Source organism: Podarcis liolepis (assembly GCF_965112155.1).
Source record: "Podarcis liolepis genome assembly, chromosome: 7".
In the NCBI taxonomy this organism is placed as follows: Eukaryota; Metazoa; Chordata; class Lepidosauria; order Squamata; family Lacertidae; genus Podarcis; species Podarcis liolepis.
The window spans coordinates 25,916,058-26,060,236 of NC_139561.1; the positions used below are offsets into that span (position 1 = coordinate 25,916,058).

General features: G+C 47.5%; 2 protein-coding genes across 4 annotated transcripts in view; one reads left to right on the forward strand and one right to left on the reverse strand.

Annotated features, from left to right (window-relative positions):
* CDC42 (cell division cycle 42) overlaps window positions 1–6,877 on the forward strand; it is a 22,894-nt gene extending 16,017 nt beyond the window's left edge. For 2 of the 3 annotated variants that reach the window (XM_083513335.1, XM_083513336.1), the window contains exons 4-6: window positions 411–520; window positions 635–832; window positions 5,486–6,877. In XM_083513335.1, the coding sequence (XP_083369461.1) occupies window positions 411–520; window positions 635–832; window positions 5,486–5,575 (398 nt within the window). In that variant the 3' untranslated portion in view covers window positions 5,576–6,877. Of the gene's footprint in view, window positions 1–410; window positions 521–634; window positions 833–4,003 lie in introns of all 3 variants that reach the window. The other variant, XM_083513337.1, reaches the window with a different exon arrangement.
* A 30,270-nt stretch (window positions 6,878–37,147) lies between these two features.
* WNT4 (Wnt family member 4) lies at window positions 37,148–88,843 on the reverse strand. Its single transcript, XM_083513234.1, has 5 exons — window positions 88,549–88,843; window positions 48,405–48,640; window positions 42,202–42,333; window positions 39,747–39,889; window positions 37,148–38,215 (listed from the first exon to the last, which is right to left on the reverse strand). Exons 1-5 carry the CDS (start codon window positions 88,623–88,625, stop codon window positions 37,748–37,750), a joined length of 1,056 nt encoding a protein of 351 aa, XP_083369360.1. The 5' UTR covers window positions 88,626–88,843; the 3' UTR covers window positions 37,148–37,747.
* Window positions 88,844–144,179: the final 55,336 nt, after the last annotated feature.

A 144,179-nucleotide genomic window follows, 5' to 3' on the forward strand; every position in this document is an offset into this window, starting at 1 on the left:
TTGCTGCTGCTTATCTGCCTGACATCAGAGTAAGTCAGACTCATGGCACCTGTGGTATTGGTATCAAAGAATTCTTCCTACATGGAACTGAAAATCTCAGGCTGAATTTCTTGGGGTATTTATACCACCATTCTATAAAATAATCAAGGTGGCTGCTTGATCTGGTTTCTGGTTGATAAATTGATATACTAGATGAAAATTGTCAGTTTTCTGTTGTCTGCCCATAATCTTGAGAGCATAGATAGGTGCAAGGAAGATAAGTTGTTTGGGGTGTAAGAAGTTATTAATCTACGGTAGTATTCCCCCCCCCCCACCCCCGTATGCCTGCATAGTTACCTTTAAAAAATGACACATTTATAAGGCCTTCCCTCTCAATATAGGCTTATGATGTCATTTTTTAATTTTAATAGGACAGGAAGATTATGACAGATTACGGCCCCTCAGCTATCCACAGACAGATGTGTTTCTGGTCTGTTTCTCAGTGGTCTCGCCATCTTCATTTGAAAATGTGAAAGAAAAGGTGAGTATGCTTTGACCCCCAAACTAGTTTTTCTCAGGCTTTGTAAAAAGTGTCCTGTGTTGTTGGATATCCTGATATTTGCATTATGACCATCACATTTTATCTTCTCTTCAGTGGGTACCTGAAATCACTCACCATTGTCCAAAGACTCCCTTTTTGCTTGTTGGGACCCAAATTGATCTCAGAGATGACCCTTCAACAATTGAGAAACTTGCCAAGAATAAGCAGAAGCCTATCACTCCTGAGACTGCTGAAAAGCTGGCACGGGACTTGAAGGCTGTCAAATATGTGGAATGCTCTGCACTCACACAGGTAAGGCTTCTCATTTGTGGTGTTCTGGACTATTTCTTTCATAGTAGAGTGGAATAGCTAAACATGCTCTTTGGCAAAGTGAGTTCTTTATGGTTCATTCTAGCTGCATGAGAAGAATTTAAATGTTTTTCACCTGAAGATACTAGAACTAGCTTCAAAAATTTATCAAGTATTTTGCACTTACTTTCTTGAGCATTTTTTACTGCAAACAAATTATTTTCCTTACACGTGATTATCATTGAGCATATAATAGAACAAACACAAATTTTGTCAGGATGGTTAATTGTTATGAAAAACGGCTAAATTATAGTCACATAAAGCTGTGTATTTCATCACCGTGGGTTCTGATATTCTGTAAGGGTTCTAGGTGATAGTGTGAGTGAGTCTATTGCAAGAACACTAATTAAAACAAGTGGACCGGTATGATTGACAATTCAAAACCAGTCCTATCTAACACATACAGAATTGAATGAGTTTTTCACCTGCCTTTGATGCATAGGGAACACCTATTAATAAAAATAAACTGATATGTGAGATAGCATACTTTACACCTAAATTTAATGCATGTATGTTGGTGAAACATTAGTGGTGTTATGGAACTGCAATAGTAATTATGCCTAATCAGTTAATTTTATGCATGAGAATCATGATGAACTTGCAAAATAGTAAATGGCTTAAGGTTTTGAGTTACTTTTTCCTGCATATTACTGGCACTGCAGTAAAACTACGACACCTTTTCAGAAATTAGGCTTTTTCAGGGAATTGTGACTTTCCACAAGTCCCTTTCCCAAATCCCAACCAACACATAGTTGGACATGGAACTGTAATATCATCAAGCGTAGGGCTGGAAATATTTCTGCTTATAATTCTGTGAATAGCATTAGGGCTTTACCTAAGTTCTCATTATCACTTGGTGGTATACGCAAGTGGTGAAACACACTGTAGTTTTGAGCTGTGACCACCAGGCGCTCTCACCCATTGGTGCAGCAGGCCCTTCTTTCTAAGATTTCATGGATTCTAACTAGAAATTCCAGCCAAAATCTTCCACATAATTCTTCCATGTTAAGGCAACCTTTGCCAACCTGGTACTCACCAGTTGTTTTGGACTACAACTCCCATTCGGTTGATGGGAGTTGTAGTCCAGACATCCGGAGGGCTACATATTGGTGATAGCTAAAGTAGGGAATCTCATTACTGTATGCTGTAGCCTGTAGTTGTCTCCAATGATAGTATCGCTTTTGGCCTTTTAAATGTTCATAAACCTATTTTAGGCAAGAATTTATAGAAAACATAGTGAATTAAAAAAACAACCTGTTTTTGTGAAATGGCTTTTCATAGGCTAGCTTGTCACAAATCTAAAACAAAGTTAACAAGCATGTTAAGCTTGAGATTGTATTTAGAACTGTTGCTTTCACACTCATAATCCAGGATTAGCTAAATTGCTTTTCTGTATAAAGAACAAAGCAAGGGAGAAACTGCTGCTTTATGGTGTAATAGATTATACCATTACACTACTTTATTATTATTACTCTGATACTTGTGTAATGTAGCTGGCAAACGATTACAGCAGGCACTGGGATGCAGTCCCTGGTTGCAGGAAATCCCTTCTGTGGCTCTCCAGAGGATATTCAGCTGAGCTTACTACATGCTTGGGTGATCATGTAGGCCTATTCCATGACGTCAAATCACTTAATCACTTACATCATTTTTTTCCACGAAACCTCTGTTCAGTGCAAGATTGTTTATCTAAAGCAGACAGATAAATGAAAAATGATCTGTTTGGGGGTGGGGTGTTTGTGCTGTTAAGATGTATATTTGCAGGACCTATTTCTTTCACTCTTTGGGCTATTGGTTGCATATAGCGCAGTAGATTTAGGCGAGTCCAGTGTCTTCAGTTTCAGTTGCAAATATTTATCTGTCAATTTGTGACAGTGGCAAATCTGTTACAGAGTTGCTGTTCCTTTTCTTAGAAATTCTGTTGCTGCAGATTATTGGTTTGTGCATTGATGTGTCTGTTGTAGACAGAAACGTTTGTTCACTTGGTGTTCAGAACACACAGTTGTCTAGAGCTCCCATTTCTGATTTCTTTTACCTGTCTTAGTGACCTCAGGGGCCATAATTGCTGTTGCTGACACAGTAACTGGAGCATACCATTTTATAAGCTGGTGTGTGTTCATGCTGAAACCAGTGTTCGTGAGCTGCAATAATCCTTGCTTCCCTGGACTTTATGGCAACCCCAGAGAGGTGGTGTGGAATTGTCTTAACTCTTAACATGGTCGAGACAGTACTGATTTTCCCCATTCATTGAGAATTGCTGAAAGATTTGTTGATAGCCAGTCCTCCCAACTGCTTGTGAACATCACTTGAGCATACATTTACATGCATTAGGTTCTTCTACAGTTGGCAGAGCATGCTGTTAAACCAAGAAAGTGGGTGGTGAGTATTTTGCTACTCATGAGTAGCAATATGAAATTGGAGAGCAGCAAATGAATTCCTGGGACATGCCACCCTATGAGGGTTCTAACCTCACCCATTGTTTGCTGTAATATCAGTAAGTTTTGAAATAACTAGAGGTTACATTTGGCCAAAAGTATTGCCTGTGGTGCTCTCCCTTCGTAATACTCTGTGTAGGTAGGTGTTGCTGCTGAAATGAACTTGACAGCAGCAGATGGCCACCCAGAGCAAGTGCCATCAGGGTGTGAAATGGGAGGGACTGCAGCTGAGCAGGGTGTACCCTTAGATAAGCAGCTACCTTGTGATTTTCTTGGCAGTGGTGGTGGCAGTGCCAGGAATGAGCCTTCCTGAGTAGATTTTGTTTCATTTTGAGAGGGACATGCAACTTTGAGGTGTTCACTAACACAACTACTTTTCAGCTCTTCTTTTTAACTTACAAAGCACCTTTTGGAAAGAGATATGTTACAATATTTCACTCATAGGGTAAGAAAACATCTACAAGTATCCAGGTAGCATTCTTGCTAAGCCTCTGCTGTGCTTGTCTTGTTTCCTCTTTCCCTCAAAGATCTACTTTGTTACAAAGTAAATCTGCTTTGCTGACCACCTTTATCCTGAATGCTCTTTGTATCTGCTTGTGTGAGTGTGTGTGTGTGTTTGTGTCTCTCTCTAATCCTCTAACCTGGCTACTATTTTTTTCTCCTTCCCTCTGTCTTATAGAGAGGTCTGAAGAATGTGTTTGATGAGGCTATCCTAGCTGCCCTCGAGCCTCCGGAAACTCAACCCAAACGGAAATGCTGTATATTCTAAAACAGTTTCCTCTTTTTTTCCTTTCTTGTTGCTGCTTCCTCTGTCCTGCTGCTGTAGAAAGTTGGTTGAAAAACAAATAAAACCATCCTGATTGAAAGAAGCTGTGTCTTTACTCAACGTCTTAGAGCAAACTCTGTATTAGCTTTTGGATTGGAAACTGCTTATACAATTCGTTATGGCTATGGAACATGAACTGGACTCGCTTAAACCTTTTGCTTCTTGGGTTGCTGGATCTTTAATAGCTTTATAAGTTAGGTTGCTAAGGGACTGAAGGTCTATTTCAAAAGTTAAACTTGAGAGGAATAAGTGAAAACCTGGTTAAGAGTTTTTATATCTAAATGAGAAGTGATGTGCAATTCATTTTCTCTCTTGTGGCTCTGTTAACTGTATTTGCATGATGATTGTACCTGACATAGTGACCTGCAAGTGATGCTGAAATGGTGAAGGATTTTCTGGTTTTCCTCTGTGCAGTGGGGCTTGCTGTTGCTTTGGCTGTTTGTGCTGTAGTGGAGTATTTGTTGGTCCTCTAAGTGGGAGGGGAAGGAAGTTTGGTGTACCTGCTACTGCTTGACAGACGTCTTAACTTCTGTTTTCAGTGACACAGTATCACTTATTTTTACTCATTCTCAAAACTTGCAACTGTAAAATGTAAAGCTTCTTTAAAACAAAGTCATACCATTTGGCTTCTGTTGTCTGAAGGAAGGAAAAGACATACAATTGTAGTTCTTTACATTTCAAAATTAAAATTAGTTGTTTGTATAAATGCCTGATGAAGCATTATTCCTGTCTGCATTCATTTGCTTCAGTTTAACATTTATACACTATAGTACCTACCTGTTCATTTTCCCATTATTGAAGTCTACTACCATTCCTTGCTTCCAAGTCTACTTCTGCTGCTTCAGTAACACATGGTACGTCACACGGCTTGGCTGATTTGTGCCAAAGGATTCTCCATTCTTGCTTGCTTGCTAATCTAACCTGGGTGTCACTTGCCCCCTTTCCTTGGATCATTACTTCTTTTTCAACACAGGGGATAATGCATTGTCATTAGCATGTGAGTTGTAATATTACTTACACACACACACACACACACAGTCCATGGGAATTGCTTTAGTACATGTACTTCATTTCTTGAAATATTGAGACTTGCTGAAAATATCCTCAGGCTGTTTTATGGGCTTAAATGTTGGGTGCTCTGTATTATTATTATGATTATTATCATTTTAAAAAACTGATAAACAAGGTTCAAACACTCGGAAAGGAATATTGCTTCACTGCAGGATCTTCATCTCTACTCAATCTTTAACTTTGTCTTTGTGGGCTTTTTAAAACACGGTTTGCTTTTAATAACCCAGAAAATGAGACAGCCCCTTTCTCTTTGCCCCTTTTCAGAAAGGCCTAAAGAATGTATTTGACGAGGCGATATTGGCTGCCCTGGAGCCTCCGGAGCCGAAGAAGAGCCGCAGATGTGTGCTGCTATGAACATCCCTTCACGGCCCCCTTCTGCAAAGCTGGTGTTGATGTCATACTAAAAGCAATGTTGAAATCAAACTAAAGATTCAGATTTTCCCATTTGTTTTTGCAATAATGACAAATGTCGTGCACCCTCTTCCCATTCGCTCCCTGTGTGAGATGCAAATGTTAGTGCTCTTCCTCCAGTGCCCTTCAGTTAGTTGAATTTTTTTAAAATAATAATAATAATATTGTATTTCAGCAAACACTGATCAGTACTAGGGTTTTTTGTTTGTTTACTGTTTAATTTCTTTGTTTTTAAAATTCAGGCATGCTTGTGGTGATTTTTCTCTGTAACAGACTAACTTTTAGGCTCTGGCCTCCAAGCCTTTCCCCATCATGCTAGGCTGGCGCTGCTTGGATTCTTTGATCTTCTGTGGCCAGCTTGCAGTCTAGGGGCAGCAGGTTTCAGTCCTTGGAACGTATTCTGGAAATGAGAATGTCCCCAAACTGGTGCTCCATTGAAGAGGGGTGTAGTTCATCCTGCACCTCCTCTGAAGTTGCCTTCGATCTGTTTCCCTTTCTTTTCTCCAAGCAGGTCAGAAATTCCCATCTTGCCCTTTAAAACATGAAATGTGTAAACAAGTCTTTTGTTTATATGTTACGCCAAAAGCTTTTTTTTGGGTGTGTAACGCACACACACATCTACACAAACCCCACCTAACTTTGCCAATTACTAATTCTTTTGTAGTTAGTTTTCAAAACTTGACATTATTAGGCATTAATTGAAAGGGGAGAACTGCATCTTTTTAAAGTTAGTGCAGTCCATTGGATTTGCTAAACAACCAGCCTCTCTCTTGGCAAGCAGAGGCTTCTGATCAGCCACATGAGTGAGATTTTGAAACCCACTCACATGGCCTTTGCCTGCTGTAATGGAGGGTTGAAGCTAACCAGCTGACTATGCCGCAAAACGGTTTAGCATTCTCTTTGAAGAGGGGGAAGGAGACACGCCTCCATCAGGAGAAAATATGGATGGGAAAGATGTTCAATACGGCACCTTGGGGACCAGTAGAGGAATTACCTTAAAAGTGCATTGTGTGTCAGCAGCTCTTGCCTCCCCAGGTTGTTGCTTAGTATAACACACCATGTGAGGGTCTTTGACTCCAGTGTTAATAGGGATCTTACTAGAACTATACTCTGGCTTAATATTTCTCAGTCTTCCCAAATTCTAATTCTTATAGTCTCGTTAGTGTTGAACTGATGCTTTTTTCCATGTCTAAGTTCTTTGTATATGCATTTTTCAGATGTATTAAACATAAAGTATCTTCACAAGCCCGACTGAGAATACTTTTATTTTCCCTGAGTGATTTATGTCTAAAGAGTTGAACCCAGCTAAATATTACTCACTATAGACCCATTAGAATTAATGAACCTTAGCTCGTCATGTCTATTAACTTCAATGGGTCTACTCTGAGTAGGACTGAGATTGGAGACAACTTATAGTCTGTGTGCCTTTTTAAAGAAATAAGCACACTTTCCCTCCCTGAACCTCTTCTTGAGCTATGAGCTCAGGACACCCCCCTTATATATATAATTTTATTCAGGACTCACTTTTCAACAACTAGTTTAAAACTTCCCTCCATTCTCTGCTGGCTGGAGGCTTCTTGGCCAGTTTTGAGATTTATTTTGCCTTGTAGGGAGGATTTTGGAGATTTTGTTTTTACTTTGTGCATTCCAGAACCCTGTAGCTTAGAAGAAAATGTCCATTGATTACTTTGTGCTTGTGGTTTGGATTTAATATCCAAATGTGGTGCCTTTCCTCAAAAGAGAAGTTTGTTCTCTTGTAAAATAACGGCAAACGAATAAACTTTTTGGGATGTCCATGAATAATCTCTTGCACTGTGAGCCTCTAGCTATTAAAGCACGTCTCAAAGCCTAGTTGAAGTAAAACATCTTCAAGAAATTCCTAGAGTAGTAGCACCCTGAGAATGGGTCACAAATGAAATGTGAGTGTTGGCTTCTAGTGCCTACTATGTATTTTGTGGGTAGATTTTTTTTAGTGATCAGTTATTATGATGTACTTGGCTTACAGCAGTGTTCTTTATATTTTGGACAAGTCTTGGCATCTGTTCATTCAACCTGTGAGTTGATCATCCTCTGATACAGCAATTTCAATTCTGGATTTTTCATCTAAGTGTGCTCTGGTAGACCTGATGCTTTAGTCCAGGGGTGTATAACATTTGGCCTTCCAGGTGTTACTGGACCGGACTACATCTCCCACCCTCCCTGTCCATTAGTCCTGTTGGTAAGGGCTGATGGGAGTTGGCGTCCACCATCGTTTGAAGGGCCCATAGGCTAGTCATCTGTGTCCTGTTTGGCCTTACTATAGTAGTTCAGTTTAAAGTATGTAACGTTTAGCACTGCAAGATCCATACTTCATTTAGAGGCTGTTTTGCAAACAGGAATTGTTATCCAATAAGCAGAATGGAAAAGAGAGGCCGCTAAATGTTGCTTTTTTTGATCGGAGGATTTCCTGCCCTCACTCCTGATTTTTGAGCCTTCATTGGGCATTGTCCGCATGGTTTTTAAAAGTGATTTGAGACTTCATGGTTAAAAGGGAGCTGGAAAGGGCAACCTGCCATATTCCCTATTATACAGTTCTGGATGACAAAATGATTGCTCTTTTTTTGTGGGGGGCAAGCCTCTCCAACAACAAGTATAGCTAGTGTGTACATAATTGAACCAAAACAAAAAAATTCCTTCCAGTAGCACCTTAAAGACCAACTAAGTTAGATACTGTGTATCTGAAGAAGTGTGCTTGCAAACGAAAGCTCATACCAAGAACTAACTTAGTTGGTCTTTAAGGTGCTACTGGAAGGAATTTTTTTGTTTTGACTATGGCAGACCAACACGGCTACCTATCTGTAACTGAAATAATTGAACCATATACTCTGCAGGTCTGAATGAATTGCCAAATGGAAGGGTGTACCTACCTGGACTTTCTTGCCTTCAGCCCAGGCTGAAGAAAAGCAAGAGTTTTTCCTCAACCACCAATCAGCAAGGTGAAGAAAGAGCTAGTGTTCTTCTCTTTTGTGTGTATGTATGCAGTATCAGAATATTGCTAGGCATTCTTTCTTCTGTCATGACACTCTGTATTAGTACAGTTGTGTTTTGTCTTTCAGCTTGGGCTTGCTGATTGGTGGTTGAGAAACTTTAAACTGCATTTAATTGCTGTCTGTCAGTGCACTTAAGGTAGCCTGCAGTTTAAAATACTGAAATAGGACAGAACAAATAAAACAGAATTTTCTCAGGCCACTAGTAGTCTCTTCAGCAGCTGATAATTAGTTCCTTGGCCTGTTTCTTCATCTGCAGCTCCCAGGAATTATTTGTGGGGCCCGTACTGAATGAAAAATTAACAGAAGGCAGCTGTGGTTTTTATATGCATACTCTGCTTTTCCCCCTCCTCCCTCTTGTAATATGTATTAGAATACTTATTCCTGTGATACTGTATTCTGATCTTTGGAATCCTTTCGTCCCAACTTGGGGAATAGGACCTGTGTGTTAGGTGAGACAAAGCCAGGTTTTCCTGAGCTAGTGTTTTTTACAGTGGTACCTCCGGTTACGAGCTTAATTCGTTCCGGAGGTCTGTTCTTAACCCAAAACCGTTCTTAACATGAGGCGCGCTTTCGCTAATGGGGCCCCCTGCTGGCGCACAACTTCTGCTCGCATCCCAGGGCAAAGTTCGCAACCAGGAGCATCTACATCCGGGTTAGCGGAGCTTGTTACCCGAAGCGTTCATAAGGAGGACGGTACGTAACCCAAGGTTCAACTGCAGTTGTTGCTAGACTGCAACTCCTATCATCCATAACTATTGACCATGCTGGCTGGTGCTGATAAGAGTCCCAGTAACATTTTGTATTAAGTAGGTAGTACAAGAAGGTTTCCTGTAGAAAATGGAAGAGTTAACTCAATCTAAATAACAAAAAGAAGCACAAACTTTGAAAAAGAAATGCAAGATATTGGATGGCCCTGCAAGAGCACCTGCCTTGCTTGGTAGGTAAGAGTAGTTGCAGCATTCCTGGACTATAACCCCTGCACAAGATGTGATTGTATTGTACTAGTTGTTGGAAACTGTAGGAGAAGACAGTGCTGATGTGCTCAAGTCCTGTGGGCATCCAGATGTTTCTGGGCTGCAGCTCATAATTTCTGACCATTGATTGTGCTGGTTGGGACTGATGAGAGCATTAACAGCAGCTGGAGAATCACAGGTTCCTATCTCCAGAAGTAATGAAGGGCTTGCGGCATGAAATAATATTAGCCCCTAGCCACTGGAACAGTTTCTGGAGAATACTGTGCAGCCTTTAATTTAAAACTCATTCCCAGCATACAGCCTTTGTTGTGTACCAACCCATATATTCTGAGCTGCAGTACCCTTCAGAGCCAGATTGGTATACTTTCTGCAGGAATTTAGGATGGAACCAACCTCTACGCATTTCTGAGGGGGGCCACTAGATGGTGAAAGTGGACTGCCTTTGCCAGCAATGCTGCTCTGTTGCTTCCCCGCCCCTTCCCAGAAAGAGGGAAGGCTTCTGTTACAAGATGTCCACAAGAGGCGTGACATATCCTAGCAATCTCCGGCTGGGGTTTGCATGCAGTCATTCATGTTTCCAGTGTCTCCGCGTTAAACTCAGTGCTGGCTGCATGGAGCGGACAAGCTGCCGAGCTGTTTACAAATGTGCTCCAAAGAGATCAACAGAGATTTCACTCAAAAGAGCTGAGCAGCTGGGCCCAGGCGTGTTGAGGACCAGATTCTGTTCCAGAAAGTCTGCATGGTACAACTCATGTCCACATCCTACTGGTTCGTGCAGAAGTGTTGTCTCCTCTCAGACGGGCAAATGACTTTTTATTAAAGAGACAACGGTGTCTCCAAGGTTGCAGGCTGCTCCATGGGCAGTTTGAGAATATCTGGAGAGCTACCTTGGACAGCTGCCCACACCGCAGTTCAGCATTCCAAGTTTCACCTCATCCTTCCTGTTTCTAGAGCTAGCGTCACCCGAACTTTCCCATTCGTCTTCCTTGAACGTTCATTTTGCCACTAGGAAAAGTAAACTAAGTTGAAGGGCAGGCTGTGGTTGTTTTTAATTTTCTCTTTTATAACATGGGCTTTTAAACATCCTCTTGTCTAGCTGTCTCTGTTGAGTAAGATTGGTTTCCACGAGACACGGCGGGGGTGTGGGTGAGGGGGCAAGTAACCTGTCAATTTTTCTGCAGCTGTTTAAAACAATGGAAAAAGAGAAAGACTTGGAGAGCCTAAAGTCTTCCTCTGAAACCTGAAGTGTGTGACACTGGCTGTATGCACACCATACATTTAAAGCACGCACACACTGGAATCCTGGGAACTGTAGTTTGTTAAGGGTGCTGGGAATTGTAGCTCTTTGTGAGTCAAGATTCAGTTCCCAGGATTCCTTGTGGGGAGCTGTGCTTTAAATGGATGATGTGTATGCAGTCTGTTGTCACCCCCAAAGTACTTAGGTGTGTGGGCTGCCTTTCAGACCACCATGCAGTTATTGTAAAGTCTGTAGAGGTTTATAAATTGCATTTGGTTGACCTCTGATAAGACAGGATTTTATTTGTCTCTCTGTGTGGGAGGGGGAACCTTTCTATGTAGGGCCACATTCCCTCCTCGGTGATCTGCCAGGGGACACCTATAAGCAGTGGGTCAGATGGGAGCCAAAAGCAAATGGACCACATCCATCTCTGTTTTTCTCTTTGTGCCTTTCTCTTTCTCCCTCTCCCTTTTCCACCCCATTTTTCTTCTTTGCCACCTATATGATATGAGGCTGAGGGCCACAGGTTTCCCTTTCCTGTCCTTACAATAGGCGTGGGTAACCTTTGGCCCTTCAGATGTTACTGATCTACATTTGCCATAGCCAGGGACGATGGCAGTTGTATCTCCCCATACTTCTGTTACTGCCTTGAACATGTTATTTATTTCTTTACAATTCACATTGCAAGTTCTGCAGCATAATCCATGGGGCTGTCATACCACCGATGCACTTTGAGGGGAAGAGCAAGGCCAGCTAACTAAGATCTTGATGTTTCCATCCTATAAATCTCCCTGCGAGAGCCTTGTGGCTATAAACCCTGAGTCATGTGATCAAAACTATTTCCAGCAGGTGGAGTCCAGCTCTTTAGAACTGCTTCTTTGTTCTACACAGCCAGCCAAGATCCTCATCTTTGGTGAGGAAACTTGTGTGGCAACTTTCCTTGATCTCAATTCGCCAGCCACTCACCCACCCCGTGCCTTGAGCAAGTAGATGAGTGGTCACCAACTCTGCACTTGTGGGGGCAGTGGGGCCCTTCTGCTGTTCTCATGAGGCCTGTGAAGTTTCTTCACTTCTTCCCCCATCACTGCCTTCTTAGCCATGAAGTGGTGATGGGTGGTTGCCTTTTTCTCCCTTGAAAAGCCCATAAAGGCGAAGTTGGAAGGTTGACTCTCATTCCCACTTCCTCTTTCAGCTCTGTGCTTTCCAAGGCTTGGGTTAATTCTACTAGACTTTCCCCCATATCTCTTGGGGAAATGTGTGTGTGCACATTTTAGTTTTTCTGTCTCGGACTGATCTGAGGGTGTGAAATGACCAGAGGAAGTGGTGCCCACAGCATCTCCAAATGTGCCCAATGGCCTAAAAAAATTGGCAACCCCTGAAGCACAGCCTTTATGGAACTCATGGGAAGCCCACACCACCTAAGTATGCATGGTTAGGAGAGGGGGAAAGAAATTTGTGTAGAAAGCAGTTCTGGCGAGTCACAACTCTGCTTATGAAACGCTCCTGAGCAGGACTCCTTGCTTTGTTCGAGCAGCTCAGGGAGAGCTGGTGCTTTCCCACTCTCCAAGTGCTTCCTGGCCTTGGGTCCTCACGTTGCTGTGCTCTACTGCTCCTTCCCAGTCTGGAAGCTGGAAACGCCCTTGGAGCTCCCTCCCTTCTTCTCTCCCCCGCCCCCCCCCCGCCGTTGTTGTTTCAGCTGTAAGTGTTGAAGCAGTGTTGGCCAGCACGCCTGGGTCTCTTGCCCACACAGGTGCTGTTTGCAGAGTATTTATATCATCTCAATGGAGCTCTTCGAAAGCCGGAGCTGTTTTGAAACCACAGCCACGGCCTTGCATCGCCCGTCCTTCCCTTCCACCTTTAGTCGTGACGGGGGGTGTATGTATCTGGGGCAGGGGAAGAGTTCTCCATACACAGGGCCTTGTTTCCTCCTCCGTCCTCTTCTTCCTTGACCCCAGGCCCTTGGAACACAGGCTGCCTTTCTGCCAGTTGCTGAGTGGACTCGTGTGTATGTTTTTATGTGTGTGTGTGTGTGAGAGAGAGAGTGTGACTTGCTGGCCAGGCCGCTCTGCCCCTCCAAGGCCGCCTCTTAACCTGAAGAAGCCCTGAGTTATTTGTGTTGTTCTTGGCAAGACTGACCTGGCCCTTCTCAAACACAGAGGTGAGTGTGCACAGAGGTGCCGAGTGGGAGCCAGCGCGTACTGTTTGTGTTGGAGCTGCGGCGCAGGGAATTAGTTCAACTCCGTTGCTAATTGCTCCTGAAGTGCAAGGCTCTGTGAAAACACAATAAGCGTGCGAGAGATGGCGGGGGGGGGGGGCTTAGCGGTGTGCTTTGTAAGCTATAGCAATTGCCGGGTTTCAAGTTGGGATGGTGGACGGTCAAAGCACTCTGGCCGCAGCCAGAAAACCCTCTTATAGGGGTCCCAGAGTTCAGTTTGGGGGGGGTCCTAAGGCCTGCCCACTTCATTGCTGCTTGGTTCACATGCAGCTGCTACCCTATGGCAGGTGCCATAGATTTGGAAGGGTCCCCAAGAATCATCCAGACCAACCCCCTACAATGCAGGAATGCCAGCTACAGAACCCCCGAGAGATGTCCATTTAATCTCTGTTTAAAAACCTCTGGTGAAGGAGAGTCTGACGCCTTCCATCTTGCCCAGTATATACCCTTCTGTTAGCTGAGGGCTGGAGAAACCTAATCCCAGAGGGCAAATGTGGCCCCCTGAGACACTTTGTTTGGCCCTCAGGAATCAGCCCAGGCTACACTCTCCCCATGCCCCACTCCTGCAGTCTCCCCCTACCCTCCTTGAAGCTGTGTTCTCCTTGAATTTCAACTCTTACTTACCTGGATGGATAAATTTTGATGCAGAAGAAACCTCTGACCATTACATAGCTGTAGTACAATGATAAGAGGCACAATCGTTGCACCACCATCTGCTGCCACGTGGCCCTTGAGAGGTTGCACACTAGCAAACTTGGCTCGGGGAAAAGTTCCCTACCCCTGTTTTAGTGTATATCAGTTAGATGTTAGGTTGGCTATTCCAAGAGGCTTGAAAGCCATTCTTGCTGAATTTCTGTGGCTCTGAGTGATGGTATAGACTTGGGTGAACATCACCAGGACAGGGAGGTGTTTTAGATTGAACACTGTGAGCATGCTAGATTGTCTTCTGCTGGTGCCTTGTAGGTTGAAGGGTGCCAAGATGGGACCATTTTAACTTGGCTGTCAAAGGCATCAGCTACAGAGTCCTTAAAATATATGTGCTTTTTTTTATTTAAAAAAAATCCTTTTTGCAAATCGTAAAAGAAAGAGGAAAACAATACAAAGAGAATGACACGCATACCCTTCCTGGTCAGCTCACATTCACAATACATTTCAACGTCAGTACATCGGTCTCAGTTTACACATACAGATCAATAAAGATGGCATCCAAATATACGAAGCTGGTATTTATATGAAGTGCAGTCAAATTTAGCAAGGGTGTTGAGGTCACCAAGCCATTGCATTATTGATGGTGGATATTTATCCTTCCAGGCTTGAAGCAGAAATGTCTTGGTGACCATTAGGGCACATAAAATCCATTCCTCTTTTCCTGCTAATCCCTCTACAGCAGGAATATGCTTTAAAATTACGTGAAGATCTGCGCTCCCCTGCTAGAACCTCCAAACAAGATCTGCAAATATCAAGGATATTCACCAGCTGCAAATTTGTGATGGACATACATATTTATATCCCACCTTTCCTCCAAGGAGCTCAAGGTGGTGCACATCGTTCTCCCTGCCCCAATTTGCCCTCACAACAGCCCTGCCAGGTAGGCTAGGCTCAGAGACGGTGACTGGCCCAAAGTCATCCAGTAAGCTTCATGGCTGTGTGGTCATAGTCCAGCACTCCCAGGTCATAGTCCAGCACTCTGTCCATTACACCACACTGGCTTTCTCCCAAGAGTGCCCATGCACAGAATTTCAAGTGGGGTGGCATGTAGATCAGTATTGTCTGTACAAATGTTTCTCAACCTTGGGCCTCCACCTGTTTTTGGACTACAACTCCCATCATCCATGACCACTGGAGGCGCAAAGATGAGAAACACTGGTCTATACATAGGTTTGCCATATTTCAAAAAGTAAATACCATGACATACACAGCCCCAAGTTGTTGAGCCTTTCGGAAACTCCCTCCAGATGACAATTCCGCCTCTGAAATACCAGTAATGTCTGGGAAAATCTGGACATATGGCAGCCCTGCTATACCATTAGTCTTCGACTGGTGGACCAGGACCTTCAACCGAGTCATGGCCTGATCTAAGGTATATCACAGCAACAGCACTACCACCATATCAAATGGGGTGGGTGGGAGCTTTTAAAGCGCACATTCCTTGTGGGCCACTTTCCAGGGGCATCATGCCCATGGTGGATGGGGCCGGAGGCAAAAGTTGGTGAAGCAGATAACTGAAGTCTTGCCTTTGTACTGTAAGCTAGTTGCTACCCACACACCTCTCAACCCTCCATCTAGGCAAGAGGGAGATACCATCAGAGTTTGAGGACATGTTCCAGCAAGCGAAAACACTCAAGGAGTGTGTGAAGCATGGCTGGTGAGATTTCAGCCTGGAGAGAGCCCCAGGGGCCAGAGAGGGGGGGGGGGGAGAGATGGTTTCTGGCCCTGAAGTTCCCCACCCTTAATATAAATGTATGATTAAAAAAAGATCCATAGAATTGTAGAGTTGAAAGGGATCACGTGGGGCATCTAGTCCAACCTCCTGCAATGCAGGAATCTTCTGTCCAACATAGGGCTCGAACCCACAACCATGAGATTAAGAGTCTCATGCTCTGCTAACTGAGCTGTCTGCCCAATCCAATTTTTAAGAGAGAAGTAAATGGGCCCCTAAACACAGGTTTGGATTAGAAGTGGACCCAGGGGTCTGTATAAGCAAACTGTGACTGGCAGTGGCACCTCTAGGGTTTTGAGCAGGGGACATTTCCATCCACGCTGAGGACTGAACTTAGGACCTTCTGCTCACAAAGCAGATGCTCTCCCTCTGAGCTATGGCCCTGAGCTACAGAAGAATGATGCATGTGTAAACAAGCACAGCCTGTGCTCCTCCTCTTCTGTCGGAGCCTTGGAAATCAAGCTATAACTGATTGCCGTTTGGAAAAAGGAACAGGGAGAAAGCAGCCTTGACATGATCTTGGTCTCGAAATCAGGAGCGTAACTGACAAAACGCTTGTTTTTGGTCTTTATTAGCACCTCCTCAGCCATGGAGGGGTAGTTTGAACAGACCTTTTCTTGCTTCTCTCTCTCTCTCTCTCTCTCTCTCTCTCTCTCTCTCTCTCTCTGTCTCTGTCTCTGTCTCTGTCTCTCTTTCCCTTCTCGGGTGTCTGTCTATACTCCTTTCTAGCAGATGGCAACCCGAGCTTGTGTGCTCTGTGCATGCATGCGCTGTAGGTGTCTGTGCCTTGCATTGACATAACCAGGCAAAAGCTATGTTGCAAGGCTGGACAGGAGGATAATCTCAGCAGAGAGGGAGAGTTGGAGCAGGAAATCAGGTAGACTTAGAGAAACAATACACACTTGTCAGGGCATTGCTGATTAAGATAGCTTTACACGCGTTAAGTCCGTCAGAGCTGGGTGATTATAATGCTCTTTGAGGTGGAGAAATTTATTAAGGCAGCACTCGAGTAAAATGATCTGAGGCCTTTGCCACCAAGAAAGGAGAAAGAGAAAGAGAGAATAGGCTTTCCGTGCTTCGCCGTGGTGAAAAGCAGAGTTGAAATGCCAGATAAAAGTGTTTTATCTGAAAACCGAGAGGCAGGTGAAAGGGATAAAAATGACATAATTCTTGGAGCAACGCAATATGTTGGAATTACTGAAGGATCAGAGATGTAATTTGGAAGGTAATATTAGAGAGAAAGAAATGGTTGGTGTTAGATGAATGGAATAGAGGGAATAAGTAGCTTTCAGTGACTGCTTTTAATTTTTATGGAGGCAATCAAGATTCATAGGGAAACCTTTGCTGGGTTAGCCTGAGGAAGGGTCATAGCTTAGTGGTTGAGCCTCTGCTTTGTATTCAGAAGGTCACCAGTTCAATCCCCACCATTTCCAGGTAGGGCTAAGATAGAACCCTGCCTGAAGCTCTGGTGAGCTGCTGCCAGCCAGTGTAGACGATGCTGGGCTTAGAGGGACCAATAGTCTGACTTGGTTTAAAGCAGCAGCTTACGTTCCTATGAAAGAGATGGGGACTTCCTTGATGTTTGTAGAGGTGACTACTGGTTGCATCTTTCTCAACCACAGATACAGGAAGCAAGCAGTTTCTGTAAGGCAGCACAGTTTTTTAACCACGGCTCGGAGGCAAAAGTCCTAGCAGCTTTTACTTCCTGCAGAAGCGTTTTCCTTTTGTAACACACAGGCTTTCCTGGGGCCAAACTGCTTTGCAAGTCCCAGGTAGTATGCTATTGGGAGAATAGAACACACACACACACACACACACACACACACACACACACACACACAACACACACCCTCACTCCTGCAGAAATTCATAATGCTTTAATATGAGTTTGTAATTCATTGAAAAGGTTGGAGACAATGAGCTGGCAGCACATTTTAAACCCTCTGTTGCGACAACAAAGTTGTCCGCAAAGCTTGCAACATACCGTCCTCTCTCCCCACCCCCACCCCAAAGACGATGATGATAATTTGTCTGTGGGCCAAGATAGATGGGGAAATTGAGCAATGAGCAAGAAGACCTTGAACAGCTGTCAGAACGTACGTAAGATATTTGGGTAACTTTGAATTGACCACATGTTCCTTTGGAACAAAATACCTTTTTAGCTGCCCTTGTTGCACATGGATATTCAAGTGGGAAGCACTTTCCTGAAATCCTTGTGGAATTTCTGCTAGTTTTAGATAACGGCCCTTTTACAGATGTCCTCATCTTATACCCCTGAGCTTATAATGTGTATCTGGCGTAATTCAAACTGTGGACAGTAAATATCTTTACATAGCCCTCCAGCAACACCTAATTCCTATTTAGAAAGGAATTGTCCTCCTTGCAGAATGGCATTGCTGGCAGTGCCTGTTATACTTAAGCTGGAATGCCTGTCTGTGCTGCAAATCACAACATGCACATCTGTTCCTGTGGCAGGTGGATAAGCACTTGCCTTCGCATCCCACAAATCTCTTAAGGTTGACTGCTTGGGGATGGCAGCACTGGGGGCAAAGACCTGGCTGACGAGGAAATCTGGAAAAGGAAAGAGATGAAGCGAGAGACATGGTATTTCTCAGTTATCTGAAGGGGATGGAGCAGGCTTGTTCTCTGTGGCTCCAGAAAACAGGATTAGAACCACTGATGGGAACTACAGGTAGTTATATCTCAGTTAAATGTTAGGAGAAATGTCCTAGTGGCAAGTTCTGTCTGACAATGAGACAGGCTGCATCAGGAGGTTGGAAGGTTTCTCCTTCACTGGAGATGTTTAAGCAGAGACTTGATGGCTATTTGTCAGGCATGTTGTACTTGCTTGCTGCCTTGAGCCCATGGTTGTGCTGGATGACCTCTTAAGGTCCCAGCCAGTTATGTGATTCTCTGAGCACACTGCTTTTAAACAGGTGGAAGTTTCTATAAAGCGACTCGGACTTTTAAATCCAAGCTGAAGGCTCAGGGGCAAGAGCTGTGGGAAGGCCAAACCAACAGTAAGCTTCTAAAATTGAGCTCAGCATTTCAGTTTTGGTCAAATGCATCCCTTAAAGAGCTAAGGATTGTGCTCAACAAAGATCTAGTCAGAGCAGACTCGTCGAAATAGATGGATCTACGTTAGAGATGCCCATTAATTCCGTTTTGTTTACTCTCGAGTAGGACTAGCACCGGATAAACCGAGCAGGTACTCTTCCCCTGAACAGCCGCCCTTCCTTTTAACCCTGGTGGTAACAGTTAAAAATGCAAATAGACCCTACAAGCACTGGCAAGGCGCAGAAGGCGACTTGTTGAATATACTCCTTGCTAGGCCACCAGGTGGCATTATTCTAAGTCGAGAAACAGCGTAACTGGAGCATTGCCTTGCTGGATCAGACTAGAGGCCTGTCACTGGACACTTAAAGAGCAGATGTTTGCACAGTGCAAGGGGGGGGTCTACCTAGGGTCACACGAACAACTGCCAGGACGGGGCAAGCATCTTCCCGACTGTTCTCAAGTACATGTCATGTTCGGGATAAACAGTGGAGTGTCCTCATGGCTGTGCCCTGCCCTTTCCCTTGATTGGTCCATGCTGGAAAGGAATCTTTTCTTCCTGTTGCCCCAGGTTTTGCTCCGCTTTCTGCTGGTTGTTTTCCTTGCGCACTTAGAACATGCTGGGTGCCCCATGCGTCTTTGTTCCTTTTCCTTTCCCCTTTTGTTTATTCCTCGGCTGAGGACAACTCTGCGGAGGGGTAAAAGAGAAGTGTGTTTCTGTTTCCGTTTTGTTTTATTGCTCCGCCAGCAACTTAACTTATCTTGCATTGAGAACATCCTTCTTGTCAGTCCCGCGGGGCTTCCTGCCAGGCTCTCTCCCTTTCTTTTCAGGAGAGCTCGTCTCATTCTTGCTGTGATCGCTGACACTTTTGCCGAGGTACCATGTGTGTAGAGACCCTCCTGGTGCCGGCAGTGACCCTGTCTCTTCCCATGGGCACTGGCGGGCTTTGAAAGAGGGTTGGACAGATTCATGGAGGATAAGGCTACTAGCCACAAAGTCTATGTTGTAAAGTTCCTACACTGCCAGAGGCAAGTCCAGCATCTAGTTTCTCACGGTCGCTAACCACTGTATGGTAGGATCAGAGGTCTGATTTTAGTATAAGTCAGCTGCTTGTTCGTTTACCCTTACATAGCGTATTTTTCGCTCCATAAGACACACTTTCTTCCTCCTAAAAAGTAAGGGGAAATGTCTGTGCGTCTTATGGAGCGAATGTGTGGCTCCTGGAGCTGAATTGCCCAGGGGCGAAAAGCAGATCATGCTTTTTTAGAAAGAGGGAAGGGGGTGTTGAAACAAAGCCACTGAGCAGCTGATTGGCAAGTGATCGGAAGGGAGATGAGGGACACTAGTGATAAAGGAGGCTGCCTGGGAGGGAGGAGGTAAAAGCACATGGATCCTCAGGATTTTTGCATTGGGTCACCCCAAATTCACCATCAGATCACATAACATGTCCGTGGCTACAGCCTGCACCCAAAAACACACGCATCCACTGTTTCATGGGGCCGCAGTGGCGCAAAAACTTGGTTACAAAGCATGGATCCACATGGATCCTCAGGATTTTTGCATTGGGCTACCCTAAACTCACCGTCAAATCACATATCATGTCTGTGGCCACAACATAAACCACAAAAAAATCATACATCCACTGTTTTGTTCAGAATATTTTTTCTCTCGTTTTCCTCCTCTAAAAACTAGGGGTGTCTAATGGTCAGGTGCGTCTTATGGAGCGAAAAATACGGTACATTGAAATGCACTTGCCACTTCCCTGCCCATTCACCCAGTTTAGAGAACTCTTTTTGGAGTTTGCTCACTTTCTCTCTCTCTGGCTTGGCTGTTTTCCTCTGCCCTCTCTCCTTCCCAGCTGCTGGGAAAAGCAGCCAAGCTCAATCATCAGGAAATGACGGCATTTGGGCAGGGATGCGCTCCCTGCTTTCTCGAGGCAGCCATGCAGCCCTTGGATCTGCTACCATTGAGGGACGAGGGATTTTTCGGGATTCCAAATGAGGTTGGACTTCAGTGCCCATCAGCGTAGCCAGTGGTCAGGGATGATGGGAGTTATAGTGTAACAAACATCAAAAGTGTGCTGCATCGGCTGCCCCTGACATAAGCTGATTTGGGATCCCTACTGGACCACACCTAGGTGAAAAACGCAGCATTGACATTGCCGTCTCAAACAACGGTCAGCCTTGTACTCTAGAGGGTAGCCCAGGGATGGGAGACTGGGAGACCAGTGGGGTTCCAGATATTGCTGAACTACAACTCCCATCATCCCTGATTTGGTTATTCTGGCTGAGACTCATGGGAGCTATAGTCCAGCATAATCTGGAAGGCCACAGCTTCCACCTCTACCTGGAACAGAGGTGCTGCTTCTCCCACTGGTGGAATAGGGGAACCTCAGACCAGGCCCTTAGTCCTCTCTACCAGGCTGTCGGGACTCTTCTCAGTCCACACCTCTGTTCTCAGGCTGCGCCTCTCAGTGACCCTGTTCCCTCCTTGAGTGCTTTTGCCTAGCTGGATTGTTTTCATGAACTGTGATAATCCCTCTTGTTTTCCAGGATGGAGAGATGTGTGTGTGTGTGTGTGTGTGTGTGTGTGTGTGTGTTTAGTAACCTCTGACTTTCACCCACTTTTGCATTTGACCCAACCCACCACGGTTCTTCAGTCCCCACAGATTGCCCATGAGGGAACATGGCCTCTGGTTGCAAAAAGTTGCCTGCCCCTAGGCTACAACCACAGGGACTAGCCCCATGCTTCTAGTGAAAAGCTCAGATTTGGCAAACGGATATTCCAGCCTTTACTGAGCCTTTCTAAATGCTGAACATCTCCCAGTCCTTTCTCTTCCTGGCACAAGAGAAGCAGAAGAGTTCTACATTTAGCAAGAAATATAAGCTCAAATGAGCGGAACACATAATTGCCAGAATTACAGAAATATCTCTCTCTCTCTCTCTCTCTCTCTAATGGGAAAGAACCACTAAAAAATGTGAGTCAGGCTACATGATGGAAATATTGCAGCCAATCATACAGTATAAAAACAAGGGAGACCAAGGTTCAAAAAACAAGAGTCAAAAGCACCATGTGGTTTGGAATAGTAGCATCCAAAGTCTCGCACCAGCCCAGCTTCCAAGCAAAAATTTTGTGCCACGGGGGAAACGTACGAGGGAAGTGGTCAGCCTTGGCCTTCGCCTCTCCTGAGCTGCCAGTGGAGAGCAGAGTGCTGTGACAGCCAAAATGATTCAGAGAAGGGCAGACCCAAAATTGTCTGCGGCAATTTGACGTTGTTTCCCATTTGGATGGGGGGGGGGGAAGAACGCCATCAAGGACAGTCCCAAAGGGGTATGCGTTGAAACCCCTGCTAAAAGGAAGGTTTCTTTCCTCCTTCCTGCCAGCGAGGTTCTTTGAAGCCCTCATATCAGGTGATTGACCGACAGACGGCCCCACCCACCTGCCCAATGTGACCTGCAATACCTATTCCAATAAGGATCGGGTACGTAGAACCAATAAGGATCGGGTGCGTAGAATCGGGACGCGGGTGGTGCTGTGGGTTAAACCACAGAGCCTAGGGCTTGCCGATCAGAAGGTCGGCGGTTCGAATCCCCGCGATGGGGTGAGCTCCCGTTGCTCAGTCCCTGCTCCTGCCAACCTAGCAGTTCGAAAGCACGTCAAAGTCCAAGTAGATAAATAGGTACTGCTCCGGCGGGAAGGTAAACGGTGTTTCCGTGCACTGCTCTGGTTCGCCAGAAGCGGCTTAGTCATGTTGGCCACATGACCCGGAAGCTGTACGCCGGCTCCCTTGGCCAATAAAGCAAGATGAGCGCCGCAGCCCCAGAGTCGGCCACGACTGGACCTAATGGTCAGGGGTCCCTTTACCTTTTTACGTAGAACCAAAATGGTTCTCCACCCTGGATTAGGGGATGATTGGCCTACTGGAGTTGCCACTACTGCAGTGATGAGGAACCCCAGGCCTGGGGGGCCAAATGTTGTCTCCCCCCCACCTGCATGCCTCTCCTTCTTCCTTACCTTGATGGGAGTGTAGAGATATGTATGTGTAGAAACTAGCCTACCGTGCAAAGGTAAAAGTCACCTTCATTTTTGCCCTTGGACTATCCCCACCATAGGTATGTGGCCCAAGAAGGTTGCCCAGAAGAGAATGCGTCCGCCCAGCAGAACAGCCCCCACCCCCCTGCTCTGCTGTGTAGTTATGGCTGGAAGTGAACCTTGACAAAACTGCAACCTCCATGAAAAGTAAAGTTTGTCCTCTGTGGGTATCAAATGCTTGCTGTTGCAAAGGCCACCTGGACCAAATGAAGAACAGAAGTTCCTTTTGGAAGATGTCCCTAGCTGGAGGATTGAACATGAAAATCACAAACAGTTATTAAGAATGGGTTTTTTTGGGGGGGGTGAGTGGGATGCCTGCAGGTTCTATTACTGGGAGCAAGAAAATGAATTTGAAGCATTTAATTTACTTTGCATCGCTTAGGTTGCTTCTGAGTGTCACGTTTTCAAAGATGCTTCTTCCCACCCCCTGCTTTTTGGTTTCCTTCCAGAGAGGATTGACAGAGTCGCATAGGAAGCTGCGACCTATTTTTCTGTCCCTTCATTGTCTCTGCCCTGCATCAGGGAGCCATCTATGATTCTGTGTGGCCCATCTCCAGATGTTGATGAACTACAGCATCTGTCACCCTTCTCCATTGGCCATAGTTGCTGAGGGCTGATGGGAGTTGGAGTCCAGCAATACCTGAAGGTTCCCCAGGTTCCCCAGCCTTGGCCAACACTGATTGGCAGCAGCTGTCCATGGTCTCTCCCACTACCTACATGATCATTTATTACCGGAGCAGTGGGGGATTGAACCTGGGGCATGTATTCTGCTGCTAAACCATGACCCTTCCCCAGCTGGGGGGACCGTTGCTTGACAAATCAATCTGGTAATGTCCACGTGCCCAATCCTGCACTCAGCAAACCCACAGCAGTGGAGAATAGCCCTGCCATTATGCTCTTCCTGTCGGAGTTCCTGTCGGAGGAATCTTCTTGGTAATGAGGGACTTCTTGGTAGTGGCACCCACCCTGTGGAACATCCTTTCTGGCGGTTCCCTCCCTGTGAGAAGCCAAGTTACAGGGAACCAGGCAGAGGGCCTTCTCGGTAGTTGCACCCGCCCCGTGGAACACCCTCCAATCAGATGTCAAAGAGAACAACTACCAGACTTTTAGAAGACATCTGAAGGCAGCCCTGTTTAGGGAAGCTTTTCATGTTTAACATACTATTTTAATATTCTGTTGGAAGCCGCCCAGAGTGGCTGGGGAAACCCAGTCAGATGGGCGGGGTATAAATAATATATTATTATTATTATTTTATTATTATTATTATCCCTCCCACCAGATGTCAAGGAGATAAGTACAACTTTTAGAAGACACCTGAAGGCAGCCCTGTATTGGGAAGTTCTGAATGTTTGATGCTTTATTACGCTTTTATCTTTGTTGGAAGCCGCTCAGGGTGGCTGGGGCAACCCAAGCAGATGAGCGGGGTACAAATAATAAAGTCTTTATTATGACTCGTAGTGTCAGGGGTTTAGGAGCAGAGGCACGGGCAAGGGAGGAAACAGAGAGCGAAGGGGAGGAGGCAGAAGAAAAGATGAGTGATGACGACGACCCGAGATCTCCTAGTCTTTCCAGTGAATCAGAGGATTCACAGAAAGGAGCACCAGTGGCCAGGGCAAGGGGGGAGTCTAGGGGGGCACCCCAGGAAGATAGAGCCAGAGGGGACTCAGGGGGGAGCAGCTGGAAATCGGGACCAGCGTCGCCGCCAGGAAGCAGGGAAGAGGAAGGGAGCCAGGGGGGAAGCGCTGGCAGCTCACCACAGGAGGGAGGGCATGAGTCAGGAGTGGCCACACCTCCATCGGGGAGCGAAGAAACGGTTAAGAGGAAAGTGGAAGGTTGGGCGCGCGCGCCAAGTTCAAATGCAGAGGAAGGCAGCGCAGTAAGCAGCCCCGAAAGGGAACCAGGTCCTAAAGCCCGGCGCAAGGAGGCAGGAGGGTCCGGGTCAGCGTCAGAAGAATCCCGGAAGGAAGAAGCCCCGGGGGGTAGAGGGACCCAGAGGAGGACAGTCAGGCGGAAAAGGTGGAGCAAGGCTAGGATATTAAGTTGGTGCACACGGGGCGGAGACTCAGACGGAGCTTCGCCAACCTAGCTACTAGACGTAGAGTTGCGCGCAGCAGCGTGAGAATGGAAACTGTAATTCAATAAAGACTTTTACTTAATGATCGCTGGCTAGCGTGATCCTCCGTGAGCTAGGATCTTCAAGCAGCTCTGACAGTAAGCTCCGTCTCCCTCTTGTGGGCATCTACAGCCTCGAGGAGGGGAGAGAAACAGGTGCCTACTAGCGAGCTCACGAACGGCAGACGACATGACGGCTGAGCAGCAGATAGAGGAACTCAGAAACGCAGTGGCACAACTGAACGCCGAGGTTCTCGCATCCAGGAAGAGAGAGGAGGAGGCAGCCGCCGCCTGCAGGGATCTCCAGGTCAGGTTAGACGTGCTGACAAAGCAGACACCCCGGCAGGAGGGAATTGGGTTGGCGAGACGGACAGGCGGGCTGGTCTCTCACTTCGATGGGAACCTGCAACAGTATCCCAACTTTAGAGCCGACGTACTGTGCGCACTGCAACTGCTGCATAAAGACTTTAGAGATGAACAAGAGAGAGTGGGGTTCATCATGTCCCATTTGCATGGGGATGCGAAAGCATGGCTACGCAATTTATGGAGAGATAAGGATCCGGCGCTCCAGAATGCAGATGCCTTTATTAAAGCGATGGATGGGTGTTTTTTATCAAGTATTGACGTGGATCTTGCACGGAAGGAAGTGCATGGGCTGAGACAAGGGAGGGCCAGCGTCAGGCAGTATCATGCCCGCTTTTTCGCCTTGGTCAGTGCCCTGGAATGGGACAGAGATTCGGCTCCTGTAAGAGACCTCTTTTGGGAGGGGCTGCACAACTCGATTAAAGATGAGATCGCGAGGGGGGAGAGACCCCGAACCACCCAGGAGGTCGTTCAGAGGGCACTGGCAGTGGGGGTGAGGCTGGAAGGACGTCCGTGGAGCAGGGACGAAGGGCGTGGAGGGCGCGAACCAGCCGGGGGCCCCTCCTTCCTTCCCAGAGAAGCAGCGCGGGCGCAATCCACGCCTCCGCCAGGAGGAGGAGCCGAACCTATGGAGGTTGGAGGTGCAAGGGCTCAGTCAGCAACCAGAGCCCTAGCACCGGCAGCAGTGAAAGCGAAGCCTCCTAGAGGGAACAGGAAGTGTTACGTCTGTGAGGAGCCAGGGCATATGGCAAAAGAGTGTCCCCAGAGGCCCCACAAGCTCACTGCAGCCTCAGCAATGGTGACTGCAGCAACGCAGCAAGGAGGACCACAGCAGGGAAACGACGCTGTCTGGCTGGAGGAAGAGGCACTGGGGCCCAGCCAGACGTGTTAGTGACGCAGTCCCCAGAGATTTTACAGCCCGTGAACCCCCTCCCGCCCAAACCAGTAGTGAGGCTCACAGCATCTCTCCAGCTGCCCAATGGAATCACCATGGACGTGCCAATCACCATTGACTCAGGCAGCAATGCGGACTTTATAGGGCAGGACTTTGTCGACAGGCACGCTGTGCAGTTGCTGCCGGCCACACTGCCCCTGCAGGTTGTCACGGTGGATGGCAGGGAGCTGCTCGGGGGGCAAGTGGTGAAGCAGACGCCACCAATGGTGATGCGACTTGGGAATCACAGAGAAATCATCAGCTTCAACGTCACTCAACTATCTGACACGCCCATTGTATTGGGCATGAGTTGGCTGGACAAGCACAGCCCAACGATGGCTTGGTACCAGAGGCAGCTGACCTTCGGCTCTTCCTTTTGTGCTGAACACTGCATCGTGCCCAGGCAGGAAGGAGAGGAAGAGGAGTCACAGCTGCTGCTAGGCACGCTGCAAGCGATTCCCCACAAGTACGCTGAATTTTTGGAAGTTTTCTGCGAGAAGGAGGCAGACAGGCTACCCCCTCACAGACCATATGACTGCAAAATTGACCTGCTGCCGGGGGCGGCGCTGCCTAAAGGGAAACTGTATTCCATGTCAGAGGACGAACTGCAAGAACTCAAGGAGTTCATTGATCATAATTTGCAGCGCGGCTTCATCCGGGAGTCCAGGGCAGTGGGGGGCAGTCCCGTATTCTTTGTTAAGAAGCGGGACACGCCCCAAAAGAGACTCGTAGTGGATTACAGGATTTTGAACAGTGTGACTAGGCCATCGGACTTCCCCATGCCCCGAATTGACGACCTCCTCGCAAAGGTACGGAAGGGCAGAGTGTTCACCAAGTTGGACCTGCGGGGGGCGTACAACCTCATTCGCATGCGGGAGGGTGATGAGTGGAAGACAGCCATGTTCACGCCACTGGGGACCTACGAATATAGAGTTATGCCTTTTGGATTGCAAAATGGCTCCCACGTTTTTCAAGCATTTATGCATCACGTGTTGGCGGGACTTCTCTACAAGACGTGCGTCTGTTTCTTAGATGACATCCTGATCTTTTCGGAGTCGCAGCAGGAGCATGACAAACACGTCAAGGAAGTGCTGAGCAGGCTAAAGCAACATAGGCTCTACGCCAAGCTGGAGAAGTGCCAATTTGACGTGCCGGAGGTGGATTTTCTGGGCTACAAGCTGTCTGACAAGGGGCTCGCCATGGACAGCGCCAAGGTTCGAGCGGTGTTGGATTGGAAGAGCCCGCGCAACCGGAAGGAGGTCCAACGGTTTGTCGGCTTTGCGAACTTCTATCGCAAGTTTATCAAGGGCTTCGCGATGCAGACGGCGGCCATCACTGACACGCTTAGCTCCAAGAAAAAGAAGTTCATTTGGACAGAGCAGGCGGAGCAGTCATTTCAGGTACTCAAGCGTCTCTTCGCGTCGGAAGAGCAGCTGCTTCATGTCAACCCCAGCAAGCCGATGAGGGTGGAGACAGACGCCTCGGACAGAGCCGTGGGGGCGGTCCTGCTGCAAAAAGACCCGCAGGGGGTGTGGCGACCGGGAGCGTTTTACTCCAGGAAGCTCAGCAAGTCCGAGCAGAACTACACCATATGGGACAGGGAGTTGCTGGCCATTCACGCAGCGTTCAAGGCGTGGAGGCACTTTCTGATCGGCGCCAAGCACACGGTGCAGGTTTGCACGGACCACAAGAATCTAGAGCACTGGCGCACGGCACAGTTCCTGAACCAGAGGCAGATACGTTGGGCTGAGTTCTTTGCGAACTTCGACTTCCGAATAGAGTATGTCCCGGGGGACACCAACATCATGGCAGACGCTCTCTCCCGTAAGCCACAGTATCTGGAGGACGCAACACCAGCGGCCGCCATGCACATCTTCGCACCAACAGTGTGGGCGTGCACCGCGGCGACCATGGACCTAGAGGCGGTGCGACGAGCGTTGCAGGGGGACTCCTTCGCACAAGCAAAGATGGCAGAGGTGCAAAGGGGCAAGGCAGCGGCCGACGGTTTCCAGCTAAGAGATGGATTGCTCATCCGTAAAGGGGCCATCTACGTGCCGGGAGACGAACTTCGAGCCAAGGTGCTGCAGCAGCTGCACGACGCGCCCACGGCCGGGCACTTTGGCAAGGAGAAGACGGTGGAATTAGTAGCCAGGGATTTCTGGTGGCCTGGAATGAGAGGGGAGGTCGCAGACTACGTGGCGAGGTGTGACACCTGCCAGAGGGCCAAACCAGTGCACAAACCGCCGGCCAGACTGTTGGAACCGCTGCAAACTCCGGTCGAACCTTGGGAAAGGGTGGCCCTGGACTTTGTCACGGATCTGCCCAGCTCAAGGGGCAAGACGGCAGTGCTGGTGGTGGTGGACCTGTTTTCCAAGATGGCGCATTTCATTCCGTGTGCTAAGGTGGCCACGGCGGAGCAAACCGCCAAACTGTTCATAGACCACGTGTTCAAGGTTCACGGTCTGCCACGGTCTATTCTGTCCGACCGGGGGCGGCAGTTCATCTCGAATTTCTGGCAGAAGCTGATGGGCTTCCTGAACGTCAAGATCAACCTGGCGTCGGCGAGACACCCGCAGACCAACGGGCAAGCGGAACGGGTCAATGCCATCATGCAGCAGTACCTGAGATGTTATGCAAATCAACAGCCTGCGACGTGGGTGGATTACCTGCCGCTTGCCGAGTTCGCCTACAACAACACGAAGCACGTGTCCACGGGGGTCACGCCGTTCTTCGCCAACAACGGGAGGCACCCCAGAACCTTCCCGGGACTGGAAAGAATGGGGGAGGGGGAGCCGCAGACAGCAGATGCGTTCGCGTCGGAGCTGCAGGAAGTCCACGATCAGCTGAGGCGCCACCTGGAGCTGGCCAAGCACGCATACAAGGTACAAGCAGACAAGCACAGAAGGGTTGGAGAAGAGCTCCACGTGGGAGACTGGGTTTGGTTAGCAGCCCACGCAGTGCCGGCCAGGTCGTTGGCCAAGAAGAAACTAGGGCATAAACAACTGGGGCCCTACCAAGTCGAAGAGCAGGTCAACCCGGTAGCTTTCAGACTGGCACTTCCGGAGGGTTCCAGAATGCATCCGGTATTCCACAGATCGGTGCTCACTCCCTACAAGGCACCGCACAGGTTCCAGGAACCCGGAACGGCGCCGAGTCCGGCCAGAGACAGAACAGGGCACGCGGGAGTGGCACAGAAGGAGCGCATCAACGAAGTCACGGAGATTTTGGACTCCAGATGGGGGGAAGAGGGGGTAGAATACTTTCTCGCCAAGGAGGGCACCCCGGCCAGTGCGAACAGCTGGGTGCCGGGCTACGCCTTAGACGAACCTCTGCTCAAAGACGAGTTTCATGCCCTCTTCCCACATAGACCTATGCCAGCAGACTTTTTCGACGACTGGCTTTTCACGCCCACGCTTTCGGCCAGCACGTTCCGGGGGTTCGACTCGGACGAGGAACCGACACGAGACGTCCGTTCCCCGGAGGGGTCACCCTCGGGATCTGCCTCAGAACCCTCGTATTGGTGGGACGATAGGCCAGAGGAGCAGTTCCGCAGAAAGTGGCTGGAATGCTCAGGACGAGCAACGCCGCCAGGAGGAAGTGAGGGAGAGACGGACATGGACATTTTCGGGGACGACCCTGGTTTCGAGCACGGCGGCACAGAGATGGAAGCGGAGGTGACCGTCGTCGACGAAAGCAGGGAGGAAGACCCGGGAGAGTTCAGATGGAGGCCCGCCACGGGAAGCGACCGATATCCGACGTTCGTCCCTTTGCAACAGCAGCCCCCAGCTCCAGCACCGGAAGGAGGGGAGGGGGGAATGGGGGGCTTCGAGGGGGGGATGGATGTCAGGGGTTTAGGAGCAGAGGCACGGGCAAGGGAGGAAACAGAGAGCGAAGGGGAGGAGGCAGAAGAAAAGATGAGTGATGACGACGACCCGAGATCTCCTAGTCTTTCCAGTGAATCAGAGGATTCACAGAAAGGAGCACCAGTGGCCAGGGCAAGGGGGGAGTCTAGGGGGGCACCCCAGGAAGATAGAGCCAGAGGGGACTCAGGGGGGAGCAGCTGGAAATCGGGACCAGCGTCGCCGCCAGGAAGCAGGGAAGAGGAAGAGAGCCAGGGGGGAAGCGCTGGCAGCTCACCACAGGAGGGAGGGCATGAGTCAGGAGTGGCCACACCTCCATCGGGGAGCGAAGAAACGGTTAAGAGGAAAGTGGAAGGTTGGGCGCGCGCGCCAAGTTCAAATGCAGAGGAAGGCGGCGCAGTAAGCAGCCCCGAAAGGGAACCAGGTCCTAAAGCCCGGCGCAAGGAGGCAGGAGGGTCCGGGTCAGCGTCAGAAGAATCCCGGAAGGAAGAAGCCCCGGGGGGTAGAGGGACCCAGAGGAGGACAGTCAGGCGGAAAAGGTGGAGCAAGGCTAGGATATTAAGTTGGTGCACACGGGGCGGAGACTCAGACGGAGCTTCGCCGACCTAGCTACTAGACGTAGAGTTGCGCGCAGCAGCGTGAGAATGGAAACTGTAATTCAATAAAGACTTTTACTTAATGATCGCTGGCTAGCGTGATCCTCCGTGAGCTAGGATCTTCAAGCAGCTCTGACAATTATTATTATTTTATTATTATTATTATCCCTCCCACCAGATGTCAAGGAGATAAGTACAACTTTTAGAAGACACCTGAAGGCAGCCCTGTATTGGGAAGTTCTGAATGTTTGATGCTTTATTACGCTTTTATCTTTGTTGGAAGCCGCTCAGGGTGGCTGGGGCAACCCAAGCAGATGAGCGGGGTACAAATAATAAAGTCTTTATTATTATCAAGCTAAACTTCCTGAATTGCTCAAGGCTCAGCCTGCATCTGAGTCCTTTGTGAACCTTTGGCAGGAATGGCTTTTTGTCAGCTGGACTCTGACCACTGTGTTTGTATCTGAACTGGAATCTGGAGTAGGAGGAAAGGAACTACACTTGATTCTGAACCAACAGCCTGTCCCTCAGCGATCCCTATAGCTCCAGGGAATTGGGATGGTTCTTTTTGTTTTGGGAACATAGGAAGCTTCCTTATACTGACTCAGACCATTGACCCAGGCCTAGCTCAGCGTTGTTAATGCCAGGGATTGAATTTGGGACCTTCTGCAAACGAAGCCTATGTTCTGCCTCCGAGCTATGGCACACTTTGCTTCGCACGCAAAGGAAGACAGGTCTGCTGTTCTGCAGCTGCCTTGAGAGCTGCTGGAACTCCAAGGCTGGAGTTAACCTCCTACTAGGGTTAAGGAGGCTGCTAGTGATGGATGACTTCGTTTATTCATAAGCAGGCCAGCCTTGGTCTAGAGCAGTAGATTGGGAAACTGAAACCCAGCTCATCACTCCCTGTTCCAGGCAGGCTACAGCACTCCACAGACTCTTCCAATTATCGCCAGCCAGCTGGAGCATCCGGAGAGGAGCCAGGGCCACCCAGAGCTTCCCAGCTGCCCCCTTATGTTGTGAGGCTGGTGCCTCAGCTCCATTCTGTGTGGTTGCTACCTCTTGCATTGCAGAACAATGCCAACAGCTGATGGGGGAGCCCATCCCACAATGTCATCTCTGGTAGTGCATTCCCAGGAAACCGCTCCATTGCCCTGCTTTCTGCTACCACCCGTCACCATGAAAAATTCTCCAACGAAGACCACGGGTGGCTCAAGCCTCAGCCTTGTAGCCATCTTCTTTTTAAGTGGCTATGTGTGCAATACTTTGGCCACCTCATGAGAAGAGAAGACCCCCTGGAAAAGACCCTGATGCTGCGAAAGATTGAGGGCACAAGGAGAAGGGGACGATAGAGGACAAGATGGTTGGACAGTGTTCCCGAAGCTACCAGCGTGAGTTTGACCAAACTGCGGGAGCCAGTGGAAGACAGGAGTGCCTGGCGTGCTCTGGTCCATGGGGTCACGAAGAGTCGGACATGACTAAACGAATAAACAACAACAACATGGTGTGCAAAGGCACCCACAAAATGGCATTTGGAGGGATGGCACCGAACCAAACCGGCCTCAAAGTTGATAGGACGAGAGACAAGGAGACCAACAGTAAAGGGAGCTAGCGCCAGTGACAGGTGGATCTGACCGATTCCAATTTTGTCCCCATCCTTCTCATTAAGCTACACAAAGGCAGCGAGGAGGGGGAAGCTAACAGCCAGGGCCACCCCTTAAATTGGTTGTAAGAAAGCAGAGAGGTCTGTTGTGATGAATTACAATCCACCTTGGCATGAATGAACGTCAGAAGCTACTTTAGTCAGACCATTAGTACATCTAGCTCAGTATTGTTGACACTGTCCGACAGCAGCCCTCCTAGGTTTCAGGCACAAATTTATCCCATTCTTTCACTATATTGCGTGAGAGTATTGGTCCATCTAGTTCAGTATAGTCTGCACTAACTGGCAGACGCTTTCTGGGGTTTGAGCAGGAACCCCTCCCTGCTTTACAGGTAAGCTACAACCCTTCCCCAAATTTGCCTTTCAGATTGTTGAAAAAAGCAAGTTACGTTTTTGACTAGGGGGAGCTTTAGCAGCCTTCAGATCCATTGTGCAGGTATTTAATCCTGTTGTTGTTGTTTTTAAGGAAGTCATTTGTAATAGAGGCCACTGTGGCATCTTTTTCAGTGAGTGCTGTAAAGCCTGTTAGGTTTTTAAGAGGATGAAGGAAAAGGGAATAAGGGATCTTTGATGCAGGCTCTGTCAAGGCTGAGGGGAGCCTCTTCCGCTCGTGACTGAGGGAGTGGGGCTGCTGATCTGAGTCAGGATGATGCTGCAGAGCCGAAAACATGAGGAGCAGGAGGGCCAGTGTCAACGCTGTTTCATGTCAAGAAAAACAAACCCCTCAGCTAATTTCACTTGGAACTCTTTTTTTTAACAGTCAACATAAATAAAAGAAAAAGCAAATCCTGGAGCAGGCTGACATTTACAAGGGTCACTCTTCAAGCGATGTGTCCAGGAACGCTAATCATACATGCTGATCTCGGTTGCCTTTCTTGGCTGTTGTCCTAGCTGGATCCGTGCGGGAAGCCTGACAAGTGTCCTGCTGGCAGCCACATCGCCGGACTCATCCCGTAAAGCGGGAGAGAGCGCCTCAACTTGAGGAGTTACATTCTCATACCCAGCCTGGCAGCAAGGTCTTGTGAGCAGGAAACGGAGGGCAGGACTGTCCCCAAAAAATGCCATTCCGTTGAATGGGGAAAGGGGTGGCATCCCGTTGAAACACCACTCTTCCTAAAGTTAGAAGCTGACTTCTACCCAGGCCAATGTTTCCCGAACTTGTGTCTTCAGCTGTTTTTGGACTACAATTCCCATCGTCCCTGACCACTGCTCTTGCTAGCTAGGGATGTTGGGAGTTGTAGTCCAGCTGGAGACCCAGGTTCGGGAAACACTGTGACCTAGCTCGATATCTAAGCCAGCCTTCCCCAACCTGGTGTTCTCCGGATTTTATTCTGACTCCAACTCCCACAAGCCCCATGCTGATGGCAACTGGGTGTCCAAAAACATCTGGAGAACATCAGGCTTTGGAAAGGCTGGCCTGTGTTGACCGGCAGTGGCTCTCCACAGTTTCCAGGAGTCTTTCCTAGCTCTTAACCGGAGAGGCCAGGGATTGAACCTGGGATGTTGTATATGCCGAGCACATGCTTTGCATGAGGCAGTGATGGCCACCAACTTGGATGGCTTTAAAGGAGGATTAGACAAATTGATGGAGGAGAATAAGGTTATCAGTGGTGTTCTACCTCCACTGCCAGAGGCAATATGCCTCTGAATGCCAGTTGCCGAAAACTGCAAGTCGGGAGAGTTGCTGTGGAATTCAGGTCCTCCTTGGGACCTTCCCACTGGGCCACCTGGTTGGCCACTGTGAGAACAGGATGCTGGAGTATGATAAGCCTTTGACCTGATCCGTCAGCGGCTTCCCTACTGCTAGGGTGAATGAAGGGACATAAACCTTGTGGCTGTCCCTGACTTCAAGAGCATTAAGGATGCGTTGTCCTCATAGGAGCATTCAGCCATACATTTGGATTGGCGCTTAAACTGGAGATGTTCAGAATGTGGATTTTTTTTTAAAAAAAGGAGGGCTAGCTTCTCCTTAGGAACGCGGGTGGCGCTATGGGTTAAACCACAGAGCCTAGGACTTGCCGATCCTTCGGCGGTTCGAATCCCCGTGACAGGGTGAGCTCCCATTGCTCGGTTCCAGCTCCTGCCCACTTAGCAGTTCGAAAGCATATCAAAGTGCAAGTAGATAAATAGGTACTGCTCTGGCGGGAAGGTAAATGGTGTTTCCGTTCGCTGCTCTGGTTGCCAGAAGCGGCTTAGTCATGCTGGCCACATGACCCAGAAGCTGTATGCCAGCTCCCTTGGCCAATAAAGCGAGATGAGCGCCGCAACCCCAGAGTCGTCCGCAACTGGACCTAACGGTCAAGGGTCCCTTTACCTTTACTTTCTCCTTCCGTGCCATGAATCACACAGGGCAAATTCCACAACATCTATCGCTCACCTAGTGGCTAGTCTGCTGGAGGCTGAACGCCAGATGTATTCAACGGGTATCCAGACTTTTTAAAAAAGTGCAGTAAGAAAGCATCATTTTCTAAAAGGCTGGCGATAATAGGGCAGGGATGATTTTCAGGCCCCTTCTTTGCACGCCCACAGAAAATAAGCAGAATTGGCTTCTGCCACAAGGCAAGAGAGTCTACAGGGAAGACTGCAGATGGGGCAGGACGTTGGGTCCAAAGCAAGCTTCTGCCTCCTTCTCCCTCCTGGCAGAGAGCGAGCGAGCAAAGGGGCCCATTCCGGGCAATCGGCTCGGTTCCCAACAACTGAATTTGCTGCTGTGTCGTTCAGCGGCCAAAATATTCCAGCCGGACCTCATCTGGAGCTTGTTCCAGTGACCACAGCACTCCCCCGCCACATCACTGCCACAGCAGAGACAGCCTTGAATGTGTGCCTGCATCCCCCCCTCCCTAACCTTTCCCCTCACTCTGTTAGGAAGAAGAAAAACGCGAGGCCCATAGAGCAAAAGAAAAAAGTGCTCTGCTCATCCACCAATCCTACAAACTGTCCCAGAATCAAGCAGCAGGAGGTTGGGTGGTGGTGCTTTTCATGGGACTTTGGCTGCCTTATTAAGCAAATGTCTCTGAGACAAATGGGCACAGAGCTCCCCTATTGTATAGCAGTGGCAGGTAGGAGACTTGCTGTATGTCTCATCTCAGAAACAAGGCCCATCCACTCCAGTGGGATTGACTACTATGTACATATAGACCCAAAGAATTGCAGAGTTGGAAGGGACCATGAGGGTCATCTACCTCAACCCCCTGCAATGCAGAAATCTTTTGCCCACCGTGGGGCTCGAACCCATGACCGTCAGGTTAAGAGTCTTGTGCTCTACCAACTGAGCTGTCTCATCTTGCCCTCTGGTGGCTTGCGGAGAGTTACGGTTGTATCCAAGGCTAGCCCTGCTCGGAGTGGAGCCATTGAAGTGAATTACCTGACTAGGGTTTAGGCTGCTCAGCAAAGATGGGAAAGCAGTGGCCCTTAAGATCTTGCTAGACTCCAACTCCCATCACCCTTGACTTCTGGCCATATTGGCTGGTGCCGATGGGAGTTGGGAGTCCAAAAACATCTGGAGGGGCCACAGATTCCCCCAGCCCTGCTTTAGATTTTCTGCTTCCACATGGATGCATTTTCAAGGTGGACCCTGATTTCTTCATCTACAGCCAGATCTTCAATCTGGTAAGATTGGTCCTTACCGGTTCCTCTCTCCCTGTCCCACCAGAATCTCACTCCTACCTATTCATTTGTCCCATGTGGGTAGCAAATACCTCCTGCTGATCACTACCTGGTCTGTCTGTGGCATCTTTGTTTGCCTTTAATATGTACCAGGGAAAGAAAGCAATGAGCCTAGTTCCATAGTTCTGCTGTGGAAAGAACACTTTTGATTGATTGTGTGGGGCAGGGCTTACCTGCCCCCCCCATATTTTATTCAAGTTGGCACCCCTGACTGTAACTGTAAGTGGGGTCAGGTGGTGCCTCTGTGCATGTGCAAAGTACCCTTCCCACACTCTGCCCAGGCCCCACCCCACACTGGCTCTGTTCTATAACCTCATTAAAGGCAGTGTGTCCTTGAACTGTGATAAAACCTCTCTCTTGCCTGGATAGAGGGCAGAGAGGGCATCCAATCACACTTGCTTTTGCCACTCTCACCACTACCACGAGACCCTGGAAGGCTGTCCACAAGGAGAATATAGCCCCAGGCTGAAAAAGGTTCCTCACCCCGGTCTAGGATCTACAATAGGTAAAGGGAAACCTTTGGCCGCACAGGTGTTTTGGATGAACTACAACTCCCATCACCCCTGGCCATAGCCCATGCTTGCTTGGGCTGATGGGAGTTGTAGTTCAGCAAAATCTGCATGGCCAAAGGATCCCTTCATGTGGTCTGGACACAGAGTCCTGGCTTAGATTAACCCCCACTCCCCCAGCTAGTATTACAAATAGCCTTGGGGGTCGGGGTGGTGTGGGGGAGATAAGGAAGCTTATCTACAAGGCAGTGTTAGAAACTGAGATATCAAAGCTAGGAGCTTAATGGCACCGTACACCTAGGTTATGGGCGCAACAATGTCTAGGTGCACTTTTTTATAGCAAGAATACAAAGCTGAAAATGAATGAACTGCAGCTAAAATATTAGGTTCATTTTTCACATGGTCTGGTCCTTCCCATGCCCACCCCCCTAATATTCTTAAGAGGGTCTCTTCTCCAGTCTTCAGAGGGTAGCTGGAAGTGGGGAGGCAGAAAAAGTTCCTCCTTTCCTTCCACTTTGCAGTTTTAATCTGAAATCTTAGGCACAGTACAGTGCCCAGCGCTCAGAAACTGCTTGCGCTAATGAAATTCCCTGTCACAAAGTGCGCCTAGAACAATGGGAGTTTTGAACAGTGCTACAAGGGCTTGTGATTTTTTGGGAAATTACTTTGGCAGAGAGAGAGAGAGAGACAGGTCGTGAACCTCATTCTGCACAAACCCCACAGAAGTGACCCACAGTGATGCAAGAGTTCATTTTGATGAGACGTGTCCTGGAAGATGTCTTGGCAGATTGCACCCCGCGTTTATTATGTGGGGAGATGCAGGAAGGAAGGGGGATGTTGCCCTTTAGATGATCTGCCTCAGACGCCCCCCAACCCAACCCCAACGTCTTCCTGGTGGAAAAGCAGTTGCATCCAAAATCGTTCCATTATACCACATTTTCTTTCTTTTTTAATTGCCCCCCCCCCTTCCAGGATCAGCCACTAGTCTCAAACATGCATCGTTGCAAAGGGCGATTTGTTCCAGGCGTGACCTTTCCTTTCCATTTTAGGTCTGTAGGTGGAGGCAGGAGGGTCTCCGGGTGATGCAGGTGGGGGGGGCACACTTTTCCCCTCAGCACCATGGAGCAGAGCAAACCCCTGTCCTTCACCCCCGCCCCCCAAAGCCAGGAGGAAAGGTTTCTGGTTCTGGGCAATAAATACAGCAGGCCAAAGAGGACAATGACGACGTTGAAAAATAAAAAAAGACAATCCCTATTGGAACTTTTAAATATTTTTCCTTAAAAAAAATCTGTTTCCCTTTGAAGCGTCCCCCAAGCGGGGCAACCCCGAAGCGGTCTCTGGGCCCTGCTCTGGCCACGGAGTCTGCTCTGCCCACGTCACCGGCAGGTGTGCATCTCTGCCACGCGGTGGCACTGTTTACACTTGACAAAGCAACACCAGTGGAACTTGCAGCTGCACCGCTCCACCACCTCCACCTCGTCCGTGTGGAAGCCTCGGCCGCAGCACATCAGCTCGCAGCCGTCGATGGCCTTGGAAGTCTTGTTGCAGTGCCTGCCGCTGGTGCCCAGGACGCCGTTCCTCAAGTCGTGCTCGCAGAAGTCGGGGCTGGAGTCCAGGTAGACCAGGTCCTCGTCCGTGTGGGGCTTGAACTGGGAGTTCTTGGGGACTAGCACCTTGGTGGAGCCCACCTTCCGCTGCTCGACCTCTGTGGCCCCGTCAAACTTCTCCTTCAGCACGTTGCCCACCTTGCGGAAGGGGGGCATCGCCTTCCAGCAGGTCTTCACCTCGCACGAGCCGGACACGCCGTGGCACTTGCACTCCACCCGCATGTGGTTCAGGATGGCCTGGGTGGGGAAGGAGCAGAAATTCATTTACTTACAAACACGTTCCTTTCTTCCTTTCGTTCTTTAATCCCCCCCCCCCCAATAGAACAAGACACGAACAACAAAGCGGCAAACTATGACAATGAGGACGTGCCTGACATTTGTGACATCTTATTCCAAGGCGGCATGGCTAGCCAGGGAAGCTGCATGTTGGGAGATTCAGGGCAGGTTCATTCAGCGAATGGTTCAACGGCAGAACCTGCTCCTGCTCTGGTGATGACCACCAGTTTGGATCAAGAGAGGATTAGACAAATTCATGGAGGGCAAGGCTAGCAATGGCTGCTAGTCACAATGTGCTGCAAGCCGCCCAGAGTGTCTAGGGAAACCCAGCCAGGTGGGCGGGTTGTATATATTAAAATTATTATTATTATTAAATCGGCTATCATCAACCTCCGCTGAATACCAGTTGCCGGGAGTCGCAGTTAGGTAGAGTCCTGTTGTGCTCAGATCCTGCTTGCGGGATTCCTATCAAGGACACCTGGTTGGCCACTTTAAGAATAGGATGCCTGACTAGTTTGGCCTTTGGCTTGATCCAGCAGGCTCTTCTTATGTTCTCAACTGTCTTTAATTGTTGTTGTTTTAAATAATTTTTGAAACTGTTTTTATTGCTAATGGTTTTTTTGTGTTTGTGTGAAATGGCTTCAAGATGTTTCATGGAAAGCGATTCGTAAATGGAATTACTGCAAACACTTTAGGATTTTGAGGCAGGTGACACCCACTACCCATATGTCAGTGGGGGTGTGATGGGGGAAGTACATTTTTTCTGGGGGGGAAAGTAGGGAAACTCAACATGAAGCTTGTTTGTTTGTTTGAGGCCCGATCGCAGTGGCATACCCCCCACACCGGTAGTGTCTGATTAATAAATTCAAGCAGGCAATGTTCTGGATTAGAAAGGGCCACAACTTTATTGATTACAGATATCGGTGGATTTTTGGCTCAGGCATTGGGTGTATATCCGTTCCAGTCCCCCAGACACCCCAAGTTCCTGCTTAAAAAAAACCAAAAACCCTTGATGGTGCAGAAATGAAATATACCCAATGTACTGAGGGTAAAAGTTAGTCCACATCTGCTAATGCTTGTCCATGGAAAGACCGAAGACACCCCCAAAACATGGCAGCTATTTTAGTTTCTTGCCAGTTCTGCAAGCTTTTTAAAATGTTGCATTGTTCACTTGGCCATGAGAGACATGGTAGGGCAACGCAGTCTTAACTGACCTGATGCCCTGCCTATGTGTTGGACTGCAATTCCCATCAGCCATTGCTGGCTGGAAAGAGAAGAGATGATGCAGACACACAGAGGAGGGCAACGCAGAGTGCTCATTCCTCCTCTGTTGTCCGAAAGTCTTGACCAGCTGTTTCCCACACATTCAAGTTTCTCTCTGCAGGTTTAAGGGCTAGAAACTTGTTCTCTTCCAAAAGCCAGCAAGCGCAGGAAGCAGTGTGTGGCTGCCCTACACCCCGGGAAGCAAGATGCACAAGCCTTCTGCTCTTACCTTCCTCCCGGCTTCGTTGTTATGAAGGTTCATGAGCGCCCTGCTGGAGGAAGCCCCTTTGCTCCTCTCCCTGACGTCAACGAAGGACTGAGAGAAGGCCACTCCGTAGGCAATGTTGTCGGAACAGCCAGACCACTGGAAGCCTAGAGCAGGAGGCGAAGGAAAACAAAGGGCAGCACTTACGTGGGGAGGACAGCATGACTCATTCCACAGTGCTGCAGCCCAATGGCAAGAGAGGGACTCCCTCCCTCTTTCTCCTCTGGGAGGCTACAGGGAAGGGGTGGGGGAACTCAAATGTGCCCCCCAGGCCTCTATCTGGCCCTCAAGACTCCCCCAGGCAACACCTCCTGTCTTCAGGAGACGCCCCATAGAGGCCTTGCTCTGTGCACACCTTGATGCTTTTGCCTGTCTTGAATGTGTCCTTGAATTGTGACACTGACCCTTGCATGCCAAGGGGTGATGGAAGTTGCAGTCCACCAACAGCTGGTGAACCAAGTTTGAGAAAAGCTCACCTATGCCAACAATGGCCTTCCAGATGACGATGATAATTTTATCATTTACCGTATTTTTCGCCCCATAGGACGCACTTTCCCCCCTCCAAAAATGAATGGGAAATGTGTGTGCGTCCTATGGGGCAAATCCAGGCTTCCGCTGAAGCCTGGAGAGCGAGAGGGGTCGGTGCGCACCGACCCCTCTCGCTCTCCAGGCTTCAGGAAGCTCTCCGCAAGCCTGCGGAGCCCGACGACGGAAACTTCCTCTGGGCTCCGCAGGTTTGCGGACAGCTGCCTGCAGCCCGAAGCTCGGGGAGTGCTGTGTTGCACACCCCGGGCTTCAGGCAGTTCTCCGCAAGCCTGCGGAGCCCAGCGCAACTTCCCGCTGGGCTCCCTAGGCTTGCGGATAGCAGCCTGTTCTGGGGGCTGGGGTGGGGGAAGCTCGGGTTTTCCCCGCCCCAGCCCTGCGCCTGGGGGGGGGATATATTTTTTTCCTTTATTTGCCCCCCAAAAAACTAGGTGCGCCCTATGGGGCGAAAAATACGGTATATGCTGCCCATCTGACTGTGTTGCCCCAGCCACTCTGGGTGGCTTCCAGCAAAATACAAAAATACAATAAAACATCAAACATTAAAAACTTCCCTATTCAGGGTTGCCTTCAGATGTCTTCTAAAAGTCATATAGTTGTTTATCTCCTTGACATCTGACGGGAAGGCGTTCCCCACGTGGTGGGCACCACTACCGAGAAGGGCCTCTACTTGGTTCGCTGTAACCTCACAGTGAGGGAACAGCCAGAAGGCCCTTGGAGATGGACCTCCATGTCTGGGCTGAACGATTGGGGTGGAGACCCTCCTTCAGGTATACTGGACCGAGGCCGTTTAGGGCTTTAAAGGTCAGCACCAACACTTTGAATTGTGCTTGGAAACGTATTGGGAGCCAATGTAGGTCTTTTAGGACCAGTGTTATAGGGTCCTAGCTGCTGCATTCTGGATTACTTGTAATTTCCGAGTCACCTTCAAAGGTAGCCCCATGTAGAGCGCATTGCAGATATCCTGGAATTCCAACTCCCACCAGGTCTAGCCAGCATAGTCAGCGGTGAGGGCAGATGGGAGTTGTAGTCCAGTGACATCTGGAGCAGGGAAGTTGGAGAGTTCCAGTGGAGGTGGCAATGGGGACAGAAATTGCCAGCGTTTGCTTATTTTGTCCCATATCCGAAAAGGAAATACAGTGGTACCTCGGGTTACATACGCTTCAGGTTACATACACTTCAGGTTACAGACTCCGCTAACCCAGAAATAGTACCTCAGGTTAAGAACTTTGCTTCAGGATGAGAACAGAAATCATGCTCCGGTGGCACGGCAGCAGCAGGAGGCCCCATTAGCTAAAGTGGTGCTTCAGGTTAAGAACAGTTTCAGGTTATTAAGAACGGACCTCTGGAACGAATTAAGTACTTAACCAGAGGTACCACTGTAAATCAAGTGAACAATAGCCAGCATCTGCTGCTGCTGTTGCTTTCAGTCTGTAAAACGACGTGTAATTGCCATTCCTTTGCACGTACAGGGATTGGGGTGGAGTGATAATAATAATAATAATAATAATAATAATAATAATAATAATAATAATAATAATTTTTACTTATACCCCGCCCTCCCCAGCCAAGGCCGCGCTCAGAGCGGCTTACAAGCAATAATAAAAACAAGTTGAATGATTACAACTTAAAAACAAAATTAAAATAGAACAACAGCAACACCATTTACATAAGGAGTTACATAAAACACGCGATTTGGGCGCAGCAGACAGCACAGCAAACAACGCAACTTTGGGTGGAATGGAAACAGCGCTGCATGTGACAAACTTGGCGCAGAGCAGAAAACGTCCTGATATCCCTGCTCTGGAGGGCTGTCGGCTGCCCACCCCTTCAGTGGTCCTGCCTCCACCCCCTGAACTCCCACTCATGTACTTACCCTGAGGGCTGACCCCATGGACCGTGCGGTCGCACCCGCATTTGTCGAGTTCCCCGCTGCTGCATGCCCTCGTCACGGCAAAGGCAACACCAGCGGAGGAAATTGCATACACAAAGGCGGCCTCCCGCGTCCCTGGTGGAGGAAGCAGAGAAGAAGAATAGAATTGTGGCATTGGAAAGGGACCAAAGGTATCATCTAGTCCAGGCTTCCTCAGACTCATCCCTCCAGATGTTTTGAGACTGCAATTCCCAACATCCCTGACCACCGGTCCTGCTAGCTAGGGATCATGGGAGCTGTAGGCCAAAAACATCTGGAGGGCTGAGTTTGAGGAAGCCTGATCTAGTTCAACCCCCAAAAGAGGCATGAGTTAGTGCATAACCTGTGCTTGGGTGAGTGGAACTCCGCAGTGTTTTAGGGGACAAACCTACATGTTACACGGATCTGGCCAAATGGCTCATTGCTCTGTACAAGCCCTTCACCAACCTGGTGACCTCCAGATGTGTTGTACTGATAGGAGCTGGAGACCAGAACATCTGGAGGACAGCAAGCTGGCGAAAGCTGTTCTGCACAAAACCTGCTTGTTTATCTGCTTATCTCTCTGCTTGCTTTTCATCTTTGCATTGCTGTTGTTGGGAGAAAGATCCACAGCCCCCTTCTGAAAACAAAACAAAGCATGGCGAGCAATGGAGATGCACAGAGATGCAGTCCGTGGGTAAAACTGAGGTTTATTTATTTACTTAACCTCAGTTTTACCCACGGACTGCATCTCTGTGCAAGGAAGACCATTATCAGGTGAATTGCTCCTAAAACCAATTGGCCCCTTAATGAACAAACAAACAAACAAACAACAGCAAATTTATACCCTGCACACTCTGGGTGGCTCCTAACAGAATATTAAAAACACAATAAAACATCAAACATTAAAAACTTCCATAAACAGGGCTTGCCATGGGCCCCAAATTCTTAGGAAGGCAAATAAAACAAAGTCAACAAATATCAGTATATAGCCAGCTTCTATTAATCATCCAATCACTTTGCTTTTATATCTTCGAAGGAGAGAAATGATGGTGGTAGAATTTTTTATTCCAACACTATAAAAAAAGTGAAACTCTGCACCTGCACACAAATTATTTAGCAACGAAGCAGCAGCCTCAAAATGCAGTTGTATTGTGGAATATTCGTATACAGAGGTTCCTCATTGGCAAAGGAAGTGAACTCTTTATTTCTGAGGCTCATAGTTCATTCATTGGTATTGCAGCATCCCTTGTGAACTAGGGGCAGCTGGGCTCATCAACCTGGGAAGGTAGCTCACCTGGGAGAAGGGAAACTCTGATCTGAACCCAGACTGCCTTGTGGGATATCTTCGGGAGAAGAAAAGGCTACGGAATAAACCCGACACAAATCGGGAGTGGACTCCCTAAGATGGTTGGATGGCACCTTGTACGCCTCCTTCCGGCAACTCATGCAGCCAAGCTGGTGCCAAACATATTGCTCTGCTTTCCTTGGGACCACATTAGTGAGACCGAGAGGGGGGGTCTTGTTGTCTGGGCAGCCCAGGACTTCCACGCTTGCACCCTGGGGAGGTCACTTCGATGTTGCTAACATGGCAGTTTGACTTCACCCAAAGAGGCGCACTCCATCGACTCTACACCACAAGCCAGTGTGGTGTAGTGGTTAAGAGTGGTAGTCTCGTAATCTGGGGAACTGGGTTCGCGTCTCCGCTCCTCCACATGCAGCTGCTGGGTGACCTTGGGCCAGTCACACTTCTCTGAAGTCTCTCAGCCTCACTCACCTCACAGAGTGTTTGTTGTGGGGGAGGACGGGAAAGGAGAATGTTAGTCGCTTTGAGACTCCTTCGGGTAGTGATAAAGTGGGATATCAAATCCAAACTCCTCCTCTTCTTCTTCAAGACAGATGGATGTCAACAACAATACCGCGTGAGCTGCTTTTTCATGCCAGCTCCTTTTCGAACCCTAGGTCTGCATTCACTCCCGGCACAGTCCCATTGACCGGGGGGGGGGGGCAATGCCGACCACTTTGGGAAACGAGTGTTCTGACAGTTCCTAACTCTATTCCTTGCTAACTCTTAAACCAGTGGCCAACAAACTTTTTCAGCTGGTGGCTGGTCCATTGACCCTCAGACCTTGTGGTGGGCCGGACTATATTGGGGGGGGGGGGAATGAACAAATTCCTATGCCCCACAAATAACCCAGAGATGCATTTTAAATAAAAACACACATTCTACTCGTGTAAAAACACCAGGCAGGCCCCACAAATAACTCAGAGTTGCGTTTTAAATAAAAGGACACATTCTACTCATGTAAAAACACGCTGATTCCCGGACAGTCCACGGGCCGGATCGATAAGGTGAATGGGTCGCATCCGGCCCCCGGCCTTAGTTTGCCTACCCGTGTCTTAAACTTTTCCTTCTCTACCATGGTTCCAGACCCAGCCTGTATGCTTACTTGCTGAGTCAGTATTTGAACCCGTGTGGTTCCAATTAAAGCCTAGCAAGGAAAATTAAACACCCCCCCCCGTCCGAAACTCCTCTCAGTAGAGTCCAAACTCCTCTCTAATACTCTTTCTGCTCTGCTCCCAGGCTGGGAACATCTACCAAGCCAGGCTGAGAACTCCTCTTACTGCTTTCTCTCTGCAACTCTGCAAAAGCAGGGGGTGGAGGAAGAGACGAAGAAGAGGTGAAGCTATGTTGGTGGCTGTGTGTGTTCTTCTCGCTACCTCCCCCCCTCGCCCCAGCCACCCTCATGTGGGTAGGTGCATGCGGGTGGAGTTAACGAAAGAGGAATATTGGTTTAGCAGTTCTCAATTATGTCTTGCAACACTCCGTCCCTGCCAAGGGGTGGTTAGACTGGAACAGACCCTTCTGTCTTGGAAGATCCTGGCACAGGCCCCACCGAGAGGCCTTTGCTCCATTCTCACAGCCCCAAACAGCCAGCAGGGAAGGACACAAATGCCCTTGAACAAACACACACACACACACACACACACACACACACACTCCCCAATCCCAGAGCCTCAACAGGAGAGCAGGGTGTCTGGGAAGGGGGGTGGGCGCAGAGAAATAAAACGTCCCAGCGGTCAGGACGGCTCAGGCACCAGAGACTCAAAGCAACCGAGCGACCTCCGAGTTAATCGAGGTTAATAGCAGGCCTAGAGTCCGTGGGTTTCGCTCTGTGGCCGCCCGAGAGGGAGACAACTTCACTCGATGGTATTTCTGGCATTTCCAGGGCGAAACCTTTGCAAGCACAAATCTGCAGCCCTGCTCTGAAGACGGCCGGAGGAAAGTTAAATAAGGAGGCGCAGCGGTGGCGAGGGTGGCAACCTGAGTGTGGGTGGGTAGCTGTAAGGTGGGGGGCAGTTCACAGAGAAGGGCAGAGGCCTCTGGGTTGTTTTTTGTGTTTGTGGTGTGTGTATACAACTGAGCACCTGAAGGATGCCCCCAAACCAACCCCAGTCCTTAATCCTGGACATTTGAACCCTTGTACAAATTCATGGGAGGATGAACGGTCCGATTTGGTACCTATCAGCTGTGCCGGTGAAACAGAACCTCCACATCCAGGTGCAATCTACCTTGGAATCCAGAGTGCTGCAAACAAGCGACAGGAGGAGTCTGCCGCCTTTGTGCCCTGCTTGTGAGCCCCTTTCCCAGAGGACCCTGCTTGGCTGCTATATCTAGCGCACCTGAGCTATGAGACTCCTGAGCGGGGGTGGGGGGGAGCGCTACCTTGTGGCCCTGCAATGTGTTGCTGGACTCCAATTCCCACCGGCCTCATTCAGCAGGGACAATGGCCGGAGATGCTTGGATATTAATCCTGCCTCTCTTCAACTTTGTAATGCATAGGACTCCAGCAAAACGTTGCCAGAAGGAAAGAACAAATGCAGACAGCTGCTGGAGATGTGGAAGTAAAAATGCGAACTTAGTACATATCATGATTAACTGCCCGATGATAAGATCATTTTGGTGCGAGGTGAGGATATATATAGCAAGAGTAATAAAAAGAAATTATTTGGGGGATTTGAATTTAATTCTAAATTATATACCGAAAACGTGGGAGATTACAAGGGGTAAAAAAATGGATGTACCGTGCCATGTTAGAAGCAAAGAAACTTGTTTTGATTAATTGGAAGAGCCGCAAAAAGATCCTATTGAGCACATGGATTGACAATATGGACAGACTAGTTACATATGAACGAATTGCATATTGACGCAAATTAAGAATGGATAAATATGAAGAAATCTGGAAGGAATACTTAAGCGATAAGGTGGAAAGTGGTGGGAAGTAGGGGGAGGAGGTGGGGAAATATTGTCAGAAAGGTGTAGTTATAGGTATATCAGTACTCAAATCTGAATTGTTAAATTGTGTTATTAATATTATTGTGGTTTTTGTTGTATGTGGTTTTTGTGGTTGCTGTTTGTACTGAAAAAGTGATTAAATAAATTTTTTAAAAAACCTTTGTAATGCATAATGCTGGGCTGGCCGGTCAGTTACATATCCTACGCATTGAATTGCATTATTTATTTATTTATTTTCAAAAAATGATTTTAACTGTGAATCACCACCTTGAAGGCCAGGGTGGGGGGGCGTGGCGCTTTGGCCCTGAAAGCCTTTATAGAAGTATGCCTCCCTCCAATACGTACAAACTTTCCCCCCAATCTTGCTATGCCCCAGATGTCTGCATCTTTCCTAATCAACCTGCTTCCTTAAAATAGGATAGCTGCTTCTTGAGTCAGACCATTGCTTAGGGCTGGGGGGTATCAGCTTTTCAACACTGCAGTGCATCACCAGTTTGGCGATATACCACAATGTTGAAAAAACAAGATGCATGGGCCTCTGCCCGAGACACACCAGATGAAACTGCCCTAGTTCTCACCTCAAGGCAGTTTTACCCAGGCTTGCAGCCTGGGACAAATGCCGTTTGTTTGCACTGCTCAGCTGGAGGGAGGGAAGGTCCCCCCCCCCCCCAGCTGAGATAGCCCCAGTGCTCTCGCTGCTTATGTGTGAGCTGCAAGAGCATCAGGGCTCCTTTAACTGCTCACTGTGAGGAGCAGCAACCACATTCCCCCCAATTTAGCAGTTTCACAGAGCCCCCACCCTGCAGTTTGTGGGACCCAGCGCAGGGCTGGGGGCTCCTTTAACTGCTCAACTGAGGCAAGGGCAGCTGAGCAGTTTAAAGATACAGAGGGAGGAACAAGCTGTATCAGCACCTCACTGATACAGCTTGTTTCTCCCTCTCCGTCGTATGAGGGCAGAGTGTGATGGCGGTTTCACTCAGCGATATATCGCTGCTGAAACTGCCGCCACTTCTGAGTCCCTCTGCTAGCAGCGCTGCTGGAGGAAGGAACTCTCGCAGACACTGTTAGCACAGGGAAATGGGAGAGGTGGTGATTTCCCCCAGTGATATACAGTGGTACCTCGGGTTACATATGCTTCAGGTTACAGACACTTCAGGTTACAGACTCTGCTAACCCAGAAATATTACCTCGGGTTAAGAACTTTGCTTCAGGATAAGAACAGAAATCGTGCTCCGGCAGCGTGGCAGCAGCGGGAGGCCCCATTAGCTAAAGTGGTGCTTCAGGTTAAGAACAGTTTCAGGTTAAGAACGGACCTCCGGAACGAATTAAGTACTTAACCCGAGGTACCACTGTACTGCTGAGTGAAACCAACATCGTGGTCTGCTCCTCATGCTGGTCCTGGACGATATATTGATGTATCGCCCAGGCCTACCATTGGTCCAGCTATTTCATATTTTCCACACTGACCGACTGCCGCTCTCCAAGGTTTCTGGCAGGGGACATTTCCAGCTCTACCTGGAAACAACAGGGATTGGCCTCGGAGCCATTGCAAGCAAAGCAGGTGCTTTTACAACTGTGCCATGGCCCTTCTATTAATAATAAGCCAAGACACCGGTCCTCGTGATTCTGAGAAAAGCTTGCTTAAATAGGGAGACGCCTTACCCCAAGGCAGACCATCGGGCCCATCTAGCTCACCGACTTGTGACGGCTCTCCAGGGTTGTCAAACAGGGGTATCTCCCAGCCTGAGGACTGAACCCAGAACTTTCTGCGTGCAAAGGGGAGGCTCTGTCACTGAGATATGGCCCTCCCATTACCCAGGGAACCTTCTGCATGTGGCCCAATGCACCAAAAGGGGGGACAGGCCACCTCACCAAAAGGGGGGAACCTCACCTTGTGTCACCACTTTCCCAAAGACTGGCAGGCTGTCCAGCATGGAGCAGTTCCAACGGCGGTTGCGGAACTGGAACTGGCACTCCTCAATGGCCAGCTGTGCCCCCCGGCGCACTGAGTCCATGACCTCCAAGTTCCTCTTGCACATCTGCACCTGCCGCTGGATCAGACCCTTCAGCTTCTCGCAGGTCTCTTCCTCAGAGATACTTCCCACAGAGGACAGCTTTGCCAAATATCTGCTAGGACGATATGGGGATGGGGAGAGAAGGGAGGGGGAACAAGGACAACAAGGAAGTGAGCAGTGGATCCCGGTCACCTAACAGCCAACCCAGGAGCCAAGGACCATTGCATTATTATTTTTTGCACTGAGCATGCAGGTTTTAAGAAATGCAAATAGCAGCAGGGGTGTAAAGATCATTTAACCCTTTCCTCCACTGCTGTGGCCCAACGGCTTTGGCTGCAGAAGGTCTCAGGTCTGATCCTTGGAATCACAGAATCACAGAACTGGAAGGGCACCCCAGGGGCCATCTAGCACTACCCCCAGTAATCTTCATGGAGGAGTGGGATATATATATATATACCTTTTCAGCTCCACGGGCTAGGAGCATATCAGGATTGGCCTCCTGAGGCCAAATTTGACAAGTGGGTAGGGCTGCTCAGCTGTCAATCAACTGATGCCCCAAATGACACCAGGTGCAAGGTGCTCTGAAGTCCTCAAGGTTTGTTTTTTTTGTTTTTGCATGGAATCTTGCGAAACTGAGCAGGATTCAAACCTATCAGGTGTTGAGCAAAAAAGGGGTTAAATCCTGCTGTGTTGGCTGCATGCCCCATCTGTTCCCTAAGGGGAAAAGGTGCACGCATCCAATGCAGGGTTTAACCTTGCCCTCCTGCCCATCAGATGGCATCACAAACCAAGTCAGCTGATAGGCAGGTGAGGTTTGTGGTTTCTGACAAATGGCCTCAGGGCTTTCCAAGATGGGTCCATGGCATGGAGGTACCCCAACCTGCTAAAGGGAGTTATAGCAATAATGATCAGAATTGCAACAGAAAGGAGGGGTACATAACCGTTGCTGCAATCCTGATGAAAATCCCTTATCTTACTTGCTTTGCGGGGAGAACCCCTCCCTTTCCCCCCTTCCATATCTGTTGTGATTCTGATAATTATCATTATATCCTCTGCCTCATCTGATGTTCTTTTGCATTCCCCCCCCCCAAAAAAAACTTGCACGTTAAATGCAAAGGCACCCATAACGTCACGTCTGCTTTGGCCCCCAACTCTTGTCCAAACAACTTCATTCTCTTTAATATACCACCCATATTTTGCTCAAAGAGCTCCCCATGGTGGCTAGCCACATAAGATCATTCAACACTCTAGTAAAATGCATTGGAAATACCCATGAAAAGAAAAGAAAAATCCACAAAACAGCAGCAGGAAAATGAAACAGCCGCCGTGGCTACTCCATCTCTGACCCTGTCTCCAAACTCTTAGTGAAAAGAAACTGCCTCCACCAGCTTTGAAAAGGTTAAAATAAAAGTGAGTCACATACATCACGTTGCCTAAAGAATCCTAGGAACTGTAGTTTACCCCACACAGAGCTACAACCCCCAGCACTCTGATCAGACTACAGTTCCCAGGATTCTTTGGGGGAAATGATGCGCTCTAAGTGTGCTTGAAATATATGGGGTGTGTGCAGCCATGCAGCCGGCTCACTTTTTGCTGCTTAGCGTGAAAGAACATAGGAAGCTGCCTTAGACGGAGTCATCCTGTTAGTCCATCTAGCCCAGTAATGCCTACACTGACTGGCAGTGGCATGCCAAGGTTTTGGGCAGGGGCCTCACCCAGCTCAGCTAGAGATGTCGGGGATTGAAAGCAGGGCTGTGCCACTGAGAAACAGACTTTCCACACTGCAAATACATGGACGGTGGTACCTTGGTTCTCAAACGCCTTGGCTCCCAAATGCTGAAAACCCGGAAGTAAGTGTTCCAATTTTCAAATGTTTTTCGGAAGCCAAACGTCCGATGCGGCTGTCAGCTATTGTTTCTGGGGCGCCTGCACCAATCAGAAGCTGCGCCTCGGTTTTCGAATATTTCAAAAGTCAAATAGACTTCCAGAACGGATTAAGTTTTGCGCTTTTGCTATTTATTTTGCATTTTTGTTTTTGAGGCTTTTTCGGTTAATTTGTTTTTGTGACTGTGTGGAACCCAGTTTAACTACTGATTGATTGACTGTGTGACTGCGGAAATGGATAAAAGCCCCCCCATTCAAACAATGACTATAATCAGTACAGGTAAGAATTTTTTTTTAATTTTCATTTTTTCATCTGCAATACTGTCTTATCTATTTTATAGTACAGTACATTGATTGCTTTCATTTTATGGATCAATGTGCTCATTAGATAGTAAAACTGATGTCAAATTGCTGTTTTCAGGGTTGTTTTTAAAAGTCTGGAACGGATTAATCTGTTTTGCATTACTTTCTATGGGAAAGCGCATCTTGGTTTTGGAACGCTTTGGTTTTGGAACGGACTTCTGGAATGGATTAAGTTTGAGAACCAAGGTACCATTGTATAGAAGTTGACTCAACCGGCAGCTAAATGCTGCCCCCAGGACTTGCAGTGAGGTAGTCTGCTCCACTGCACCCAGGCCAGCAGGCTAACAGGGAATAAAGGCCACACACCTCTGACTTCAGACACCAAGATGCTATTGCCTGTCCACTCCCTGCCAACACCCAGTGCTCGCATTTGCCTAACAGCAGGGCCGGCTTTCCATGGGGATGGGCACCTGACCAGTCACCCCAAAAAGATTCCATCAGCTCCCCACTTAAACCATTACTGTCACAAGAACGAAAGAGAAGTTCTAAAAGCAAAGATTACGATAACTACCCACCAAGGAAGCAGATCATTGTGAAACCATGACAATTTCTTGTTGACAAATAAAAAGTTGCAAATTGTTTTATTGCATTTTCATTCTGCCATTCCTCTGCATGCCACTGAAAAAGCTCAAGCTGACATACACAGTTCCTCCCATTTCGCCCTCACAACAATTCTGAGAGGTAGGCGAAGCCCTGAATGTATGACTGGCCCGGCGTCACCTTGGCTGGGCAAGCACTTGAACCCGGATCTCCCTGATGCTAGGATGACCTTTTGCTGAATAGGTCACCCTTGCCTTTCCCCCCTGGGTAACTGTTTCGCGGTACTGCCTGGAGAGGCCTACCACAATCCTGCGCCCTGCTTGCGTGGAAGTAAACCCCACTGAACTCAATGGGACTTACTTCTGAAGAGCTGTGAACAGGATTGCACCATGAGCCAGGAAGTGATGCGCTTCGTGGATGCCAGGAATCTCCCCAGCAAATTGCCCTCGCTGATCTGCTTCCTAACAAATGACTCTGTCATGAAATAAAAAAGGAAGACTGGCACCAACACCATGGCGCTCTTTTAATCTAGTGATGGGGAACCTCACACCTAGGATCCAAATGTGGCCCTACAAATCTCTGTCTGGCCCTTGAGAGTCTCCGCAGGCCACACCCTCTTGCAACCTTGCATTGCGCTCTTTTGGAGTGTTTTCTGCCTAGTTGGAAAGTGTCCTTCAACTCTCATAATGAAAATATCATTTCCCCCACACACCAATCTTCTCCGTCCCTCTTTCTCCCCCCTCTCTTTGCTCCCAATGTCTATGACAATAGTGTCTCATACTGAATGTATACAAACTGAAAAAAAAGACACTATGGTTTGAAAGTGGAGACGCAATACAGTGGTACCTCGGGTTAAGTACTTAATTCGTTCCGGAGGTCCGTTCTTAATCTGAAACTGTTTTTAACCTGAAGCGCCCCTTTAGCTAATGGGGCCTCCCACTGCCGTCGTGCCGCCGGAGCACGATTTCTGTTCTTATCCTGAAGCAAAGTTCTTAACCCGAGGTAATATTTCTGGGTTAGCGGAGTCTGTAACCTGAAGCGTATGTAACCCGAGGTACCACTGTATGTACTTTCTCTTGTTTATTTGTTTGTTTTGTACCACAAATCTTTAATAAAAAATAATGCTTATTGCTTCCCTGGATCGAGAGGAGGAGTGTGTGTAGAAACTAGCTTAGGTAAAGGTAAAGGGACCTCTGACCATTAGGTCCAGTCACAGACGACTCTGGGGTTGTGGCGCTCATCTCGCTCTATAGGCTGAGGGAGCTGGCGTACAGCTTCCGGGTCATGTGGCCAGCATGGCTAAGCTGCTTCTGGCGAACCAGAGCAGCGCACGGAAACGCCGTTTACCTTCCAGCCAGAGCGGTAGCCATTTATCTACTTGCACTTTGACGTGCTTTTGAACTGCTAGGTTGGCAGGAGCTGGGACCGAACAACGGGAGCTCACCCCATTGCAGGGATTCGAACCTTCTGATCGGCAAGTCCTAGGCTCTGAGGTCTAACCCACAGCGCCACCGCGTCCCTTAGAAACTAGCTTAGTGTACAGAATAATATTTGCATCCATGGCTCCACCCACTTTGGGCCTCTGCTCCTGCCCACCACTGACTTGTGGCCCTTGAAAGGTTGTGCAGAAAGGGATGTGGCCCCCGGGCACCTCAGCCCTTGGCTAGTCAACCCAGTTCACGGGCTTCGTTTTACAAAGCAGAAATAGGCCCAAGCTTCCTACTTCCTCTTGCCACGGGATAGTGGCCTGACTCAACTCGAGTTCAAAAAGCTGTTGCAAGAGCTGGATGCTTTTGCAAACACATCACCCAGCTTTGAGCACTGGCCCATCGCTGTTCAAGAGCTTCTTTTGCTGGTCTTGCCAGCTCCCCTTGTACTTCACCTCTTTGGGTGCTAGAGGGCGCCAGGATCCCTTCCCCCGACATCCTGCAGGCCCCAGAAGTCAAGAGGTGTAGCGTTTATGTTCTACCCCAAAGCATGCAAAAGAAAGTGTATCTGCACGGCACACTCCTGTCCTAGAATGCCATTCCTTAGCATCGCACACTATTCCAAACTGCGCCGCTTTCAGCACTCTGCTGGTTAGGAAGAAATTCAATTCCTTCCACATTTAAAAGCGAAGCTACTGAATTTACACTTTCTGAAACAACACACAAAGAAATGCACACTTATAAATGCACATACCTCCAGACTTTGCAGTGCAGTTCTCCAGCCAGGTAATGAATGCAATATATATATAGGCAACAGTTAAGTGTGCGTAAAAATGCATATGTTAGTGAAAACGGCATTGGAAAATGCATTGGGGCGCATTCAGCTAAACTGGTGCACTAGTAGAAGCCACAGCAAGGGTTCTTGCTAGTGCGGTGGGGACTTCCCCCCCTCCCCTCTCCTCCCCACACATATCCCCCCAGATCTGCTCTGGAGAGTCAGGAGAAGCCCCAGAACCGCACACAAGGGATTGTTCTGCCTGGCAAGCACAAATACTTGTGCTAATGGAACAACCAGAGGACTATGACACTCAATTCCTCCCATTACATTAGGGGAAATTGCTTTGCAAAACACGTGTATAATTACTCAAGCTTGCATGCAAACATGTGTCCGTTAGGAGGAATCTGAACTGAGCTGCTGACAATTTTTTTGTGAGGACCCCCCCCCCCCGGTCTTTTAATCGCAATTCAGCGTGGAAACATAAAGAATGGAACTTAGCAGCGGAGAATGGGACCCGAAACAGAGAGATTTCACTTATCCCTAGCTGCTACTGTACACAAGATGTACACATGGGCTTGGAGGTATTCCCTCCGCTCCCTGCCTCTTCTCCCTCCCTCCCCCCCCCCCAGCCTGGGAGCCTGCTGCTCCCGAGCTCAACAGCTGTCCTTTGTCTCTCCAGAATGGAGAGGGATAGGACTTGCCCTGTCAGGGCTGAGGAGTCACAGTGTATCCAAGGGCTATTAGGAGAAGCCAAAGTGGTGGAGAGCCGGCCAAAGTCAGCAGAGCGAAGGACACTGGCTGCCAGCGCTGGCTGCCACAACCCTCCCTCAGCACGGGCAGCGTTCTGATCACCAGAGGCTCCCTCAAAACCACTTCCCTCCTGAAGGCCAGGCTGAGCTTTTCCTGGCTCCCTGTTCTCTTCACAGAGTCAGGCCTTTCAACCACTGGGCAAGCCAGGCTGCACTGCCAGGAGAAGCTCAAGATTTGGGCAGAAAAATAGAAGGCCCCATATAGTGTGAGGCCCAAGTTACTCGAGAGGCTTCCTTGCTCCTTACAGACCCAGGAGGTGACAGAGGAGAGTCCCTCCTTTGTCCCCTCTGCCACCCCCCCAAGACTGGAAGCCCGCCCAAATTAACTCGGTGCAGGGCTTTCGTCGTGGCTGCCCCCGTATCTCTGATGAGATACGACAAGCAGAAGCATTTCAAGACATATTTATTTGTTCTTTGCAGCAGGCTTTTCCAGGTGGGTGGAAAGGTATTTTCTGTGGTTTGTGCTGATTTTTTAACCAGCCTTTCAATTTGTTTTTTTTTGGGGGGGGGGCAATGTTTCCTTAAGGATTTGTAGATGATTTCATGGTGTTTGTGTGGAAGTTGCTTTGAGACTCATGTAGAAGACTCCTTAAGCTAGTTTATTAATGAGAAGAAAGCTGATTTGCAACAATGCTTGCGTCCATCTGGCACTGTGAGGTTGGCACAGACTGGCAGTGGTCCTCTGGTATTTCAAGCAAAGGACATTCCCAGCCCTGCCTAGAGATGGCCATTGGGGATTGACCCAAGCTCCTTATTCCTGCAAAGCAGATGCCCTTTACCACAGGGTCCCAGCCCCAATTGAAGCCTTTTGCAGACTAACCCACTGGGGACTGGGCACATCCTGTGGGGTCCCTGAGGCCCCAACCACCTACAAATCTCTCTCTTCTCTCTTCCAAGCTAAGCTGGGTGGTGGGGGAAGCAGCCTAAGGAAAGGCCTCTTCCATGTTTGGTTGTGAGAAGAAGCAACTTGGGATGGAATGGGACTAAGCCAGAAGAAGCCTTCAATTGACAGAGAGCTCAGTCCATCCACCCATCGACACCTCCAGCGCCTTCTGTCTGCCTGACTTGTTTGCTTTAAAAATAAAAATAAAAGTAACTCTTGGGAACCGTTGCTCTTCCTCTTGCAGCCAAACATGGAACAGAGGAATCTGCCTTATATTGAGCCCAGACCACTGGTCCATCTAGCTCTCAGTATCACTCACTGGTTGGTGTCTCTCCAGAATTCCAGACTGGGATTTCTCCCAGTCCTACCTGCAGATGTTGGGGGTTGAAGTTGGGACCTTCTAGACTCGTAGATTTGGAAGGGATCCTGAGGATCATCTGGTCCAATCCCCTGCAATGCAGGTGTCACTTACGGGGATCGAACCTGCAACCTTGGCATTATCAGCACCACACTCTAACCAGCCGAGCCATTCGGATGCTGCATCCACAGCTCTTCCTCAAACATGCTATGGATTCTCCCCATTCCAAAGCCCGCCACCAAACAGTAGCCGTTCTCTGCTGGCTCCAACTATACTCTGAACTGTGCATGGCCCACCCTAGAAATATCTCCGTTCCTCGCTCTTGGTGACAGCTTTGTTGACTGTTCCGTAGCCGTAATGCCCACCAGAAGCTGAAGGGGCAGCAGCATCCCACGCACTTCTGACTTCCCTTTCCATAGGGTCCATATCAATCTTCCTGGCTGTCGGAGGCATCAGAAATTTGTCAATTTCACATAAGAATCTGGTGGCCACTTTGAAGGTGAACATACGGACCAGCCATGCTGAGCCCGTTGCGCACTCTCGAGTTCATCATTACTTACTCCAACTGGCAACAGTTCTCCATGGTCTCAGGTCACCTGCTGCTTGGTCCTTTTAAAAAACCAAGCCTGAAAGACCTTCCTTCTCCAAGTTACAGCGTCTCCAAATGGAGCAGCTTTGATGGGGGCAGGCATGCTTTTCAGAGATATAACTCATTTTTTTCTGGCAAAGGGGTTTCTTTCTTGGATATAAGGGATGAAGGAGAAATTCAATTCAGTTTGATATATATATATGCTTTTGAATTACAGTCATACCTTGGAAGTCGAACAGAATCCATTACGGAAGTCTGTTTGACTTCCAAAACATTCGAAAACCAAAGTGCGGCTTCTGATTGGCTGCAAGAAGCTCCTGCAGCCAATCGGAAGCCGAGGAAAGCTCTGTCGGACATTCGGCTTCCAAAAATAGTTTGCAAACTGGAACAGTCACTTCCAGGTTTCGGGAGCCAAGCTGTTCAAAAACCAAGGTACGACTGTATTATTGATCCACATAGATTAATAAGCAATAGCAAAAATTCAATAATATGCCCAACTAAAGGCAGGCATGGGAAACAAAAACGTATCAAATAATAACACCCCATCTAAAATCATGACAACTGTATTTCTCTAGATGACATAGGGAGGGAATTCAGTTTGCATTTAAAGGCAAACATCTCTAATTTGCACTTTCTGAAATAACACGCAAAGTGTCCCTTGAAACCCACACTTCTCGGGATTTTGCAAGGCAGCTCTCCAGTCCCAAGCAGTGTGTACACAAAAACACCTACTATGGTAAAGTGTGCCTATAGAGGCCTATATTCATGGGGGGAAACACATTGCATTAGGAGAAATTGCTTTGCAATTAGGCAAAATTGCGCACACAAAAATTGTGTCTCTCAGCAGAAATTCGCACTGTAATGCCGGTGTTTTCTCACAGTTTAAAAAAAATGCAAACTGAGATGGAAATGTGGAGAACTGACCTTAAGAGTGGGGGAAATGAGAAAGAGAAAGAAGTCAAAGTGGACAGTTTTGCCCATCCATACTATATATGCACCATCAGCAAGCAGTCACAAGACTGGACCTTTGGAATGCCAAAACCTGGCTCACGGCTCTTTCGGCAGTCCTCTTCTGCCCATGACCAACCTGCCGGAAATCCCAGATGCCCCCTATTGCCCAGATGGGGAACTGCAGCCTTCTAGACATAGTTGGACTAGCCAGCATGGCCAATGTATGACCAAAGATGCTGGAAATTGTAGGCCAAATGACACCTAGTGTGCCATGGATCCCCACCCCCCACTAGATGTCCTACACCCTCTGCAGTCCCTTTCCCAAGACCATGTTGCAAGCAGCATAAGATCTTCCCAGTGGCAGCAGTAAGAGCTGCCAGGGAAGCATGAGAGAATTCCAGTTGGCAAAGGACGAGAGCGCCCGTTCAAAGGCTCAAGATATTTCCCAGATCTTTCCAGATGATGGGAGCATCCGAAACTCAAGCGGAGGAGGAGCCCTTTCAAACGTTTCCAAAACAGATTCTCCCGATAAGAACCTTCCCAAACAAACACTTATTGCGGCTCCAGAGGATGAAAATGAAGATAAGGCGTGTGGTTTCAGCGATAGAGTGGAGCGTCATGGCATCGGCTCTAGAAATACAGCTGCCAGATGTTGCTCCTTGCAGCTCTCACACCAGTCCCAGGGCCTCTCCTGGACTCCGCAAAAATGTCTTAAATAGGTGCCCCAGAGACTCTAATGATATCCCAGTCGCGGACCCAAATAGCCTTACGTTTAACTCATCTGGTCACCATAGATGACCAAGGATTCTCTGAAGGCATAGTGTATATTGAGCATGGAAACCAGCCTTGTAAATTAAACCTGCAAAAGTTACTAGCCCATAACCCACCCACCCCTTTTATTGATTTATTAACAAGTGCAAAAATAACAAAGAACCCAAAATTTAAACTACAAAGCGCCGTTGCCTGGAAGGATGAAAGTACAAAGATCTAGCACAGCTCCTATGGGAGAATAAACTCATACAAAGATTCTCTTTACAAATATAAAAAATAAAAGTATTATCCATTATTATTGAGAATAAAGGTTCTATGTAGTTAGAGAAGGTTCTGTATAGGCTTAGAAGAGCCGGACATCTAAGCCATATTCATTAGCTTCAGCGGGACTACTCTGAGTAAGACTAGCATTTCCTGCAACCCTTAAAACCCATTGCACAAACTTTTAAATATAAATATCCATGCTGTTGACATGATCTATGAATTTTATGACAGTTATATGCCCTCATCTTAGCCAAAAAGGCTCTCAGAGCAGCTTGCAGAAATCAATTCTCTCAGGCTGACAATTTAAAAAGACACAGCACACAAGGAAAAAGGAATGGAAGGGAGGAGGAAGCAAGAAAGCATTGGCCCAAATTCTTAAAGTTACAGTTCTTACAGCACAAGTCTTCACACTGCAAGTACTTATTTATATAATTTAAATGAGCTCCATTGTTTTTTGTAGCTATTCCCATATAAATATAAAGCAAATGTGTGAATGGTCCAGTATAATTTTTACTGTTTTGATGACATGTTGCAGAATGCACCCACAAAAACAAAGGCCAGTATGAAGAGACTCACAAATCAATCCCCCCTGAAGTATTTCCCCTTTGAATGAAAAACAAGCAGTGCAGTGAGAATTACAGCTGACTTAAGTCTTACTCAGGGTTAGACCCATTGCAATTAGTGAACTTAAGTTAGAACCACAGAACTGTAGGGTTGGGTCCAGTCATGACCACTGATTTCAGGGGGTCTACTCTGGGGGAAAAAAAAGACAGGTGGCGCTGTGATCTAAACCACAGAGCCTAGGGCTTGCCGATCAGAAGATCAGCGGTTCGAATCCCCGCGACGTGGTGAGCTCCCGTTGCAAAGTGCAAGTAGATAAATAGGTACCACTGCAGGAGGAAGCTAAACGGTGTTTCCATGCGCTGCTCTGGTTCACCAGAAGCGGCTTAGTCATGCCGGCCAGGCCACATGACCCGGAAGCTGTACGGTGGCTCCCTCGGCCAAGAAAGCGAGATGAGCACCGCAACCCCAGAGTGAGCCACGACTGGACCTAACAGTTCTTTGCATGTTCTAGAAACAAGCTTAACCTGCAGTGAGCTTTCAGCCGTGTGGCAAAAGTAATGTAAGGGGGTGGAGAATAGCTTTTGCAGGTCAGTTAAGATCTGGTGCTTATGCAGGTAGGAGCAGGTAAAAGTAGGATTGTGGGTTTGGGGAGGGAGAGGAGAGGAGAAATAAATTGCAGAGAAAAAGAGAGAGATTTTCAGGGGAACATTGTTTTGAGAGCAAAGTCGGTTAGTTCCCTCTAGGCCGAATTCGCTCACGCCAATGGGGGGGGGGGAGAATGCGAGCAGCGACACGTCCTGTGAGCTTTTCGCTGTCTGACAGCTTGACAGGTTCTCCTCCCTTTCTTTACGGACAACAAACAAAATAAATGTTCTGCGGCTTCTCAGGTTTAGGAGAGTCCAAACAGAGAGAGGGAGGGAGAGAGAGAAAGCATCCTTTTCGCCTTTGGAAGCCAACTGCTGGGGCACGCGTCTTGGCGCAGAACTGAACGGGAGCGTTCTCACTCAGGTTTCCGTCTCGCGCAGGTTTCCATCTGTGCAGGGCAGGCCTGGCACCAGCACGCAGCAGCACTTGAGGGGACCCCAAGCCAGTCCCTCAGCAGGAATCGCCAGCACCGACGCCTATTCTAGGCATCTGGCTTGGCAGTGGTAATGGCGGCAAGCAGCCATTTAAATTCCCCACAATGGCCTAGAGCAACAACAATGGATCAGGCACACCAGGGCATTGTGGGAAATTTAAATGGCGGCCCTCGGGGGCCAAGGGCTCCCTCAAACCTGGAGCAAGCCCTAGCAGCCATTTAATTTCCCCACAATGGCCTAGAGCAACAACAATGGATCAGGCACACCAGGGCATTGTGGGAAATTTAAATGGTGGCCCTCAGGGGCCAAGGGCTCCCTCAAACCTGGAGCCAGCCCTAGCAAATGCCCAAGTCTCCTCTAGATTCCACTGCCTTTAACACTAATCTCCTGAGTCACCCTCTCTTGGCTTGAAGCTGGTTATCTCACTCATTCCTTCTATCCCAGCTTTCCTCCAAGGAAATGGTGTGCATGGCTCTCCCTGCTTTGATCCTCGCATCAACCCTCAAGCCCAAGCAACTGGCTCACGTTCTGCCAATGAGCTATGTGGAGGAGTGGGGATTTGAACCCAGTTCTCTCCAGTTATAGCCCTACACTCTTAACCACTCTGCCAATCTTTCCACCCAGTCTGGTGCCCTCCTTCAGATGCTTTGGACTGCAGCTCCCAGCATCTCTGACCGTGGGCCGTACTGGCTGATGGAAGTTGCAGCTCAAAACATCTGAAGGACATCAAGCCAGAGAAAGTTGCACTATGCGGTAATGCCTTGTTCAGGGTTATTGTAAGGTCTATGAGATCATCAGAGGGCAGGACCCAAAAACCAATGGATTCAAATGACAAGAAAGGAGATTCTGGCTAAACATTAGGAAGAACCTTCTGACCATAAGAGCTGCTTGACAGTGGAATAGACTTCCTCGGAAGGTGGTGGACTCTCCTTCCATGGAGTTTTTAAAGCAGAGGTTGGTTGACCATCTGCCAGGGACTCTTTAGCCGTGATTCCTGCATTGCAGGAGGTTGGACTAAGATGGCCCTTGGGTTCCCTTCCAACCCGACAATTCCACAATTCTGTTTGTCAAGAACAGGCAAACTCGGCCCTCCAGATGTTTTGGGACTACAACTCCCATCATCCCTGACCACTGGCTAGGGATGATGGGAGTTGTAGTCCCAAAATATCTGCCTATGCCTGGTCAAGAAACTATGGGATTGATATGGATTGTGGCTGACATGGTGTGGATGAGGCTTCAAAAGCTAGCAAATTGAGCACACTGGATATGGAGTATGTGGTTCGTGGACGTGACCTGATTCTGCCACCACCATTTGCACCTTTGCATAGCACAGTGGGTGGCACAGCCGTACAAATCCTCAACACAGGATCTGGTCATGTTGCACAATAAATCTATTGATTTATTGGTTTGCTTGTTGCTTGTGCTTGTTACAGGGAACCAGGCAGAGGGCCGTCTCAATAGTGGCGCCTGCCCTGTGGAACACCCTCCAATCAGATGTCAAGGAAATAAACAACTATCTGACTTTTAGAAGACATCTGAAGGCAGCCCTGTTTAGGGAAGTTTTTAATGTTTGATGTTCTACCATGTTTTTCATATTCTCTTGGGAGCCACCCGGAGTGGCTGGGGAAACCCAGCCAGAAGAGTGGGATATAAATTTTAAAAATATTATTATGTGGCACAAGACTCCATGGGCATGCTTTTGAATCAAGAAGCTTGGATGGTGAATGAGGCCCTCATCCACCACGAAAGATTTACTCTGCCCAAACCATCTTAAGACACTGCTCAGCCACTGCTATTCCAAAGAGCGACTCCGACATGCTTGGGTTGCTCATTATCAGACCAGAAAAACGCCAAGAGGCTCCCCCACAAACAGAAACATCTCATCAGTTTAAACAGAAACCCAGAGTCCCATTTACATTCACAACTTCGAGCTTCTCTTTGCAACCATCGTTATTTAATACCTAAAAGGTAATCTCAGTCCCATATATATTAGTCACTGCATTCTAGGAGACAATTTCTGCAGATACATTTTTATCAGGAAGACCGTTCCATACGATATAGGAGCGGGGCCTTCAGTGTGGTGGCCCCCATCTCTTGGGACACCTGTTAAATATTAGATGGATGGTGTCTCTATTCTCTTTTCGGCACCTGCTAAAGACCTTCCTCTTTCAAGAAGACTTTCAAGAAGATATTTTGATCCTAATCCACATCTATACTGGAACTGTTTTTAATTGTATTTATATGTGGAACTCTTTCTTTCTTTCTTTCTTTCTTTCTTTCTTTCTTTCTTTCTTTCTTTCTTTCTTTTAGTTGTTTGATTGTATTGTTTTATTAGTGATGTGTATGCCACCCTGGGCTCCTTTGGGAGGAAGGGAGAGATATAAATTTAATGAAGAAGCAAACAAACTCTAAAGCGCTCTCAAAATCAAGGGTGGTTGGGTGACCACAGGCAGTTCATAATCATAATTATAAATCCAAAATATTGGCAAGCAGTTGTTATTAAGCTGCTTCAGTAGGAGCTTCCACATACAAGTGTGGACTAAGACCTGGGTTAGACTCCCCACTCAGCCATGAATCTCACTGGGTGGTGTTGGGTCAGTCGCTGGCCTCTCAGCCTAACCTACCTCACAGGGTCATTGTGGGAATCAATCGAGGAGTGGGACAAACCTAAATGAAATATACTCTGGGGCAGAAGACAGATTGGGAGCTACTGCTTCGTGACTTGCCACAGAATGGTGATTTCTTCTTCTTCCTAAACCTTCATATCAGACAAACATTACGTAAACATGTCAGTGGAGGTTTGCGTCATAATGCAACAGGACTGCGTTATTTTGCAAACAAGAAAGAAAGTGCAGCCTTTCAGTACAGGTTTCATGAAATGCAGGGATGACAAAAGTCTAAAAATTTATAAAGGACATAAAAACCCCTTTTGAATTCCAACTATTTGCTCAAGGTGATAAAAAGAATGACAAATATGAAATTGGTCTCTTGAAATGAAATGGGTGTAAAAGGGCTGGGAGTTCAGGTCAGTTCTGGTACTGAAACAACTTCTGAGGCTCAAAATGTGCTCCAACGAAGCACTCAGCTCTTTAATTCTAACTACATGGCTCCAGCTGGTTCTGGTAAAATAAAAAAAATCCAAACCAAACCATTTCCCACAACTCTGAAATCTACCCACCTCTGCTTAAAGGACTGACTCGGTCACAAGACAGGTCTAAGCCCCGAGGTGCTTGCATATAGATCTGGGGCTTGACAGAGAGAGCACTAAACCCATTAGAATTAAATGGCATCAAATGCAGCTTTCGGAACTGCATTTTAAAAAATGATTGCCTAGCAGCCCTTAGCACAGGGAGGCAATCTGTAAACCTCAAAATATCAAGGGAAAAAACATCAGGGGTGTTTCCTTTGACTCAATTGCACCCGCCAAGCTGTGTGTTCCTGGAACGCCGCCAAAGTCCAGGTTGCAGGTTTGCTAGGTGAGTCGTCGGCGGGGGGTGCTGCCTGCCAGCTAACCTCTGATCATCAGGCGAGACCTCTTCTCTGCTTGGAGGTCCCGCCAAGCCAGGGCTGCAGAGAAGTTGCTGCCAACTCCGAAGAGGAGCCCTGCCTACTCCCAGCTAAGCCCAAGAGCTTCTGCTGGGAGGAGAAAAGGATCCCTTAAACCCACTCTTGTTTTTCTTGCAACACTAAAATTAGCTGCTTGCAGGACTCAACAGAGGGGGGAAATTCCTGTAGAGTTAAGTGGTAGCTTTTCTCTGGCTTTACCCTGCTGGAGCCTGTCTCCCCCTGCTCCCCGCTTCCCAGGTCATTCGCCCTACCAGCATAACCAGACTATTGTCTACATAGGGGAGGGGGAATCATTTTTTTTCAAAAAAAAAAAAAAAGCCTCTTCGTCACCTATGGGTGCTGAAAAGACAGTGCATCAGAGAACAGCTACAAATATGTTGCAAGCCCGTGCTATTCAAACAACAACAACAGCCCGCAGTTCAGTGTTAGGGCATCTGCTTTGCATGCAGAAGGTCCTACATTCAATTCCTGGCATCTACAGGTAAGGATTGCCCCATGCCTGAGAGCTGAGATAGAGTCAGTGTAAATGGTAAAGGTAAAGGGGCCCCTGACCATTAGGTCCAGTTGTGACCGACTCTGGGGTTGCAGCGCTCATCTCGCTTTATTGGCCGAGGGAGCCGGCGTACAGCTTCCGGGTCATGTGGCCAGCATGACGAAGCCGCTTCTGGTGAACCAGAGCAGCGCACGGAAATGCCGTTTACCTTCCTGCTGGAGTGGTACCTATGTATCTACTTGCACTTTGACGTGTTTTCAAACTGCTAGGTTGGCAGGAGCAGGGACCGAGCAACGGGAGCTCACCCCATTGCGGAGATTTGAACCACTGACCTTCTGATTGGCAAGCCCTAGGCTCTGTGGTTTAACCCACAGTGCCACCCGTGTCCCTAGAGTCAGTGTAGACAGTGCTAAACTAGATGGATGTTTGTTTGATGCAGCACAAGGCAGCTTGCTTTGTTCTTATGTCTTAACCCCAGTTCTAAGCAGAACCGCATGGCTCTACGCTGAAATAAAATTGCAATCCCACACCAAGAGAAGCTGAATTGCAACACTGTTCTTAATGATAAGTGTGGTGGTTAAAATTGGTAGAGCATGAGACTCTTAATCTCAGGGTTGTGGGTTCGAGCCCCACATTGGGCCAAAGATTGCTGGGGGCTGGACTATATGACACTTGTGGTCCCTTCCAGCTATATGCTTCAAACTGGGTCCAAACCCCTACTCAGCTGGGAAGCAAGCTCTCTGTTGTTTCAGACAGGCACGGCCTCTGTAGTCTCTTGGGCTCCTGTTGAAGACAGCTTTGTTCTTTCAACAAGCCTTCTGAAGGGGCGGTTTTAAAAATATATCCCAATGTATATGCATTTTAAGAACTGTTTTTATATATGCAATTCTTGCATTTCATAGGAAGCGATTCATAAATCGTAGAGTTGGATGGGCCACCGATGGGCATCAAGTCCAACCCCCTGCAAGGCAGGAATCTCAACTAGATCACACATGACAGATGGCCATCCAACCTCCGAGGAAGGAGAGTCCACAACCACCTGGGGGAGAACATCCCACTGTTGAACAGCTCTTACTTTCAGAAAGTTCTTCCTGATGTTTAGTCAAAATTTCCTTTTTTTGTTACTTGAAGCCATTGGTTCAAGCCTACCCTCCAGAGCAGGAGAAAACAAGCTTGCTCCATCTTCTATGAGACAGCCCTTCAGATATTTGAAGATGGCTATCAGATCTCCCTCTTTTCCAGGCTAAACATACCCAACTCCCTCAACTGGGTCATCTTGATCGCTCTCCTCTGTACAAGTTCCAGCTTCTCAATACCCTTCTTAAATCGTGGCACCCAGAACTGGACATAGTATTCCAGGTGTGGTCTGACCAAGGCAGAACAGAGTGGGACTGTTGCTTCCCTTGATCTGGACAATAGATGGATGAAAATTAAAACAGAAATGGAACCATAAGAACAGCCTGGGTTCTGGACCATCCCATTGACCTATCTCACTGCAGCCTATCAGGTGCCACGACGGGGAGCCAGAAGCCCATTCTATTCCCCTTGCAGTACAACGAGGGGAGCTGGCTGCCCAGGTAACAATGTTTTCCGAGCATGCCCAGGCCAGAAAAACATTGCACAAACCTGCTGTCCCTCCTCTGCAGACACTGTATCTCCCGTACAGACAGTCCTCGGGCCATCTGCGTAAGAAAAACATTTACACAAAAACATCCAATCCGCTTAGCAACCAAAGAGCTGCTGCCTGGGCTCTTCTCTAAGTCAAGTCTTTGCCCCCAGGGTTGCTTCGCCACACACGCACTCTCGTAAAAAATAAGAGGCGAGGTGGTGGCACCACACCCTCGACCCAGCCCGAGGTGCCACAAACCCCTGTCCTGCGGTGCCCTTTCCAAGGCCAGGGAGGAACCAGAATGGGTGGCAAGCACCTCTCCGGAATAAGACAGGAACGGCCCTGCAGGATTGAGCCAGTGGCCCATCTAAGTCCAGCATACTTCTCTCACAGTGGCCAACCAGATACCTCAAGCCAGACCCAAGGGCAGCAGCAGCAGCAACTCTCCCCACCTGCAATTCCCAGAAGCTCATATTCAGAGGCACCCTACCCTGTCTCTGGGTAGTACCCTGCCTTGTGGGTAGTAGCCATTGATAATCTTACCCTTCAGGATCCAATTTGGTGGCCATCCCTGCCACTTGTGGGAGCCGAGATTTTTGGCTGAGCATCTTCTTGACTGTACAAATCAATTGCCCAGAACAGGGGGCGGGGAATCCTTTTTGCTCCGCCGAGCAAGCCAACTGCGACAGATGGGACAACCCAGCTGTCAATCATATGTCCTTATTGACATGTCCTGCCCCAACCCGGTCAAACTCTATTGCACAGGGTTCCTGCTGTAGCTCTGGATTTCTGCCATCAAGCAGTCTGTTTAACTTACAAGGCTGCTCTCCCCCCCGAAAAAACAACAACAAAACCCTCTATATTGGTGGGGGAAGGCTCAAGACGTCTTTGGCTTTTTCACCTCTGTCCCCCAAAAGTCATTCCTTGAAATCACTGTAGAACTGAGCTTGAGTTCACATTTTGCCTCAGCTATGACATCATCAGGTGGCCTCAAAGCAGGAGCCGTCACGGCAGTTCCTCCAGATTTTGCTGAGACACAAACCTCATCACCTCTCACCTCTGCCTGTGCCGGTTGGGGCTGACGGGAGCAACATCTGGAGGGCGCCATGTTGGCTACTCCTGTCTTAAAGCAAGCCAGTCTCTCTGCCCACCCTCTGCTGCCTATTTGTAACAGGGCAAGAACAAAACTGGTCCACCTTACAAAGTCGTCGTTGGAACTGGAGCAAGAAAACAGACACAAAGTGCTGTAAGCTTTTGAAACTGCTCTTCAGAATGCTAGGCATTAAAAAATTATTAGCAATAACCCAGGAGGTGGGAAGGGGTGTGTGGGTGTGCTATTACATTCATACATATATATACCTCCAAGGACATTCTGGTGCAAAGGATTAATAAAGGCACAGAAGAAATATTCAGTTCAACCTCAATGGTTTTTAATGATGCTTGACCTCTCTGCTGCTCTTATCTGGGTTTCTCTTTAACTTTGCTTGGCTCCTACCGTCTTCATATTTACTGGCGATTTTATCTGATGTTGTGTGTGCATATGGATGTGTGTGTGTGCACGTGTGCGCGCGTACCCCTTGCTTTCATTTTCCATGGCTTATTGTATTTTTGCAATTCCAGCGGCAAAGCTGCCTCAAAGCAATTTTGCAAAACAAGCAAGCAAGCAAACAAAAAGGTAGGGTCCATTTATGTATTCAGTTGTCAGATTTCTCTGCAGCCCCCTTCACCGTAAGGTCCCAGGGGTGGGTTTCAGCAACACAATCGTACAATTAAAAACATTTTCTGAAAGAGCAAAACACAGCTTATATACAATTGCAGAAAAATGTTTTAACAACGATTCCATGCAACAGCAACATAGTATAGAATTAGCCAAAATGGAAGCAGCCGAGTCTCGTAACAGTAACTTAACTACCAAGGACCATAGTAAAGAATTTGGTTATAATTAGAGAAGGGTGAATATTAATTCTGTAAAGGTTTCGCTAACGCTGAACTTGTCTGGGGAGGCCTTTTCTCTCATTCCCACCACCCTCAAAGGCACATTTGGTGAGGACACAAGAGAGGGCTGTACCTACATTAAAAACTAAGATTTATGATGGCAGCTATGTGGAGCATATGTCCTCATATGCAATGCTATCCCCAGCTGGCATGCATATATGCATACAGGTAAAGAGATAAAAATTGAACTGAAAGCCGCCTTCTTCTTCTTCTTCTTCTTCTTCTTCTTCTTCTTCTTCTTCTTCTTCTTCATCATTATTCTACGAAGAAGAAGGTGGTATGCACCTCATTTCCACCCGGTTCCACAGCTTACCATTTCCTCCTTATGTGCCCATTCTCTACACCTGAAAACTGAGGCAAGCACGACATCTTTCTCATTATTGGACTGTAGCTCACAAAAGCTTCTGAGCATCATAAATTTGTTGGGTTTAAGGTACCGCCAAGTCCCTGTGTTGCATTTATGAACTAGCAGAGGATGCGGTTTCAGAGTATTCAGTTTGCCTAATTATTCTGCTTTAGCTTCATCCCAAATTAGAGTTTAGTGTACATTGCAGACTGTGTAAATTTGGTAACAGAACCAAATTCTCTTATTTCAAGGTTTGAGCAGCATATAATGAAGGCATGCTTTCAGAAGATATTAGGTGGGGGATAATGATTGTTGAAGAGAATTTCTTAAAGTCAGATCTGTTTAGAAAATGAGTTTGATATAAACAGGTGCTGAGTACAAGCCCCTCTACACCTGAGTCAGGATTTACCAATAGAAAGGATGGATACAAGTAAAAACTTTAAAATATGGATATATATATATATATATATATATATATATATATATACACACACACACACATATATGTTTCAGCATGTAATATTTCAGAGGAATATAATCTCTTACTCAGAAATTGAAAGGGATTCCTTCTCTTTGGTGTGAACACAACTATGTTCTCTGCTGTGTTCAGGAATATCTCAGCATACATGAGCAATTAAGAGTAGCAAGAGAATTTGAGAAGTTAATAATGAAAAACAACAAACATGGATTTGCAAAGACGTTATCGGCTGCTTGTCAAACATGATACAGAGCCAGAACGAATTAGGAAATATAAGGTGAACTGGGCTTAGGGTTCCCACTAAGGTTTTTTTTTGGGGGGGGGGGTGCGGAAGGCACAAGGAGAAGGGGACGACAGAGGACAAGATGGTTGGGCAGTGTTCTCGAAGCTACCAGCATGAGTTTGACCAAACTGCGGGAGGCAGTGGAAGACAGGAGTGCCTGGCGTGCTCTGGTCCAGGGGGTCACGAAGAGGCGGACACAACTAAACAACAACAACAATGCATAAAATTAAGAATTACTCCCCCCACAAAAATAGGAAAGGGGGGGGATATATGTATTTTTCTATGTGTGGTTGGAGTATGAGGGTTTTTTTTTTTTAAAAAAAGAGAAAAATAATATATTTGCAGATTGTGGCCAACTAAGCTGTACTCAGAGTAGACCCATATAAATTGCTGCGTTGTGTCCCACACTAGTCCTACTCAGAGTAGATCCATTAAAGTACATGAACATGACTAAAGTTGTCGTTTTCAGCGGCTCTCCTCCAAGCAGGACCAGAACCCTAAAATTTTTAAGATGAGAAATAGCCCTAAATGCAGTGCTATACTTACTCCCAATAAAAAAATTCCTTCCAGTAGCACCTTAAAGACCAACTAAGTTAGTTCTTGGTATGAGCTTTCGTGTGCAAGCACACTTCTTCAGATACACACTTCTTATCAGACACACTTCTTATCAGACGACACAGCGATTCTTCAAACAGCTCTTGTTTATTCACAGGCCAGAACAGAACTGAACTGAAGGGTTCAGCCAGCCTGCTTATATAGAGCTCCAGAACAACGTAATTGTAACAACTTTCTGTAACTATCCAATCACTGAACGTCACTTTTGATCCCTTATTTGCATATGTGGACCTGAACTATCTACAGTATCCCCCTGCTGGCCCAGGGTGAGAACTTCAGTACATAACAGTTACTGCCAAACGTAAAACATGGGTTTGCAATGTTCAATTAGATCAGTTCAGGATATGCATGATGTATTAAAATTAATTGGGGTGCTTGGATAATACAATGACATATATTGAAATGCCATATTGATATACGATTGTCAACTGGAACTATCTATTTTTTTCAACAGCACATTGGATATTAATCCAGACCATTGTATGAATAGCTTTGTGAATTTTTCATAACTGTATCCGCTTTTTGTAATACTGGTATAATTACCTTTTTTGCACTTCTTTTCTTGTACTCTTAATATTTCCAGGATGTTACATATAACATGCGTATATATATATATATATATATATATATATATATATATATATATACCTTTTTAAAAAAGTAACTATTGATCAGGTAGAGAGCCTATCCTTGGCTATCATTGAGCTCCTAGACTTGCTGAAAGCAGTTTCCAAGTAACAATAATAATAATTTTATTTATACCCCCACCCATCTAGCTGGGTTTCCCCAGCCACTCTGGGCAGCTTCCAACAAAATACTAAAATACAATAATTCATCAAATATTAAAAGCTTCCCTAAACAGGGCTGCCTTCAGATGCCTTCTAAAAGTCTGATAGTTGTTTATTTCCTTGACATCTGATGGGAGGGAGTTCCAGAGGGTGGGTGCCACCACCGAGAAAGCCCTCTTCCTGGTTCCCTGTAACTTCACTTCTCACAGTGAGGGAACCGCCAGAAGGCCCTCGGCACTGGACCTCAGTGTCCGGGCTGGATGATGGGGGTGGAGGCACTCCTTCAGCTATACTGGACCGAGGTCATTTAGGGCTTTAAAGGTCAGCACCAACACTCTGAATTGTGCCTGGAAACGTACTGGGAGCCAATGTAGGTCTTTCAGGACCGGTGTTATGTGGTCTCGGGGGCCACTCCCAGTCACCAGTCTAGCTGCCGCATTCTGGATTAGTTGTAGTTTCCAGGTCACCTTCAAAGGTTGGCCCACGTTGAGTGCATTGCAGTAGTCCAAGCGAGCGATAACCAGAGCATGCACCACTCTGGTGAGACAGTCTGCAGGCAGGTAGGGTCTCAGCCTGTGTACCAGATGGAGCTGGTAGACAGCTGCCCTGGACACAAAATTGACCTGCGCCTCCATGGACAGCTGTGAGTCCAAAATGACTCTGGTTGATAGTAATCAAGGCAGCCGCTTATGCATTGCTTTCTCCCTCCCAAGGAAAGAGATTTGCACAAAATGTGCATGTGCTGATGTTAGGTGTGCAATTTAGAAACAATTGCTACCATTAAAATAGAAATGCAACACGCCTTCCCACACTGAGGAAGACTGGGATGGTGTGTCTGGCATGTCTGACTGCAACCGCTACTATGCTATAAGAGCCACTATCCTGTAATATTACATATGAGCCTGTTCTACTGGTGAAGCCTAGGATGGCAAAACAAGGCAAATATTCCGGAAATCCTTGTCTTAGTCTCTGTGAAAGGATTCTGTAGAACTGTAACAACGCTTCATGTGGATTATTGGACAGATGGAATAGATACTTTTACATGTATGGACCTTATGCATGAACTGACTAGAGAATGAACTGATCCACTGGGTTTTCTGCTTTTTTCATTGAACTCGATGAGACTTCCATTGAAATCTACAATTTGATACAATGAATAGTATACCTTATTTATTCAAAAGTACAGCCGGTTGCGTCTTGTGTGTTTATTGGGTCTGCTCTCCAGGCACTAACTATGGATGGGCAGCGTCAAGGCTCTTCCCATTCTCCCATAAGCTGAACTATGGAACTCACTGCCACAAGATGGGCTGTCACATGGGGGATGGAGGAAGCTTGTTTTCTCCTGCTTTGGAGGGTCGGGCCCAAATCAATGGCTTCCAGTTACAGGAAAGGAAATTATTATTTTTTAGGGAAGCTTCTTAAGGTTTAATGCTTTATTATGTTTTTGTATGTGCTGGAAGCCACCCAGAGTGGCTGGGGCAACACAGTCAGATGGGTCAAGTACAAATAATAATAATAATAATAATAATAATAATAATAATAATAATAATAATTTATTACTATTGTTGTTGTTGTTGCTGCTGTTATTATTCCTACTAATCATCAGGAACAACCTTATGACACAAAGACCTGCTTGACAGTGGAATGGACTCCTTTTTAAGCAAAGGTTCGGTAATCATAGACGTTTTAGCCGAGATCGTGTTGTAGGGGTTGGTCTAGATGACCCCTGGAGTTCCCTCCAACCCTACAATTCTATGATTACTATGGAATTCATGGAGACAAAGGCTTGCAGTGGCTATTAGCCATGATGGCCAAGTTCTACCTCCACTTTCAGAGGTATTATTCCTCTGGTGACCAGTTGCTGGCAATCAGAAGTGGGCAGAGTCCTGCTGGACTTAGGGCCCGCTGATGGACTTCCCAGGGACACCTGGAAGAACGGGATCCACTGGCCTGATCCAGCGGGCCTCTTCTTATGTCTCTAGGGTAAAGGTAAAGAGACTCCTGACCATTAGGTCCAGTCGCGGATGACTCTGGGGTTGCAGCGCTCACCTCGCTTTATTGGCCAAGGGAGCCGGCGTACAGCTTCCGGGTCATGTGGCCAGCATGACTAAGCCACTTCTGGCAAACCAGAGCAGCACACAGAAATGCTGTTTACCTTCCCGCCGGAGTGGTACCTATTTATCTACTTGCACTTTGACGTGCTTTCAAACTGCTAGGTTGGCAGGAGCTGGGACCGAACAACGGGAGCTCATGCCGTTGCAGGGATTCGAACCGCTGACCTTCTGATCGGGCAAGTCCTAGGCTCTGCAGTTTAACCCACAGTGCCACCCGTGTCCCTTCTTATGTCTCTAGCACTGAGGAAAAACGAAACGCACGGCTGCGCATAACGTGCCATTGGCACCAAGAATCTGACAGAACGTTCCCTTCTATATTTGATTTCTCCAAAATGCCACGGAGTGCGAGTTCCTACAGGCTTTATTTTTAGTTTACTTTTTTTTAAAGGGCTTGTGGGACATGGGGAGCAGGAAGGTGGGAGGGGGGGAGGTAGAGAAAGAAAAACCAAAGAAACACCCTCTTGTCTTATGAAACGCTTTCCGAGCTTAACCACTAATCCGGCAGGTTTTCTGAAAAAGGGAGACTCCACCAAGCTGCCTGGGGAGACAGCAAACACCTCCCCCGCCATGCTAAAGCAACAGAGAATGCCACACACACCTGGGCATGCAGCAGGCAGGATCTGGGCCAAGCGCAGGCCCCACCCCACCGTTGGGGGGACCCCAGGTGACCCACACAGGCCTATCACAGCTCAGAATGGGACAGCAGTGAAGCAAAAGTGGGGGAAGAGAGAGGGGAAAAATGCTGCAAGACCAGATTCATTCCAGCACGGAAGCTGTCCAAGCATTTGATATCTCCTGAAAGTCGTCTAACTCTATGTTCGCTGGCCCTCTGGCAGTCTCTCAAGTCCTCCTAGATATGGATTAGAAGGGTGGGTGGGGGGAAAGCTCTCCATCCCATAAGCCAAAAATGTAATAAAAGCTGCCACCTGTGGTCTTCTCATCTTGCAGCCTTCAAGACCCCTACTTGACCAGAAAGGTCCGATGTTTCCATCCCTTGCCTCTCGAGGTGAAAGGACTATAGGTAGGTAGGACATTGGGGAACAAGTTCCAGGGACTGGATTGGAGAGTCTCTGTGTCAATCAGAGAAGAGGGTGGGGAGAAAACCGGAATTAGTTGTTTGTCCCTGACTCTGGTGCCACCTACTGTTGGCCTCCTTGCCCTCTGCCGCACCAGCCCCAATGGGCACCAGCTGCCATTGAGCGGTCAAGATGCTTTCCAGCTTGGAGGAGACAGGTCTGAATTTCAGCTCATTTTTAGATGAACCATTCCTAGCAAAGTTGAAGGGAGGTCTGTCAGGAGTGCCTCACAGGGACTAGCACCTTAATACCATGTGGAAGAACAGAGCAAGAGGCTCCCAGCTGAAATGAGAGAGGGTTCCTTTTTAGTATTAAAGGGTGTGCCATTGAGTTTCAGACAGAAGCATCGCTGTCAACGTTTCCCTTTTTTAAAGGGAAATTCCTTTATTCCGAATAGGATTCCTCGCAAGAAAAGGGAAAAGTTGACAGCTATGGAGAGAGGTGCCTCCTTTCCAAGGAGGCCATTCAGAGGAAATCTCATTCCCTTCTATTTCAAGACGAACCTATTTGCGTGTTCGGAAACATAGCCATCCTTTGAAATTCTCGCTTCTCTGAATTTTGCAAGGCAATTCTCCAGCCCATCAATGAGTACCAAAAAAAAGGCATGTAACAGTGTAACGTGTGCACAAAGGCACACATAATAGAATATTAGAACTGTAGGGTTGGAAAGGACCCCAAGGATCATCTAGTCTAACCCCCTGCAATGCAAGAATATCTTCCTGAAAAGGACATACCAAAAATGCATTCTCTATTAGGGCGGGATTTCTTTGCAAACATGAGTACAGTGCAACCTTGGTTCTCAAATGGCTTAGTTTGCAAACAAATTGGCTCCCAAATGCCAAAAAAGTACCGGTAAGTGTTCTGGTTTTCGAACGTTTTTCAGAAGCTGAACGTCCGACGCAGCGTCTGCTTGAGTGCAGGAAGCTCCTGCAGCCAATCGGAAGCTGCACCTTGGTTTTCAAATGGTTTCAGGAGTCGAACAGACTTCCAGAATGGATTAAGTTCAAGAACCAAGGTTCCACTGTATATTAGGCAAAATTGCCCACCCCAAAATGCACGTTAGGAGAAATTCGTACTCTAATGCTGACAAATTTTCACGAGGCCTTGTTTGTCAGTTGCAAACCGATGTGGAAAACTCTGCTTAAGATGGGGGTTGGGGGTGGGGAAGAAATGAGAAAATTAAACAGACAGAAATGCCCATCCCTGGAGTGCAGATGGCAGGCCACGAGAAGAAAAACCCAAGGCAGGCTTAACACCCTCCGTCACTACCTGCCGACACAGATCTGCCACACTCAGGAGCGAGAGACAGAAGCCCTCTGGCGCATTTTCCTCCAGCTCGCACCCAGAACGAGTCGCAACAGTTTCACGCTCGTCTCCAGTAATGCATGTGGTATGTGGTCCCCCCCCATCTCCCTTTGCCCTGAGGCTAGAGTTTATCTCCAGGTTAGGCAGTGGAAGTCTAATGGCAAGGAGAAGGCAGTCCATTTAATCGCATCCCACCCAGTTGGCTAAACTCTCTCTCTGCTTATATTCCAAGGATAAAAAGGTAAGAAGACCTAGGCTGCTGGATCAGACCAATGGCCCATCTATTCCAACACTCTGTTCTCAGAAAGACCAATCAGGCGCCTCTGGGAATCCTATCGAAAAGGATATTGTAGAGTTGGAAGACATTCGGAAAAGGGCAAGCAAGATGGCCAAGGGTGTGGGGAGTGACACCCTCATCAAGAAGAAAGTTTACAGCTTTTGTGACTTTTTAGTTTGGAGAAAGGGGGAGTAAGAGCACGGTGCTGATCAGGGGCGCCGACTTATAAAAAATATTGGGGGAGCCCGCGAAAGCTCATGAATAATAAATAAGCTCATGAATATGCAGATAAAGTGGCGCCGCCTCCTCGTGAGTGAATAGGGGAGAGCGTGCTGCGCCTATTAATCAGCTCCGAAGGAAATTGGGTGGAGCTTTTGCTCGGGAGGGAGGCATGCAGCCCAACCCTGTGCATTTTGGGGTGGGGGAGGGGCGGCGGTGGCGCTCTGCTGGAGGGGCGCCCGAGATTATGGGGGGGAGCCCCCCCAAATGAATTTTTGAGGGGGCTCGGGCCCCCTCAGGCCCCATGGAGTCGGCGCCTATGGTGCTGATAATGCCAAGGTTGAAGGTTCAATCCCCGTATGGGACAGCTGCATATTCCTTGGACTAGATCTGGGTTTCCCAAACTTGGGTCTCCAGCTGTTTTTGGACTACAGCTCCCACCATTCCAAGGTAGCAGCAGCAGCGGTCAGGGATGATGGGAATTGTAGTCCAAAAATAGCTGGAGGCCCAAGTTTGGGAAACCATGGACTAGATGATCCTCAGAGTCCCTTCCAGCTTTACAATTCTATGATTCAAAGAGGTGACGGATAGAAGTTTATAAAATTACATGTGGCATGGAGAAAGTGGATAGAGAAAAGGTCCTTCTTCCACACAGGCAATGCTAGAACTGTGGCCCTCCAGCAAAGCTGAATGGTGGACAATTCCAGACAGGTAAAATAATGTCCTTCATGTAGTGCAACTATGGAACTCCCTGCAAGGAGGTCCCAAGGACAACTGAACTCTCACCACTTGCAACTTCCAGCAAGTGGAATTCGGTTTTTGAAAATTACTGGCTGGTAGCCACCGATACCCCTATCCTCTGTGACTTTGCGTGATCTCCTTTTAAGCCCATCCAATTTTGCCACCATCACTACTACTGGGGCAACTCAGCAGATGTGTGTGGTAAAAGTAAATTCATCACCATCATCTTACAGGAGTCCGGTGCAGTAAGAGAACAAGAAGAGCCCTGCTAGATCTGGATTCTATTCCAACTTCCTCCTATTTCATTGGTGTAGTATAAACACTGACAACTGGGAAACACTGGCCTGCGAGCACTCCAGTTGGAGAACAGCCTTTACCAAAGGTGTCATGGGCTTTGAAGACACTCAAACTCAGGACGCAAGGGAGAAACGTGCTAGGAGGAAGGCACGCTTGGCAAATCCACACCGTGATCAGCTCCCACCTGGAAACCAATGTCCCCACTGTGGAAGGATGTGTGGATCCAGAATTGGCCTCCACAGCCACTTACGGACTCATTGTTAAAACCGTGTTTATAGAAGACATCTTACTCGGCTACGAGTGATCGCCAAAGAAGAAAGATTTCATTGGCCAACCAGAGGTCTATGGGAAGCTCACAAGCAACAGCACACCCTCTCCACTTGCGATTCCCAGCCACTAGTATTCATGTGAGGACAGGAAGCTTTCTCATACAGAGTCATATTATTGGGCTGCCTAGTTCAGTATTGTCTGCTCTGACTGGCAGTGCTTCTCCAGGGTCTCAGACAGGTGACCCAGCCAGCCCTGCCTGGAGATGTCAGCCACCAAACCTGGGACCTTCCTTGTAGCTCAGTTGGTAAAGCACGAGACTCTTAATCTCAGGGCTGTGGGTTTGAGTCCCAGTTTGGGCAAAAGATTCTTGCATTGGACTAGATGAGCCTTGTGGTCCCTCTTCCAGCTCTACAGTTCTGCATTCCAAGGAAGATGCTCTACCATGGAGCTATGGCCCTTCTCCAAAAGTTACACAAACCTCCCGCTTGCCACAGCTCTGGCATTTCATCCACAGCCTGCTGTAAATATGTAGGGATGCCAATCCCTAAACAGTCTCGGCCCAGTATACCTGAAGGAGCATCTCCACCCCCATCATTCTGCCTGGACACTGAGGTCCAGTGCCGAGGGACTTCTGGCGGTTCCCTCCCTGCGAGAAGCAAAGCTACAGGGAACCAGGCAGAGGGCCTTCTCGGTAGTGGCACCTGCCCTGTGGAACACCCTTCCATTAGATGTCAAAGAGATAAACAAATACCTGACATTTAGAAGACATCTGAAGGCAGCCCTGTTCAGGGAAGTTTTTAATGTGTGACTTTTGATGTATTTTTAATCAAGCCGCCCAGAGTGGCTGGGGAAACCCAGCCAGATGGGCGGGGTACAAATAATAAATTATTATTATATTGTAATTATAATAATAATAATCTCAGGGATCTCAGAGGCTGTCTTCCACTGTGTCAGTTCTAAGCTCGGTACTGTCCGTACTTCCTGGCAGGGGTTCCCCGGGATTTCGGGAAGGGGTGCTGGAGGTGTCGCAGCAGATGTGCCATCTCCATGGAGCGAGCTCCTATCTTGCCTCTTCCTGGCAGGCAGCACCGCTCAGCTCCCTCCACGCACAGCTGTAGCCCCCACGCGGCCAGCTGGATTTAAAAGGAACAGGCTCGGCAGGAACTCTGGATGCTGATAAATAAGCAAGGTCCCCCCCCCTCCATTCCCACCCCTTCTGAAGGACAAGCTCAAAGAACTGCGCCTGGTGAGTCTCTCTCTCTCTCTCTCACACACACACACACAGACACACACACTCTCTTTGGGGACTCCCAGTTGAGGGTCACCGTCAGAACGACATCAAAAGGACAGCTGTGCTGGGATGCCCAGACTTAAGAGAGGCCGTCCTTGCCTCCAAAAACCGGCCCCGGAGACACCTTTCAATGAGGGCTCATAGGATAGTTTGTCCTGCTTTATTCATTTAATTTTATTTACTTATTTATTAGCTTTAGGTACTGCCCCCCTCCCCATCATAAGATCTCAGGGCAGCTCACGGAATAAAATAAGACAGGATAAAAACAAGTAAATAACTAAAGGCACAAAAGCAAAACCTCCCCTTCCAACAGGCCTGGCTAGGGAAGCCTTTTAATGTGTAATGTTTTATTATGTTTTTATATGTGTTAGAAGCTGCCCAGAGTGGCTGGGGCAAGCCGGTCAGATAGGCAGGGTACAGATAATAAAATCTATCTATCTATCCAGTTCCGTTTTTTCCAAAAAATGTTTAGGGGTACTCCCATTTTGACTCAAGAAAAATCACCATTTTACAGTTCAAATCGGGAAAAATAAATACAGTAAATGGATAAAAGTACAAAGATTCACAAAATGTTTAGGGGTATGCGTACCCCTGCGTCTCTACAGAAAAAGCACTCTATCTATCTATCTATCTATCTATCTATCTATCTATCTATCTATCTATCTATCTATCTATCATCTATCATCTATCTATCTATCAATTGCCTGCTTAAGGCCTTGCTGAAGAGGAAATGTTTTTGCCTGGCACCTAAAAATATAAAATGAAGGCTGCCGGTGAACCTCCCTGGGAAGACCATGCCACAAACAGGGAGCCACTACAGAAAAGGCTCGTTCTCGTGTTGCCACCCTCTGGACCTCACGTGGACAAGGCGCACAAAAAAGGGCCTCAGAGGATGAACACAGAGTCCAGGATGGTTTATATGTGGAGAGGTGGTCCTTCGGGTTTTACAGTCCTGAGCCATTTAAATCATTGCTTCGACTTTGCAATTTCTGGCTAGACCATAAATAAATAATAATAATAATAATAATAATAATAATAATAATAATAATAATAATAATAATTTATTTGTACCTCACCCATCTGGCTGGGTATCCCCAGCCACTCTGGGTGGCTTCTAACAAAGATTAAGAATACATTAAAATGTCACACATTAAAAACTTCCCTTCAGGTGTCTTCTAAACATCAGGTAGTTGTTTTTCTCTTTGACATCTGATGGGAGGGCATTCCACAGGGTGGGTGCCACTACCAAGAAGGCCCTCTGCCTGGTTCCCTGCAGCTTTGCTTCTCGCAGTGAGGGAACCGCCAGAAGGCTCTTGGGGTCCCTTTCCAACACTACAGTTCTAGGATTATATTATATTTTATACCCCACTTTTCCCCACAGATGAAAGGCTCTTCCAGACTGGTGGGGCAGGAGCTGCAGGTGCATTCTGGAGCACGCCATTGATGCAACAATAGTGCATTACTAGGGGATTCACAATGGACTGTCCACGCATCCTTTCCCTTTGTTAACTGCTCTGTGGTGCTCCCTCTGCCCCCGTGCTGTCTGGAGCACAGCACAACAAAAGCGGGCCAAAAACAAAAATCAAATGAACCGGAAAGTTTTATGGCATGAAAAAGAACAGGATCTCAGCAGGGCACACACATGCTGGAAAATGAAGCAACACATCTGCCCCACAAACCTCTTGCAGGTGCAAAAACAGTATTGACAGCAGGATCGTGTAAAACAGCCCTGACACCATCATTACAAATTCTCATGACTGCATGATGAAAAGGATGTCTGGAGGGGCCCAAAAGCTGCCCCCCCCAAAGCAGCCCAGGACCATTTAAAACAATAAAATAAAAATAAGGGAGGGAAAGAGAAATCGTCGGGATCCCAGAATACAGTGGTGACCAGTAAAATGGTCTTTACATCCTGCTGGACCCAAGCTGTGGTTGTCCTGTATAGAAGTTGCACAGAATTAATGTTTAATTTCATGTACAAGATCTCAAAGTCTTGTACATTAGAACAGGAGTGGAGAACCTCAGTCCAGAAGTTAAATGCGGCCCTCCAGGCCTCTCTAACTGGCCCTGCGGGCTCTCTCCAGGCCACACCCCTCACTAGTCGTTCTTCATCTCCTCCCAGAGGGTTTTTGCCTGGCTGGAATGTGTCCCTGAGCTCTGATAACATCTCTCACTGGCCTGGATGGTGCATAGAGAGGGGTGTGTCAGCGTGTGGCGAAACTAGCCTTTTGCACAAAGGTCACGTTTGCATTGATCGCTCTGCCCACGTTTGCATCTGCCTCCCCCCCCCCCCCCGGGAAGGTTGCCCCAAAGGGACTGCAGCCCTTGAAGTGAAAAACAAATAATTAAAATTCCTCTCCCTTAGACATCTGGAAGGTGGCAGAGAGGCCACAGACAGGCACCCACTCATCCCCTCGCATAGAGGGAACCTGGAATATGCCCTGAAGCAGGTGAGCAAGGTTTCAGAGCCGACAGTGGCTGACCACCCAGCTGATGCTGTAGCTGCGGATTTCCTGCACTGGCAGGGGGGTCAGGCTAGATGGCCTCTGGGGTACCCCCGACTCTTTGATTCCACAGTCCCAGGGCAGATAAAATGACCACAAGGAGATCTGTATAGTTTATGGCGCAGGCCTGTACAAAGCAAGCCCCACACAGTTCTGTGGGGCTTACTCAGCACACTGGCTGGGGCTGAGGGGCACCAGGTTGGCGAAGGGAACATCTACTGACCAAGGCTGGGTCCAACCCAGTACTTATCAGCTGTCTTTCTGCTTGACTAATTGCTCAAGCCTATACAGTGGTACCTCGGGTTAAGAACTTAATTTGTTCTGGAGGTCCGTTCTTAACCTGAAACTCTTGCTGCCGTGTGATTTCTGTTCTCACCCTGAAGCAAAGTTCTTAACCCAAGGTACTGTTTTTGGATTAGAAGAGTCTGTAACCTGAAACATCTGTAACCTGAGGTACCACTGTATGTGCTTCCTCAGAAATAGGACTTACTCCCAAGTAAGCTTGGAGTGGGTACTACAGCTCAGGCTGCCTTTCATTAGAAGTGAATCACACACATTTTCTTAGAAATCCCTGAACAACAAGCCTGTTTGGAAAGGTTGATATTTTTATACCTATATTATAGACAAAAGAATGAGACTGAGGGGGTGGCTTTCCTTCCCCCCAACACCAGTGAATTCACCAATAGGCAAATCCCTTTGTGGATGCGGGAGTGGGGGGGAGGCGGGAAGAAATCACACAATCTGATATAAATAAAAGTAGCAGTATTCAGAATCTGGTAGAAAATTCCAATGTAATTCAGGATCAAAAGGAGCCATATTTGGACAGCAGAATTTGAAAGGTAGACTCTCGCATGAAACTGCTGAATTATAACTCATCAAGAAGCTCAGCACTATTCATTTGGGTCTGAATAAAGATAATGTTTCCCTGTATCACTGAAGATCTTAACGCAATTATCTTAGCCGTGCTGAGTGAATCATCACTGGTTTGCTGCTGCAAGGGGTAACTGCGCATATTTCACATACATTTAAGCACCAGCTCATTTATCACCAAATGCACTTTTTTGTTTGTTGGTTTTGCATCTCATTGCCTTTCAGCTATCACCTAATTCAATTATCACCAACTGTACTTGTCTGGATCTCATTGCCAATCATCTCCCACCTTACATTCCACTCCTTTCTTTGTGGCCTGCCCTACCTCCAGCTGCCAGCTAAGATATCGCTTTATCCACCTGACAGCATGGACTTCTTAAAGTCCACAAAAGCTTCTGCCACAATACATACATTGCATAGGCGTGAACTCCTAGGGACTGAGGTCCCTCCAACCCCCCCAAAAAAATATTTGAGAGGGCTGGGCTCCCCCAAAGGTGATGGGCGTTGCCATTCAAATGGTGAGTGTGCCCCATGTCTTGTGATCGATTATGTGCTTACCTGCCTCTCCCAATATTTTATTCAAGTTGGCACCCCTGTAAATTTCTTAGTCTGTAAAGTATCTGTAAAGTGGTGCCGTGGTCTAAACCACTGAGCCTAGGGCTTGCCGATCAGAAGGTAGGTGGTTCGAATCCCCGTGACGGGGTGAGCTCCCGTTGCTCAGTCCCTGCTCCTGCCAACCTAGCAGTTCAAAAGCACGTTAAAGTGCAAGTAGATAAATAGGTACTGCTCCAGTGGGAAGGTAAACGGCGTTTCTGTGTGCTGCTCTGGTTTCGCCACAAGTGGCTTAGTCATGCTGGCCACATGACCCGGAAAGTCTGTCTGCAGACAAACGTCGGCTCCCTCAGCCAATAAAGCGAGATGAGCGCCGCAACCCCAGAGTCGTTCGCAACTGGACTTAACTGTCAGGGGTCCTTTACCTTTTTAAAGTGACACAGGGCTCCTTGAAGTTTTGCCTGCAACAGACTACCGCAGCTGCCCCTCTAGAAATAGTAGATTCATGTCAAAGTGACTATACGGCTACCAGCTCAGCTTTAAGAGTGGATCAGACAAATTCAAGACGATCAGCGGCTTCAGCTGTTTCTGAATACCATTTGCGGGGGAGCAACAGCAGAAGAGAACAAGGGCCATCATGTCCTGCCCAGAATCATCTGGTTGGCAACTGTGGGAAGAGAAGATGAGTCAAGCTGGATCAGGACAGAGGCCTGCCATAGCCCAGAGTTCTCACAGGAGCCAGCCATATACCTATGGGAAACCCCCCACAAGCAGATCCTACTGCAACAGAATTCAGGTACAGATGTGTTCTGCCTCTGACAGTGGAGGAAGACCGTAGACTTCATAGCTAGTAGCTAGTGATAGCCGTCTCCTCTGTGAACTTGTCAAATCCTCTTTTAAGGAGGATAGTTACCTTTTGTGGGAGCAACTTTATGTTCTGAGAAACTGGCACAGACAGGCCTTTGGTCTCATACAGCGGGATGGTTCTGGTTCTTCTTATCTTTTTTTTTACTGAATAGGAGATGCTCTGTTCATTCCTCCACCTCCTAGAAGCTTCGAAACACCAGTCAAATTGCATTTAGTTCATCCAAAGTGAGGTCAAATCCCTGCCACGAGTGCTACCATGGGGAAAGCCAACTTTGCCCATACATGGGAACAGGAAGCTGCCTTATACCCAGTTGGACTGTGGTCCAATATTCTCTCCATTGGTCACCAGCAGTTTTGCAGAGTTTCAGATGAAGGAGACTTCCAGTCCTAGCAGGAGATGCTGGGGATCGAACCTGGGACCTTCTGCATGCAAAGCAGATGCTCTAATCGCTGAGCTACAGCCCTGTGCTTGTATGGATCACACCAATTGTGACTGTGGAACAGTGGCATAGCCTAGGTTGTCAGCACCTGGGGCAAGGCAAGTAATTTGCGCCCCCTAACCCGTGGATTTTAGCAGGGGGCAGAGAGCTGCGAGTGCAAGCGCACCCCCCCTGATGTTGCGCCCGGTGCGGCCGGCCCCCCCTGCACCCCCACGCTATGCCACTGCTGTGGAAGGGTGATGGGGGAGAAATAGGGGGCCTTGGTTAATCCCTGCTCAGAAAATTTCAGAACACCACTGCCCTAAACACATATCCACTCAAACTGTTTGTAGCTCTGCTTCAAAGGACACTGAAGAGTCCTTGAACTTGACTTCTCATGCCTTGCTCTCATAGAGGTGTGATCACTGCTATTTGAGACTCTAAGGGGCTAGCATGAGGGAAGTGCTTTAGCCTGCAACAAATAATCCGTGCACTCAGAAAGCACACATGTCACACAGAATGCACATGTTAAACATGCACAGTTAACACACCTGGCTGGCGCACGTTGGGACTGATAGGATGGAAAGGAGGGAGCCCAACAGTAGGTGGCGCCAGAGCCAACAGCAGGCAAAATGAATTCATTCTAGTTTTGTCCCCATCCTTTTCCCCTGCTGAGTTCTGCAAGGGCAACACTGAGATTAAGGAGGAGAGGGAAGCTGACAGTCAGGTCCACCTCTTGGACTGCTTGTAGGTCAGATGGCAGGCAGGCAGAGTCGTGGGAAATCACAGCGCTTCAACTCTCAGGGCCAACCCCATCCCCATGCAGCCTTGCAGCAGGCATGCGCACAACAACAACAACAAATGAAGATTGGATTGTTTGCTTTAAAAGCCATGGGTTGGTGCTGGTAAGAAAAAACAGCTGCAGGGGGTTAGGGCTTGGGGAGGAAGGAGGAGGTATCTAGGACTAGTTGCAACACCCAAAAAACCCCTGCAACAAATGCAAAAATGGCACTTGCGAACTTGCAGCAGTTGCACAAAGAGCCCACCTTCCTGCAGGTGCCTTATTTAGCACCACAGGGAAATTCAGCCAAGGCCCCTTGTGCAAAATGTATTGCAAGGAAATGGCTTGTTGAGAAGCTGTGGTGGGGAGAGGGGTGCTTTAACCCTTTCTCACCCGCTTCTTCGTTTGCTCTGAATTGCTCACACACAGTCCTACATGAAGATGGCAAAGGCACTTTTGGGGGGGGGGGGCTCTGTAGGAAGGCAAGAGCATTGGGGAGGCAGTTTGGAAAAGACATGAAGCAGGCAGCAAGTGAGGAAAAGGGTTAAGCACACACATACACTGCCTTTGCATTCTAGATTCACACACCCCTCTTTTTTTCTTAGAAAAAGCAGCCTCCAGGCATCTCTTACATGTGTAGCTCCACCCTAAGCTGGTCACAAATCTACAAGTCAAAGAAGCTATGCATTATCATCACTATTTGGAGAAGGACCATGGCTCAGTGGTAGACAGTGCATCTGCTTGGCATGCACAGTCCACTCCCTATATCTCCAGGTAGGGCTGGGGCTGTCCCCTGCCTGAAACCCTGGAGAGCTGCTGCCAGTCAGTGTGGACAACACTGGCTAGATGGACCAATGGATCTGACTCAAGATAAGGCAGATCCCAAGGTTTCTATGTCGGAAGGGAAGGGTGGTAGAGCACCTGCCTTGCATACAGAAGATCCCAGTTCAATTCCCGGCATCTTCAAGTAGGGCTGGGGGTGTCCCCTGCCTGAAACTCCGTAGAGCTGCTGCCAGTCAGTGTCGACAACATTGGCTAGATGGATCAACAGTCTGACTGCATAAAACAGCTCCCTACGTTTCCATCATGAAGGAGATTTGACATCTCTACTCCACCTTTTCCCTGCGCTGAAAATCAAACATAAGGCGTCTTGAAAATAAATACAGTGATACCTCGGGTTACATACACTTCAGGTTACATACGCTTCAGGTTACAGACTCCGCTAACCCAGAAATAGTACCTCGGGTTAAGAACTTTGCTTCAGGATGAGAACAGAAATCACACACTGGCAGCGCAGCAGCAGCTGGAGGCCCCATTAGCTAAAGTGGTGATTCAGGTTAAGAACAGTTTCAGGTTAAGAACGGTCCTCCAGAACGAATTAAGTACTTAACCCGAGGTACCACTGTAAGACAAAATACAGTCAGACAAAATACACAGCATTTCTCCCCCCCCCAACCCCACAGCAGCCTAAAAATGTCATCACGAAGGCTCAAATTAAAAGAATGTAAAGCTTTAACAAGCATTTGGTGAGACATACCTCTCCTGGGTTGGAGAAGGGCTCTTCTGCTGTGTACTGCATAGCTGAGATAGCTCACCTGGTAGAGCATTAGACTCTTAATCTCAGGGTTGTGGGTTTGAGCCCCACATTGGGCAAAAGATTGGGCATTGCATGGGGTTGGACTACATATGACCCTAATGGTCCCTTCCAACTCTACCATTCTATGTCCTGTATATTATGCCCCAGAATCAAATAAGCAAAAATAACAAGATCCCACTTACAACTTTAGAAAGAGGAAAAGATTATTTCTTCCACTTGTGTAGGTCACAACCAAGTTTAGAACAAGCATGGCTGCTGGATCAGGCCAATGGCTATCTAATCAGGCCAATGGCTATCTACGTCCAGCATTCTGTTCTCCCAGTGGCCCACCTGAGCAGGACAGCAACTCACCCCACCTGCAATTCCCAGAAATTGGTATTCAGAAGAATACTGCCTCTGGCTGTGGAGGTACAGCCTATTCATTGTGGCTAGGAGCCATCAATAGCTTTATCCTCCACACATTTGTCTTTGAAAGCCACCCAAGTTATTTGCCATCTTGGATTCTTCAAGTTAATCATCAACCCAAATCAGCAATCTATGGTTAATTATGCATGGTAAACCACAAGCTGGATAAAGCATGCAAGCCAAACATTTTTGATGCTATTTCTCTCACTGCAAATAGATTCACCCTGCCTCTGCCCAGGTCGGGGAGAAAACCAGAAGCCTTAACAGGTGCCCCCCCAATAGAACCCCCCATCCCGATAAATGTCTTTTGTCCATTTATGTGGCTTCTGGGATTTCACCCTCCTTCTGTGCCCACCCACTCTTAAAGCATGAGGTCTAGAAACTTGACTGATGCTTTTTAAACAAAATGTAATATTTGAGCCGTGTGCACGCGGTGAATGGGGTGAAGAACCATCACATTCCTACAGCTCTACAAAACAGATAGGCCTACAGTGCAGTTTAAAGTCCCGCAATTGCTTGCCTCAAAACAGGCACCAACCCCCCAAAGAAATCAGACTTGTTCACAGCTTTAAATCGGACCATTGCTAAAGCAGCTTTGAATGTCGCAGGTAGCCAAGAGTTTTTAACTAGGTAGGAAAACCCTTCCATTTGGAGAACACCAGAGATTGGTAGTGACAGGCGACAATCCCATTCTTCAGTTATCTACTGCAATGCCACAAGGAGGTTAGCAAAGAGTGGCATTGGGAGATAGGAGAATTTCACAGCTCCCTCTCTTTAGATCTGTTGCAAAGACACACACTACGAGTCCAGCTACTTTTGGATGGGGTAGCAGATGCTGTTGCAAGCAGCCCAAGAACAGAAAACCTCAAGCCAATGAACTGAGCCAAGCTGACTCAAAGGGCCAAAAAGGGGTCTCTCTCAAGGGACATACAACAGGGCCCTTAGACATTGCCCTTGCAAACTACCAGACACCATAGCTTCTTGCTTGGCTTCTCTTGAACGCTACAGAGTGTGTCAGCACATAAAAAGAGCCTTGCTGCTGGAACAAGCTGGTGGCTCGTCTAGTCCCTCAATGTGCTATCACAGAAGCCAATCAGAAGCCCATGGGAAGCCAGTGAGCACGACCCAACCACAACAGCACTCTCCTCACCTGCGACTCCTAGGCAACACTGCTTCTGGCAGTGGCAACAGAATATTTTTCTTAGATTACATTTTGCCGGATGAGCAAGCACAACAAGGCACCCTTCTGGAACCCAGACGTATGAATCAAGCTGCGCAGAACCTCCGAATTCTTCAGTGTTACATCAGCACTGGCTTCCAAGTGGGATTTGCTTCTATCGACAGGGAGCGACTTTAGCAAAACTTGAGCGTCGTGGGTGTTCGGCGGCAAAATACTAACAGGCTAAGTGGGGAGTTAACTGCACAGACTCCGAAAGCTTGAGAGATGTACATTTGTGCGAACAAACAGCACAACCCTTGCAGTATACATAAGCCCCAGGAACTGTCTGCTATTCCTCTCCCCGGCACCCAATTTTCTGCAAGCCTGGAACCACATCAAGGTCCTTCCCCCTTCCACAAGAAGTGGTATTGTCCACAATAAAATGAACAAGAGTTAACACACTCTGAACAGCATTTAGAAAGACTCAGAGGACAGAATGGGTAGCAGAATTCACGTTTGGGTTAAGCAAAGTTGGAAGTACAACAGGTGGCCATCAAATTCACAATCTTATCAGCCCTGGTGCCTAGCTATTAAACCAACTGAAAACAAAATATAACCTTATTTTGCAAAAGTTTTTAACTGAATTGGCTTTAAAAGCAGAGGTCTTCACTTCTAGTCCTTGTTCATTTTTACTTAAAAAATAAAGGTTACAATGGATTTTATTGCATTTAGAGATTATAAAGTTCACTCAGAGAGATTGCAGAGCAATCACTGTTTTATCAAGGCTAATAATATTAACTTAATTTTGAAGGGTGTGTGTGTGTGTCAGATTTTCCCATGAAACCACACCCTCTGTTCCGAAAACTGCTCTACAATAAGTTCTCATTTTTGTTCATGAGAGCCTTTCGCCAAGGCACTCTGGCTAACATACATCAGGTTATTTCATGCCACAATGATCCCTCAAGGTAGGCCAACCTGAAAAAATCACACCAGCATTTCAAGTCAGGCCCTCTGTCTGCTGCCCATGTTCCAGGAGTCAAAGACCATCAATTAAATAAAACAACACAAATCAGCTTCTGGGGCTAATGTGCTCACAGCACCCTAAGCCCTATAGAATTCAGTGGGAATTCTTCTGTCGCACTGAATTCAATGGGGCTTACTCCCAGGAAAGTGACCAGAGGATTCTAGCCTGGGAGACCTACAGCCTTGACACGCCTTGGAGCTTCAGTGAAGGGGTTCTGACGGGCAAGAACCCCGATGTTGGGATAGGGAACGTCACAGCGAGGGGGGGGGGACAACCACAGCAAGACTGCCCTTGAGCGTGTGCAGAAGGCGCCCACGCAGCCTCCCGGTGGAGGTCTAGGATTGGATCTCTAGGCTGCTTCGAGTCCCGAAATACAATTGCCTACAAAAGGACGACTTTTTAAACTAAACGTGCGTTTGCAACTAAGAGCAGAACAGCGCGCCTCGCTCGCCAACCCTGGCTCCTCGAAGGGACGGAGCGCGCACCAGATAATTCCCAGAAAGAGACCCCGTCCAGGCAGCAGGGTCTGATGAGGTAGGCAAATGGGACCTGCTCGGGGTCCCAATCCCCCTTCCCGAGCAGGGCGAAGCCAGGCAACACGACCAGGGAGGAAGAGGGAACCCCGACAGCTCCGTCTCCGCCGCTGCCCGCAGACTGGCTGGCTCGGCGAGGCTGGCGCTTGCTCCGGCTGCCGGCACCTGCTGCAAGCGAGGGCGGCGTCGGCAGCTCCCGGCGGCCCCTAGCTCTCCTCTGCCGGCGAGCCGGGCTCGGCTTCTCCTCCGCCTTCCCTCCCACCCCGTCGCGGCGCCCGCACTCACAGCCAGTTGCTGGCGTTGGCCGAGAAGGCGGCGAGGATCAGCAGCAGCAGCGAGCGCAGGAAGTAGCGCGGGCTCATCCTGGACGGCGCGGCCGGGCGGGCGAGCGCGGACGGCGGGGCAGCGGGAGGCAGGGCCGGCGTGGGGCCGGCGGCGTCGGGCCGCAACGCAGCCGGACCCGCGGCCGCCCGGGCTCAGGTGCTGCTGCTGCCGCGGCCGCCCGGCGCTCCGACCCGACGGCTCGAGCAGCAGGGCGCAGCCGGGGCTGATGCGCCGGCGGCAGCTGCGGAGCCGGACTGTCAGCTCGGTCGGGAGCTCCCGGGATGGAGCGGCGGGCGGGCGGGGCGCGGCCCCAGGAGGCGGCTCTCGGGGCGGGACCGGGACACCCCTGAGGCGGAGCGCGCGGCGCCCGGGAGCCGCCTCGCCTGCTGCCGTCCGCGTCCCGGGCCGGCCCAGCGCGGCCCGAGGGGGCTTACTCGGGAGTAAAGCGGCGCGGAGCCCACGCGCGGGCTACTCCCGAGTAAGAGAGCAGGCGTCCGGGGAGGCGATCTTCCCCGAGCAAGTCTGAATTATGTCTTTTTCCAAAGCACATTTCTCGTCTTTCTCGTTCTCTTTCCCTGCAACCGGAGCTCTTCTGGGTTATTCTGGAAATGCCCTAAGCATTCTGCACTAGCTCGGAGAAGCCCTCTTCCTTTTATTTCACCGCGTGTGTTTTCTCAAAGGGGAAGTGCTTGCCTGAAGCCTCTCCCATCAATCTGCCTTGGAAGTCCAAACTTCCTGGATGTGGATGCAGGGACTTCTTAGCCTGGGGAATAGGGCACTCTGTGCATGATCAGAGGTGCCTGGGTGTTCTTGCTTTTGTTCGCTTCCTACGGTTATAGAGCTGACAGCTCTGGCAGGGAACACAGCTTTAAAGGATGAGCTAGGGGGATGGCTAAAGAGCAATGGTCTGCTTGCTATGTGAGCTCATTTATGAAATGCTGTGGGTTAAACCACAGAGCCTAGGACTTGCCGATCAGAAGGTCGGCGGTTCGAATCCCCATGACGGGGTGAGCTCCCTGCTTCTGCCAACCTAGCAGTTCGAAAGCACGCCCCAAAGTGCAAGTAGATAAATAGGTACCACTCTGGCGGGAAGGTAAATGGCGTTTCCATGCGCTACTCTGGTTCGCCAGAAGTGGCTTAGTCATGCTGGCCATGTGACCCGGAAGCTGTACGCCGGCTCCCTCAGCCAATAAAGCGAAATGAGCGCTGCAACCCCAGAGGGGTCCCTTTACTGTTTCTTAAGGGATTGGGACATAAACTGTACTGTACTACCTTCTCAGCTGTGAAATGTGTTTGGTGTAGAGCTCCGCCCACACAACCCCCTCCTTCCTTTTAAAGGTCAAGTTTCCAGCCCTCAAGGCCACAGAGAGAGAAGGTTGAAAGTCTGCAGGCTCTATTGCCAGGGGAAACCTCAGCTGCACAGGGGTGGGGCTGAGCAGGTGAGAGTTCAGGGACAGCTGCAGCTCTCCCCTTCCCCTGGATTAGCAGAACCAGCAATTTATGCAAAATAAGCAGAATTCCGCTAAACTGGGTATATAGCCGAAGGTAGAACAAGGAAAACTGGCATGGGCTGAAACAACGGGCAGGCCTTGACCTGTCCTACAGTGGTGGTTCTTTCTGCTTTTCAGACTTTTGAAAATCCATGCAGAGAAGGCCTGCATTCCTTCCATTGTCTCCTTGCCCGGAGAGAGTAGCTGCAGTAGATCAGTAAAAAAGAGAGAGAGAGTGCGTAAGAGAGAGAGAGAGAGAGAGAGAAGCTTCCAATACTTGTTTTAAAGCCCGTTGCCTTTCCCCAAATGCGTCAGCTTGGGCTTGCACTAGTAATAGGATGGGAAACTGCTGGATGTCCACGGACTCCAGCTACCATCTTGCCTGATCCTTGGCCATGCTGGCTGGGGCTGATGGGAGCTGTAGTCCGGCAACACCTGCAGGGACACAGGCTCCCCCCCCCCCCGCGGTGTTATTTTGGTAGAAGAAGGGTCATCGGAAAAGATGTACCATATAAGCTGCTTTGCGCTGAGTGAGAACATTCGTCTATCTAGCTCAGCATCGTCTGCACCAGGAATCATCAATGTGGTGCCTGTGGGCACAATGGCATCCATAAAGACTTTCATTGGTCTCCCTGGGCAGGTCCCCCAGATGCTGAGCTGCTTCTTCTCCTCCTCCTCCTCCTTTTTCTTTTTTTCTTCTTCTTAAAAGGTCCGCAGGCCACTTAGAAGCATAGAATGGTAGAGCTGGAAGGGACCCTAAGAGCCATCTAGTCCAACCCCCTTCAATGCAGGCGTCGCAGCTAAAGAATACATGCCCCCCCTCCCCAAACTCTGCTTCAAAACTTCCCAGTGAAGAAGAGGCCACCACCTTCCTAGGGAGCCCATTATCATCTCAAGTAGCTCTTTCTTAGAAACAATGTTATGGGCCGAAATGCGCAGGTGGTTTCCTTGAAATGATGGTGTGATGTGGGCATGTTGTATATTTTTCCTGGTGCTGTTGTTATTAGGCAGCAAAAGCATAAGTCTCTCTCTCTCTCATCAATAAAAAGAACCTGGCTGCTCAAACAGCCATTGGCTCTGGCGCCACCTACTGTCAGGCTCCCTGTCTTCCACCCTACCAACCCTGTTTTCCTTGGTATGTGTGTGTGACTTCTTATGCTGCTGCTTTTGTAGTGGCTTTTGCTGCTCCCCTCCTCCCTGGAAGGCTAAACATGGGCAGGTGGGCACCCCTCCCAATCAGCAATATTATTGTTATTGTTGTTATTATTATTATCATCACCTGGGCTTAAAAAAATCTTCTTCCTCCAACGAGCCAGCAGTTATGGTATATGTGGAGTCCTCACATTTCACCCTCACAACAACTCTGTAGAGTAGGTGAGATTAGGAGGCAGTGGGTTGTATCCAACAGCAGTCCTTTTTGGAGTAGATCCATTGAAATTAATTGACCTAGACAACTTATTCCTGTTAATTTCAATGACTCGCTTTGGAGCTAAGGAAAGAATCCACACATCCACATTTCCCCCTTAGCTGTCTGGTCAAAGTCCAGTGCCTTTTACATACTGACCCCTAAGAAATCCATGTTCGATAGCTGAGATGTAGCAGACTACTATTTCCAAGGGAAGACTTGGAATAGACTGCCAGTGAAGAGCAGAGGTGATTTTGAGGTCTTAGGCTATTAGCAGTTACTCGACTAGCCACTAGAGGGAGACATGATCACATATAACTTAAGACTTGAGCACCATCCCCCTTTGGGGCTGGGCCTGAATATCTCCCACCCCCCATCCCAAGGTTAGAGAGCTGGACCCTCACAACCATTGTTTCTGGAACAGGCTGACGTTTAAGTCGGCCAGTGCTGCAGCAACTCATGATTCCTCATCTTGTTTTGGAGATATGGAAGGCTGGTCTCACTGGTCTGGAGATGTGGAAAGCTTCTTGCTATGTCTGGATAGGGTTCTGAAGGCCTTTGAGGAAAGGTGGTCTTCCCCATTCCAACTGATGGCAATGGGTCCACCGCGCTTTGACATGACTAGATTTGGAAACTGGTAAGTATCCCAAGTCCATGTTAAAAAGAAGAAGTGGGTCTACCTGGATGGTCCTCCTACCCCATTTAATCTGTTTTCAGAATCTAAGACAGGCTTCCTCAACCTCTGCCCTCCAGATGTTTTGAGACTACAATTCCCATCATCCCTGACCATTGGTCCTGCTAGCTAGGGATCATGGGAGTTGTAGGCCAAAAACATCTGGAGGGCCGAGGTTGAGGATGCCTGATCTAAGACCACCTTCAGCTTGATCTCCCCTGGTCCAATCTTCCCAGCTGCCTGCATCCTAACCAACAAGCACATCTGCCTAGAGTGGCAGAGGAATGACTCTCTACATACCATGCTCTGTGGTTGCATCCTGCAACCACAGTGTGGTGTAGTGGTTAAGAGCGGTAGACTCGTAATCTGGGGAACCGGGTTCGTGTCTCCGCTCCTCCACATGCAGCTGCTGGGTGACCTTGGGCTAGTCACACTACTTTGAAGTCTCTCAGCATCACTCACCTCACAGAGTGTTGTGGGGGAGGAAGGGAAAGGAGAATGTTAGCCGCTTTGAGACTCCGTAGGGTAGTGATAAAGCAGGATATCAAATCCAAACTCTTCTTCTTCTCCTCCCTGCTGGATCGTCTGCTTTTCACTGTGGTGCCGGCATTGGCATAGAGGTACCAAGGGGCTGGACACAGGGAGGCTGAGGGCCAACTTGTGCCTTGTAAGGAAGATGCCACAGTGTGAGTTTGGATGGTCATCTGACAGGGATTCTTTAGCTGTGATTCCTGCATTGATGACCCTTGGGGTCCTTGTCAAATAATGCCTGGTCCCCATGAAATGGGAGGTGTGCTACGCAGAACTGAACACAGAGAGCGCTTCCAGACTCTCACTGTTTTTGAGCAGGATTCAATCACATCCAGGCAAATTCAATCAAAGCACAATCAGTGCTGATTGGGGGCTCTTTTGAAACAAATCCGCTTCCTTTGCAATATGGAAAATGCTGGGATCATCTATTCTCCCCAGAAACAAATGAGGACGAATACTCATTAAGCAAGTTGCCTGGATCCGGGAACATTTATTATGTTATTGTTATACCATTCCTCTTGGCTCTGTTATCAGAATCTATTTATTTATTATTCAAGGAGAAGCAATGCATATAACTGTGGGCAGGGGACTGCGAGAGGGTGAATTGAAAGACGAGTTATTGTATATTAAAAAGAATTTAGCAGGGTGGTGGTGGTGGAATCAAATAAACTATTGGTACCAAAACTGGTATTGACCTACCTTAAAGGGTTTTTTTGCAAGGAATACTCAAGTGAGCACAAGTTAGGGTTGGGTGCTGTGCTGTGTAGCTGGTTACCACATTTGAAACCAGAAGCAATCTCTGCTTATCCTCAGGCCTTTCTGGTGGGTTGAGAGTCACTCAAGTCTGGTTCGCTTGAGGCTGACCCAGAATTTATGATTAACCCAATAGCCAAACTTTGTGCAAGGCTCTGGGATCAGGGGAGATCAGAGCAGAGATACATTTCAGTATATAGCAATAATAATAATAATAATAATAATAATAATAATAATAATAATAATAATAATAATAGCAACAATGATGATGATGGGCTGGGTTCAAAGCGCCACATTTATGCTGATGGCATTTTTCTTATTATTTGCTTCTTCCTGTTGTTACTCATGTCCAACCTGTTTTGGACATTGCGACACAATTGTGAACCAAAACGGAATATAAGAACATAAGAAGTGTCCAGCTGGATCAGGCCAGAGGCTCATCTTGTCCCAGTGGGACACCTGCAAACAGAACCCGAAAATACCGTAGATCTCATTTTGGGCCTTTCTCTCCCTCCTGCATTGCAGTTACACTGACTGCTGCTCATGGTCCCTTTTCAGGTGTGTGTGTGTGTGTGTGTGCGTGCGTGTGCGTGTGTGCGCGCACTAGGGCTTATTCCCCTGTCAGCAGTTTTCAAGTGTTATCAGACTGCAATCTATCTTTTCATCTCCACTCTAACTCTGTTGTGAAGGCCTCCGAGTTGTTCACCTTGGAGAAAATAACACCCACTTCTTCCTTTTGATGTTGCAAAGGCTCTGCATGGTGTTTAGGCTATTTCTCATCTCCATGATGCCCATATTCCTTTTATGGACTGGCAGAGGGCCTTGTAGGTAGTGGCACCTTTCCTGTGGAACACCCTCCCATCAGATGTCAAGGAGATAGGCAACTGTACAACTTTTGAAAGACATCTGAAGGCAGCCCTGTACTGGGAAGTTTTTAATGTTTGGTGTTTTATTATGTTTTTACAGTACAGTGGTACCTTGGTTTACGAACTTAACCCATTCCGGAAGTCCATTCTTAAACCAAAGCGTTCTTAATCCAAGGCATGCCTTTCCATAGCAACGGGGGACTCAGTTTACAAATGGAACACACTCAACAGGAAGCAAAACATGTTCTGCTTCCAAGGGAAAGTTCACAAACCAAAACACCTACTTCCGGGTTTGCAGCGATCTTAATCCAAGTTGTTGATAAACTAAGTTGTTCGTTAACCAAGGCACCACTGTATATATGTTGGGTGAGGTACAAATAAAAATAAAAAAAATTGGCTACAGTTGGGGCAGGATGCTGCAGCCCAGACGGTGATTTGCACTAAGGAATATGCCATGGCAGCCTATTAACCACTGAGCCAGTTTTCTTCCATTGCCAGATATGGGCTTTAGATCAGCAAATGGAACCTGCTTAGTTTTGCTGTAGCCTGGTTATTATTGGCTTGTGGTAACCTGGAGGTAGGTTTCTTCATTAGTGGCCCCGGTGTTGCATAATGCTCTTCCTGCTGAAATAAGGGGTGCCCCATCCGTATTGGCATCCTGCCGGCTACTGATGACACGATGGTTTAGACAAGCATTTCCCCCCATCTCCAGACTTGAATCAGCAGCTTTGATTTACTGTTTCGTTACGCTGTTGTAATGACATTGTCATATTGCAGGTTGAATCCAACGCCAGCTCAGAGTAGACCCATTGAACTTATTTGATTGTGACTACCTTGGGTCCATTAATTTCAGGATGGACTTTGTTGGATACAATCCATTATATTTGAATTACGCATGTTTTAACACAGTTGTTTTACTACGCATTTTAATTACTGGGAGAGTCCTCTTTTAAAAAATTGTTATTCTTGTCATTTTTCTGTTCACTTTTGTTTGTGAGATGCCTTGGCATTTCTTCCTGAAATGACAGTATATTCTTCTTCTTGAAATGAAAGATTATTATTAATTTGTGGTTTCCAGACCTGGTTGCTAAGGTGGCCATGTAATTACTTTACAGAGGACAATCTTCCATTTGATGGTGTCTTCTCTTTGAAGCGAATAGCAAACACCCTCAAGCCAAGCAGGAAATAGACTGTTCCCTTGGTTAACTTTGGGCTGCCTTCCCCGCTTAAGATTTTAGTTCTTCCTCAGGAGACCTTGAGAAGAAGACTTGAGCTGCAACCCCATGCAGGCTTTCTAGGGCACCCTTCCTCAACCTGGTGCCCACCAGATATTTGGAATACAGCTCCCCTCAGCCCTCATCAACATGGCCAATGGTCAGCATTGACGGGAGTTGTAGGCTAAACATCTGGTGGGCACCACCTTGGAGAAGGCTGCTCAATGACACAAGTTCCAATGAGATCAGTGTGAGTTATTTCTTAATAAACACGTGGACAGGATTCTGCATTTCATGCAGAAGTTCCCATGCTCAATCTTCAGCACCTTCAGGGAGAGCTAAGAGAGGTTCCCTTCCTGAGACCCCCAGGAGATGCTGTCAGTCAGAGCAGGCAGTACTGAAGTAGATAGACAAATAGCCTGAGGGGAGGAGCCATAGCTCAGGGGAAGAGCACCTGCTTTGCATGTGGAAGGTCTCAGGTACAGTCCCTGGCATCTCCAGGTAGGGCTGGGAGGGACTCCTGCAGAGCTGCTGCCAGCCCGTGTAGGCAAAACTGAGCTAGATGGATCGCACAGTGTAAAGCGGCTTTCTATGTGAAGGATTGTGCAGCAGAACTCTGAAACTTCGGGCCAAACCTTGAGATGTGGCAACAGCCAGCACAGCCTACAAGCCTTGTGTGTTGCTGCCGTGTGATGAGGCCTTCACGGGAGAGAGCGAGAGCCCGGAAAGCTGACGAGAGTGATTCTGTTTCCTCCTCCTCTCCACCCCCTTTTTGCTTCAACCCAGGCTATTTCTGGAGCCTTTTATAGCTGCAATTTGTTTATGAATACAGTAAACAGTCAGTGCGGCCCAGGCAGATGCAAACACACCCGCATCCCAGGCAGAGAGGCGAGTTGGGCCTGGGCCACTCGGAGAGGAGAGCACAGCTGGCAGACGGTCGGAGGGTGCCCTTTCCAGAGGTTACAGATGTGCGCTGGACGTTTGTGGGGATTTATTGTTTCTAACAAGAGGCATTGGTTTATTCCTGAGGTAAGCTGTATAAATAGGAGGAGGGGGAGACGATGTTTCCTGTTCCAGCGCAAATGGGAAAGTGGCCTATGAGCACGGCTGCATCAGCTATAAAGCAGCAGTGGCTGGCGCCCATTAGGACCGGAGAGCAGGGAGGTCCAACAGTAGGTGGCGCCAGAGCCAATGACAGGTGGAGGCGTGGCACTGTAGTATTTATTTTACTGTACAGTGGTACCTCAGGTTAAGTACTTAATTCATTCCGGAGGTCCGTTCTTAACCTGAAACTGTTCTTAACCTGAAGCACCACTTTAGCTAATGGGGCCTCCTGCTGCTGCTGCTGCTGCTGCGCCGCTGGAGCACAATTTCTGTTCTTATCCTGAAGCAAAGTTCTTAACCTGAAGCACTATTTCTGGGGTAGCGGAGTCTGTAACCTGAAGCGTATGTAACCTGAGGTACCACTGTATTTATTTATTGGATTTATATCTCAGTTTTCCTCCCCCTCCAAGGAGGTCAAAGGACGCATCTGTGGTTCTCCCCTTCCTCATTTAATCCCCACAACAACCCTTACAGGTAGGTTAGGCTGAGAGGCAGTAACTGGCCCAAGGCCACACAACCAGTGTGTTTCCTGGCTGTGTGGTGATTCAAACCCTGATCTCCTAGGTCCTAATTTGACTCTTTATAACCCCTACACCACACTGGCTCTCTTGTGTCAGAAAATAAAATTGGGTAGGTTTACATCAGCAGTGCCATCTTGAATAAAATGTGTGTGTGTGTGTGGGGGGGGGGGAGAGTTAGTAAGCCCCGCCCTGCATAATCAATCAGAAGATTGATTTGAATGGCAATGCCTATCAGTCTCAGTCTCAGTCTGATGATTGTTTTAATAATATAAATGTTTTAAGTCTTTTTTATCAATTCAGTATATATATATATTTAATTGTCAAATAATTCTGTGTACATTGTGGCAGCCTTTGGCTATGTGCAATAAAACTGACTGAGACTGGGCAATGCCTATCAACTTTGGGCCCTCTCAAATATTTTATCGTGGGGGGGGGAGGGAAGGGACCTAGGAGTTGGCTCCTATGGTTTGCATTGACATTTTATCCCACAGTTCCCCTGCTCCCCTCCAGTTCCTACTAGCAACGAGTCTCTGAGCCGAATGTGTGCACTGGATGCATAAGGGAATAATAATAATAATAATAATAATAATAATAATAATAATAATAATAATATAATATGGCCACTCTGGGCAGCTTCCAACAAAATATTAAAATACCGTAATGCATCAAACATTAAAAGCTTCCCTAAACAGGGCTGCCTTCAGATGTCTTCTAAAAGTCTGGTAGTTGTTGTTCTCTTTGACATCTGGTGGGAGGGCATTCCAAAGGGCGGGTGCCACTACCGAGAAGGCCCTCTGCCTGGTTCCCTGTAACTTGGCTTCTCGCAGTGAGGGAACCACCAGAAGGCCCTTGGCGCTGGACCTCAGTGTCCAGGTAGAACAATGGGGGTGGAGACGCTCCTTCAGATATACTGGACTGAGCCATAAGAAGAAACTGGCTTTTCACAATGGTCAACTGGAAGCCCCAGTTTGGAAGCCCACCAGCAGGACCCCAGATCTCTGCCCACCTGCAATTCCCAGCCACTGGTATCCAGAGTCGTAAAACCTCTGACAGCGGAGATAGAGCTTAGCCACCGTGGCTGGCGGCCATTGACAGCCTTCCCCTTCATGGAATTTACCTAATCCCCATCAAAGAAAACCGCAGTTGTTAACCTAAGAAGAGCTGGCTTGATAAGGCCAATGGCCCATCGAGTTCATCATCCTGTTTCCACAGTGGCCAACCAGATGCCTGTGGGAAGCCCTTGAGCAGGACGCGAGCGCAAGGGTAACACTTCGATACTTAAAGCGGAGTGGAGGCATTTGCGTGTTTGTGTGCGACGTTTTTCCCTCCGGCCGGCCTTTCCCTTCATCTTCTCTCCTCTTGTTTTGCAACCAACATCCACGGAATAACAGCAGCAGCAGCAGGATGCTGGAGAGCCAATTTCCTTTCCCCCGCTGGGGTCCGTTATCATTCATTTGCGCTCTGAAAGCGAAGGAGCGGCGAGGAGAGAGAAAGGGAGAAAGAGAGCAAACACCCCACAGAGTATTTCAAGCCCAGCACAATATATGGCTTTGTTTTGGAAGGGTTTCTTCGCATAAACCATCTCCTGCGAGGCTTCCTAAGAACAAACAAAAGAGCAGAGAAAGAGAGGGAGAGACCCCTTTAGCTGAGTTGTTGGAATGATTGAGGGTCTGGTCCAGAGCAATTCAAGAGCTCTCTTGAGAGGGCAAGGTGCCAAGAGGGGGTGGGATGGAGGATCTCCCACCCTTTGCCAAGGGTAAAGGACACAGACGGGTGTCTCTGGATAAAGGGAGGGCCACCATTCATTGGCGGAACTGCCCATTGGGGGTGGACTGCAAGGACTGATTGATTGGAAGCCAAGCGAATGCTGAAATGGAAGTCTAAGGAGGGGCAAAGTGAGGATGGGGGAATCCTATGTTGAAAGCGGGAGGCTGATCATTGGGCAGGTCAACCTAAGACAGGGCAAGGAGGCATGGTTTTTAACCAGGTGGTGGCTGAATGTGGCCCTCCACACCTCTCAATCTGGCCCCCAGAATTCCCCCTGGGCTGCAACCCACCCACAGTAGTCCTTCTTTGCATCCTCCTTGAGCTCCAAGGAGATTCTTCATTGTGCCATCGCAGACCTGAAGGAAATAAAACGAACCACAGAGCAAGTAGAATCTTGTGTAATACATAAATGGTATAAAATACCAGGAATGTCGGAAGCATGTCTAAAATAAGATATGCAACACGATATAGAAATTAATAGCCGGTCAGTTGCAAATAAAAAAATTAGAACCAAATTAAAAATGGCAATGTATGAGAACAGCAACTGGGCAGGGCAGATTTAATCAAGCAGCGATTTCCTCTCGAAAGAGAAATCTAGCCACGGTCTCTGTTAATAATTTGTTTGAATTTGTGGAAAGGTAGGCCAGGTTGCATTCAGAAGTCCTACCTGGAAATTCTGAGAGAATAGGAGTTGCCAGTCCAATTCGGTTTCTTTGTAAAGCGAAAAGCACATGAGCCAAAGGTTCTATAACCCCCTCTGCATGGGGAGGCAGGCTGTAAGGGGCACCCTACAATTGGGCATCTGATACAGCAGAGGGCAAGCAATTAAACCTAGTTTCAGTGAAAATCCAATTGCATTCAGGAATAACTGAATTCTCCAAGTATCTCACATGGCTTACTGGCAGATGTGGGGTACGAGGGGAGAGGAAAAATGCAGCGCCAGGAACAAACCTTCCAGTACAAGGATATGCAATACTGAATATCAGTGTTCTTAATCCGACAAGCGAGAGCGGATTTCTCCTGGAGATAAGCCAGAGCAAGGAAAGAGTTTATGGATAAAGCTAGATATTGCAGTTTGTTGATAAGGGGCTTCTACTACCCCCTGCCATACTGATCCTGTTGGAGGAGCTACAGTAGAATAATAGAATTGTGGAGTTGGAAGGGATCACCAGGGTCATCTAGTCCAACCCCCTGCAATGCAGGAATCTTTGTTCCCAATGTGGGACTTGAACCCACAGCCTTGAGGTTAAGAGTCTCGTGCTCTACCATGTTTTTGCCTTGCTGCCAAGGAGCCCTTGAATTCTGACAATGCCTCTTGCTTGCCTGGATGGAGAGGGGATGTGGGTAGAATCTTGCCTACTGAACTAAGGTCAGTCTAGCTCAGTATTATTGTCTGCACTGACTGGCAGCAGCGCTCCAGGTTTTCAGATGGGTGGCTTTCCCAAACCTACCTGGAGATGGAACTTAGGGATGTGATCTGATGCTTTTCCATTGGACATGAGAAAGTGTTCTCCTTCCCAGGAACTCTGACAAAATATGGCAGAGCAGAGGAGTTGGTTGTGGTACTCCAAACATAACCAGACATGGTGTTCAGAGAGCTTCCAGCTCAGACCTAGTTAGTGTTCACTGCTTAAGCCTAGAAAGGTCCCCAAAATTTCCAGTCAGGGACCACTGGGTTCTGTCTCCACTGTTAGAGGATACCAGTTGTTGGGAATCATAGCTGGAGAGAGTTGCTGTTGCACTCAAGTCTTTCTTAGAATCATAGAGTTTTAGAGTTAGGGTCCCGTGGGTCATCTAGCCCAACCCCCTGCAATGCAGGCTTCCCAGAGGCACCTTGTTGACCACAGGGAGAACGGGGATGCTGGGCCAGATGCGGGTGGCACTGTGGTCTAACTCACTGAGCCTCTTGGCCTTGCCGATTGGAAGGTCGGCGGTTCAAATCCCTGTGACGGGGTGACCTCCTGTTGCTCTGTCCCAGCTCCTGCCAACCTAGCAGTTCCAAAGCACACTAGTGCAAGTAGATAAATAGGTACCACTGTGGCGGGAGGGTAAATGGTGTTTCCGTGTGCTCTGGTTTCCGTCATGGTGTTCCATTGTGCCAGAAGCGGTTTAGTCATGCTGGCCACATGACCCGGAAAGCTGTCTGTGGACAAACACCGGCTCCCTCAGCCTGAAAGCGAGATGAGCACCTCAACCCCATAGTCGCCTTTGACTGGACTTAACCGTCCAGGGGTCCTTTACCTGCCTCTGATCTGATCTGGTAGGGCTCTTCTCGGGTAACTAAGCCCTGTTCTCAGGCTTACAATCTGAAAGGCGCAACAGAAAATTAAGGAACGCGGCTCGTAGCATGACACAAAAGGAAAAGCGATTGGGAGGCAGGAGGGAACGCCTCAGCATTAGCTCTGTCTTACTGATCTACTGTGGGAGCCTTTTCTCTTTTTTTGGCTGAAAAAAAGTCATTCAAATAAATAAGCAAATGGGAGAGGGAGAGGATGCCCCATGTCCCCCCCCCCATTCATTCATTTTAGCTGGATCTGGCAGCAACAGACCAGTTAACAGAGAATCACTGGAATCCTCACAAAACTTATCTGTTCAGAGTTCATCCTGGCAAAATGATGGCCGTTAAACCAGTTTCAAAACAGTTTGGGTTTGTGGGTGGTGTCGACACACCTAGGAAGCTTGGGTTTTTGTTTTTGTTTTTGTCAGGGTCTGCAGCAGCCGGCTAGAAGCGAGAGGAGACAAGGGACCAAAGACATAGGAGGACATTCCTAAACATGTTGAGGATCATTAAACAACAACAACAACAACAACCACAGGGTAGATTTGGACGCCCTGCAGCTTCAGGTAGTCCATTGCTTTCCTTGGCCCCCTGGACAAGCATGCAAGAGAGGAATCTCCTTCTAGATGGCATTGCCACCGGCAGCCTGGCACTCTGATCCATGCCCCCCCCTCGTTGTTTTAGAAGCCACCTGGAATTCCACCCCCCTGCCCCCCAAATATATTTAATCAACTCCTGCTCCATGCCTCCTGAAAGCATCTTCCAAGGCGGTTATGAATCTGAAATCCTGTTAGTCTTGAATTAATTGCCTTTTCTCGCAGGGCAGTGGCCTGGAACTGTCTGCCGAGGCCAGTAATCATTAACCGGAGGGGGTGAGCCCTGCTAAAAAGGCTCGTGCTGTGCTTGGCTTCGGAAAACTAGTGTCTCTGCTCCCCACAGCTCCCCCCACCCCACACCTCCCTGGGCTTTCTCTGCGCTGACTTTCTTCCCCCATACATCAGCCAATCTTTTATCTAGGAAGGGTCAGAGGGCTGCTCTACTAGATTTATTTATTTTTAACCACAAAGAAAGGATAACAAAATTGGGCTCATCACGCTCATTCAGAACAAATGCGACTGCCCCAGTCCTCTCTTTCTGACCTCCAGAATACTCTCCACAAGACCTGCTTCACACCTGAAGTATTTTTAGCTTGGCTGGGATGTTTCCTCGAACTCTGAACTCCACTTGCCTGGGCAGAGAGGGGAGTATGTGTCAGCATGTATAGAAGCTTTCCTAATATTCATATGTAACATTTGTGGCTCTGACCATTTTTATTTATGATTTTTACTTCATGAAATCTATGTACCACTTGATTGTAGGGGGGTGGGGAGGCCTCAAAGCGGTTTACAAAATAATAATAATAATGATAATAATAATCACAGTCCTTAATCTAAGAGGTGCAGAAAGTCAAACCACAACAGAATAGGCTAAAACAACCTATAACTCCTACAAACCTTTTAAGCGTTTGAATAGATTTGTCTATTACTGAAAAGTGTAAAGTGAAGAATGCAGCCTGCCTGATATCAATTGGGCCCAGAGCTGCCACACTTAAATGGCCCACCAAAATGGCAGCAAAACTGCACCATCAACAGGCAGCAAAATTCTCAGTGTCAATCAAGTGCCTGGGAGAAGATACCAGTTTTTGCCTGGCACTGAAAGGATGTTGATGGTGCCAGGCAGACCTCACTGAGGAGAGCATTCCACAAACAGGGAGCCACCACTGAAAAGGCCCTTCTCTCCTTTGTCGCTACCTCTGAACTTCCTGGGGTGGAGGACCTAGAGGACACCCTTAGATTAATTCATAACTGTCAGAGTGGCAGACCAGAGCCTGGGAGACCAAGGGTGAAATATTCAGCAATGAAGCTTGACTTGGGCCTAACCTCTTACCCTGACCTACCTCACAGGGTTGTTGTGGGGATTAAACAATGAGAGGGTGAACAATGTATGAGCTCCTTGGAGAAAAAGGATGGGATAAAAATGCAACAAATAAAAAACCTTTAAATAAATGAACTTTTTTTTTAAAAAAGAAGAAGTCTGAATTTAAACAACCCTGGAAAATGTTGGAGTGCAAGAACATTCTCTCTGTGCCCCTGCCCACGCTTCTGTCTAGCTGGTGAGAGCCCAGTAGGGCTTTGGGCAGTGGTGGCTGTTGCCCGTTGGGACTGGTGGTGCGGAAGGAGAGGAGGCCAACAGTAGGTGGCGCCAGAGCCAATGACAGACAGAGCCGATTGATTCTAGTTTTGCCTCTCCACCCCCACCCCAAGTTCTGCAAGGTGCATCACTGAGTCTAAGGAGGAGGAAGCTGATTGGCAGTGCCACCCCATGGATTGGTTGTAAGGGGGCAGGCAGGCGAGGCCAGGCTGAGGTTGGCGTGGGGCTTTAACGTGATTCTCTCTCTCTCTCTCTCTCTCTCTCTCTCTCTCTCTCTCTCTCTCTCTCGTTGTTCATCTATGCGTAGGTCTCCAATTGAGCATCATTTACAAATCACCCTAGCAGAACCTGGATGCAATCTGTCCATTCGAGATTTTTGTTTGTTTGTGTGCTGCTTTACACAGAGACAGAGATCTAAACGACTTGCAGGGGCTGAAAGCAGAGATCGGCAGGCCAGCTTCTAAATGAACGGAAGCTGGATACAGTGGTACCTCGGGTTAAGAACTTAATTCGTTCCTGAGGTCCGTTCTTAACCTGAAACTGTTCTTAACCTGAAGCACCACTTAACCCGAGGTACTATTTCTGGGTTAGCGGAGTCTGTAACCTGAAGCATCTGTAATCTGAAGCGTATGTAACCCAAGGTACCACTGTAAATGCTTTTATTTTCTGCATCCGCCTTTGCCAACCTGATCCTTGAAGCTGGGGAGTGCTAGTCTTGCAACAACCCCTCACCCTGACAGGAATGTTCAAGTGTAAGATGGTCTCTGTGTAGCGTAGCATGGCGTAGCGTGGCGTGGTGTGATGTGTAGTGTAGTGGTGTAGTGGTTAAGAGCGGTAGACTCGTAATCTGGTGAACCGGGTTCGCTTCCCCGCTCCTCCACATGCAGCTGCTGGGTGACCTTGGGCTAGTCACACTTCTCTGAAGTCTCTCAGCCTCACTCACCTCACAGAGTGTTTGCTGTGGGGGAGGAAGGGAAAGGAGATTGTTAGCCGCTTTGAGACTCCTTCGGGTAGTGATAAAGTGGGATATCAAATCCAAACTCTTCTCTCTTCTAGATGATCTGGACTTCAGCTGCCATAATCACTGACTGTTGGCCTTTGACCTAGGTGTCTCTCTGCCCAAAGCCATTCATCGAAACCCCTGCAGCATGGCAGTTAAGAAAGTGATCTGTACACCGGTGACAATGTTTGACTTTTGCCTTGCCCAGGACATTGTTAGAAGGCCTTTAGCTGGGATTCCTGCAAGGCAGAGGGTTGGACTAGATGACCCATGGGGTCCCTTCCAACTCTGCAGTTCTATGATTTTAACATGATGTCCCTACAGACCCTCCCAGTGTCCCTATTTCCCAGGGACAGTCCTGGATTTACAGAAGCCTTCACGGTTTCTGATTTGACCCCAAAATGTCCTTGTTTTCCTTTGGACATCCCTATTTTCACAGGAGGGTATGGCAGGATGTGACCCCTGAGCCAAGGAGATAAGTAACTACACAACCGTTAGAACATGGGTAGGCAAACTAAGGCCCAGGGGCTGAATCCGGCCCAGTCGTCTTCTATATCTGGCCCACAGACGATCTGGGAATCAGTGCGCTTTTACATGAGTAGAATGTGTGCTTTTATTTAAAATGCATCTCTGGATTATTTGTGGGGCATAGGAATTCGTTCATTTCTCCCCCTTCAAAATATAGTCTGCCCCACCCCACAAGGTCTGAGGGACAGTGGACCGGCTCCCTGCTGAAAAAGTTTGCTGACCCCTGCTTTAGAAGACATCTGAAGGCAGCCTTGCATAGGGAAGTTTTAAAATGTTTAATGTTTTATTATGTTTTTATGTACATTGGAAACTGTCCAGGGTGGCTGAGGCAAGGATAACAACAACAACAACAACAACAACTTATTTATACCCTGCCCATCTGGCTAGGTTTCCCCAGCCACTCTGGGCGTCTCCCAACAGAATATGAAGAACACGATAAAACATCAAACATTCCCTAAACAGGACTGTCTTCAGATGTCTTCTAAAAGTCAGATAGTTATTTATTTCCTTGACATCTGGTGGAAGGGCGTTCCACAAGGTGGGCGCCGCCACCGAGAAGGCCCTCTGCCTGGTTCCCTGTAACCTCACTTCTCACAGTGAGGGAACCGCCAGAAGGCCCTCGGCACTGGACCTCAGTGTCCGGGCTGAACACTGGGGGTGGAGACTGGAGACGCTCCTTAAGGTATACTGGGCTGAGGATAGAAATATAATAATAATAATAATAATAATAATAATAATAATAATAATAATAATAACAACAACAATAATAAATAGAATAGAAGTCCCTATTTTCATTGGAGAAATGTTGGAGGGTATGGACACGGCTGGACTTTGGCTCCCGTCCCCCCAAACCATTGGCCCTGCTTGCTGGTATGGATGGTAGCAGCAATCCAGCATCATTCTCTCATGTTCCTGGACTTTGCCTTTGGGGGTTAACTTAAGGTTACCAGACGTCCCCATTTCCCGGGGACAGTCCCTGGATTTACAAATCAGTTCCCTGACAAAATCCATCTATTTAGTAGGGAGTTGAAAAATGTCCCCGGATTCATTGAAAAAAAAATCTGGTAACCTTAGCTTAACTGTGATTACAGTCATACCTCGGGTTAAATGTGCTTCAGGTTGAGCGTTTTCAAGTTACGTCCTGCAGCGACCCAGAAGTAATGGAGCGCGTTACTTCCGGGTTTCACCACTTGCGCATGTGCAGGCGCTCAAAATGACGTCATGCGCCTGCATGCAAGCGGCAAAACGCGACCTGCACACACACAGATGCACAGTAGCGTCTTACGTTTTACTCAGGATGCCAACGGGGCTCCAGAACGGATCCCGTTCGCATCCAGAGGTACCACTGTATTTAAAAGAGGTAGGGAGATTGATGGGGGAACAGGGGGTTCCAACCTGCAACCAGGTAAAATCCGAGGATCATGCTGTGGCGGGAGATGAGGAAGGCACTGAATTAAAATGCAGCTTGTGGCTCCAGCTTTTGTTGTTGTTGTTGTTAAAAACCCCCACCCATTAATAAATCTTGTTTCAGGTCTGTGTGTGACAGAAAGGCACCATGGCCTGTATGAGCTCCATGACTGGGGAAGGGTGGAGGGGGAGGACGGACCCTTGGGCGACGCACGCCAGTTTGCCCAGCCTCTCTGGCGGGATTAAGCGGGATCCCTCCTCACAACTGTGGCTCGGTGGGCAGCATGAAACAGGAACTTCGACTTCCCAGACAAAAAGTTATTTTGGTAGCGCTGCGTAAACCTTTCCCCCTTTGGAAAATGTGACACGCTCTGATCCCCGCTTTTGTATTTGCTCACCAAACACTAATTAAGGCATGTAATGAAGACAGGGGCGTCCATTAATAAAGAATAATTATGGAGTGGGATTAGGCAGCTTATCGGAAACAGGTGGCGGCGAGGAGCCCGTCTGCTTGTTGGGCAGGGGAGGCATGAGCTAACCTTCTCCCACTTGTCCGGGGACCGGGGGGCTAATCCTGGGAACAAGGCCCCACCTTTCGCCGGTCCCCAGAACAGCCTTCCCTTTTGTCAGCTGTTCCTTTCCTTTGATACTTGACTTGGTGCGGTCGCAGAAATGCTGAGAGCCCTGCTAATGAATTGCCCGGGAACCAGCCAGCCAACAATTGCCTTTCTCCCCTCCCTCTTGCCTCTGTCTATTCTCCGGTCGTAATCCCACAGGCAGAAAGCCTTGTGTGCATTTCCCCCTTTCCTATATAGATATATATATAGAGAGAGATTTGTTAAACAACAATCAAAAAGCGCAAACATAACAAAAAGAGAAAAACACACACACTAAAGAAATCAAAGATGGAATCCGTAAGGGTAGCAACCTCAAAAAGGACAAAAGTACAAAGATCTAGCGCAGCCCAAGGGATAATGAAGTGTTAACTCATACAAAGATCCGCTTTACAAATAAGAAAGATTTATAAAAGTATTCTCCACCTGTGGGTTTCGTTATTATTGAGAATAAAGGTTCTGTATAGTCTGAAATGAGCCAGGAATTTGCATATATACCAATGGCAGTGAGTGAAGAAATGAAATCATGCCCGAGATGTGTTAAGGTTGCTGTATTTCGAAACTGTTTCAGACTGCTGTATTCCAGCTATATCCAGGAAATTCCGGATGTATGGCAACCCTAAATATGTATGTATATGTGTATGTGTGTGTGTATTGTTCAAGCTCTGCTTTTTCGATACTTTTAGATCATGAGATAATCTTTTTCAAGAAGGACAATCTGCCAAACCCTTTCAAACCCTGCTCTAGTTATCTCCCGCTTGAACTACTGCAATGCACTCTACGTGGGGCTACCTTTGAAGGTGACCCGGAAACTGCAATTAATCCAGAATGCGGCAGCTAGACTGGTGACTGGGAGTGGCCGCCGGGACCACATAACACCAGTCCTGAGAGATCTGCTTTGGCTCCCAGTACGTTTCCAAGCACAATTCAAAGTGTTGGTGCTGACCTTTAAAGCCCTAAACGGCCTCAGTCCTGTACACCTGAAGGAGCATCTCCACCCTCATCGTTCAGCCCAGACACTGAGATCCAGCGCTGAGGGCCTTCTGGCGGTTCCGTCATTGTGAGAAGTGAGGTTACAGGGAACCAGACAGAGGTAGTGGCGCCCACCCTCCCTTCAGATGTGAGGGAAATAAGCAGCTATCCTACCTTTAAAAGACATCTGAAGGTAGCCCTGTTTAGGGAAGTTTTTAATATTTAATGCTGTATTGTTTTTGACACTTGATTGGAAGCCGCCCAGAGTGGCTGGGTGGGCGGGGTATAAATAAATTATTATTATTATTATTAAATGCCCCATACAGCATTTTCAACTTGTTAATTGCAAATGATGGAAACAACAGAAGCTGAAAGGATGGGACTGTCTTCCTTATGGGAGTCATACAGGCCTTTGTAAAAAACCCATTTTTGCAATGGTGTCGAGTGAATTTTGGGGCGACACACCCTGAGTTTTCCCTAGAATCCCATGCACCTGGGAATAAGTCAAATTGGACTTACCTCTGGGAAGGGATGGTGGAAGAAATACAATTTGGTTTGCACTTTAAAGCAAACTGACGAAATTCACTCTTCCTGACCTAAACACAGGAACACGGTAACCTAAACACAGCCATCCATTGAAACCTGTGCTTCTGCAAATTTTGCAGTGTGCTTCACCAGCCAAGTAATGCCTGCATCAAAGTTTACAGTTAAGTGGTATACAATTCTGCTTGGCAATTTAAAAAATACAATAAATAATGGACGAATATGTAGGGTTGGGTATGAAACCCAGAGGAACCGAGCCTCTGAAATGATCCTTGCCCTGATTCTCATCCATCCATAAAAAGTTTTGCAGGAGGGCGATTTGTGGCAACACAGAGAAAATTGCTTGATCCAAGTGGTAAATTGCTGCATGCTAACAGATTGTCACAAGGAGACAGGCACACTGCAGAGGAATTTAAAACACCTCTGTGCCTGACCCTAAGCCCTTGTCGAACAGTTGCACCCCACACAGTGCCGGATTATCAAATAGGCAGAGGAGGCACCGGCCTATGGGCCCCACGCCTTTTAGGGGCCCCATGAAAACGGATCAAAATACAGTGGTACCTTGGGCTACAGACGCTTCAGGTTACAGACGCTTCAGGTTACAGACTCTGCTAATTCAGAAATAGTACCTTGGGTTAAGAACTTTGCTTCAGGATGAGAACAGAAATCACGCAGTGGCAGTGGGAGGCCCCATTAGCTAAAGTGGTGCTTCAGTTTAAGAACAGTTTCAGGTTAATAACGGACCTCCAGAACGAATTAAGTTCTTAACCCGAGGTACCACTGTAATATCAATTTGCTCTTGAGAGAAAATGACAATCAAGCTTTCTTAGTTGGATGCTATCCCACTAAAGCACACACACAGATTTTAAGTGCCTAGGAGCCTCCACAGGTCTGAATCCAGCACTGGCTGCACACCCCGGCCACTGGTATTAAGCAATTCATACCCCTTTTGCCTCTAATGCACATGAGGATCCAGAATCCACCTTTAAGAAAGGTCAGCCTTCTTATATGGAAAGATGATTGGAGACTTCATTGCATTGCATCCCGTTGTGAGCTAGTGTGGGCACAGAATCATAGAACTGTAGAGTCGGAAGGGACCACTTGAGTTATCTAGTCCAACCCTTCTGCAATTCAGGATTTTTTTTGCCCAACCTTCCTTCCTCTCTCTCTCTCTCTCTCTCTCATTTCATTTCTTCTAGATATAATAGTATTGTTTTGTGTAAGCTTTAATAAAAATTCCAGGGGCAGGGAGGGGAAGGAATCCTTTGCCCAATGTGGGGCTCGAACCCACAACACTGAGATTAAGAGTCTCATGCTCTACTGACTGAGCTATCACTTTGTTGGTGTAATGCTTAGGATGCTTAGAGGACCTGTGGGAGACCAGGCTTCAAATCCCCACTCAGCCATGAAGCTCACTGGGTGACCTTGGGACAGTCACTGCCTCTTAGGCTAACCTACCTCACAGGGTTGTTGTGGGGATGAAATGAGGAAGGGGAGGAGCCATGGAGGCCACCTTGAGCTCCTGGGAGGAAAAGGTGGGACAGAAATGCAATGAATCAAGAATGCTTTGGTGAGACCTGTTTGCAAACAGAGAAGCTGAGCCCCCATCAATTTAAAGTCCCATGAATTCTCCCAAAGCAGCGACATACATACCTTTGGGACCTTTCAAAGGCTCCTCCTTGCCAGCATCAGCTGTGAATCCCAGGCTCCCACCCCCTGACTCTCAAGCTGTTTCTCTGCAGAGCCGTGAGCCTTTAAATCTGCCAAAACTCTTGGTGATGGCACTGTCTCAGTACCTGTTAAAGCAGGCATGGGGGAAACCTGTGGCCCTTGAGATGCTGTTGGACTCCAACCCCTATCACTCCCAGCCAACATGGCCAGTTCCCTGGGCGCCTGGGAGTTGTAGTACAGCAATGTCTGGGTCGTTACAGGTTCCCTAAATGTAAAGGTAAAGGGACCCCTGACCATTAGGTCCAGCCGCGGACAACTCTGGGGTTGCGGTGCTCATCTCCCTTTATTGGCCGAGGGAGCCGGCGTACAGCTTCCGGGTCATGTGGCTAGCATGACTAAGCCGCTTCTGGCGAACCAGAGCAGCGCACAGAAACGCCGTTTACCTTCCCGCCAGAGTGGTACCTATTTATCTACTTGCACTTTGACGTGCTTTCAAACTGCTTGGTTGGCAGGAGCAGGGACCGAGCAACGGGAGCTCACCATGTCACGGGGATTCAAACCTCTAACCTTCTGATTGTCAAGTCCTAGTCTCTGTGGTTTAACCCACAGCACCACCCGTGTCCCTACAGGTTCCCTACCTCTGTGTAAAAGAGACGTACCTCATGCTTAGCTGTGCAAAAGCTTGGAATTAGGAGTGCATCTTCCCCTAAGCATAATACATCAAATCAGCCATTGCCAACCTGATGTTCTGGAGTACAACTCCCAGCAAGGCTGCTGGGAGTTGTAGTCCAAAACAACTGGAGGACATCAGCTTGGCAAAGGCTGTACTGAGTGATTATTTCTTTCCTTTCCATGGGAAAGGGGAGCATACAGCCCCCAAGGATGACAGCTAACACAGCTTCTCACTGTTCTGCAGACGAAACTGAATTATGGCACAACTGAGTCCAGGTCCCACTTTGGTTCCCACCACCTAAGTTTCCTTGGAGCCAAAGTCTTTCTCCTCTGTTTTCTTCCTCCCACAAAGTGCCTTGATCTTCCTGCCAAGAGATGCGGGGTGAACAGCTGTCTGACAACGGTCAGCGCAGGGTTGTGGTCATGAGCTGAACGCTGTTCTCGAGACCTGAAAGGCTTTGTCTGAGGGGGTGGAGGAGGCATGCCTGCCCCACCTCGTTGCAAGAAGCGGGGTGGTAGATCCCCCTCACTTGTCCATTCCACCAGCACCCCCCTGCCAATATAGGATGCAGAGTTGCATAATTTTTGCATGCATCAATTGAAAGGCATAGCTTTGGGTTTTGAAATAACGACTCTCATTTAAATCAAGAGTGGGAGACTTTTTCTGGCTGGCAGTTCTTATCCTTATTGTTCTACCCTTGGAGGGCCAATCTTGACAGATGGAGGAGGCTGTTCAACATTTCGAGGTGGGAGTTCCTCCCATTCCTACCTGTAGAGGCGAGAGACTGAAGCTGGGACCTTCCATATTCAAAGCTTATGCTCTTTCTAATACCCAGATGTCCTTCAGCTTTTGCACTTCCCCAGATCTTGTGATATCTATCTATCTATCTATCTATCTATCTATCTATCTATCTATGAAAAATCCCAAAATGCATATAAAAATGCATATTTTAGCATAAAGTATATACAAAACCACAATCTTTTTACACACTTAAGACTGAAAGAACATGGACTAGAAAGAGACTAATTAATTCATCCATAGCTCATGCCCATATCACAGAATCATAGAAGAGATGGAAGAGATTTTGAGGGTCATTTAGTTCAACCCTCTGAAATGCAGGAATCTCAGCTAAAGCATCCAATGGCCATTCAACCATTCCAAGGGAGTCCAACAGCTTTACCAGAAAGTTCTTCCTGATGTTTAGTTAGAATCTTCTTTCTTGTAATGTGAAGCCATTGGTTTGGGTCCTACCCTCTGGAGCAGGAGAAAACAAGCTTGCTTCATCTTCCATGTGGCATCCGTGCTTTTCATGCTCCAGGACATGGATCTCTTCACAAGTGTACATATAATGCTACTCCTCCCCCCTTTCTATTGGATTTATTCCCTTTGAACAGCTTATATCCCTGAATTTCTACATTGAAATCATGAGTCTTAACTCACCAAGTTTCAGTGATGCCTACTATGTCATATTTGCCACCCTGACTTAAGAGCTCAGATTCATCTTGCTTGTTTCTCATACTCTGTGCATTTGTATAGACACAACTGAAGCCATGAGCCATTCCTTCCAGCTGCTTCCTTCTTGTAGTTTCCTGCCCTTCAGTGGGTTTCTGTAACACCACCTCAGTTTCCTGTGCATTGATGAAGCTATTCTCCTCAGTACCATGTGCTCCCCATCATCTGGATTTAGTTTAAAACACTCCTAATCAGGTTCACAGGACTCTTAGAAAATACATTTGTGCCAACCACTGTGACTACATGGTGTCAGAAGTGGTAAAGATAGTGTCATTACATAGTTTAGTCACTAGGTGGCTGTGGATCTAGCTATATCTGGGCGGAGTCAAGAGTTGCCTGTTCTGTTCCGGTTGGTGAGATCCAGACTCCTGAGTGCTATATCCTCTTCCATGACAAAATCACCCATAACTGAGGGTCTGGGCGACAAACTCTGCATTAGCAACAAAGGCTAGAGCATTTCAGTCTTCCTATATCTGCAGATCCCATTTCCAGGGAGAGTTCCAGAGCCCTCAGCCCACACTCTGCGATTCCTTGGAGAAAGAAAAAGCAAAATTTGGAGAAGTGCAAATTTTGTAAGATGGCTATGTTTCAGTTCGCACATGGTTTCCCTAAGTGTGAATTGGGAGAATTCTCCTTTCAACGTAAACTGAGGGTTCACCCACATTGACCTGTAGCCCTGAGCTTTCTAGGTACAGGTGTGCACTTTCCTGGTCCATGTCTCTCCCCCCCCCTTTTTTTTAGTCCTACCACTTTCCCCAGGAAAACCTACTCCTTAATGCTGAATAAGAAACAAAGGCAATTTGGTCCCGTCCCCCCCATGGATTGCCATTTGCTCCAACTCAGCAGTAATGAGTGGTTTTTTTGCGGGGAAAGTGCCAGGACACAGACACAAAAAAAGCACTTGGACACAGAGCTTTAAAGCGAGGACCTGTGCCTAGACACTCAGCACAAAAGAAAGTCTGGATGAGTCCTGAATCTAATTCCCTCTGCCCCATAAATGCACACACATATACATTTCTCAGGAAACTTTCCCTTCTGCATCCTTTCTGAAATCTTTGCTACATGAGCCCTGGAATAAATTTAGCAAGGCCACTTAAGCTCTTGCCTTCTGGACCCGAATTTGGATAATTATTTCGCACTGGATGAATGGCATTTGTTCAGAGTGCTTCCAGCGTCCCTCTGCTCCCTTGCCTGGTCTCCTACCCCCTTCCGATATCTCTTCTAGAGAGAAAGCATTGACAATGGCACCTGGGAGAACTGTTAGAACCCAAAACTAAGATTTTGTCAAAGATGTATAACTTGCTGTTGAAATGGAATATTCAGGATGAAACGGTGAAATCTGCTATGATTAAATGGGCACAAGATGTTGGACATAACATAATGATGGCTGACTGGGAACAGTTATGGACCACAGGTATGAAGTTTATGGCATGTAATGCCCTAAGAGAAAATATTATGAAAATGATATACAGGTGGTACATGACACCAGTCAAGCTTGCAAAAATCTATCATTTGCCCGATAATAAATGTTGGAAATGTAAAGAAACTGAAGGTACATTCTTTCACCTTTGGTGGACGTGCCCAAGAATTAAGGCTTTCTGGGAGATGATATATAATGAAATGAAAAAGGTATTTAAATATACCTTCCTGAAGAAACCAGAGGCCTTTCTCCTGGGCATGGTCGGTCCATTGGTGACAAAGAAGGACAGAACTTTTTTTATGTATGCCACAACAGCAGCAAGAATACTCATTGCAAAGTATTGGAAGACACAAGATCTACCCAGCCTGGAAGAATGGCAGATGAAAATGATGGACTACATGGAACTGGCAGAAATGACTGGCAGAATCCGAGACCAGGGAGAAGAGTCGGTGGAAGAAGATTGGAAGAAATTTAAAGACTATCTACAGAAATATTGTAAAATTAATGAATGTTAGAATGATGTTGGATAGAAATTAAGTGGTTTTCAGCTGTAATACTATAAGGGAATATGAAAAATGGATTATTAATAGGCAAAAATTTAACATTACAATATTTTAAGATCTATGATTAGAATAAACAAAGAAGGTAAGGATTTGCTGAACCAACAAACTGAACTGGAATACAAAAAAGGGAGGCGTGAGGAGGTCCGGGAAATAAGCTAATGAAAAATAAGTAATGGAAAGAATGAGTTGTTTTTAACCATTTTTATTTTGTATTTATTATTATTATTATTATTATTATTATTATTATTATTATTATTATTATTATATTTTTACTTTGTAATACTTTGAAAATTTTAATAAATATCTTATATAAAAAAATGACAATGGCAGCTGGGGAACATTCCCCTTTGATCCGCCCTATGCCCCCCGCTACCCTGCCTAGAAGCGGCAGAGGACAAGGGAGCTTGATCTGCCCTCTTTTTAATGGATCAGGGGATCTGTGGCATCCTTGGGTGGGTGGGCTGGATGCGTCGTATCCATGTGTTCACAGTGGGTTGGGTGGGGGAAGGCGATGCTTGGGTTTTGATTCAGCCTAACAGGATTACCTGCTAATCTGGCCCTTTGCTTTCGCTGCACCAATGATATTGTTGAGAAAAGGCTTCTCTAAAACCACTCCTAATCCAACCCACCCAGCAGGGACCCTCATCCTCCTTTCAGGCCCTGTCCTTTGGAATGCAAAAGGCTTGCAAATGCTTTTGATGCTCACCCAGGAGCTACATGACATAGAATGGAGCTGAGTTCCTCCGAGGTCAGCCAGGGCAGAGTCTTCTGGGAGCAATGCGGCTTCACGGTGATATCCCTACTAGCCCGACGGCCACAATGGCTTGCGGGGAACCCCCACTGGAGTGGGACGCTGCCTGAAGCAAGAACATTGGATAGCAGCCGGTGGGCTAAGTATCAGTTGCTTTTGTGTTTCACGGAAATGGCCGGTGAGTGAGGATTTTCTTCCAAATCTCTCCTCTTTTTATATCTCTTGGTTTTCAGGGGCAACCAGCTTTGAGGTTGTTGTTGTTGTTGTTGTTTAATTAAATAAATCATTATTTCTTTAGCTGGAATCATTCTTTCTGTGTGTGATGTTCAGATTGTAAGCGCCAATCAAAAATCATTTTTATTTGATTTTACAAATATGAATTTATAACCATACCAAATGCACACCCATGTAATGAGATTACTCTGGATCTCGGGGCTCCCCCTCCCCCTCCCCTCCACGGGTCCTATTGTCAACATTTTCAACTGCGTATTATTTCATAATCTACATTTTATGTCTATCCATATTGTCCATAGTATTTCTTACATTGCAAGTGAGATGAAAACCCTGCCGCTGTTTTCATCTGCTTACAGTGGTCTCCTAAATAAATTATAAACCTTTTCCCATTCTTTCTTAAATTTATTGTCTTCTTGGTCCCTGAGTTTTCCAGTCAGGTTTGCCATTTCAGCATAATCTAACAGCTTAGTTTGCCATTCCTCTCTGGTAGGGACTCTTTCTTTTTTCCACCTCTGGGTTAGTAGCATCCGTGCTGCTGCGGCCGCATACATAAAGAGTTTTTTCTGTTCCTTTGGAATGTTGTAAGTGCCAATCCATATGTAGTTAAAACAAGAAGGTGATGTCAGGAAGCTTTGGATAGGTGGGAGGAAATCCATGGTTTTTGTTGTAAAAAATATATTGAGAAATCCCAAAGGGTGGAAGACCTTCAAAATAGCCTCTGTGATTATGGCCACAGAATGCAGCTTGACTGTTGTGTGGTGGTAATGAGAAATGGTGGGAAGGGGGAACCTCGTGGAGTGATGGAATCCTGAACCCTATGCTGCAACTTCTTATTGCATGGCTGACTTGTTTCTCATGTATCTTTATTTCACATCCAGTTCACATTTAAAGGCAGCTCTGTCAAATTTGCACTTTCTGGCATGATACGAGAACTGAAAATCCGCACTTTTCTGAATTTCTCTAACCGGTGTATGCATGCATATATTAGGTAAAAGTCTGCATAGAAATGAAATGAGAAGAAATGGGTCTCAAAGATGTACACACCCATGAAATCTGCATACAAAATTTTCCATGAATATGCTGAGCAGGATTTTTTCTTTTTTTAATTGCTTCCAATTAATGTGGGGGACTGAATTTAAGACTAGAAAAATGAGAAACGGAGAGAACTGAGAGGGACAAATCCTTACGTCCCTACTTGGGAGTCTTGCACAGCTGGGAAAGCCTTCCCCAACCTGGTGCCCTTCAGATGCCATTCCACAATCCCAAACCAGCATGATCTGGTTTTCTGCTGCTCCAGAGAAGCGGACACGGAGCAATGGATCCAAACTACAAGAAAGAAGATTCCACCTAAACATTAGGAAGAACTTCCTGACAGTAAGAGCTGTTCGACAGTGGAATTTGCTGCCAAGGAGTGTGGTGGAGTCTCCTTCTTTGGAGGTCTTTAAGCAGAGGCTTGACAACCATATGTCAGGAGTGCTCTGATGGTGTTTCCTGCTTGGCAGGGGGTTGGACTCGATGGCCCTTGTGGTCTCTTCCAACTCTATGATTCTATGATTCTATGATCATTGGTCAGGGGTGCCAACTTAAATAAAATACGGGGAAGAGGAAACCCAGGTAAGCCCCATCCCACATAACTGATCACAAGATGTGGCACACACACGCCATTTGAATGGCAATGCCTGTCAACTTTGGGGGCGTCCTGGTCCCCTCAAATATTTTATGGGGGAGTGAACAGAACTCAGCCCGTAGTAGCTGGCTCTTATGATCAATGGTCAAGGATGAGGTCCAGTGTAGTTTTCCACATTTGCAGAAGGCTACTACAAGGGGATTGCAAATAAACTGACAAATGTTCAGAGGTTGGAAGTAAGGCTAAAATTGTGCCTACTAAAGGTGGAAAGGGTATAAGATGGTGCTTAGGCAACTATTATATATGATTATATACAAAGTGCTACACTTATAACTATGCAGGCGGTGCTTCCAGACAACCTGTTTATTGAGCATTCATCCTTATTTATTTATTTTGGTGGAGGTTAGATGACATTGTGTTGATTAATGGGCATGACTAAATAGGGTATATTAGTTTCAATGGGCCTGCTCTGGGTAAATCTGAGCTGGGGACTTCTCATCGTCTTAATGTAGAATATTATTTTTTGCAATAATTTTCCACTTAATGTATTTATCTATTTTGAAAGAGAGCTGGGGCAACAGCCAAGAAAGGGGAAAATCTATTCATTTAGGTTCCCTCTCAGTTGCTCATTTTTTCCAACCTTACATTCCAATCTCCACATTGGTTTGCATTTCTTTTCCTTTCTTTTTTAATGTCCTCATGAAAATCCATCCCTGTATTTGTGTGAATTTCTCCTATCACATACAATTTTGCAAATCAATTTCCCCTAATAGGATGCTTCTTTGTATTCACTTACGGCGTGCATTTGGAACGCACATTTCACTCCAGAATGTGCAACTTTATACGCATTTTACTTGGCTTGCAAAATTCAGAAAGCTGCAAATTTCGAAGGACTGCTTTGGTACACCTATTTCTTGGGGAAGTCTGAATCGGAGAGGTTTGCCTTTAAATGCAAAGTGAATTGAACCTATCTCCCCCCATCCCTAGCTAGGATCCATGGGCTATCTCCAACACACATACTACTCAGAGTAGACCTATTGAAGTGCATGGACATAACTAACTCGGGTCCATTAATTTCAGTTGGTCTGCTCTGAGCTGGAAACAACCCTAGATTCTTAACGTATGAAACGAAAATCCTTTTAGAAAAAATAGGTGTGTGGGGTGTGAGTGTTTGACAGCATCTAAGCAAACACAGACACACATTCACACTACAGCTCCCTCCGGTGTTTTCCTGGGGACGTTCATTCTGGTACATTCAAGGCCGGTCTTCTCCTTGAGAGGACTTCCTCCCACCCTCTGAACCAGGCCCTTTCTGCCTCCAGATTTATGAGGGGATGAGGCTGCTCATCCTGTTATGGTTGCCGCTGCCAGAGTCGGCCGAAGCGAGAGGAATTCTGCTCCCACACAGAAATGTTTTCGAAACCTGGTTCTTGGCTCCCTGCAGAGAGTCTGGCAGGGAGATGGTTCGGCTCTGTTGTCACAGGAAATGCTGATCAAAGCTGTCGCTTGTTTTCCAACATCCTCTGTTATCTCTCGGCTGGCTTCTTTGCTGTGGAAGACACTTCGAGGGAGCTGTTTTCAAAGAAGAAACCTGGAGTGATACAAAAGGCAATGTGGCCATTCTCACCTGGGGATGGGAAGAGATGTCCGATGTGGTTCATGTTTTAAAAGCGGACCTTCCTCATTTGCCCTTTCGGGGGGGGGGGGGAGAGACCTCCAGGGAATGACAAACAGCCATCTTTCGCAATCCTGCAAAAGTTGCAAGGCATTTCTCCTGCCAAGCCACATGTGCAAAGTTGCATCTGCTAGAGTGACATGTGCACACAAGTGCAAATAGTAAAGGCAGGATACAAAATTGCATGACAGTCAGACCTTGGGATACGAACACTGCGGGTTGCACGTTTTTGGGTTGTGGACCACGCCGAACCCGGAAGTACCAGAATGGGTTACTTCTGGGTTTTGGCGCTCGCACATGCGCAGAAACACAAAATGACATCACACGCATGCGCAGAAGTGCCGAATAGTGTCATGCATGTGCGCAGATGCAGCGCTTCAGGTTGTGAATGTTGCGGGTTGCGAACGTGCCTCCCACACGGATCACGTTCGCAACCAGAGGTATGACTGTATACCAGGGGAAATTGCTTTGCAAGGAAGCGCAAATGAGGCAAAATTGCATACAAAGCTGTGTCTATTTGCACAGCTTGTCAAATTGCTACCAGGCCAAGTTCAAGGTTCTACTATTAGTATATAGAGCTCTTAACATCTTGGGGGGCAGTTTACCTGTGAGACCATCTGACCTCATAGAGGCCCACTCAACTGCTTGGATCCACAAAACTGCACTGTTACAGGTGCTACATAATACGTGTTCTGCATTAATAAGAAATCAATCTTTTAGTGTGGCAGCACCTACACTTTGGAACTCTCTGCCTATTGATGTCATGCAAGCACCTTTACTGTACTCTTTTTGGTGCCTTTGTTTAGATAAGCCTACCCAGATTCATGAGAATGCTGTGTACGTTTTAATCTGTTTTTTTTTGGGGGGGGGGGTTCATTGCTAATTTAATATATATATTTCAACATTTTAAATGGTTGTTTTGAACTGTTTTAACCCATAAACTGCTTTTGAGGTTTTTTTTTTTACATTCAAGTAGTGTATGAATTGTATGAAATAGATAAATATATTTGGAGAAACTCACACTAAAATAGTGATGAATTCATGAGGGTTTCTTTTCTTTTCTTTTAATATCACTGACTAATTCTTTTAATATCACTGACTAATTTAATATCATTTCACTAATGTGAAAATGTGGAGAACTGAATTGAACATTGGAAAAATGCGAAACTGAGAGAAACTGCAACTGATACACAAACCCCTCTGTAGTCACAAGTGGGCAAAAGTGACAATACCACAAATTATTTAGCTTTTCCCAGCCGTTTATAAACTGCTTAACATCATAGTTTTGAAGCAGAAAATTATCCTTTTTTTTTTAAAGGAAAAGAAAGTTTCTAGTTCTCATGACACCTACACAATCTGTGATGATGCAACCATCTCGTGGTGTATGGTGAGCTATTAGGGGTTTGCTATATCTCTTGGTTTGCTTGTCTTGTGCTTTCTCACGGGCCAGAGAGTGTGGCTGTATTCACCTAGGACCTAGAAGATGCTTCTCTGAAGCATCTTCTTCTTCCTATCCTTCTTCCTCTGTTGCAATGGTCCTGTTACCACCACCTACTGGCAACAGCATGAGCACACTGTACTCACGGCCCTGAGGTAATTTTCTATCTGCTTTAGTATTTTAGATTTTGTATGTTTTAAAGCAGGCTTGCAATTCTCCCTCAGTTTTGCTGTTTTATCTTCTGCAAACTGCCTTGAGGTTTCTTACAATCAAAGCCGTGCATAATTTTTAACAAACAAACTTACTCTCTGACACCAAACCTCTTGCCTCAAGCCATTTGAACCTGCATTTCTTTAGGGCCAGAGAGGACCTTATTGGCTCCTAATGTCACCTGAACCCGATGGGCCTGAAACTGTGGTACACCCGCTGGTTGTCTTCAGGATTGTGCTGGAGTCCAGCAGAGGTCAGGTTGCTGGCCTGCTCTGCCTGAGGAGTCACATGTGTGGCATCTGTGGGCAAGAGTTGCTGGTTCAGTTGCAAAGCCTCTCCCTCAAAGGAGAGGTATGCCAAAAAGGCAGTGTAGAAAAGGGCTTCGGGGACAGGTTCTCCAGAAGGAAAGACCCACCTCCTGGAAGGACCCCCTCCCCATGCACTATAATCCAATTCGCAGCAGCCCTGTCTTCCGTTGCATCTGGCCAGCTTGAGCCACATTGACCCAGGACTGGTCCTACCGTTAGGTAGAATGAGGCGAAAGCCTTAGGTGGCAGATGACGAAAGGCATAGAGCAATACAGTGGTACCTCGGGTTAAGAACGTAATTCATTCTGGAGGTCCGTTCTTAACCTGAAACTGTTCTTAACCTGAGGTACCACTTTAGCTAATGGGGCCTCCTGCTGTCGCCGTGCGATTTCTGTTCTCATCCTGAAGCAAAGTTCTTAAACTGAGCTACTATTTCTGGGTTAGCGGAGTCTGTAACCTGAAGCGACTGTAACCAAAAGCGTCTGTAACCCGAGGTACTATGTAGTTTGTTTGTTTCTTTATTTACAGTGGTACCTAGGGTTACATCCGCTTCAGGTTACAGACTCCGCTAACCCAGAAATAGTACCTTGGGTTAAGAACTTTGCTTCAGGATGAGAACAGAAATCGTGCTTGGGCGGCATGGCGGCAGCGGGAGGCCCCATTAGCTAAAGTGGTGCTTCAGGTTAAGAACAGTTTCAGGTTAATCACGGACCTCCGGAACGAATTAAGTTCTTAACCTGAGGTTCCACTCTATTGCATTTATATACACCGCTCAAGGTGGTGTACATGGATCTTTTCCTCCCCAGTTCATCCTGACAAAGAACCCTGTGAGGTTGGCTTAGCTGAGAGATGGTGGCTGGCCCAAGGTCATAGCCCAGCACCCGAACCCTTACACCATGATGTTGGGAGACCTGGTGTCATCTGGCACAGTGGGAACATAATCCCCAATGGGATTCTCCAGGTAGGGCTGGGGGGATACACCCTACTCAAAACCCTGGACGGCCTCTGCCGGTCAGTGCTGGCAGTACTGAGCGAGATGGGCCAGTGGCCTGACTCATTTCAAGGCACTCCTCGATTCTGCCAGCCCCGTGTTCCATCTCTTTGAGCTCCAAATGGAAACAGCTGCAGGCGGGGCCCTCCCCACAGCTTTCCTCGTCCCCACGCCCTGCGCCTCACCCTTTCTATTCCTGGGCCTCCTTTGCTGTGACTTGTTCAGGTGAAGGGAGCAGAAATGCTGCAGGTAACATTCCTGGCTTCAAATATTTGTGTAACGTAGCTGTGGGTGGAGGAAGTGTATTGGGGGGGTGGGGGAGAGAAATACCTCTCTGACTAATTCCGTACAAATAGGCTAATATGCTAAGGAATGCTATTATATGAACAGAGGGTAAAAAAAACAACACAGCGGCTATCGGAATGTCTGTTCCACTTTGGACAGGCAGGCTGCAAACTTGCAGGTAAGCTGCAAAAGGTGATCAGGTGCAGGGAGTCCTGGGAGGGAGGTGAGCAGCGCTTCCAAAATGCCCCCGGAAACAGCGAGGTTGCAAAGAGGAGCTTTCCCAAGGTTTGCACCCCTGTTTAGAAAGCATGGGACAAGGCAAATCCAAGTCAAATAGACCTGCGGTGAAGAACATTGGGTCTGTAGGCTCACATCTGCCATGAGACTATTCAGATGAACTACAGACATCTCTCCTGCCTCTGCCACCATACAAGTCCAGACGATCAGCTGATAGCCAGAGCTTCAGGGCACAGCACCCTGCAAAACATCTGGTGCCATTGTGAGGATGGTTGAATGGCAAGTGGGGAGCCCTGCCCATTTGTCAGATTTGACCCACGGTGTGTAGGGGAGGCATGGGTCCAGTTCCCCACCCCTAACTTAGACCCCAGCAGCTGTGCCTCTTTAAATGACCCACACTCAGTTTAATATTTGTCACTACAGTGTTCAGTGTGGTGCTTAGGGCTGTAAAGATAGCTCTGAAATTTAGTGGAAAGCGATTTTTTTATCTGCCCCTTTATCCATTAGCAATGGACTCAACTTAATGACAAGGCAACAATGAACCCTGTTAGCTGGGTTTTCCCCTGGATTCTGGGTTATAAAAAAACCAACAACCCTGGGGCCATCTGGGATATGAGGTGGCCTGGATTTCAAGGCTCTCGAGCTTTCGTAGATCTTTGAGACAAAAATTTGCAGGCAGTGTTCTATTAGGGCAAATGGGCATTGCCCTACCAATTTCTGTTTGTCCCACCTGCCTGCCTTCTTATTTACAACCACTCCTTTGCCTCTCTCCTTCCTTCCCCTTAGTATCAGTGTTGCCCTTGTGGAACTCAGCAGAGAAGAGGAGGATGGGACAAAATCAACATTAGTCGGCTCTGCCTGTCATTCGCTCTGGCGCCACCTACTGCCGGGCTCCTTGCCTTCTGCCCTACCAGTCGCAACGGGCATACCAGCTACTATTGATCTGTAGCAGCATTTTGCCCTGTGGTTTAGTGCAGGGATGGGGCAAAACTGTGACCTTCCAGATGTTGTGCAACTCACGGCCAGTTCTACCATTGGGCAGAGTGAGGAGCTGATTTTGGATGTTATGGAAGGGCAGCCAATTGTTAGCGATTTCATTTGTTACTGACCTATGTTTACTGCTAAGAAGAGAGGCTTGTGGGATTTTTCTGTCTCAGGTCTCAAGCCATACCCCCTACTGTCCCTGCCTTGCACCTTACCTGAGTATTTTGGCTTGGCTGGAGCGTTCCCTTGAACTGGGATAAAACCCCTTGTTTGCCTGGGTGGAGGATGAGGTCGGGGGTTTGTAGAAACCAACCTACTGTACAGAATAAAAAATTCCATCCATTGCTCCACCCACTTTTGGCCTCTGACCCCGCCCACCACTGACTGGCACATCCAAAAGGGAATGCCACCCCAGCTTAGACTGAGGAGCTGAGCTGGAGTCTCCAGTTTTATACCGACAGGAGCCAACCCTATTGGCCCTTTGTGCCACCTGACATCCCCAGAGCCACTCATTGCAGTAATGCCTTCTAAGTGCTTTGATGGCACCCGAGCAAGGTGGATGACAGGTCAGTAGCTCCCTCTACTGGTGAGTATTCACAGTAATGCAGAAAAGAGATTCTCATCCACACTTAACTTTGCTCCGCATTTCTAGGCATAGGTCCACTCTTTAAAGGTCCCTTCTGCTTCCTCCATGAAAACCTGCTCTTTACCATTGAATTGGAGCAAACAGCCATCCACGGAAAATCTGAATTGCCATTTGGTCCAGTTCAAGAGTGGGCTTTCCTGGGGAAAGCAGTGGCGGGGAAAATGCTCAGACGCGGACTGGGAAAATGTGGACCTGTGCCTGGAAAGTACAGGGCAAATGTGGATGAGCCCTCAAATCTCTGATTTGAGATTGATTTAGCCAGGCAAATGGCAAGCAAATGGTAAGCAAATGGTAAGCCATCTGTGACATGGTGGCATGCCCCAAAGAAAAACTGTATCTACCATGGATATTGACTTAATTTGGTGCTGATGGATCCATGCTGATAAGGATTCGTTCAATACCATGTGGTTCAAAAGATTGTATCTATTGCTAGCCCTACTCAAAGTAGCCCTGTTGAAATTTATTAGTGCGGCGACTAACTTAAGCCCGTCAATTTCAGTGGGCCAACTCTAAACGAAGCATTTAAGCCCACCTGAAATTTGCACACTCCCCTGTCTTGAACATCTATGAGCAGTTTTTGTTCCAAGATTCCTACATCCCCTCAGTTCCATGCCAAACCATATGCTTAAAGCACTATGCTATCCCTTCAAAAAGTCATGGCTTTCCCCACAGAATTCTGGGAGCTGTAGTTTGTGAAGTGTTGCTGAGAGTTGCTAGGAGACCCCTATTCCCCTCCCAGAGCTGCAATTCCCAGAGTTGCTTAATAGTCAACCCCTCTTGGGATAGGTTGGTCTGTAGATCATGAGACTATTGATCTTAAGGTTGTGGGTTCAAGCCCCAAGTTGGGCAAAAGATTTCTGCATTGCAGGAGGTTGGATTGGTGACCCTCGCACCCTTAACAAGCTACAGCTCCCGGAATTCTTTAGGGGGTGCTATAACTGGTTTAAGTGGCATCAAGGGCCTTTAAATGTGTGGTGCAAATGTGGCCATCGTTCCATTTTGTTGGTTCTTTGGTGATGCTTCCCCAATATTGTGGCGATATTGCCACTTGGAAACACACTTTAGCACAATAACCCACTCCCCAAAGGAAAATTTGTGGTATTAAAAGTTACTGGATTTCAGAAAGGGCAAACACCAGTTGGAAACAAAGCAGTACGTCTGCCCTGAACCTAGGGCTTCTTTTTTTTTTAAGCCAGAAATTACCGGAACCCAGTTTGGCACTTCTCAGGTGGGCGCCATTGCCATTATAAGAGAACAAGTGAGGTGAGATCTGGCACCTCTTTTTTCTAGGAAAATAGCACTGCCTGAACCTTATGAGGAACGGCTAAGGGAGCTGGGCATGTTTAGCCTGGAGAAGAGGAGGTTAAGGGGTGATATGATAGCCATGTTCAAATATATAAAAGGATGTCACATAGAGGAGGGAGAAAGGTTGTTTTCTGCTGCTCCAGAGAAGCGGACACGGAGCAATGGATTCAAACTACAAGAAAGAAGATTCCACCTAAACATTAGGAAGAACTTCCTGACAGTAAGAGCTGTTTGACAGTGGAATTTGCTGCCAAGGAGTGTGGTGGAGTCTCCTTCTTTGGAGGTCTTTAAGCAGAGGCTTGACAACCATATGTCAGGAGTGCTCTGATGGTGTTTCCTGCTTGGCAGGGGGTTGGACTCGATGGCCCTTGTGGTCTCTTCCAACTCTATGATTCTATGATTCTAACCTTTTGCAGGTGCAAACAGTATTGAAAGCCAGTTATCTTTTAGTCACCCCTGGTACCATCACGGAGAGCGCAGATAATTGCAAACACATGATAAAAAATGATGTCTGGAGAAGAAGAAGTTCTATGGCTTTCTTGCTGCTGGATACCCACCTCCCAAAGATGTGTGCTGGCAGCTGAGGAGGCTGGGAGATCCTGGACTTGCTCCATGACCAGCTTATTCTTCTTGCAGGCGCTCCTAAGCTGCTGAAGAGATAACTGGTGGGGCCGAAATTCCAGGAAGCCTGAACATTTTTAAAACATAGATCTCATTCACGGTTTCTGTAACCTGAGAGCCAGCCCTGGAGCCAGCCGGGATTAGCAAAAGTAGTTTAGCTTCACCTGCCTCGCCCGGCTTGCGGAAGAGACGGTGGACCGCTCTCCCCCTGACGCGGCTGGCTGGGCGAGGGAGAAGCGAGGTGGAGCGAGTGCGGATGCCGACATGGGTAGAGGCAGCAGGCGCACCTGCGGAAGGGCAAACCCCCTGATAAGTTGAGCGGTGGCAGCACCATCCTCGTCCCAGTTGCCACCAACATTCATTTGCCCTTCTTCCCCTGCCAGATAAATACAGTGGTACCTCAGGTTACATACGCTTCAGGTTACAGACTCCGCTAACCTAGAAATAGCGCTTCAGGTTAAGAACTTTGCTTCAGGATGAGAACAGAAATCATGCCGCAGCGGTGCAGCAGCAGCGGGAGGCCCCATTAGCTAAAGTGGTGCTTCAGGTTAAGAACAGTTTCAGGTTAAGAATGGACCTCCGGAATGAATTAAGTACTTAACCCGAGGTACCACTGTATTGGCTTTTTAAGGTAGCAGTTGAGGCTACAGGTGAGCAAACCTGTTCCTTTTGGGTTCTCATTCTTTCAGACTTCAGTTCCGTTCTAAACATTTCCAGCTGGCAATTTGGGAGGGGGAAAGACCTTGTGAAATTAGGCAGCTTTTTACATAAGAAGAGTGTCGCTGGATCAGGCCAATGGGCCACCTCGCCCAGCGTCCTGCTCTCACACTGGCCAACCAGATACTTCTGGGAAGCCAACAACCAGGACCCAAGTACAAGAGTCCCTCTCCCTTCTTGTGGTTCACAGAAAATGGGATTCAGGAGCACTGTTGCCTTGAAATGTGGAGACACAGCAAAGCCAACATGGCCAGTAGCGCTTGATAGACCTCTCCTCCAAGAATTTGTCCAATCCTCTTCTAAAGGCATCCAACTCAATTCTAGTGTTATATATTTTAGAGGAAATTTCTCCTAACACGTTTTTGCATGTGAGTTTGCCTTATATGCTCATTTTTTCCCCAATGTGATTTCCTCTAATATAATGCATTGCCATATGCTGTTTTCGCTATGTGCATTATTTCATACACAGCTTTTTGTACACATTACACAAAGCTGGAAGTCTGCCTTGCAAAATCTGGAGAAACATGAATTCCGAAGGGTGGCTGTGGTTTGGTTTGCAAGCTGTTTTATGAAGAGCAAAATTAGGTAGGTTTATCTTCAAATGAATCCAATTTCCTCCCCATCCATAAGTGGTGGCCTGGGGTTACCCTTTTGCAAATAATTGTGGGTTTTGTTTTGTTGTTGTAAGAGATAGCTGACAACCTGTGGTTTTAAATTTTTAAGCAGAGTTTGTCGCAAAGAAATAATGGTTGCGTGGCGCATTTATTTATTTTTAATGAAATTGGGGTATGCAGGAATTTGTGTGATCTAATGAATGAATAAATACAATTATTCTTTGTATAACCTGCCTTTCCTCCAAGCAGCTCGAAGCAGCTTCCATGGTTCTCCTCCACCTCTCCATTTTATTCTCACAACAACACTGTGAGGTAGCTTAGGCTGTGATTGGCCCTAGAAGGAATGTAGCTTGGGAAGCACATGCTAGAGCATGTGAAATAGTGGTTTGGGATTCCGTCCTCAGCATCTCCTGGTAGGGCTGGAATTCTCTGAAATCCTGGAGAGCTGCTGCCAACCAATGTAGAAAAACACTGGGCTAGATGGACCAACAGCCTGACTCAGTATGAGGGAACTTCCTGTATACCTGAGAGACAGTGATTGACTCAAAGGCCACCCACCAAGCTTCATGGCTGAGTGGGGACCCTTCCCTCTTTTAAAATTTTATTTATTGATACACCACACTGTCTCTTGACATGTCAAGTAGGAGGGCAGGGATGGTTCTTGCTGTCTCAGATGATGGAGAGTCACTGCCAGTTAAGGGAGACAAGAACTGGGCTAGATGGACCAGTGGTCTGACTTTGCATAAAAATGGCCATTTATTTGCATAAAAACAGGAAGTGACATCACATTGAATGTGTGTGGAGGGAAAGGGAGTGGGAGACATAGATCTAAGGAATGTTTTAGAGGGACACACAGATCTGGACTTCCATTAACACACTGAAATGCTGTACTGAAGGAAAGGCCCCCTAGGGCTTGCCGATCAGAAGGTCGGTGGTTTGAGCTCCCGTTGTTCTGTCCCAGCTCTTGCCAACCTAGCAGTCTGAAAGCACGAAGTCCTTCTCCAGCAGGAAGGTAAACAGCGTTTCCGTGCACTGCTCTGGTTCGCCAGAAGTGGCTTAGTCATGCTGGCCAAATGACCCGGAAGCTGTACGCCAGCTCCCTTGGTCAGTAAAGCGAGATGAGCACCGTAACCCTAGAGTCGTCTGCAACTGGACCTAATGTTCAGGGGTGCCTTTACCTTTACCTATGAAAAAGTGAGAAGCTAGTCACTGCCTCCCAGACTAACTTTCCTGACTGGGTTGTTGTTGGGATTAAATGAAGAGAATCATGTGTACCACCCTAGATCTTTGGAGAAAAGGCCATGATATAAATGCACCAAACAATTTTTCACTTCAAGAACCAATATGTAAACTGAAAACACAGCCGCCGTGTGAAATTCGTGCGTCTCTGAATTTTGTGACGCCAAGTTCTCCAACACAGTTCCAATGTGTAGGAAACAAAAACACAAATCTATGGGGAAGGTATGCAAAAAAGTATACCTTTGGCACACAAAGGTGCATGGTAATAGGTGAAGCTGCTTGCAAAAATATGTATATTTGGCAATATTGTCACTAAAAGGCTGGCGAATTTTCATGAGGATTTTTTTTTTAAAAAAAGAACGATAAACACAAATTGCTGTGGAATTTGGAGAACTGTCATTCTTAAAAGGAGGAATGGAGAGATCCTGTAACGGGCAGCTCCATTTCCCCCCCCCCAAGATGGCAAAAAGAGCTAAAATGGTCTTCCCCGAGGGAAGACAAGTGATCCAGTCCGGCAGACTCATCTCCTTCCCCACACAGTGATCCCAGACTCTTAAGGGAGACTCCTTATCCTAGAAAGAGACCAGCCCTAGAGAAATCCGAAGCCGAGCTGGATCGATAACACTCGTGGAGAGACGAAATACCAGCCCCAGCCCATTCCATACCAAGGAGATTCCAGCCTCTGGAAATGAGCAGAAGAGCCCAGAGGCTTGGACCAGCCAGCGACACACATGTCAGATTGTAGAGCTGACATGTGGCAAAAGGGCAGAGCGAGGAAGAAGGGGGGACGGGCTCTTCTTCCAGGTAGTGTAAAAATCAGCCTATAAATTTATTTTAAAAGTACAAATTAACTTGGTAGCCTATGACATTCGAAACCCTGACTTTACAGCCTACAGATGTTTGGGTGGACATTTCTTTACAGGTTTTTAAAGAATATGAACAGGTTTTCTGCACACAGGGGGTTTGACGGTTGGGGTGCTCCCTAATACCTTTTCTGAGTTTCCAGTACACAAGGCTACAAAATGCAAGCAATGAGTATCATATAAAGCTAGGAGCTTTATATACCTGTTTAGGGAAGTTTTTAATGTTTTAAGTTCTATTCTGTTTTTAATGTTCTGTTGAAAGCTGCCCAGAGTGTCTGGGGAAACCCAGCCAGATGGGCGGGGTAGAAATACATTATTGTTGTTGTTGTTGTTGTTGTTGTTGTTGTTGTTGTTGTTGTTACTATTATCATTATTATTTCCCATGTTATGGGAGGGTGATTCCAAGATCCTTCTGTGACAAAGGCCTAAAACAGAGATAGAGATGCTCAGGCTCACAGATGGAATGTGGTCTTCGAGGGTTCCTGATCTGGCCCTCAGGACTCTCCCCGGGCCACAACTCTCCCAGGCCTTGCTCTGAGTCTCATCAAGCACCTTTGCCTGTCTGGAATGAGATGTTGGGCTACGATGAGCTCAAATGAAGCCCACAGCATGCAGGTAAGATGCCTCCTCCATTGCCCCACCCACTTCCCCCTTTGGCCACACCCATATTTGCCCCAGCCACGCCTCCTCAGAAGGTGGCCCCACATGGAAATGCAACCCTTTGGCCGGAAAATGTCCCCCACCCCTGACACAACTACTACTCTGTGCGCAGAGATGCTTAAGGAATTTGATCTTCGAGACATTCCAGTGTGAAGTCACTGGATCTACATCTCCCAGATTAATGAAGGGATTGGAATTTGGCCTTTTTGCATTTCCTGAATGTTCCATCACGGTTCTTGGCTCAAAAATACATTATCAAAATGCAATAAAAACATTTTTTTGGGGGGGGGAGGTATATGCATTTTAATATGTATCTTAAATGCATAACTAAATGTGAAATGTTGGGCATATCTATATATCTATATCTATATCTATATCATCTATATCTATATCTATATCTATATCTATATCTATATCTATATCTATATCTATATCTATATCTATATCTATATCTATATCTATATCTATATCTATATCTATATCTATATCTTCCTTCCTTCCTTCCTTCCTTCCTTCCTTCCTTCCTTCCTTCCTTCCTTCCTTCCTTCCTTCCATGTGGAAACAGTATGGAATGGACTTATGGTTGAACAGGTGTGCAAGATGCAGAAACCATTGACAGAGGGCCTCATCCCTCTCTACATACAAAATAATGAGCCTGCTCACTGCATTTCTCTCTAAGTCACAGGTCCTGCTTCACATCTTTCTCTAGTCTTTCTGCCTGGCTTGAAAGAGTCCTTGAACTCTGATGATGCTTCTTGCTTGCCTAGATGGAGAGATGTTTGTAGAAATTAGCCTACTGTAGGAAGGTAACATTTACAGTGGTACCTTGGTTCTCAAACTTAATCCATTCCGGTAGTCCATTCCAAAATCAAAGCATTCCAAAACCAAAGCGCTCTTTTCCATAGAAAGTAATGCAAAACAGATTAATCTGTTCCAGAATTTTAAAACAGCAATTTAACATGAATTTTTACTATCTAATGAGACCATTGATCCGTAAAATGAAAGCAATAATCAATGTGCTGTACTATAAAATAGATAAGACAGTATTGTAGATGATAAAAATTAAAATTAATTTTTTTTCTTACCTGCACTGATTATAGTCACTGTTTGGATGGGGGGCTTTTATCCATTTCCACAGTCACACAATCAATCAATCAATCAATCAATCACTAGCTGAACTGGGTTCCACACAGTCACAAAAACAAATTAACTAAAAAAGCCTCAAAAACAAAAATGCAAAATAAGTAGCAAAACTAAAAGCTCCAAACTTAATCAGTTCCGGAAGTTCATTTGACTTTTGAAATGTTTGAAAACCAAGGCTCTACAAATAAATACTTTGGCAAATCAAAAAATAAAATAAATAGGGCGGTTCAGAAATCAGATTGTAAAAACAGATCCTGATATGTATATTGGACAATCCATGGCCATTTTGCACCAAACTGTAGCAGTTATTTTTCCACAAGGGCTGACACTGATGCTGAAATCCAGCACTGCCTAAGTTCTGTGAGCGCGGCTTTCTCCCAATTGAAATGCAGAGTGTTTGAGGAATGGGACATTCGCAGGGAAACCAAAATGCTTGTTTAAAAAGCTATTGTGCTACCAACCTTACTGTATGCTTGTGAAACATGGACCACTTATAAACGCCATCTCCAACTCCTCGAAAGATTCCATCAATGGTGTCTCTGAAAATTTCTACACATCACTTGGGAAGACAGGCAATCTAATGCCAGTGTACTGGAGGAAGCAAAGATCACCAGTGTTGAAGCAATGATTCTTCAACATCAACTTCATTGGAAGTTGTTTGGATGCCTGATTATTGTCTTCCAAAGCAACTACTCTATTCCCAACTTAAGAATGGAAAGGATAATGCTGGTGGTCAACAAAAGAGGTTTAAAGATTCTCTCAAAGCAAATCTAAAAAAATGTAGTATAAACACCAACAATTGGGAAACACTTGCCTGCGAGCACTCCAGTTGGAGAACAGCCTTTACCAAAGGTGTCATGGGCTTTGAAGACACCCAAACTCAGGATGCAAGGGAGAAACGTGCTAAGAGGAAGGCACGCTTGGCAAATCTACACCATGATCAACTCCCACCCGGAAACCAATGTCCCCATTGTGGAAGGACGTGTGGGTCCAGAATTGGCCTCCACAGTCACTTACGGACTCACTGTTAAAACCGTGTTTATGGAAGACAATCTTACTTGGCTATGGAGTGATCACCAAAGAAGAAGAAGAAGGAGACACCTATGAATCCCAGTTGCTGGGAATCACAAGTGGGGAGAGCATTTTTGTGCTCGGATCCTGCTTACAGGCTTTCCATGGGCACCTGGTTGCCCAATGTGAGAAAAGGATGCTGAACTAGATGTGCCACGAACCTGATCCAGCAAGAGCCCCTCTTATGTTTTTGTGTATATGTTCCAATGACTAACAACAAAAAAGGCACCCCTGCTTAATACCTGCATCCAGAATAGGGTCTCTGGTGATAATCTAATGGACGTTGAGGTTTACATAGGAGAAAGGGATGCTTCAGATAGTATCCAAGTGTTTGAACATCACCTGTATTGATCTTCTTTGCAACCAAGGCATTCTAGATTGATCCAGGAAAGGCAAATCAATCAATTTCTGTTCAGAAATCCCAATCTTAAATTCAATTCTACACACGTCTGCATCAGTTTGCAATCTTTTTTTTTTTTTAAAGTCCTCACAAAAGAACCACCAGCATTTTGGTGCAAAATTCTTCTAATGTGCACATACTTTGGTATGCGATTTTGCCCAGTGTGGGCAAAATTTCTCCCAATATAATGTGTGATTTTTTTATTTTTTTTTACTAATCTAGGCACTTTTAATGTATGCTTTCCCCTAATATATACACTTGCCTGAAATGGAATGCAGCCTCCAGACTGAAAAACGGTCCTCACTCCTGTATTAGAAAGCAACTTATTCTACACCATCCCACTCAGTCAATGAGGTTGGTGTGTGAGGACTTCCTGGTTGTGCCACAGAGGTCCACCCTGTGGCAGATAAGTAGTGGGCCTTTTCTGTGGTGGCTTCTTCTCTATGGAACCAACTCCCCTCTGAGTCGCAGGCACTGACAATGGAAACCTTTTGCCACTTTCTGAAATCCGAGCTTTCTTCCCAAGTCTTTGCTAGCACTTCTTAATTTGCTCTGGTGGTGGTTGCTTTTTCCCCAGGGAACATCATTATCATACATGTGTGCTTGCTATATTCTGATTTCATTTTGTATACTGCTTTGTTATTAAACTGAAAAGGGGCATAGCAAGAAGTCTAAATAAATAAACAAGCCATTTTTTTATTGCCTTTGAAAGCAATTTCCAAAAAAAGAGCAACATACAAGGAGGATAACAAAATTACTCAGAATAAATAAATAAATAAGATCCTATTAATTGAAACATATTATATGAGTGTATAATCCTAATAAAACAAATAGGGGGGAAATGGATTTTTTGGATTTAAAACAAATATAGATGCCAAATAAAGACTGAACGAAGTGACAACAAATGTCACCATTGGTAAAAATATTGTGTTTCTAGAGATCAACTTGATAAGCGTTCTGACAAAAATGGGAATGAGTTCTAACAAAGTGGAACAAGAAGCCAGCTGTTAAAGGTGCAAGAGACCTGCCTACACTAGTTCACAGACCAACCTTTCAATTGAATGCAAAGGGGCAGCCTTATCGAAGTAGCAGGAGCCCAATGATCAAGCCCACAATTAGAACTCGAACTCAGAGCCTCCTGGCAGCTTCTTCCTCAAAACTTCAAAACCAGGAAGGCTGGCTACACGTCACCATAAAAGAGGAACTCATATGTAGGGGACAAGACACAAGATGACTTATATCTCGGCTCAGTTGGGTGGCCAGGTGCTTGGCTGCAGCTCAGCGGCAGAACATCTGCTTGGCATGCAGAAGGCCCCATTCCCCCGGCACCAACAATTAAAAGGATCAGACAATGTATGGCAGGAAAGACCTCTTTCTCCTGGAGACCTTGAGAAACAGAGAAGACAGGATGTGGACCATAGCAACTTAGGTTTGGGAATTTAAATCTGGAAAATCCAAACATGCCTTTTAAGTTTAGACAGATGGCACATCTGCTAAGGGGGCTCCTGGAAGCATCTGGGTGGCCACCTGGGTGGAGAACAGGATAGTCTGATTCAACAGGGCTGTTCTTATGTTCTTAGGGTGAAGATGTGATGACTCTAGCCCTTGACAGTCCTTTCCCTTTTCCTAAATGTGACGGAACTGCTGGCCCTCCCTGGACCAGAGCTTCATGAGAACAGGAGGAGAGCTTGCAGGATCAGTCCAGTGGCCTGTATAGACCAGCATCCTCTTCTCACTTGGCCAACCAGATGTCTCAGGGGAAAACCAGCAAGCAAGACCTGAGTGGAAGAGCAACTCTCTCCTTTCAAAGGAGCTACAGTGGTACCTCAGGTTAAGAACTTAATTCGTTCTGGAGGTCCATTCTTAACCTGAAACTGTTCTTAACCTGAGGTACCAACTTTAGCTAATGGAGACTCCCACTGCTGCCACGCCACTGCCACGTGAGTTCTGTTCTCATCCTGAAGCAAAGTTCTTAACCCGAGGTACTATTTCTGGGTTAGTGGAGTCTGTAACCTGAAGTGTCTGTGACCTGAAACGTCTGTAACCCGAGGTACCAATGTATTGTGGTGTAGTGGTTTGATTGTGGGCTAGGACCTGGGAGACCAGGGTTCAAAAACCCACCGGCTATGAAGGTCACTGCGTGGCCTTGGGCCAGTCCCTGTCTCTCAGGTTAACCTACTTTACAGGGCTGCTGTGGGGATCAAAGGAGGAGGGGGAGAAGCCCGTACGCCACCTCAAACTCCCTGGAGAAAAGGTGGGATATAAACTGCTCTAGCCCTAAAGACTCCAACATGGGAAACTGATTATTCCTGCACATCGCAAAGAAGCTGGAACTGACATAAATGCATCACAGAGGGTTGGACTAGACGACCCTTTGAGCCCTTTCCAACTTGTCAGTTCTATGATTGGTTCTCCAATCCCTTCCATTTTACCCCCCAACAACAACCCCATCGGGTAGGTCAGGCTGAGATCTCGCAGGCAACTGACACTGGGTTGCTCCAATGTGTTTTGCGGCTGAACTGAGGATTTGAACCCAGATCTCCCCCCTGTCCTAGTCCGACGCTCTAACCAAGCCTTTGCTGCCCCAGACGTGCTCCAGGAACAGCTGCCGTCGGGCTGTCCACAGCTATTTTGGGCACCACAGGGGACAAGGGAGGGTGAGCGCTCCAGCCAAGGAACCCGGGGCTGGGCAAGAGGTAATCCCTGCCGCTACCGGGGTAAAAGTTCACTCGAAATGGGTCGCTCGCTGAGTGCTGTATTAGCTCGGACACGCTCTTGTGGTGTTGTTGTTCTTGTTGTTGTTGGTTCCACCCCACCCCCTTCCTCCTCTCCTTGCTTTCTTTTCCTTTTCCTCCCATGAGAGAATTCCTGCCCAGCTCCTGCCTGCATTCACTTCATATTTCGGAGCATTTTCTCTCAAAATCCCGCTGACAGATGAAGAGCAGGGAGAGAGCCAGATTCCCATGGAACAATAGCTCTTTGGAGATGGACTCTGTGCCCAGCTTGGCCCTGGAGGGGGGGGGCTGCCCGGGGGCACTGACAGCAGGAACCTTCCTGGTCTTCGGCCAAGGCACAGGTGCTGGCGACAGGACGAGCCTTCTGGTCAGAGCCCGGCCTGCTTTATAACCCTGGCGTCGTGCCAGCCGGCAGCTCGGAGCGTTAACCTGTTGTGTGCTGCAGAAGTTCATTCCCCCACCTTCTTCTCTCTATTCCCCCAACCACCAGCAGCCCCGTGGGGCTTCGGGGAAGCCGCCCGCAGCTGTCAAAGCAGAGAGAGGAGGATGCCACACAGGGCCGGAAGGAGAGAGCAGTTCAGCCCCTCGGATGGAGCGGAGCTCAGCTGCAAACGGGGGGTGCCCGTCGGCTGAGGGTAACCGAGGACAAAAGCGGAACCTTGAAGAAAAGGGGGAGGTGAGATCAAGCAGAGGATGCATCGTATCTCGGTAGAACCTCCATGTTTAGAGGGAGTCTACCCCTGAATACCAGTTGCTGGGGAACAATAGCAGGAGAGGGCTATTCTGTCGGTGGTGGCGTCCAGCTAATTCCTGCATGACAGGGGGTTGGACTAGATGACCCTTGGGGTCCCAACTCTGCGAGCAAATTCTACAAGCATGTCCTACTCAGAGCTGACCCAGAGGTGTGGTTTTTTTTGAGGGGCACTGAGTTCCCTTACCTTAAAATTAAATTATTGATTTATTTTTGTTTTTGTTTTTGGGGAGGGAACGGATGCCTGAGTCAAAGAACCACCCATATAGTCGTACCTTGGTTGGTTGACGAACGCCATGTGACTCAAATGTTTTGGCTCCCGAATGCCATGAACTCGGAAGTAAGTGTTCCGGTTTGCAAAAGTTATTTGGGACCCAAACGTCCGATGGGGCTTTTGTGGCTTCCAATTGAGTGCAGGAAGCTCCTGCAGCCAATCGGAAGCTGCGCCTTGGTTTTTGAACGGTTTTGGGAGTTGAATGGACTTCTGAAATGGATTCTGTTCCTAAGTTAGGGGATGGGTTGTGGCCCCATGGGACAGCATCTGTTCTGTGTGCGAAAGGTCCCAGCTTCAACCCTTGGCGTCTCCAAATAGAGCATGAGCTATAAGGCAGTTCCCTTGTCACGCCCACCAACTTTGTTTTAAGGATCAGCCCTGTGGGAGGTGGTGGTGATGGGACAATCTCATTGCTGCCAAGCACTGCAAGCGATGTCGGGTGGAGGGTTGTGAGCTGCATGCCGGAGTGCAGCTAGAGCTGGTGGGAGGAATCACACACATTTAGCCGTCCCCTTCCTGTCACCACCCTGCTCATGTAAATTTCACCCCCACCTACAGCCCCACAAGCAGCTGCTTTGTGGGCCGAGGGGAGTGCAACTTCCATAGAATCTCAGACTTGTAGAGTGGGAAGGGATCCAAAGGGTCATCCAATCCAATCCAATCACAGCAGGGCAGGGCAGGGTGGGTAGGGTGGTGCCTGGGGAACACACACACATCAGCATCTTGGGCATTGCCCTCTCCATCACATTCAGTGGTGTAGCGTGGGTTGCCAGTGCCCGGGGCAAGGCAAGTACACTTGACACTGCCCACTAGGCTGGAATGAAGGAGCAATAGCTCAGCAACCTACCTGAGCGGCAGCTGCAGTGCCCTGTGACCGCCAAGCATGGTGGAGAGTAGGATGCGGAATTGGTTGGGAACAGGTGTCTTTCTAAAGCCTGTGCCAAGGGTGCCCTAGCAACCTGTCATTGCACAAATCCACTCCTTAGTCTGCCCATGTGAACATTGGGAGTTTTCCCGTGTGAGGGGAAGGGCACACTATTTTATATTTATTATTACTACTTTTTATCCTTTTGAAATTTTGCACCCCTAAGAATTTTGCACCCTTCATGGATCACTGCCTTGTTGCAGTGAAGGGGCTTGAATAACTCAGAGAACCTATCAGCTATGCTGTGCTGGTCCACCCAAGATGGACAGGTCATAGCTGAGAGTTTAGGTTAAGTGTGATCCACCTGGAGAAGGAACCGGCGATCTACTCCAGTATCCCTGCCAAGAAATCTCCATGGACAATAACAGGCATATAAAAGGACAGGAATGCCTAGTGTTCTCTGGTCCATGGAGTCACAAAGAGTTGGACACGGCTAATCAACTAACAACAAGAAGAAGAAGAATTATGCAACTGCCCCTGTGGCCCCCGGTACGATCACATTTGCACCTCTCCAAAAACCTTGCCAAAGAGTTTGGTGAGGTTGTGGGGTGGGCCACCAATGTGAGTTGCATGGAACGTCTCAGAAAACTGCGTGTGGCTTGCTGGGCTGCAGGTTAGCCACCAAAAGATGGAATCCTTGACTTAGAACAGGGAGCCCAAGAACCAGATTTGAGCCACAATTTGCCCTAGCCTGCCTCACAGGGCTGTTGTGATCCAATGGGATAATTCACAGAGAGGCAGAAGCATGACCAATAAATAAAAGGGGGAAGGAGCCATGATTCCCTAACTGAGGAATGTTCTCCCCCCGCATTTCCCTCTGGCTGGTCCATCCAGAATGGAGCGCAATGGTCTATCCCTGAAACTGAAACCGTTCACCATCGAAAAGCTAAGAATCTTGAACCGCCACCAAGAGGTGGGAGGCGGGGGACCGCTCTGTGCACACATCTGATGGGCCCAGGCTGTTTGGCAGTTGTGCAAATCCACGGATCGGCCACCCAGCGGCCTTGCACGATCTCTGCTGTGCTCTGGATTCACCAGCCCCTGCTGTGGCAGAAAGACATTTTCGGTGCCCTCTGCGGGAAGGTGCGAGTCTGACGGCCGTGACCGTGTGACGTTGCCTGTCTCTCCCCATGCCTGAAGGGAGAAGTCATGTTCCAGACACTCATGCCCAGCCGGGATCAGAGAACAGCTGGCCACCGAAATCTCCAGCTGGTTTTGGGGGTGTGTGTTGTGGGGGTGGCGGTGTTACGTTCTGCATAACAGGAATCACAGCAGTTGGGCTGGCTTGGGAGAGCTGTGAGGCACTGTGGGCATGAAAAGAAACAAGAGACAGAGAGTGGAAGAGAGAGAGAGAGCATAAAATTGGTGCATGGGCAAATTAGAAGCCAGGGTGCTTGGCTGCTTTTGCTGCCAGCCATTGGCCAACAGAGGTCAATAGTGGGTGGGCAACAAAAACCAGGACATCCAAGTTGGTAGGGGAAGAAGAGAAAGCCCTTTTGGCTTAATGTGTGGGGAGGATTTCTGCCTCGGCTGATGCTCAGGATGGCAGCACATTCCCTAAGAAGAAATGGTGCAACATTTGAAGCATTCTTCAGTGCACTCCCACTGCTGGTTTGGGAAACAGTGTAAGCATGATGCTAGCTGCAATCAAGATCTGTCTTGCCATTTCTTGCAAAATTCTGCATTTAGATGCATTTTGCCCCCCAAAGCTCAAATGAGAACTGAGGAAAAAGAACGACTTAGCTGCCTTTTAAGCTGGTAATGTGCACACAGCCTTAGTTTGTGGGGTGGGGAAATGGACTGGCAGAGAGGGAAAGGTTTATAAAATTAAAAATAGGTGAAGAAGGAGCTTCTCCCCTTCCCTTCACTTTGGCAAGCAAATCAAGATGAAAGCTAAATATTGGATTGTAGAAACATGACTGTGGGGAAAAAGTTAAAGGGAAATATTCTTTTGAATTATGTACCTACTATATGGAATTTGACAACTGGACAATGTAAATGGATTCTTTGCGCTCTTACTATGGCCAGAAGGCTTATGAATGGATTGCTTACAGATGTAGACCTTGCTTGGACAAGTGTGATGATGTTTGGAATGCTTATATATATATATATATATATATATATATATATATATATATATATATATGGCAGGTTCTAAATAACCTTATATGTATTTCGATAATAATAGGACATACACCTACGTATTAGACAAGCCTATATGAAATTGTAGTTGTTTGTATGTATAGTGATATCATATACTTTTCCTTCCTTTTTTCTCTTTATGCACTTTTTATTTTTATTTTATTTTGTTCAATTGAAATATCCCCCCCAAAAAAAAAAAATTAATGAGAAGAAGCTGAAAACTGAATAAACAGTTCTATGGAAGAAACCCCAAATTGTAACTCCAAGTCGCTGGGTACTTACAGAGTTGCTGCCACCTGCCACCAGGTAAAGAAGCTAGGGTTCTTTTTGGGGGAGTAGGGGAATTGACATAGGAGGACACACCTGCGAGGGACCTTCCAAACCAGGAGCCAACCCTACTTGTAAGTAGATCCACTCTAACCTCACTTCCAGCTAAGCTGCGTTGCAGAGCAGCAGGAATTCCATAGGCCGACCCTGAACAGTGTTAACCAAACAGCACCCCCATCTAGACCAGTTTTTCTCAAACTTGGGTCCCCAGCTGTTGTCGGACTACGACTCCCATCACCCCTAGCTGGCAGGACCAGTGGTCAGGGATGATGGGAGTTGTAGTCCAATGACGTCTGGAGACCCAAGTTTGAGAACATCGGCCTGGATTCTCTGTGCATGAAACTGTCTCAAAGCAGCAATTTCTCACGTTGTTATTCTTATTGGTATCTTTGTTTGCGTTACGTCGTTCCTTTTCTGCTTTGAGAATGCTTTACAGTGTGGAGATGTGTGTGTGTGCGTGACACAGTGTAAATATGTCTTTTCAGTCACCTCAGTGGTACCTCGGATTAAGTATTTAATTCGTTCCGGAGGTCTGTTTTTAACCTGAAACTGTTCTTTACCTGAAGCACCACTTTAGCTAATGGGGCCTCCCGCTGCTGCTGCTGCACCGCTGCGGCGTGATTTCTGTTCTCATCCTGAAGCAAAGTTCTTAACCTGAGGTACTATTTCTGGGTTAGCGGAGTCTGTAACCTGAAGTGTCTGCAACCCGAGGTACCACTGTAATTGAAAGCATGAAATGCAGATGTCACATGTAGACTCCCTCCTTCATCCCACGTTGGAGGGTCACTTTCTATTATGCACGAACCCTCCCTGTGCCAGTTCCTCCCCCCCCACTATGCCACACACATCTGCAGCTAGCTGAAACTGACATGCTTGTCTGCTCAGCTCCAAGTCACTCCCAAGGGTGCCTCCCCTCCCTCCCTCTCTGCTCAGGCCCTCGAGGGGCTATTTCTGGCTCCCCCCGTGCACCTGTAGGGCCACCGGTGCCACAGACGAGAAACCTGAGCCAGCAAAATGACAAGGCACCTTCCAGCTCCCCGGGTGACAGAGGAGAGATTCCCTGCTCTGCCCAGACCCCCTAGGGAGCCCAGTGGGGTCGGGTGTCAGGAGCGGGCTCCTCTTACAGGGGGCTGAATCTCAGCAATGCGGCTCTGGAGCAGCAGGGCAACCAGGGGACGGTGCCAAGCTCCCCGCTTGCTCGGGCCTGGAGAGAGGAATGTCAGCTTGCCTGCACCCAGGCAACTGAGTGGGCCCTGGCAGGAACGTCTAGCCTGATTGCAGTGGGAGGTGGGGGGTCGTACTGGGGTGTCAGATGCAGGGATGGGGGAGACATTTGATCCAGTTTGCATTTAAAGGCAAACTTGCCTGATTCATGCTTTCCAAAAGAAATCCACAAACCGAAACATCCGCCGCCTTTCACAACCCACACTTCTCTGAATTTTGCAACACAGGTCTTCAGGCAAGTAATGTGTACAGAGAGAAAAAACACACCCAGCAGGGTAAAACACACCTATAAATGGAGATATTGTGTATATTTGTCAGAACTGCTTGCAAAAAGAGGGCCGATCTGGAGAAATCCACATTGCAATGTTGACAGATTTTCATCAGGATTTCAAAGCAAATGAACTGCAAATCATTGCAATATTGCAGAGAACTGAATTTAAGATCAGGAGGAAAAAACAAGGAACTGAGAGGACAGAAATGGACAGATTCACTCATCCTTAATCGGAGGTGACTATCCTGACTTGAAACGGCAACTCTCCGGGTCCGAGAGAGAACTAATTCTCCCTTGTGTCATCCACATTCTCTGCAGGGTCCTGGTTCTTTGTGGCATTGTGAGGATTATAGCAACTTAATCATAGAATCGTAGAACTGTAGAGTTGGAAGGGACCCTGAGGATCATCTAGTTCAATGCCCTGCAGTGCAGGAATATGCAGCTGTCCCATACGGGGATTGAACCTGCAACCTTGGCATTATCGGCACCATGCTCTTACCAACTGAGCTATCCAGGCTTTTTAAAAAAAGTTAAAACAAATTCTGCAAAAGTTGTAATCCTGCCAAATGTCATGTTAACATTAAGGCCATCTGTTGTGTGTTCAGTGCAAGGGATTCTGGGTGGTGGTGGTGGTGGTGGATAGAGCTGACCTAAGTATGTACCACAGGGGTTCCCCTCTCTTTGGTACTTGGGTCTCTTTCCAGGCCACACCCCTTCTCAAGCCACACCCCTTCTCCATCCTCTAGTGCAGCCTTTCTCAACCTGTGGGTCCCCAGATGTTGTTGGACTACAACTCCCATCACCCCTAGCTAGCAAAGCCAGAGCTCAAGGATGATGGGAGTTGTAGTCCAACAACGTCTGGGGACCCACAGGTTGAGAGCCACTGCTCTAGCGATTTTGCCTGGCTGGAATATACATATCTTTGAACACTGGTAATAACTCTTGCTTGTCTGGATGGAGGAGGCCAAGAGGGGTGTGTGAGCACGTACAGGAACTTGCCTGCCACGTGTCAATGATGTGGATGGGGTGATTATTTGACATTAATTACTCCATCCACATCACTGACACAGGGCTCCTAAAAAGGTTACTCAGGCTGAAAAATATTCCCCACTCCTGTGAAAAGGGATGACCCAAATTGGAGCAGGCTCTAGTCATGGAGCCTGACTTTTAGGATCAGAGTGGTAGGCCCTGAACATCAGTTCCTGGGAATTGTATGTGGGAAGAATGTTCTGCTCAGATCTCGCTTCTCAAAGTGGCACCTGGCTGGTTTCAGTGGGAAAAGGATGGCAGACTAGAAGGACAAACCGGCAGCAAGTAAAGGACACACTCTGGGGTTGTCATGGTGTTTCCAGAGCCAAAACTGGCCATCACTCAGTGCTGGAGCCTGTGCAGGTTCATTTCCTGGTAGCAGGGTTTATTCCCTGGAGAACCAGTGTCATTCAGAGGAGACACGGCTGGACCAGATGGACCCATTTCCTTGAATAGTCTGAGGGTTGTGTTATGCAGCCACTGGACTCTGACGTGCTTTGGTAGAGGGAGGGGATGATACAGCATGGCAGAGAAGGAGCTTTTGTCCCCACCTTCTCCAGTTTCCCACCAAATTCCCAGACAAGCACAGATCAGAAGAAAGCTTGAAGGGTCCGGCAACAGCAGCAGTTTCTCTCTATTTGCTAGAAGTGTTTCTGGATTATCAAAGATGCAGGCTTACTTCTGTCACCATGTAGCATATCCTGTGGCATCTGGGAAGAGTACTCACTGTGTGTGAAAACCTTGGGATGGGTCTGCCCTCATAGCAGGAAGCAGAAGGGGTTAGGAAAACGTCAATAGCCGCATTTGTTTGTGAACAACAGATCAACAACTCAGCAGCTAGGAGATGCTATATAGGCTCCAATTAGTTCTCACTGAGCTTGGAAGGAACCACACCCCGGGAAGAGAGTCTCTGTTACAGACCAGGCAGGTCTCATAAAGAGACAGGCCACATTCGCCAAAGGGGAGGCACAATTTTTGTCAATTCCTCTTTCCCCCCACTTTCAGACCCCTGGAAAGCATTTCTGGAGGGCTGTGGGAACTTCTGGAGCAACACTGGAAGTGGTGTCACTGGGGACCAGATGGCAAACAGGGAATCAGCAAAAATCAACCCTCTCCACTTCTTCTCCAGTTTGGATCAAAGTCTCACCCATGAATGGAAGAAGTAGTTGATGGTGGCTGTTGGGGCTAGACAGAAAGCAGGAGTAGGTGGGTGATGATTTAAAGATGGTATTTAACACCAGATAAGCTAGCCAAAACGTATAAAACTAAGTCAAGTTGGAAGTGCAAAATGTCAGAAGGAACATTTTTTGATATGTGGTGGACTTGGAAAAAAAGTTAAGGGCTATTGGGAAATGATATATAATGAGATTGAAAATATGTTTAAGTTGATGATTTCCAAGAAACCCAAATCTTTTCTTTTAGGAATGATAGATAATGATGTTCCAAAAGAGCTAGTCAAATTATTTATGTACACAACAACAGCAGGACAAATATTGGACGTCCAAAGATGGAAAGGAGAGGTTCCAAAAAGGAAGACTGGCTTTGGAAAATGATGGAGGGTGCGGAACCCGCAGGATTAACAGCAAAAAATAGAGACCAAAATGACGAGAAATTCCTTGAGGACTGGAAACTTCTTTTGAGTATTTAAATAACTATTCTAGCGATACGAAAATGCGAGCAGGACTTGAAATATGAGCAACAGCCTGAATTATTAAGATAAACCAGTTAAATTGAATGCATTGAATAATACAGGCGAAATATGCAGTATTTAAAGGTACATATGGAAACCATGGGGGGACGCGGGAGGCGCTGTGGGTAAAACCTCAGTGCCTAGGACTTGCCGATCGCATGGTCGGTGGTTCGAATCCCCGCGGCGGGGTGAGCTCCCGTCGTTCGGTCCCAGCTCCTGCCCACCTAGCAGTTCGAAAGCACCCTTAAGTGAAAGTAGATAAATAGGTACCGCTTTATAGTGGGAAGGTAAACGGCGTTTCCGTGTGCTGCTCTGGCTCGCCAGAGCAGCTTGTCACGCTGGCCACGTGACCCGGAAGTGTCTGCGGACAGTGCTGGCTCCCGGCCTCTAGAGTGAGATGAGCGCACAACCCTAGAGTCTGTCAAGACTGGCCCGTATGGGCAGGGGTACCTTTACCTTTACCTTTATGGAAACCATGGAAGAGGAGGGCAGGAAGTCAATGGACAAAAT

Coding starts and splice junctions, on each gene's coding strand:
- WNT4 (XM_083513234.1), bottom strand. CDS start 88,625: ATGAGCCCGCGCTACTTCCTGCGCTCGCTGCTGCTGCTGATCCTCGCC. Junction 42,334..48,404: donor TGGGAAAGTGGTGACACAAG/GTGAGGTTCCCC, acceptor TTCCTCCACCAG/GGACGCGGGAGGCCGCCTTT. Junction 38,216..39,746: donor ACAACGAAGCCGGGAGGAAG/GTAAGAGCAGAA, acceptor TTCCCCACCCAG/GCCATCCTGAACCACATGCG.